The sequence below is a fragment of the Dromiciops gliroides genome, chromosome 4 (assembly GCF_019393635.1).
Source record: "Dromiciops gliroides isolate mDroGli1 chromosome 4, mDroGli1.pri, whole genome shotgun sequence".
Taxonomy (NCBI): Eukaryota; Metazoa; Chordata; class Mammalia; order Microbiotheria; family Microbiotheriidae; genus Dromiciops; species Dromiciops gliroides.
Genome location: NC_057864.1, coordinates 305,428,106 through 305,572,284, shown reverse-complemented (window position 1 = coordinate 305,572,284; position 144,179 = coordinate 305,428,106). Strand labels below are relative to the sequence as shown.

At 35.9% G+C, this 144,179-nt stretch overlaps 1 protein-coding gene across 1 annotated transcript; it reads left to right on the top strand.

The window, feature by feature from the left end:
- Positions 1 to 35,843: 35,843 nt before the first annotated feature.
- Positions 35,844 to 129,553, top strand: IBTK (inhibitor of Bruton tyrosine kinase). Its single transcript, XM_044001957.1, has 30 exons — positions 35,844 to 36,170; positions 47,768 to 48,495; positions 53,228 to 53,324; positions 54,441 to 54,565; positions 57,540 to 57,650; positions 58,798 to 58,968; positions 61,009 to 61,126; positions 61,230 to 61,410; positions 65,959 to 66,082; positions 71,513 to 71,690; positions 78,440 to 78,614; positions 81,070 to 81,675; positions 84,784 to 84,870; positions 86,938 to 87,020; positions 87,112 to 87,149; positions 89,092 to 89,188; positions 94,725 to 94,826; positions 98,161 to 98,278; positions 100,593 to 100,653; positions 101,240 to 101,361; positions 104,298 to 104,410; positions 104,621 to 104,680; positions 105,402 to 105,550; positions 106,859 to 107,025; positions 111,310 to 111,402; positions 112,504 to 112,659; positions 120,458 to 120,607; positions 126,579 to 126,650; positions 127,633 to 127,765; positions 128,228 to 129,553. The coding sequence occupies exons 2-30, from the start codon at positions 48,172 to 48,174 to the stop codon at positions 128,357 to 128,359; spliced, it is 4,143 nt and encodes a 1,380-aa protein (XP_043857892.1). The 5' UTR covers positions 35,844 to 36,170; positions 47,768 to 48,171; the 3' UTR covers positions 128,360 to 129,553.
- Positions 129,554 to 144,179: the final 14,626 nt, after the last annotated feature.

Below are 144,179 nucleotides of genomic sequence, written 5' to 3'. Positions count from 1 at the left end.
AAGGGATTATCTTTCTGTTTGTATTTGTATTCCTGGGATTACATGCTTTATTAGCATAGTTCCTGGCACATAAGTGCTTAGCAAATTCTTGTTGACTGACTGAATAGGGTAGAACACAGCAGCATTATCACCTCCCTAATATTACATTAGCATTTTTTGTGCTGACTCAGCTTAAATTTGTAATCCACTAAGACCCCCAGATCTTTTTTATAATAATCGAAGTCTAGCTATGTCATTCCATCTTATACTTGTGAAGTTGAATTTTTGAATTGAAGAGTAAGATTTTATGTTTCTCCCTTTAAAAAAATCTATGGGGGAGGGGTGCAGCTAGGTGGCACAGTAGATAAAGCACTGGCCCTGGATTCAGGATGACCTGAGTTCAAATTTGGCCTTAGACACTAGAACCACTTACTAGGCTGTGTGACCTTGGGCACTTCATGGGAACAAGTACAAACCGGCAGTTTTGTTTCCCAGTGTTCAGTTCCAGGTCACAGTTGTAGTTTGTACTGAGAAGGGAATGTGGGCAAGGAGGTGGTGTTCTCTGGGATGTATATGGAGAAAAGAGGAAATTCAGAAACCAGTAAGTAATGTGATGTGGCTCAGATCCTAAGCACAGAGCAGGGTCTCACTTCTAGCATAAAAGAAGAGGAATCTTAGGCCACAAAGAACCTAAAATGGGCAGCTAGATGGTGCAGTGGGAAAGAGCACCGGCCCTGGAGTCAGAAAGTACCTGAGTTCAAATCCGGCCTCAGACACTTAACACTTCCTAGCTGTGTGACCCTGGGCAAGTCACTTAACCCCAATTGCCTCACTTAAAAAAAAATGATAAAAAAAAAAAAAGAACCTATAATTCTGACACTCTGAACCAAGAGAGATTTCCAGTTGCCTAATAGGGACAGAGCCCAGCTGCAGCCTGCTTTTGCTTAGATCCAAGCCCAGGTCAGGGACTTTCTGAGCTTAGGGAATGTGGGGTGGTGGTAGACTGCAATCAGAACACATTGGGAGCATTAAAAGCTTGCAGGTCAGGGCAGCTAGGTGGCATAGCGGATAGAGCACCAGCCCTGGATTTAGGAGGACCTGAGTTCAAATCTAACCTCAGATACTTAACACTTACTAGCTGTGTGACCCTGGGCAAGTCACTTAACCCTAATTGCCTCACCAAAAAAAAAAAAAAAAGAAAAAAAAGGAAAAAAGCTTGCAGGTCTCCAGCATATCCCTGAGATCTTGCAATAAAGCAATACACATACATATCTTAAGAAAGCAACAAAAGGACAGGCCCAGAACATCCCCCGAAGAAATGTGTCAAGATCCAGTTCCAACATCAATTCTGAACGGTTATCAAAATATGTTTGGAAGATTACATATTATGCCATATTGTTTTAATGCATTGATAAGTTTTGCTAAATGTTTTTCTCTTTTCCCTCTCCTTTTTCTTGGTAAAAAAGTCTTTTTATTAGAAGAGGCAGAGGGAGAGATAGAAAATGTCAGTGATTGAGAAGCAAGCATATTAATATAAATCTCTTTCTAAAAACTAAAAAAATGCGTATTGATTGATTGATGCCTAAGCATTGGAATCCTCATTGATTCTTTCCTATCTCAACCACTATATTCATTGAGTAGCTAAATCTTGTCCATTCTACCTTCACAGTCATCTCTTGCCTTCTCCCCATTCAGATATCCTCTGCCATAGTTCAGGTTTTCATTACCTCTTGTCTGGATTTTATAGTTTCCTAATTGATCTCCCTGCTTCCATTCTCTTCCTTCTTATAGTATCATAAAACCAGGGTGTGGGGGACATTCAGGGAAGGCTTGTTGAATCCTTTTCAGGGCTGTTTATCCACCTTTGGTATCCACCTATCTCCAAACTCTCACCTGTGGCTCCTAGAAGTTCTAGCATGTGCAGTGGCCACACCCTAGTCTTGGCAGATGGACTAAACCAGGTGGGGGGTAATTGACTGGCCTCGTGAATTGGGTGGGTATCTACCCCAAGCAAATGAAGACTTCCCCCAGTGGGATGGGTGGATGAGAATAATTCGTTCTAACAGCCATGAAGGTGGCTGAAGCAGGCTCTGTGGAGATCTTAGAGCTTGGTCAGACATGGAAGACACCAAGATCATGTACTGCATGCAGACCATTGCCAATCTTCTTGATTTTTGTTTTGCCATTGGGCTTTGATGACTCTGGAAGAGAGAGTGAGGCTGACGACTTTGTGCAACTCTGCCTCATCTAAATCTAAGTCAAGACATCACCCTATGATGTCATTGGTCCTCTTCAAAAAGGACACATAACATCATAAGACTTAGATTTAATGCTGGAAAGGGTCCTTAGAGGCCACTGAGGAAAGTGCTTAGCATAATGCCTGGCATATCAGAGATGCTTAATAAATGTTTATTGACTGAGTGAGGAATAGAGAGATTAAGTGACATCCAAAGTTGCCCACACTAGTAAGTGGGCAAGACAGGATATAAACCCAGAACTTTCTGACTCCAAGTCCAGTGTCCTAACCATACTACATGGTATTGTTATTTACTCCACTTCTACCAGTCCTTTACCTAGCTACAAATTTATATTATTAAAATACAGATCTGAGCGTATCTTCAATGACTCCCTATCACCTATAGGATAAAATACAAAATTCTCAGTATGGAACTAAAAGCCCTTCACAATCTGGATCTGACCTGCCTTTCCAGTCTTATTCCATAGGATTCCTTTTTATGCACTTTCCCTTCTAGTGAGACCAGCCTACTAACTGTTCCCCATACATAACATCTTGCACAAAATTTGCTCCATGTTTGAATTGCCCTCTTTCATTACCTCTCCTTCACAGAATTCATATTTTTTTCAGCCACCCCTTACATGAAATCTTTCCTGATCCCCTAGTTATTAGTAGTGTGATGATTGGAATGATGCCACCTACTGGAGACTTGCTGTGGGAAAGCTCCGCCATGAGGAAAATGCCTCAGAGGACAAGGCCATGTAGCTTTTCCTTGGCGTCAGGAAGTGACGTTTGCTCATGGGTGCTGTCTATCAAGGCTACCAGCCAATCAACTTGAGGAGCCTCCTATTTTCTGGGAGGAGACAGGAAAGAGAAAAGAGGGCCTGCGCAGAGAGCTCTCACTCTTTTGGGTTCCTGACTTGATGGTGGTGGTGGCAGCAGAGGACTTCACAGGAAATTTGAGGAAAGATAGAGATGCCAGGCTGTTGGAATTCTGTTCTCAATCTTTTTCTTTCTATTTTTCAATAAACCCTTAAAAACCTAAACTCGTTTATCAGGTGATTTTAGTCTGTTTCTCCCCCAAAACTGGGGGAACAGATTAGAATCCACATTTAGAATCTTAAATTACACAGTAGTAATCTCCCCCCTCTTGAAATTACTTTATTTTTCTTTTATTTTTAATTAACAAGCATTTTTTCTCTCTCCTACCTCCTCTAATCTCGCTACCCCCACCTCCCCAAAACAACACATAAGGTTAATAGCAAGTATACACGGCAAGGAAAACAAATATAAGCCAAATAAATTCCTATATTGGCTTTGTCCCAAAATATATGTTCCATTCTATATATTGAGTTTATCACCTCTGTGACAGGAAGGGAATTCATTCTCTTTTGTAGTTATTTACATTTGTGTATGTTATATCTCCCCAGTCAAATGTAAGCCCCTTGAAGGTAGGGACTACTTTGTTTCTGTTTTTGTGTCCCTAGCACCTAGTAGTGCTTTGTACCTAATAGGCACTTAATAAATGTTTGTTGAATTAAAATGTAATTCAATTTAGGCAACTACCTTTTAATTAATCAATAAGCATGTATAAGCACCTACTAGGTACCAGGCACTGGGCTAGCCACTGGGAATGCAAAGCATATATGGTATATAATATAATATTAGGAGTAGTGGGGAAAAAAGGAAAAATGATTAAAAATTTATCCTTCTGGGGCAGATAGGTGGTGCAGTAGATAGAGCACTGGCCCTGGGGTCAGGAGGACCTGAGTTCAAATCCAGCGTCAGACCCTTGACACTCACTAGCTGTGTGACCTTGGGCAAGTCACTTAACCCCAATTGCCTCACCCCCCAAAAAAAATTATCCTTCCTCTACTACAGTATCTGTAGGCTTATGAAAGCCTTTTTAAAAGTAGTTTATTATTTTTTATTTTTAAACTAACAAATATCTTTGTCTTATAACTCAAAAAATATCTTTACATGTAATTGAGAAAAATTAAAAATAGCAAAAAACCCCTAAAAAATAAAACCAAAAAACCAAAACAAAAACAAACAAGTATCTTTGTTAATCTGTTTTTCCTATCTCCACCTTGAGCAAATTTAAAAAGAAAACCCTAAATCCTCAATGTATAGTTGTGTAATCTAGCAAAATAAATTCCACATTAACCATGTCCAAAAATGCATTTCCCTTTCTGCATGTTAAGTTCATCACCTCTGGCAGGAAGTGAGTGATATGTTTCATCTTCATTCTTTGGACTTAGGTATTTCATTTTATTGATCAGAGTTCCAGTCTTGCAGAGTTACTTTTCTCCTATAACACTGTTGTCAGCGTGTATATTATCCTATTTGTTTCATTCACTTTGCTCTGTGTCATTTTACAAAGTCTTCCCAGCTTTTTTCCTAAAATTGTACTTTTCATCATTTCTTAAGGCCCAATAATATTCAATTGCATTCACATACTACAATTTGTTTGGTTCTACCCAATAGAAAGCCTCTTAGCTTCCAATCGGAAGCTGCTATGAAAACAGCTTCTGTAAAATATTTTTAACATAGGGGTTCTTTTCCTCTTTCTTTGATCTCTTTGGGGTATAGGCCATAATGATATATTTGGATCAAAAGGTATGCACAGTTTGTTAACTTTCTGAGCTGTTCCAAATTGTTTTGCACAATAACTGGATCAATTCACAGCTCTACCAACAGTGTTCTAGTGTATGTTTTTCCCACAACCCCTTCATTTGTCATTTCTCTCTATTGTCGTCTTTGTTAGTCTGATAGAAATGAAGTGTAACATCAAAATTGCTTTAATTTGCATTTCTCTATTAGTGATTTAGAACATTTCCCCATATGATTATTGCTATCTTTCTTCCTTTGAAAACTGACTGTTCATATACTTTGACCATCTGTCTATTGGGAATGGCTTTTAGCCTTATAAATTTGAATCAATTCCTTATCTATCTTGAATATGAGACCTTTATCAGAGAAACTCATTTTTCCCAGTTGCCTGTTTCCCTCATGAACACATTCTTAATGCTATGCATCTTAATTGGTTTAAGGCTTTATAATATTTGAGGAGGATTATATATGAGCTAGCTAATATATTAGCATGAATTAGTTTGTTCTGAAATGAGAACAGGGCCCTAAGGAATGGAGCATAGGAAAGGTATGTGCTGCCAAGGGAGAGGTATTTAAGAGCATTAAGTTCTGTCTAGGACAGGTAAGGTAATAAGGTGAATACTCCAGATAGCTAAGGGGGCAGAATAAAGACCCTGGAACTTGGAGGAGGTGAAGAAGTACTAAAAATAAATCTCTTCTTCACAGTTTTGATCAGGACCGGCCATACCATTCATTAAGGGTCTATTGTATGGAAACTACTGTGCTAGCTATAAGACTCTATACTAGACCCAAAGTACTTTTAAAATGTTTAAACTTACTCTCATAGCTCTATACAGCCAACTGTACTCATGCTGTCCATGGATTCTATAACATTTCCCAAGTAATTAGGCTATTTTTTTTATCATATGCTACTTATATCACACAACTGTTTCTTCTCCTTTCCCTGTTCCCAAGTTATACCAAATATAATAAATGGAAAGTGGTCAATACCTGGAAAAATAAAAATGTAGAGAAAGGAGCAATACAATGATCCCAGACAATTCCAAAGGACTAATGATGAAGCATACCATCCACCTCCAGAGAAAAAAACCTGATATTGTCTGACTATCGGTTGAAGCATTCTATTTTTCCCTTTCTTTTTTTCCTTTTGTTTGAATCTTCTCATACAAAATTGTTAATATGGTAATGTTTTGCCTAATTTCACATGTACAACCTATATCTGATTGCTTACAGTCTCAAGGAGGGGAAAGGGTTGGGAGGAACAGAGGTATAGAATTTGGAACTCAAAACTTTAAATAAAAATGTTTATTAAAAATGTGAAGAAAGGGCCTTAGCAACTTCTGAAAGTAGATGTCCACTACATATTGAGTGATTAACGTAAATAGTTTTGAAAAAAAAGGAAGTTTGCCTTCAACTTCTTTAATCTGCTAACATAGATATTTAGATATAGATATATACATGTGTATACTAATTAATATAGCATAACATGGCATGATATTATATAATATAGTATAGTGTGATAAAATATATCATATGTAATGTGATAAGGTAAAATATATAATATATGATAATGTAATAGTATATGATCTAATATAAATGAGGGGAGTATATGAGACACTAAAGGAAAACAAGTTTTGCTTGATAGAATTCAATTTCTAAACAATCATCATATTCCAGAAAAACAAAACTCCAAACTATTACCTAGTTTTCATAAAATATAGAAGGTAAATTTATTAAAACAAAAATAAAACCATTCCTACCCTCAAGGAGCTTACATTTTACTGGGGGGCAGAGGAGTCTACAACATTTATAGAACTCAATATCTAATTTAAAACAACAGATCCCATTAAGAAACTATAACAACCCAAAGAAATTTTATAAATTTAACTCATTTAAAGTCTAAATCCTCTCCTTTCCAATTAACTAAAATCTTGTGACCTTGAAGCTATATTTAGATGTCAAGATTCCCATAACAGCTCAGACTAGTGGCTCGATTGATATGATTCGGGCCAGGAGAAAGAAAAGGAGTGAAGAGAAACTTTGGAAGTGCAATGAGAAGAAAACTGAAGCCAGATGATCTGAATTAAAAGCCAAGCTCTGCTGTTTACTACCTCTATGTTGTTGGAGTAATCACTACATATCCCGGGGCCTCAGTTTCCTTATCTGTCAAAAGGTGAGGTTGGACTAGATGGCTTCTTATAGCTCTAGTTCTATGATCCTGTAAGAATAGTTGAGTTGGGGCAGCTAGGTGGTGCAGTGGATAGAGCACCAGTCCTGAATTCAGGAGGATCTGAGTTCAAATCCAGCCTCAGACAGTTAACACTTATTAGCTGTGTGACCTTGGGCAAGTCACTTAACCCCAATTGTCTCACCAAAAATAAATAAATAAATAATTTTATAAATTAAGAATAGTTGAGTTAACGTTCATAATTTCCATGTTCCTCAAACTCTGCAGATGAACGTTTTTCTGCTAAAACTGTCTTTCCTTCCATCAGTCTTGTTACCCCTTTCCATCCTTCCATTGTTTCCTACTTCTCTTTTCAAAGGTTTTGGCATTTTCCCAAGCCAATATTGTAAAGCTACAGACATCAACCTCACACTTACTCTGACATTGATACTAACAAACCTCATCTGAAAAGATTGGCCTGAAGCTATCCACATTCATGTAGCCAAAATGCCAATAACCCAAGATTGTATTACAGATTAAATTGCTATTGAAGGAAAGATTTTATTCTTTCAAAGGACAAAAAGTTTGTAACATGGAGCATTGCAAAAAAAAGTCAGTCAATAACAGAGAGTAACATAAAACTTCTGGGAAGGAAATATAGTATTTATTATATTTGATTATTATTCAACAAAAAATTTTGAGCATTTTTTCACTGACATTAAAACAAAACTGATAGATTGCCTCTATTTCTGCATAGTGTAAGATAAAGTCAGGAGATGGCCTCAAATGAAGATCTAACATTTTTATTTTATTTAGTTCACTGGCCTTTTTATATTTTTCTGAGGGATATCCCAATTTATTTTCCTCTTTCCCTCTTCTCAATCAGTCAGCAATTTTAATTATTGTCAATTTTTCTGGTCCTTTTCATCCAAATGATCTATTATTGTTCTTCTCAAATTGAGTTTTGGTTAAGTTTAGGTTAAGAAGATGTCCTGTCATTCCAAAGATATAGTTTCCTCCTTGACTTCATTTATATATGCACTTTTTGGTGGGAGGCAAATTCTTTAACTTCAAATCTAGAATCCCTATTCAGACCTTAATTTTCTGTTCCAAAGGTTAGGCTACCTTACAAGATTTTCAGACACTGCAATTGAGCTACATTACCCAAAGATTACCTACTACCCATAAAGATAATCATACATACATGAGAGGACAAATTCATAAACACCTAGTCATCCACGTAGCGGGCAAAGAGCAAACTGTATTGGTTTTACCAGAATAATGCAAGAAGACTGTTAATTCTTTTTTGCATTCCTAGTTCATACAGGCAGATTCGATCTAAACAAAAGGAGTGATGCATGTATTCTTCAGTATTACTAGGACCTTCTAATTACAAAATTTAGAACTTGGAATATCTATATTATGGACGTGGTTTTAGTATAAAATGAAAACTTGGAGCAATCTGGATTATTTTTTGTTCTTGAACTGATTACCTTATAGATTTAGTACAAATGCAGTTAACTTCTGAATCCAAATGAATAGGAAAAAACAGATAATCCAAACTGTTTTAAAAACTATTATTTTGGATATGGCATGCACTAATGAATATGATTCTTCTTCCTTTGTAAACTTTAAAGTGCTATAAATATACATGTTATTAGTTCAAAGTTCTATCTTAGATCAATTTCTAACAATTATGGTGGTCACTTCGACTAGGTGACAGTAAAAGAATAAAGCTAAGTAAGGAGTATGAAGAGAATAGGAAGAAAGTGGTATAGAAAAGGAGAACAAAATTTCCACATTACTAACCCTGAATATCAGTTATGTATCTGAGCATTCTAGTCTGTAACTGAGTAGCTGGCTACCAGTAGCCATTGGTATTTGGATAGTCTAAAGGTTGTAGTAGCCTTTCCTTGTCCTACCAAACCCTTATACTTATTCTTTTACTATACCACCCTCAAAAATTCTGCATGGTATTGTGAGGAAAGTACCATGATTTGAATCCCAGCTATACTACTTATTAGTGGTATGACCTTGGACAATTTTTTCCTCTTTGGGTCTCGGTTTTATGTCTAACATGAGAGAGTTGGACTAAATTAAATTTCATAAGAATGTATTAAGTGCCTACTATGTGCCAGACACTGTATATATAATGATAATCATTGAGATCTCTTATAGCCTCATCTCTAATCCTATAATTTTGTGAAAATGTATCAAGGGAAAGGCTGTTTGACCCTGATTACTATTTTTCCCCCCAATCTAGCCCTACAGTTTCATGAGTGTATGGAAGTGGAAACTCCCTCCATTGATAGAGATTAATTTATAGTACTACCTCCCCAGAACACTGAGAAATTAAGTGATTTGCCCAGCGTCTCACAGATACCAAATATCTTGAACCTATGTCCTCCTGACTCTAAGACCAACCCTTTATCCACTCCACCATGAAAGTCACTACTCTCACTAAAGAGTCGAAGGGCCCAATTCAGTCTCCAGAAAAAAAAAAATGTGTAACTTATATAATTTACTAAATATTAAACATTTCATAATTAATTAATGATTTAGTCATACAACCTTTAGACTATCCAAAATGCATATTGACCTGAGTTTGTTTTTAAGCTTAATTGTCATGATACATTTATTGTCAAGAACATTTGCTAATAAACTCCAAATTAAAATTTTTCTTTTTATTATTCACATATGAACTTCTCTGCTTCTTAGTTTTATTACCAATAAATCCCATAACTCAATCTGGTCTCTCCTGGTCTTGCCTCTTCCCTCCATCCCCAACATGTTCACATCTCATTTCTCAGCAAAATTATGAGATGTGTTGGGAGAATTCACATTAATAATGTTTTGAATAGTTATATTTTAAATAGACTACAGTCCATTTACCAAGGATACTAGCTTATTACAACTACTTTTATCAAAATAAATGAACCAGGGACACTTTCTGATGCAATACTCATTCATTTTATTATGGATATAAACATAGCCCACTAATCTATAAAATTCAGCATTCTTCAGTTGATTCACTCTTTATTATTAAAAGAATATGGGGGCAGCTAGGTGATGCAGTGGATAGAGCACCGGCCCTGGAGTCAGGAGTACCTGGGTTCAAATCCAGCCTCAGACACTTAACACTTACTAGCTGTGTGACCCTGGGCGAATCACTTAACCCCAATTGCCTCATTAAAAAAAAAATTATATATATATATATATATATATATATATATATATATATATATGGGGCAGCTAGGTGGCGCAGTGGATAAAGCACTGGCTCTGGATTCAGGAGGACCTGAGTTCAAATCCAGCCTCGGACACTTGACATTTACCAGCTCTGTGACCCTGGGCAAGTCACTTAATCCCAATTGCCCCACAAAAAAAAAAAAAAGAATATTCTCACCAACTTTTAAGACAAGATTAGACTGTCATTTTTAGTTTTTAAAAAACCTATTTATTTATTTAATAATAATAAAATTTTTATTTACAGTTTTGAGTTACAAATTTTATCCCTCTTTCCCTCCCTCCTCCCCTCCTTGAGGTGGTAAGCAATCAGATATAGATTATACATGTACAATTATGTCAAACATTACCATATTTTGTAAAAGAAAACTTGAATAAAAGAAAAAATGAAAGTAAAAAATAGCATGCTTCAGGCTTTTTCTCTTTTTGGGTATGTCTATTCTTCTAAAATAAAAGTGCCTCTGATATTATTATAACTATTCAGTCATTTCAGCCATGTGCAACTTTTCATGACCCCCTTTGGGATTTTCTTGGTAAATATACTAAAGTGGTTTAACATTTCCTTCTCCAACTCATTTTATAGATGAGGAAACTGAGGCAAATAGGGTTAAGTGACTTTGCCCAGGGTCACACAACTAGTAAGTATCAGAGATAAGATTTGAACTCAGGTCTTCCTGACTCCAGGCCCAGCTCTCTATTCACTGGACCACCTAGGTACCTCTGGTATATAAATGCCTCTGGTATTGCAAATGATATCCATGGTTTTTTAAGGTTATGAATCAGAGAAATATGCTATGTAGCTTTTGTCATTTGAAAAAATTAGTGGGCTAATTTTTTAAACAAATTTTACTGTTAATGTTTGCTTTTCAGTGACTCTGATTTTACTTATTTAATAGGTTTTCTTTGTTCCAAGGTATTCCTGATGAGAGACATGGATTCTGGTTCAATAGCAAGGTAATTTTTTTTTTCAGCTGGTGTGTTAACATTTATAGGCTAAATAAAAAGAAAGAAAATGAAATTGACTGAATAGCTAAATGACCAAAAAAGCTGATATGTATGTGTGTATCTATATATACACATATGTATACATACAAATATATCCATATGTACCCAACAGCATATTATTTAATTATTAAAGTAAAAGTTAAATGAATTATAAGAGAAAATAGACAGCATACTATAAAAATGGGATAAATCTAACCGTAAAATAAATAAGAAAGAAGTTAAGGAGATGAATAGAGATTTAGAAACATTAGATATGACAGATCTCTGTAGACTTTTGAATGGCAGTAGAAAGCAATATACCTATTTCTCAGTTGTTCATGGCATCTTCACAAAAATGAAATTATTACCAATTTCAGAAATGAAAAAAGGTGAATGCACAACCAGTAAAAAGCAATTATTAGGAGCTATTTTTCCCATCTATTTGCCAATAAAACTGACATTTTAAATAAAATGGATGAATATTTACAAAAACATAAATCACCCAAATTACAGAACATGAAATAAAATACTTAAATGACCCTATTTTAGAAAAAAAAATGAATGGGCCATAAATGAACTCCCTAAGGAAAAAGAAACACCCAGGACAAGATGGATTTACCAGTGAATCCCACCAAATATTTAAAGAACAATTAATTCCAATACTATGTAAACTGTTTTTAAAAATAGGTAAAGAAAGAATCCTACCAAATTACTTCTATGATATAAACATGATCTTGATATCTCAATCAGGGAAAGTCAAAACAGAAAAAGAAAATCTTATACCAATTTCTCATATGAATTTTGATACTAAAATGTTAAATAAAATATTAAGAAGATTGTAGCATTATATCACAAAGATCTCACACTAATAACTACCTGGATTTGAGCCAAGAATGCAAAGCTGGTTCAATATTAGGAAAACCGTAAGCAAAATTGACCATGTTTATAACAAAACAACAAAAATCATGATATTTTCCAATAAATTCTAATTAAAAAAAATAAAATACAATACTATTCCTGTTTAAAAACACACACAAAAAGGGGCAGCTAAGTGGTGCAGTGAATAAAGCACCGGCTCTGGATTCAGGAGGACCTGAGTTCAAATCTGACCTCAGACACTTGATGCGTACTAGTGGTGTGACCCTGGGCAAGTCACTTAACCCTCAGTGCCCCTCAAAAAAAACCCCCCAAAATAAAAATAAAAACACACACTAGAAAGCACAGGAACAAATGGAACTTTCTTTTTTTGTCTTAACAGTATTTTTGTTTTTCCCCCCAATTACATGTAAAGATAGTTTTCCACACTTGTTTTTATTAGAGTTTCGAGTTCCAAATTTTTCTCCCTCCCCTGGGATATAGATAGCATTTTCCATCATGAGTCTTTTGGAATTGTCTTTGTTCATTGTATTGCTGAGAAGAGCTAAGTCCCTTGTAGTTGATCACTGCACAATGTTACTGTTACTGTGTACAATGTTCTCCTTGTTCTGCTCACACCACTCAGCATCAGTTCACGTAAGTCTTTCCACGTTTTTCTGAAATCTGCCCACCCATCGTTTCTTACAGCACAATAGTATTCCATTACATTCATATACCATAACTTGTTCAGCTACTCCCCAATTAATGGGCATTCCCTCAATTTCCAGTTCTTTGCACCACAAAAAGAGCAGCTATAAATATCTTTGTACATGTGGATCCTTTTCCCTTTTTTATGACCTCTTTGGGATACTGACCTAGTAGTGGCATTGATGAATCAAAGGGTATGCACAGTTTTATAGCCCTTTGGGTATACTAATGGAACTTTCTTTAAAATAATAAGTAGTAACTATCTAAAACCAAGAACAAGTATTATAGTATCTGTAATGGGAATGAACTAGAAGCCTTTCTAATTAGATTAAGGGTAATACAAAATGTCCATTATCATCATTACAATTAAATATTATAATAGAAACACTAACTATTGTAATAAAATAAGAAAAAGTATTTGAAGGAATAGGTATAGTCAACCAGGAAAGAAACCTAGCACTTTTTTACAGATGATATAATGGTTTACTTAGAAAGCCCTAGTGATTCAAGTAAAAAACAAAAAAAAACTCTTCTTAATAATTAACAACTTCAGAAAAGTTGCACAATATAAAATCAATCCATAAAAATCATTAGCATTTCTGTATTACCAACAAAATGCAGCAGGAAGAAATAAAAAGAGAAAATATATTTAAAACAACTAAAGACAATTTAAAATATTTGGGAGTCTTCCTGCCAAGACTCACACAAGAATCATGTGAATACAATTACAAAACTCCCAAAGAACAAGTATTAATAATACCACAAAAATTATTCTCAAAAATTGAGAAAGAAAGCATCTTATGAAATTCCATTTATGAGAAAAATGTAGTCCTAATATTTAAACCCTTCCAAAGAAGGGGGAGTGATATCATTCATGAATATTGATTGAAAATTTTAAACAAAATCCTGTCAAAAAGATAATAGCAATTCATTCAAGAAAGGATTATTCATAACCAAACTGTATTTATACCAGGGATACATGGATGAATCAATAGTAGGAAGACAATCAATATAATTAATCATATTAAAAAGAAAACCATGGAAAGGTTCAATTCTGTGAGGTCATGGTGGTGGTTGTGATTGTGGTAGTAGAGTGAGTATATTCAGAAATGACTGTTATGTAAATGTGACATTAAAAAAAGGTATCTGTAAAAAAGATCATCCCATGGAACATGTACAAGGTCCTTTTTTTGACCAATAGCATATGACTCAGCATTAGGGCACATGGGAAATGATGAACTCTTTGGTACTTTAATCATCTGGTAAATCAACACCCAAAGGACTTGACCTTTTGTTATGATCTGACAAACACTGAGTAAAACACTGAGTGTCCATCTCTATACCCTATTTTAATGGCAGGAAGAGGGGGAAGTGGACTGTATCAATTACAAAGATACAACTTTTATCTTGCTCTTACTTGGACTCTCCCATATTGCAAATGGACCTCTCTTGTCACTAAATTCCCCAGGAGGGGATTGAATTCTTTTCCTTCCCACCCTTTGGCTGCTCCAATGTGAAAAGTGGACTCAAGTAAGCTTTGGCCCAGGCCCCTGGCTATCTTTTCTACTTTGTATTTCCCTGGATGAGCAATCATTCTGTTCATCAATTTTGAAGGTCCCAGACTTGAAGCAACCTTATGATTTCAAGAGATAAAGAGGGTTCTGGGTCCAATATGTGGAGCTAACTGGTGGCAGGGGAAACTTCCACCTATGAAGAGAAAACCAACAAAAGAAAATCATTCTCTTGTTCTAGCTTGCCAGAAGACATGGAATTTGAAAGAGGCCTTGTAGAGCACCTCTCATTAGAAGCCAGGGTCCCCTAGGACTAAATCCATTTGATCCATATGCATGGGCCCAAAGCAGATCGTTTCCTTAGGGAGAGGGAGTGGGTGCAGTTTCCAGCCTCTTGAGCCTCACAGTGATTATTATTATTATTATTATTATTATATCATTGTTGTTGTTTTTACTAGGCAGCTAGGTGGTGCACTGGATAGATTTGAGTTAAAATCATGCCTCAGATATTTACTAGCAATGTGACCCTGAGCACATCTCAGCCTCAGTTTCATTATTTCTAAAATGGAGATGATAATAGCACCTAATTCAAAGGATTATTGTTAGGAACCAATGAGTTAACACATATAAAATTCTTTGCAAACTTTCCAATTCTAGCTATTATTAAACATTTTTAAAGAAAAGAGTTCATTCAAAGCAGCTTTCCCACCTACTCTAACTGGATTCTTCCCCTTCTAGAGTAGTGGAACTGTCAGCTAGAGATGGCTGCTGTTCTGTACCCAGGCCTGGCTTATTTAGAATTCTCTCTCAATGACTGCTTGTCAGTCAGGAGAAGAAACCAACATATGGCATCTGAGTTCTGTGGAAGGTGTCTGACTGCTACTGGGAAGGGGAGTCATGGACATGCATCCCTTTTAAATCAGAATGAGGCTCCTTGGGTTGAAGAGGCAGGTGACCCAGGTTACTTCTGTGGACTAACAGTCACAAAGAGTACATCTGGTCTGGATAGGACCAGATGTACTCTATTCCCTTCGGTTGAATACGCTTAACTTTCATTCCTGAAACTATTTTGCATTCCCTACCCCTATTATCTTTTCCATTCTTTTCTTTAAAATTTACAAGTAACAGTCACAACTACACATCAGCAATTATCATCCATCATTTGTCTCTTCATTAAAATTTTGCATCCCTTTTTCACCTATGTATTTTCTTCCTTTTCCCTCACTTCTTTTTCTCATATACTGTGTGTGTGTGTGTGTGTGTGTGTGTGTGTGTGTGTGTAAATCAACCAAATATTTCTCTTACTTAATAGGAACATCCTAAGATAAAACCTCTTCTTGAGGCACAAGACCTGCACGGTTATTTATGTATGTAATTTCCTTCTGTTCTTACCCAGCATGGGTCTTCTCTCTTTTTAACACTCACAATGTCACAACAGAATAAATTACAGCATTGCCAAAAGAACACTTAAAATGACAATCTATTGATTCACAAAGGATTTAATGGAAATAAAAAGGCATTTTAAAAAAAATTCATTTATTCCCTGTCATTCACATATTACAAATATACCCTTCACTGTCATTATTAAATTACTTGTACAAAACAAGACAGCTAATTCTAACAGTTTGGGATTCTTCCTTTTGGACTCTGTGTCCATAAAGCTATATTGACAACAACACACTATAATCTAATTTTGGTCCATATTGAAACACCTGTACATAGTGAAAACACTAGTTAGTGTCTGGGGTCCTTTGATCTAAGAAGCAAGACACATTTCTAAGTCACAAGCAACAACAGAAGTACCAAATCAATCTCCTTACCTAGCACTTTCTTTCTAGATGATTTCTTGGAGAACCTTTGGAAAAGTGAAAATAAATGCTTGTATAGTGTCATCTAGTGGCAAAAAACTTTTAAAAGCTGGGCTTGCAGAGGAAATATTCATGATCCATGCAAGTGCTAATGTTATTGAAGCTCAACTTTGAAAGCCAAGAGTCAACTCTTGTTCTGTTTTGACCCCTGCAGTGTTTATCTCAGCCCAGAGCTGCTTTTGATGTCAGCAAAACTTTTATGCTCAAATCAGCTCTGTGGGGAGCTGAGAAAGATGACAAAAATGAACTCCTTCAATATAAGGGGATTACTGACTTGGCATCATGTTTTATTTTTCTTTGGACTTTCCTCTCCTTCCCCTTACAACTTGATTCTCTAAAACAAAAGAAAAAAAATACCCCTAATTCCTGGCTCTGGTGATATAAGATATGTTAACATTCAAAATGAACTGGATTGTGCATTGTTGTTGTTATTGTTCAGTCATTTCAGTCGTGTCCAACTCTTTGTGACCCCATTTGGGGTTTTCTTGGCAAAGACACTGGAGTGGTTTGCCATTTTCTCCTGGAGTTTATTTTACATGATGAGGAAACTGGGGGAAACAGGGTTAAGTGACTTGCCCAGGGTCACATAGCTAGTAAGTGTCTGAGGCTAGACTTAAACTCAGTTCTTCCTGATTCCAGGCTGAACTCTCTATTCATTGTACCACCTAGCCTCCCAGATTGTGCATACTACCATAAATATAACCATGTCTTAAACCAAATTTCTTATAAATCAGTCAGATGAATTATTAAGAAATGGTTTAAACTAGAGAGTTTAGCTAGAGCTATCTATTAGAGCTATGAATGCAAGAATTTGGCTAACAGCCAGAGTTTTAATAGGTGGCCCATAATCAGTAAGACAAGAAAAAGTAATTAACAAAATAATAAAACATTGACTTGTTTTAATTGTAAAATTTCCCAGGAGCTGGTCTCCAGCCTGGGCCCTGCTTACCAGCTGTTTTCTGTTTCCAGTGGCTTTCTTTGTAGGATTCTCATCCTACAAATGTTGAAAAGTAATAACTGAACTCATTCAGTATTTCTATTCACTAACTTGCAGTTGAGATTGGTCCTTAAAATCCTAGTTTCCTTCCTTTAGCACCTCATTGTAACCTCCAGTACCCCATCCTGTTATGACTTTGCCAAGATAATAATGTGAAAGTGTTTTGAAAGATTAGGAGCACTATGAAAACCAAAGTTATCATTATTAGTAATAATAGTTTCAATACCTATATTCTACTGGTGATGTTGTATGGCTTTAAGTCATGGAATATTACAATCTTCAAAGAATTAAAAATGATTGTTATCCAGAAAGCAACTGATGGTGAGTGAACAAGCTTTCACACATAACTTTAGGGAAAAAAAAGCAAAGAGAACTAGACAGAAGGGTATAACAAAGCCATGAATGAGTGAAAATGAAGAACAGTTGGTCGTGTTTTAAAATTAAGGGATAAACACCAGTATCTTCTCAATGTAAGGAGAAAAGTAAGTCTCCAAGTACCTTGAGTGGACCTTCCTGTGTCAGACCTTTATGGGAAGACTTGGATAAGATTTACATGGAAAGAGGAGGCAAGAATATGTTGTGATCATCAGTTGGAGGGAATATTCATACTGATGCATTTACAGATCGATTTGAGTATTAAGGGTAAAAAGGACAGATATAGAACTCCTCATTTCAATTACATTCAATGAAGTATTCATTTTCTACCCCGAGAGTCTAGGTCAATTTCATTGATGTCTAAATTTTTTTAATCTCTTTAAATTAAATATTTATTAAAGACCTCCTGTGTGCTGGGAATATTCTAATACTTTCAAGGAATGACAGAGGTAACCCAGACCACACTTCAATCAATCAATTAATCAGTCTCCATCTATTAGGTGCTTATTAAGTACTAGGCACTATATACTATGAGCTGAGAAAACAAAGGTAAAAACTCAGAAACAGTCTCTGCTCTCAAGTAGCTTACAATCTAATAGGGGTATATATTGTATAAAGTATCTTCTGATTCCCTTTCTTTGGGATCAAGATCGCTGAGGTTTTAATCCAGGCCATTCCAAAGATGGAGCCCTTTTGTAGCAAATGGTACATGGCCCCAGGGCCACAAATGACATTCAAAAAGTACTTTTAAATTTTTATTGGGGGCAGCTAGGTGGCACAGTGGATAGAGCACCGGCCATGGATTCAGGAGTACCTGAGTTCAAATCCGGCCCCAGACACTTGACACTTACTAGCTGTGTGACCCTGGGCAAGTCACTTAACCCCCATTTCCCCACCAAAAAAAAAAAATTATTGGAGTCTCTTACCTGCTTCAGCTCACTCTGTGCTGTAACACTCCCATTTTTACAGGATCATCATGGTATTATTTGGCAGAAATGTTCTCTCTCTCCCTTCATTTTCAGTTTAAAACCCTCTTGATCAGATCTGTGAGTCTCCAGGTAAATATCTTGTTCTTGGCTTTCATTAGATATATTCCATCTTGACCAGAACCCAGTATCTATCTTTCATGTATCCTAATCCCTGATTTGGAAATCCAAATCCTGTTATCTGACACCATCTTATTAAGTAGTTGTTCACTGCTTATAACTTCTTTTTTTCTTCTAAAGGTTTCAGTTGGTAGTAATGAAAATAGTACCTATGTCCATAAGGTCTTTATCTTCCTTCCTAGGACTTTATAATCCCTAGAAATAATTTCTATGTTCCTTCTGGTGGGATCATTTATCCTCACAAAAATCAGCCGAAGTGGTTTGACAGGTTCTTGAGAGGCCATCCATTATAGCTGAGACACAGTACTGCTCTAGCAAGGAATCATTAACCACCAGGACTTGGCTCCTCTTCCAGTACCCAGTAATAGTGACATGAGTATACTCATCATCATTTCATGGAGGACAAGAAGATACTTTTTCCCTTAGAGCATCCATTAGAATCCTTCAAATATAACTGCAAAGGGTCAAGGTTCCTTTTTTTTTTCCCTTCCCTTTTTATGTTGCATTCCTCTGCCCTCTCTCTCAACACAGGTTTGGACTCCCCTTTTCTTCTCTAGGTTCTTCTTGTTCTTTTTTTTTTAAAGGACTTCATCCATTCCTTCAAGGAATACACATTCTCTCTGATAAAGTCAAGAGGGATTCTCTCAGCTTTTTCCGCTAGGACAGGTGTGATTAATATTTCTGTATCAAAGTCCACTTTGGCAGTCTGGTGAACCCCCAAAACAATCCTTTCACAAACAAAATACATAGGCTTGTAAAGGAAACCAATTATAATGAAAATAAAATGTAATTTTCCCACTTCAGTTCATGGACCTCTTGAAATAGCTCCACAGACTCATGGACCCTAGGTTTAGAATTCTTAATCCAGAAAGAAAAGTGACATCTCATTCATATACACATAGTTCAAAATGGGCTCTGGAAGAAATACAATAATATAACCTTTGCAGGTCACTGAAACATTTCCCTTGCTCTCCCAAGCTTGATTAAACTGGGATTAAACTGGGTTTTTGGCAGCTCTTACTTCTAACTCATGAAGCTAATTTTTACAGTGAACTTGTCAGAGCACCAGGGGCTCTTAGTCAAGGGTTTATTTTATGGAAAAAATTTTGTCTTTTCTTCTCACCTTTTTCTGGATACTGTTTAATGAAATTTCTTATATCTGCAACTAAGAGATTCCTGTCAACACTCTGAATCAAATAGTAGTTGCATATTATTATTATTATTATTATTATTATTATTATTATTATTATCTACAAGAACATCTCAAAGAAAACAAACTTCTCTCATCATTGGTCAGAAGCTATTTTATCTCCATCTTCTGTGAATGTTTCAAGCTTTATTGAGATGTAAAGAGCAGGTGGCTTCTGAGCGTTAAACAGGGGGGAGAGGGAAGGAAGGTCAGAGGTGGGATGAAACCTGTTATTAAATTGGGACCCTTGTGAATCCCAATATCCCATTAAAACTTTGTTAGGATCACCATGGTTTTTAGGATCAGCATGATTTTTTTCAGGCTGTTAGGTGTTATCTTTTGACCACTGAAGAATGTGACATAGCTCCTTAAATAATCAGTTATAGTAGACTCAGAATGTTAGTTCTTAAATTCAGTGAAGCTATTATGGAAAACAATCCATTTTGGGGTGTTGAGTAAGAGCTTTTAGATTTATGGCTCCCTATTGTTTAAAAATAATCTCATCAAATCCTCACTTTATTAAATGCAATAATTTAATAATTAGTAAAGCATTGATTTTCATATTTGGCTGGTTGCATTGCAGCAGTATTGATTAAAGTTTCTTTAATTAAATTCCAGTTTAATAGCCAGTGTTCTTTGTAAGTAACAATGCTCCTCAGCATGAATTTTAATTGAAGAACCCAGGCAACAACAGAGCTCTATGTTTTACTTGCAGCTGTCTCCAATGAGGCTGAGCCTATGACAGAGCCAGAACTTGTTTGAGTAGGCTATTGCACTCATGTAATTATTTAATTTATAATAATTTCCTGCAGATAATATTTACCAGTTTAATCATTTGGTAATTGCATAATCAAAAGAGGATACAGAACAAATGTCTTGATGAATATCTGATTTGGTAAACTAACACAGGACATATAATCTTAAACTAATCACATATAACTGCATAGCTAAAATAATAAACAAATTGAATGCCAGCTGTCCTTTCATGTTCAGAAGGTCCTGGTCTGTGGTTTTCCTAGGCATGCAGGAGGAGAAACTCTTTTCTATGCACTTGGTTTCCTCCCTTTTCCTCCCTAGCTTCTCCTCACTTGACTATTAACCCAGCAACATATATGGCTGCCACCCAAAGGCTCTTTTATCTGGTGCTTTAAAAGTTATGTTCAACAAATTCCCAGCAGGAAATACAAATATGTTAGGAAAATCTCCCATTGTGGGGTTATGGCTGTCCCCCTTTCTCTGTTATACTTCTAATCATACTATAACTCATATGTGAGGTTTAGAATCATCAACCTACAGAGCATTTGAGCTGGAAGGATACTTAGAAATTATCTAGTCCAATTCCCTCTTTTAAAGAAAATATGGCCCAAAGAGGTGGATCAGTATGTCCAAAATGCCACAGCTAGAGAAAAGACTGCAACATAAGTCTGAGTTCTGGAAAAGGGTTATTCCATAGCATTACACAGAGAAAAGGGCCAAAGTGAGACAAAAAGGGGTGTGATGAGAGATACAGACAGACAGAGACAGACAGAGAGAAAAAGAATTTCATATGGGTATCTCCTGGATTATCTCAAATCTCTCCCTATAACCATAACCAACCAATTCCCCATACATGTATGGAAAACTGGTTTTAGCAGAACGGATTAAAGGAGTCTGAAATCATTCCAACAACAGCCCCTTGTTCCCTGTTGTAAAGAAGGTATCTGGTGGGGTGGAGAGGGTATCTGTTATACTTTAAAGAGCTGTGAGGTCTGAATATTATTAATTGAATATTGGGAATTCTTAATTTAAAATATTCTAGGGTCTTTTATATATCACACATGAGGAAGTGAGTATTCCTTCTTCTGAGGAAACCCTTAAACATAAAGAGCTGATATTTATCAATAAGTTGTCAAATAGATGTCACCAGTGGAACTAGTGCTATGGATTTGCTTTTATTTTCTCCATGGTTTTTGTGTGTGTGTGATTTTCTGGGTTGAACAAAGGAAAAACATAATTGACTTTTCTCAGAGTTCTCATGTAGGTTTTTTGTTTCCTTTGGACCCTTTTGGTCTGGTAGGCTGCTGCTTGCAGACTGTGAGAGATTCCTGCCCAGGAACTGGATTCAGATGTTTTCACTGTAAATACAGCTTCCTGCACTTGAAATTCTATTTGTTTTCTTCTTTTGCCTGGTTATTTTTCTTTAAAGTATTTTAATTAATTAGTTTTGATGAGGCTTATTTATTATTTATATCTTTCCTTAGGGCAGCTAGGTGGTACAATGGATAGATTGCTGGGCCTGGAGTCAGGCATGTATTCCATTCAGTTTTCCAAATTTATTGCCATTTTAAATTTCATTCACAAGTTGTTTGATGATTTTCGGATTCTAGAGTCTTACATTCAGTTTTTTAAAGACAGGATGTGGCATCAAGGGCTGCCTATGTGTTGAGATTTGAAATGATCCTTAAAAGCCCCCCAAGTGCCTTTTTGTGCTTGAAATGAGTCCCTAAAATATATGGCATTAGAGTTATTACTTCATAAAGGCATTTACTATGTCTAGATGCCACATGTTGCTTAATAAGGGTAAGACAATTATATTTAAGGCATTATCTGAATCAGTTTATCAGAGTAGTTATCTCCTAATGGGTCTTGATAGAATAAGCCCCAACGTGGGTACATTTTGATTAGGTGGGTAGAGGAAGGGTTTGAGAAGACCAGGAATATTTGATAATGCCTATAGCAGGTGCTACATGCTGGAGAGGGCCTTAGACAGCTAGGACACCAAGCCAGAAGGCCTGAGGGTCTTCACCAACTTAGAGGCAGAAAAGAGTCAACACAGTGGCAAGGAAAAAATTCTTTAAGATCATGTGGAGGATATTTTGCTGTTATCTTCAAGATGAAAGTGCATTCAGGGGACTCACACTATAAACTTTTATAGCTTAGAAAAATATTTCCATGAAAAATGTAAACAAACTTTTAAATGCTTTTGGAAAGGTAGCCCTTATTTGTTGAGTGTTGGGCCTTTAAATTATTTTGAAATCATAATAGTTAATATTTAATTGGGATGATACTACAATAAAAACTTCTTTGAATGATTAGATGTGTTAACAATAGCATGAAGACATTTCAAGTACTATATTTAAAACTAGAAATGATTGCATAGAGATGCTAAAGCAGTTGGCATTCTTAGGGGATAAACACTTGGGACCAATTATTTATATACTGAATAGATCTAGAATTTCACAATTAAATTATTCACAGTTTTGATTCAATTAGGTTTTGATTCAGTGCCTCTATACTTAATGACAAAGTTATGTGGGGGAAAAGTTGAACATTGGAAAAGTCTTACCTAACTTTAAAATTGCCCTGAAGGGAAGTTGTGAGTCATACAGTACTTACATTAGCAAATAAAACTACAGTGCATGTCTGCTCCCCGTGGATTTTAATTTTCAGCAGCCATAAACAGGAAGTAATGAGAATTTGGGTAAATGGATGACTATAAAGTTAAAGGCAAGGTTGGCCTTGCCTTAAGGGGAAAAGTTGTGATCGACATTGGTCCTATGGCCTGAGGAGCCCCAAGAGGTACTAGCAACTCACCATTAAAAAGCCTAATTTGACCCCCCCCAGCTGTCAGTGGAGAATCCTTCCCTTCTGAATCATTTAACTGTGCACACATTGTATCTATGAACAGAATGAAAGTTGTCTCACAACCATGTCATTGGTTACTATAGGGGAAAGGATAAAAAGGTAACGTTAGGCAAAATTATGAAGCAGAGTTTATCATCCTTATTCCTAATTTCCCTTTTCTGTGTTTTTCTTCCTCCTCCCCACCAGAAACCCAGTTCTCTCATGTGGTCCTCTCACATGTTCTTCTTCCTTTCAAAGGATAACTGACCTTTCTGCTTGTGTTTCCTAGGATATCCTTTCTTGTCCCTTGTTTCTTTGACAACCTCTCTTTTTATATTCAGTCTCTTTTTTCACTGGCTCTTTCACCTTTGCCTACAAAATACATTTAGAGGAGCAGCTATGTGGTGCAGTGGATAAAGCACCAGCCCTGGATTCAGGAGGACCTGAGTTCAAATCTGGCCTCAGACACTTGACACTTACTAGCTATGTAACCCTGGGCAAGTCACTTAATCCCCATTGCCTCACAAAAAACAAACCCACAAAATACATTTAGATATCTCCTATCCCCTCAAAAGAAACCTTCCATAGACCCCTCTGGCCCCAAGTTACTATCTTCTCTCTGTATCAAGTAATCAGTCATCAAACTAACATGACCACCACTCTAGTGCAGACCCTCATCACCCCACACCTCGATGACTTCAGCAGCCTGCTGGTGGGTCAGCCTGAGTCAAATCTCTCCCCACTCCAATCCGTCTTCCATCAGTCTCTAAAGTGATTTTCCTAAAGCATAGATCTGATCATGTCACCACCCTCTTCAACAAACTCTGGTGGCTCCATATCACCTTCAAGATCACACACAAAATCCTCTGTTTGGCATTCGAAGTCCTTCATAACCTAACTCTTCCCTCCACCCCATCTTTCTAGTCTTCTTACACCTTATTGCAAAACACCAGCCTTCTGGCTATTCCAAGAACAAGACATTCCACTTCTCAGCTCCAGGAATCTTCCTTGGCTCCTCCAGATGTCCTGTCTCCTATTCCTCATGTCCTCCATGCTTGGAATGTTCTCCTTCCTCACCTATGCTGGCTTCCCTGGATTCCTTCAAGTACCAACTACAATCCCATCTTTTATAAGACAATTTTCCTAATACTTCAACTCATGTGCCTTCCATCTGTAATTATTTGTTATTTATCATGTATAGAACTTGTTTTTATATGTGTATTTGCATGTTGTTCCCCCATTAGACTGTAAACTCTTTGAGGTCAGGGACTGTCTCTTCTCTTCTTATAACTCCAGAACATGGCACAGTACCTGGCACAGTCAGAGCTTAATAAATGTTTATTGATTGAAGCACTTCCTCTGCAACAATCACTGGATTGAGCACTGGAGTAGATAGATACAAAAGTGACATATTCCCTGACATCAGGGAGCCAATTTTTTTACTTTGGGAATATAACATGTACACAGACAAGTAAATAAGTATAGGATTTTTCTTTAAACCAGACTTATGATTTTATTGGCATAAGGAACTCCTGGTGATGACTGTCTTTTCCTACCAGGGCAGATTGGCATCTTCTCTGCTCCTTAGACTTGAAATATTGCCTCCAGTACTGAGAAGTTAAACAATTTATCGAGGGTAACACAGGTAATATATATTAGAGGCAGGATTTGAATTCAGTTTCCCTAACTCTGAATGAAGCCTGCTTCTAATCCACTATGGTGATTCTCAAGGGCCATATCTAGGATATACAGGAAATAGGCAGTGATGTTGGGGGTAGCTAGGTGGCCCAGTGGATAAAGCACTGGCCCTGAAGTCATGAGGACCTGGGATCAAATCTTACCTCAGACACTAGCTGTGTGAACCTGGGCTAGTCACTTAACCCCAATTGCTTTTAAAAAATAAAAAACTGGGGCCATCTCGTTATCCTGATGTTCTTCTTGCCACTGGACCCAGATGGCTCTGGAGGAGAGAGTGAGGCTGGTGACTTTGCTTAGCCCTCCCTCACTTTAATCTAATTCACTGCAAGTCATGACATCACTCCAATGTCACGGTCCTCTTGAATTATGTGACACTTCAGTCAATCTTTGAGGGGAGTTAGGGGTTTTAAGGGAGGCAGCTTAGTTGGCTCAGTGGATAGCTGTGCCTGGAAACAGGAAGAGCAGAGGTCAAATTTGGCTTCAGTCACTTACTAGCTGTGTGACTATGGGCAAGTCACTTAACTTCTCTTTGCCTTAATCTACTGGAGAAGGAAATTGAAAACCATTTCCAGTATCTTTGCTAAGAAAACCCCAGGGACAATACTGGAATGCTATGGTTCATGGGGTCAAACACTCCTGAAAGATTAAAGAACAACAAGAACAAGGGGTTCTAAGAGGCAGAGGTGAGAATGGAGAGTAGGTATTCTCTCTTTACCATCAAACTTCTCAAAAGAATAATATTAGTACACTAGATATTTCTAGGTCCTCACATGACATCCTAAAGTACGAATTGCTATTGGAACTGGTTTATAAGCTCCTTGAAGGCAGAGATATTGTCTTATATTTCTTGGTAGTACTCACAGATCCTATTAAAGTAATTGCCGAAAGTAAGCATTTAGCAATTTTTTTGGTTTGTTATGAGATGATACTAGCAAAAACAAGTGAGGGGCGCATGTCTGTGTCCTGTTTTCTTTAGGAACTATATCTCCTAGAAACTGTTATGGAACTCAAAAGGTTTTAGTATGTCTGGCTAGAATTAAGAACAAGAATCTTATGGTGGGAAAACAGGGTGGAAAAGTCTGAGGTGGCTGGTTATAAGGGATGAAATAGTGACCAGGTCCTAGGTCCTGAGGCTCTGTTTGTATGGTTGTTGTGCCAAAGTAGAGTGCTTTCTCAGAGGTTCATGGTTTTAATGTTTGACCAGCTCCCATGTTGCAGGTAAACAATAATATTCTCCAACATTGCCACTGACAACCTGCCATGAATGCCCTTAACCTGAAGCGCCATGCTGAAAAATTCAATGAAACAGACTGCTTCTGTGGACATCAACTTAATATCCAGTTGTGAGTGACTTGGAATGTGCTATTCCTGAAATCAAGAAGATAAGCCAAGTGCAAATCCAATTGTGACAATTAAACATTTTGAGAAATGTGGTTTCTGGGTAATTTAATCATTTTATTAATAAGACCAGCAGGTTATATAACCTTGAAACAGTAGGTGGTTCATCATACAGCAATCAAATCTAATTGATTGATGTAATTTAGAGGTAGGATATATTAAAATGAAGAGCTATATCAGACCACCCCAAGCTTTGGGCTATCAATTCAAAGAATGTATACCCTTTTCAATGGGTGGGGTGAGTGACCCCTCCCTTGATAAGAGGCCTTCCTATCCAGACAAAAAGATCTGTCTCCACTCAAGTCTGAGTAGAACATAATGAGCTTCCACCCTAGATTCCATAGAAACTTGGGATGGGTCTGATAAAGATAAAGAGATTCAGTTTAATCTTATTTCTAGGAGAAACTGGACCTCTAAAAGTCAGGGCTTTGGAAGAAGGGGGAAAGTTCTGAATCTTCCCAAGATGATGGTTATTAATAATCATTTCTCACAAAATGCAATCCAATAAACATTTATTAAGTACCTAAATTATGTCTGTCACAGTGCTAAGCACTAGGGATACAATTAATAAAAAGAAAAATAGTCTATATCTTCAAGGATCTTACAATCCAAAGAGAAAGACAACACAAAAGGAGGCAGGAAAGGGGAACAGGGAGGAGGGATGGAACACTAAGGGGATATCTTTTTCTGTGGAGGTGAAACCAGGCAGAGTAAGAGTAAGAGTAAGAGTAATGTAATGTAATATAATGTAATGTAACGTAATGTAAGGTGGAGTAATGTGAGAGTCCAGTTTCTGGCCTCTATAAAGGAAGGCATTGGGAGGAGTTTGATATTCCACCTTCTAGCCCTCCAAACAGTTGGGAAGAGGAGACTGTGGGAGTTATCAGTATGGAGGCAAATTTAGAAGTGATGAGCTTAACCTGGGAATCTTGTTCCTTAGAACTGAAACCAGGCAGGGCAACAGATACAGAGTAGAGAATAACAAAAGGTGAGAGCAGGGTACTTAGGTAAACATTTGAGGGAAGTAATGGAGGAACTTTTGAAAGTGGGGATTGAAAATAGATTATAGGATCATAGATTTAGAGTTGAAAGGAACCTCAGTTTATATAGTTTAATCACATCATTTTACAGATGAAGAACCAAACCCCAGAGAGGTTCAGTGAGTTATCCAAGGTCACATAGGTATTTAATAATAGAGCTTGGATCCAAAACATCCTCTGATCCCAAATCTAGCATTTTCTCCTATTTCATGCTTAATTTAACTCCTTGCTACTTTAGCTTTCATTCTGTTTTGTTTTTTCATTCTGTTTCAATGTTTCCTCACAGGGTGAGGAAAAATTGAGGGATTAGAGGATGTAGTGAGGAATATGTTTAGGAAGTGCAAGGCAATGGAAGAGGTAGAAGAATAGTAGCTAGTGATCAGACAGGATGATTTTTTATAGTTTAAGATATGAAAAATGGAAAAGTTTTATTGATGAGGTCCAAGTTGTGACAGCCTCTATTTGGGTGGCTGTTAGAGTGAAGACTTTAATTGTCACACTATTTCATTAAACTCTTCTTACAAAGATGGTTACTACTTGTAACCCTTGGTTTAAAATCATAATTATAAGAGGTCCTCTTTCTATAATATGCAAGGCAAATATTGGTTTGATACTGTCCCTTTACAACCTATTTTTATAGTCTTATTTCATTTTAATTCCCTTTATGCATTCTATATTTATTAAAATTATTTACAGACTATTAAGATATTTTCATCTACTGTTATGTTCTTGAAAGCTGCAGACATCTTTTAAAATGTGTATTATTTTAACAACTCCATAAAAGAGTATGTATTTATACCAGAGCAGAAATCATAACTAACTCTCCCTGTTCCCACACTCCACCCCAGAAGTCGCTTTGTGAATGTGGTTTCTTTCTTTGCCCTAGTATAGAATAGTATATTCCAGCCAGACATTGTTTATCTTGTGCTCTGCTACCTCTGTGTATTTGTGTTAGTTGCTCCTCATACTAACTTTCTCCATATCCCTCCTTGACTGTTGAAATTCATCTCCTCTTTCTAAAGAAGTACCACCTAGTCAAATCTTCCTGATCATCTTCTACTTATGTTGTCCCTCATTCTTCTTGACCTCTTCCTTTGTCCTCTCCTGTGTACTTATCCTATGGGTAGCATAGAGTTCGGTAACAGATTATATGACTATTATCTGGGGACCAGTCTAGATAAGTTCAGTGGCTCATCACCAGGTTGGTTTTAATTTTTTATTTTTTTTTACAATAGTCATTCTTAAAAACCATCTGTTAAGTTATATAGGAGTTTAAACCTTTATCAACACTGATCACAGATCTTTGATGAATTAAAGTCTGTACTTACCACATTTTTACTTGTGTTATGGTTATGTAGGTATAGGTCTCATTACCTACTAGATTGTAATCTTCTTGAGAGCAGTATTTATATCCTTTTCCACCTCTGAATCCCTAGCACCTACCATAGTGTGCTTCACATAGTATTTAATTACATTTTGTCAAATTAAATCAAATAATTTGGATTTATATTGGACTAGAAACTGAACTATATTTTTTCTCACAGGTGATAATTTGTTGATATGAAAATTAATTCTCAAAGAAGAAGAGGTGTATAGTAGTGATTGGAAGCTCTCTGCTGAAAGGTACTAAGGCAACTTATCTGCTGTCTTTCTGGGGCATACACCCAACCTATGATACCACTGAGGAGTAGTGTCTTTGATCCTATCTCTAGTTCACTTGTTCCATCAATGATTACCTCTGTCTCCGAAGTGGTGTCTTCTACCTAAAAATATGTTTAGGTCTTCCTTCCCATCCTTAAACATATATTCACATATTTATTTTTCTGTTATCTCAATTTTTTCATAGAATTATAGATTTAGATCTCAGAGGCCACCTATGGCTAAATTTTTCAAAAGTGTGTATTTTGTATCTGTTTACTCTTCAATTCATTGCAATATTGTCTCTATTCCTGCCACTTAGTAGAATTATTCTTTCAAAAGTCAACAATGTATTCTAATGGTAGAATCCAATGTTTTTTTTTCTTCTTCCCTTTAACCTCTATGCTTTATTTGGCATTGCCAACTTTGAAACAATTTTCTTGGTTTCCAAGACACAGCATTCTCATGTTCTCCTACCTACATTTCCCATCATTTTTCTTCTCTCTTGCTGGCTCCCTTTTTTCCTCCCACTCACTCCCAAAGAGTTGGAATTAAGCAAACTTATGTTTTTCTCTCTTACATTCTCTATATCTATTTAAACAGCTCAGCTATCACCTCTATTCTTAAGCTTTTAAATATTCCCCCAAATCCAGGCCATTTTACCATAAGATTTCAATAAATATTTGTTGAGTTGAATTGTGACTATACTCTTTCCTCAGTGTGCCAGTATCTATAAAGAAACTATGATTCCACCCGCAATCATCAGGCAGAGGTACAGTATAGATACTTATAATCACAGTTCTCAAACTCTGTTTTCTCCTTTCTTCCCACTTATCAACCTCCCAAATCAAATCAACCTTGTTAGGCATATCTCATTAGTACCTCCTGCCCTTCTGATCTGCCAGCAGATCCTTGAGCTCTAAAACCTCACTCCTAATTCCCTCTAGTTACACTGCTTGTGTACTTCTTTGGACTTTATCATGATCCTGCACTGGGTACTTTCCAAACTTCCCTATCTTTTCAGCTTTCTGTTATGTTGATAGGTGACTAAGCAAAAATCTCCATAAGGACACTCTAGCACAAACATCCTTGTCCCTCCATAGAAAGTTTTCTGAAATGGATATTTTAACAACTTATAGAGCATATCCTATGTATAGATGGTAGGCCCTTGGTGTTATTCTTGAATATAAAAAATGACATAATTGTTATTGACAAATAATTTTGGTAAAAATTTCAGTTAACTGGAAATTCAGATAAATGGTTTTGGGGGGGATTTATTGTAGATATTTACTCCCCAAGTCCGTATTCAAGCAATTTTCATTTGTTCTCTTTTTAACACTTATCCCATCTGTCTTCTTTCTAGTTATACCACAACCACTCAAGGCTAGGTAAATATCATCTCTTGGACTGGAGTATTTCAATAGCTTCCTGATCTTCCTGCCACCAGTGTCTCCCCTTTTCAATCTATCCTCTTCATAGATGCCAAATTTATATTCCTAAAGTGCAGGTAGGTATGGACATAAAACTCTTGCTCAAGAAGCTTTGGTCACTTCCCATTGCCTTGCCTCTAAGATAAAATACAACCTCTTTTGGCATTTAACATTCTTTACAATTCAACTTCAGTCTATCATTCTAGGTTGAAGAATTTTACTCCAAACTAGCCGACTTGTGATTCCCTGTACACAGCATTCTATATCTTACCTCTTTGTCTTTCTATAGTCTTTCCTCTAAAAGTACAACACTCTCACATTTAATCTCTGCTGCTTAGAACCCCTAGTTTCCTCCTAGGTTAAGCTCAAGTGCCATTTCATTGAAGAGGACTGTCCTGATTTCTCCAGGTGTCAGAGTCACTTCCTCCAAAGCACCAAGTATTTAATTTGCATATCAAATGAGAATTATGTAAAATACTTTGGAAATCTTAAGAGCTAATGTTAGTTGTATGATGATACAATGGTGGTGGTGGTGGTGGTAGTAGTAGTACCACCAATGCCATCCATGCAGTATTCTAGTGTTGCATTTTCTGGTTCTGATTGGCCCAGGATTTAGGGACTGTGGGGATGATGAATTTTTGGGTTGTTTCTGACCCTTTGGTACCTCAGTGCTGAAAAGGCTTGTCACTTTCTGAAGGTAGAGGCACAAACATCAAAACTTTCATTTAAGGAGGGGGTTAAGGATGGTCCTCTCCTTATTTTCTACCAGGTTATCTGCTTTTTAGACTTCTCCATGATAAGCAGCATAGCCCAAGAAACTCATTATTGGGAAATCTCATTATCTTGAAAAATCAAAACAACTTTGGTATTCACATCTCATCAGTACCCTCTGCCCCTCTGATCTGAGGACAGATCAGTGAACTCCAAAGCCTCCACTTAAGGATGGACCAAAGAGTTACTCCTCATTTCTTCTAGCTACACTACTTTTGGACTTTGGACTTTATCATACTTCTTTATCAGGTACCTTCTGCACTCTGCCCTTCCCATCTTTTAAGCTTCCTGTTGTGTCTTTTCTACTTAGATTATAAGCTTCTTGGGGGTAGGGACTATCTTCCTTTTTATTTCCTTTTTTATCCCGAATGGTTAGCACAGTGTCTGACACATAGTTGGTATTTAATAAATGTTTATTCATTACTTGACTGGTATGATGTAGAAAACTCTGAGTGATTTCTTGGTCCTATCCCACCACATGACAAGTAGTAGAGGGACAAAGTACTGGCTCAGTTAAAAAGATAGTAAGCTTTTGGCATTTTCTTTGACCTTCAACACTCCAAGCAGAATCACACAACTCTGAGATTTCCACTTAAGGGATGGGGGATGGCCTGGTTCTTTTATACTGTGGCATGAAGGTAATTTTTTTACATAGAAACTAGAACAGGGGGACTCCACTGGATTAGAGTGTACCTGGGCTCTTGGTATTTTTCTTATGCATGTTGAGACTTCTTTTCTGAACAGCAACCTTCATGTGGACATGTCTAGGCTTGGAGATGACCCCATGGGTATGATTGGTCTGATGGTCTGGTGGCAAGTGGAGTTTCTTCATCAGAGATGACTACTAGAAGTAGGATTACTAGGAGTTGTTTGGACAGAGAAAAGGCAAGATGTAGCTATGGGCATCCAATTGTCCCATGGATTGCTTCATGTTCTAACGAGGCTTAAGTATGTCTTCCATGAGATTGTATAGATTAAGTTAATGAATCTTTTTTAAAGTAGTTTTGTCCATGTGTAGTCTCTAGTGATTTTCAGCATTGTTTTGTGTGTGCATAGAAAATAAATGCCGGGCAGCTAGGTGGCAAAGTGGATAGAGCACTGGCCCTGGAGTCAGGAGGACCTGAGTTCAAATCTGGCCTCAGACACTTAACACTTACTAGCTGTGTGACCCTGGGCAAATCACTTAACCCCAACTGACTCACCAAAAAAAAAAGAAAGAAAAAGAAAATAAATGCCTATCTCATACCTAATTCATATTATACATTTTGAGAATCTTTTTAATTCCCTGCTTTTTGAGGAAATGAAGACTTAGAACTAAAACCTAAGCTTTAAATAATTTATCCCAAGGTGCTTGGGTTGGGGTTTAATGAGCTTAAGTGTGTAAGGCCAGGCTTCCCTACAATGGAACCCAGTTGGACTACATGATTTTGTCCAGAATTGAGATAGTCTGTTCCTTTGGATACAGAGAGTGGGTATAGTTTCTCAGTTGTTTAGGCCCAGCAGGAGTTGCTTATTGTTACAATTATTTACCTTGTATTTACATATCTGTAAACATGTGTCATTCTTCACCCTGTCCACCTCCTTACTTTCCTTTCCCCCCCTTCTCCCAAAGGACTTGAGGGAAGGGATTGTTTCACTTTTATAACTGTATTCTCACTGGCTAGATCATTTGGCTTAATGATAGTTTCTTGTAACACTAAATCTTTGTTTATATTATTTCCTCCACCTAGAATCCTCTCCTCCTTTCTATTCCTCATGTCAAGCTCAGTCAAGATCCATTTCAAGCCTCATCTCCTTCAAAGTGTAACTTGATAGTTCTATGTATTATGTACACTTCCCCTCTTCTTAATCACTTGTTTTTACCATGCATTTTTAGCTCGTGATTAGCCTGAATTAAGTACTATGCCGTTATTCTGCATTACTTCAAATTATATACTATGCTCTTTCTCAGATGTTTAAAATCTTATCTTTTCCAAAAGTCTGTAAACTCCTTTTGTTGAGGGTCTAGGTCACCTACTACTTCTGTATCCTCCTTCAAACATAGTCTAGTTCTAGGAATTTCAATAAATATTTATTGAATTGAAATGCAATGCAATTAATTGCCAACTAGCATTTCTGAATTTCTTTAAAGTAATTACTGCATTTATCATAGAATTATAGATTGAGGGCTACAATGGAGGTTATAAGTAGAATGAATACTGAAAGTTCTGAGGGTGGCAACTTAAAAAAAACAAAAAACTCCAAGCCTAATATGGTGGTTGTATATAGTGGGCATTGGGATGCTTGATTGGTTTAGTCAACAAGCTGAGTTCAAATCCAGAATCACTTACTGGCTCTGTGACCATAGGCAAATCACTTCACAACTGTCTGCCTCAGTTTCAAAACTGTAATATGGGGATAAATAAGAGCACCTACCTTGTAGAGTTGTTGTGAGGATCAGATGAGATAGTTGCCAGGTGCTTAGCACAGTGCCTGGCTTAATAAATGCTTATTCCCTTCCCTTCCAATAAGCATTTATTATATGTACTTAATACGTTTCAGGCATTGTGTTTCATGCTGAGGATACAAAGAAAGGCAAAAATCATCTTTATCCTCAAGGAGTTCACTTTATTTGTTTTTTTGGTAAGACAATTGGGGTTAAGTGACTTGCCCAGGGTCACACAGCTAGTAAGTGTCAATCATCTGAGGCTGGATTTGAACTCAGGTACTCTTGACTCCAAGGCCAGTGCTCTATCCACTGCGCTACCTCGATGCCCCAGGAGTTCACATTCTAAAGGAGCAAGTCTGTAAAATAACTAGGTGCACAAACAATATTACAGAATAGATAGAAGTCAATCTCATCAAGGAAAGCACTTGCAAACCGATGATTTCTGAAAAGCCTCCTGCAGAAGATTGGATTTGAGCTGAGTCTTGAAGGAAGCCAAGGAAAGAAAGTGGTGGGAGTAAATTTCAGGCATGGGAGTCAACCAGAGCAAAAGTAAGAAGGGATATGTAACGTTGTGTACAAGAAGTAGCAAATAGGCCAATTCGACTGGATTGTAGGCATGTGGAGGGGAGTAAAGGCTAAGAAGACTAGGAAGGCAGGAACACATCTTTAAATACCAGAGGACCTTATATTTGATCCTGGAGTTAACCGAGTGGAGGAAGCCTCTGGTGTTGACTGAGTGGAGAATGACAGTCACACATAATTTAAAAATCAGTTTGGTAGCAGAGGATAGATTGGAATGGGACAAGAGTTACTCCCAATCAATTAGAAGGCTAATGCAATAGTCTGGGCTAGAGATGATGAAGGCATGAATTTGCATGGTGGCTGTGGTGAATGGAGAGAAGAGATCACATATGAAAAATGTTGTTTAGGTAGAAATGACAAACCTCGACAGCAGATTGGATATGTGCTAAGTGTGAGTGAGCCTGAGTGACTGGGAGGATGGTAGTTTCTTTCACAGTAGTAGGAAAGTTTGAAAGAGTAGAGCATTTTTCACCCTTTCTCAAATCCTCAGCATTAGATGATAGTAAAACAGAAACAAAACGCTGAATGGCTAGGGAGGGGGGGGGGGAGGTGAGGGATAATTTGACAAACCCCTATCTCTGGACGCTGGAGTTGGGGACTGTGGTTCATATCCCACCTCTGACCCTTTCCGTGTGACCTTGGGCAATAATGAAACCAACAAATATGTATTAAGAACACATTCTATATCTAGTACTGTGGACAAGTCGATTAACCTCCCACGGCCTGTTTGCTCATTTATAAAATGAGGCGTGGTTGGACCATATGGCTTCTGATGTCCCTCCCAGTTCTGAGGCTCAGCTCTAGTGACAGGGCACAGCAGCTTGCCCTTACGTGGCAACAGACCGGGCATGGTAGGGCCGCGTCCAAAATCCGCCCCCGAGGAGGCGGTCACCACTCCCGACAGGTCAAACCAAGGAATGACACATGGCTTAGCCGGGTGGCGTCCCAGTGCCCCGGGACTGGCACAGTGCCAGTGCAGGAAGATGATGCCCGTGGCCCTTGGTTGACCCGTGCGCAGTCAGGCAGGAGCGCTCAGGTGGCGCGCCAGCACACGGGAGGGAGGAAGAAGCAAATCCCGCGCCACGTGGGCGCCAGCCCCTCCCCCTCCCGGGTCCCGATTTGGTTTTCAGCGTCTACACCTGCGGCTTCACTAGGAGTGGAACGGAGGTGGCTGACCCCCGGAGGCTGCGTCTGAGGAGCCGGCCAGCCTGGTCCGTGACAAAACCTCACCGGGGACGCGGACCCGAAGGAGCTGGTTCCTCCAGGGCAGCTTCGGCCCAGACTTCCTTAAATTGTGTTTCCCTAAGTCCTTCCCACCCGCGGGGCCGGGGTTAGGGTCAGGGTCAATCAGAGGCAGCTGGGAGTCCTATGGGGGAGGGGCGCGAGGTGGACGTGGAAGAAGCTCTGGGTAAAGGAAACGGCCGCGGTTCGGGGAACCTTGGCTGCCGCTCAGCCAATCCCCGAGAGGCGTCCGTGAGCCCCAGCCAATCAGCACGCGTCTTGTTCCAGGGTGGGTCCCTCCTCCTTTACACCGTCTCCCTCTCTCCTCCGCTCCAGCACCTCGTCCGCTCCGGTTGCTTTTTGAGGGTCATCGCAGTTGGCCACCGCCGGAGTCTCCGGACAGGGCACTGGGAACCTGCTCTGCTGGCGCTCCTCGGGTTCCCCTGCTGTTGTCACTGAGGATGAGTGCCCAGTCCGCCGAGTTCAGACCCCGTGGAGACCGCCGGCGCTGTTTTATCTAGCGACTGGTGAGGGGCGGCCAGGGGGCGGGGAGGCGAGCCCCAGCCTGAGGGAGATCCACCCCGCCCCATCAGGCCGGGCTGTGTGTGTGGTTTGTGTGTGTTCGGGGGTGGGGGAGGGTGTTAGACCCCGCCCGAGGGTGTTGATCTGAGGACTCAGTGAGGGGTGGCCTGGGCTAGGCCCTCTCTGGATGAATGGTCAGTTGGGTTACGTGATTTGTAGCACCATCTGCCTTTGTGGATGCTGCGTCCCATGTACCTGACCTTTGACTTGGGACCACCTTCCCCCAATCCCTCCGCCCTCACTTGTTCTGGGGCTCCAGTGCCTCCCCAGATCCTGACCGTGGTTGTCACATGATGTGGTTCTACAAACATTGTTATGGTTGGGGTCCTATAGTCTTGGGCTGGAACTCCGAAGCTAGAGAGTTGAGCTCTAGGTTTTTTAAGGGACCACGCTTGGGGAAAACAATTAATTCCCTTGTACTTGAATCGAGCACATGAAATGCGGAAACGGGAACTTTACACTTATTTTAAAACCAATCTCACTTAAGTTCCTTTGTACTTTGGCTGTAGAACAAACCTTTTTTCTCTTCCCTCCTTCCCCCCCCCCCCCTTGAGGAAGGATTTAGGTGCCATTTTTTAAATCCACAAATTAATGGTTTTAAGATTTTGAGTGGCAGCAAAAAAGAAGGTTGCTCATTTACACATGACCAAAAATCACAACTACCTTGGAATACAACCCCTTCCCTCCCTCTATTGCTTTATTCATATAATATGTTTCTGCCCTACTTTGGAATGAAGAGCAAATTCAAAATACCTAAGTACTTTTTTTTTGGTTGGTATTGGAAGCCCCAAATGTTTTAAATTTTTATTTTATTTTCATTTTAGTTTAAAAACATTTAAAAAATTTTTGTAAACTTCTTGGAAACCAAAATATATTTTGGGCATTGCACCCCATTCCAAAAAAGGGCAGAGAAGCTTATATTTGTCAAGCAGTTTGAAAGAAGTGTTGAAATTACTGGTCTTGTGTATATGTCTCTTTTCATAGGGTTGTTGAAATAAGCCTTTTGAAAAACATAAGCTTTTAGGTACAGAACAGGCAGAATTAGAAAATAAATCAGTATAATTGAATAAATGTCGAATTTTATAAATGGAAGAAATTAGCTGCCGCATCCTGTGAAGTTTCCCCTAAAAGTAAGTTGGGAAAAATTATCCAAAATAGAGTGTAAATATTGCCCTAGTAGGACAACTAGGTGGCACAGTAGAGTGCCAGGCCTGCAGTCAGGAAGACCCGAGTTCATATCCAGCCTTAGACACTAGCTGTGTCACCCTGGGCAAGTCACATAATCCTATTTGCCTCAGTTTCTTCATCTGTAAAATGAGTTGGAGAAGAAAATGTCATGTTATTCCAGTATCTGCCAAGAAAACCCCAGATGAGGTCATAAAGAGTCCAACATAACCGAACAATGACAACATTGTCCTGAAGAGGATTGGAATAAATTTTCTATCTACAATGCAATGAAATTTTTGATAAAATAGTAAAGAGAGAAAAATAACAGAACAACTTTTTAAAATGTGATAAAGGATAAGTTTTATAACTTTATATGAATAACAGTTTTAATGCCATTAAAAAGATTGTTTTTGATTTTGGCTAATCATTTAAATATTTCATTCATGATGTCATTTTATTTAAGAGTCATAGAATGTTAGGACAAAAAGTCTCCTTAGAGATTATCTTAACTAGTTTTCTAGAAGAGGATTTTAGATTTAGAGTTTGAAGGGACCATAGAGATCGTTTATTTAATCCCCCTCATTTTACAGATGAGGAAATGGAGGCCCTAAAGAGGTTAAATGACTCATTTGAGGTCACCGAGGATAGTAGTGTCACAGAATATAGGTCCTCTGATTCTAAATCCAACACTCTTTCCTCTATACCATGTTGCATCTGCTCCCAACCTACATACTATTTTGGATTTATGGAATATTTTTGTAATTATTTGTTAATTATTTAGTACCTGGTGTGCATAATATATAGTCTTAGGGACTGTTGGGGGTAAAAAACACATGAGAGTTCTTGTTCCTCAGACCTTCAGGAGTGTAGGGTCTCTTTGGAGAAAAAAGACAAGCACATAAACAGGTACCTATACAATTGAAGAAATTAAATTGATTCTGTATCATTTTATATTGATTCCACTCTGTAATTGATCCTATTCTGTATTATTGTCCTGTTTGGTATGGTTGCTCAAGCCACATTTCTGTCCTTGAGTAGAGCTCAAGAATTCAACTAAAGTTAGTTTGATAGAAAAGTTGTTATCTCTCATGCTGGTATTCCCTGGGATACTTCTTGAATATCTGTTTAAGCCTCACAAAATTATGACCCTCAAAAAATATGTCATAAATCCTTTCCTGGTCTTTCTGTAGTTTTTATATATTTATCTCTGCATCTTTTTTATTCATTCATTCATTCATTTATTCATTTATTCATTTATTTATTTATTATTTATTTATTTTTGAGGGGCAATGGGGGTTAAGTGACTTGCCCAGGGTCACCCAGCTAGTAAGTGTCAAGTGACTGAGGCCAGATTTGAACTCAGGTCTTCCTGAATCCAGGGCCGGTGCTTTATCCACTGCGACGCGTAGCTGCCCCTCTGTATCTTTTTATTTCTTCCTAGTCTGTTAGTTGTGAGCCTCCAGCAAAGACTACAAAATACATGTAGGTTCCATAAAACCACTAACATTCCTTAATTGTTAGGCCAGAGATTAGTCTCCCCTGAATGCCAGCCCATCTTTTTCAATATAGCCAATTTAAGTTCTTGTCCCAACCCTACAACCTATCACCCTTTTTTCACCTCTACCAAGACCCCTTCATTGTGTGTTAATAAAAAGGGTCCCCTCCTCTGTAGTAGCTGTCTTTGCTGAGATTGCCAGTGTGACTCACTTTTGTTAACAGTTAAACATATCACTGTTAATAAAAATCTTGTTTGGAGTATGTACCTCAGTCTATCTTGATTAAATTTACTTGAGTACTGTGTACATATTATGATATCATATACATATATATGTATGTACAGTACTGAGATGAAATTTCAGAAGAGGGAGAAATTACTGTCTCTACTAGTGATCAGGGAAGGATTCATAAAGGAGGTGGTACTTGAGTTGGGCTTTGGGATATGGCTACTAATTAACTAGGTGGAGAGGAGTGAGGAAAGCATTACAGGCAGGTAATCATGGAATAAATAAAGACTTGGAAGGAAAAACTATGGAAGGCATATTCTGGGGACTATTAGTAAACTGTCATGGCCAGAGTGAAAGGATCTACTAAGTATGTATTAAGATATTGGATTGGAAAAGCATGTTGAGAGCACAATTGTGTAGTGCCTTGAATATTATGCTAAGGAATTTGGACTGTCATTTTTATGTTTTAGAGGAGAGAAGTGATAGAATTCAAGCAGTGTTTTAAGGAAATCAGATAGTTTAATCTGGCCTTGATATACTTAATGAATTATAATGGGAAGACACTGGAGACAAGAGGCTCTTGGAATTGCACAGATTTGGGCCTTGAAGGGTTATTTCTGTGGGAATAGAAAGATAGGAACAGACACAATTTGAACAAAAAATTGGGAAGGAATAAGTAATTGACTTGGTACCTGATATAAAAAATGACTCTCAAGTACTGGGGTGAGAGATGATACTATTGACAAGGCTACTCTTAGGGAGTTTTAGGTAATGAGACTAACAAGTGGAAATGTCCAGGCAGTTTAAGAAATGGGATTGTAGTTTGACCAAGGCAAAAGACAGATATTTATTTGCCTTATGAGTAGATGGAGGTATGAATAAGAAATAGTATAGCCACTACAGTAGAAGGTCTATGGCTGAGCCTTGAAGAAAGCTTCAGATTTGGAGTGTGGAAGGAAGAAGACCCAGTCAAAAAGAGAAAAGTTTGGATCAGAAATGGGAGAAACCAGATAGCATAAGGGAAAGAGTATTATGCAGGGATGAGCAGTTTGACAATCTGTTACATTGATTAACCGGGTTAGGGTAGTCAACAGTGTCAGTTGCTGCAGAGGAATTGTAGAGGGAAAACTTAAGGAAATATTCATATTTAGGAAATTAAAAGTTACTGTTAAACTTTCTAGATACTGTTGTCAAATTCAAATAGAGGATCCCTGAAGGTATATAGATTTAGAAAATCACAAATTAGTATTATGTTGTATTGCATTTTTATTCATTTGGTTCAATATTTCCTAATTACATGGGACCAGACCAAGATCTGGTTCCAGCACTACTCAGGAGTTTTGCTGGCTAAGGGAGTTTGACACCTATTTTAGAGTGTAGTTTCAGTTAGGTGAGTATGTAGGTAGAATGCACACATTCAGATAAATGCAGACTAATTTAGACACTTAGTCATAGAAGGAAGGAGACAAATAGGATAATAATTATAAAGAGCAACAGGTTAAAAAAGTTTTTTTTTCCTTTAAAGATACAAGATAGTGAACTTACAGGTAAAGGAGAAAACCTTTTTAAAGAAAGATCTGAAAATAGATTGCTCATAATCTAGAACTTATCCCTTTTAGTTTTGTTATTCTTTGTGTCTTTGTCCAGTCATTGACCAAGATTGTACTCTACGATGTCTCTCAGATATATCCTGTACTTTCTTTCAATCAACAAGCATTTTTAAGTGTCTCCTATGTGTCAGGTACTATTTTAGGCACTGTCAAGTACAAATATAAATAAAAATAATGAAACAATCCTAGCTCTTGAGGAACTTACATTCTGGGGGAGCCAAATAGACATAAGTATATAGACATGAAATAGAAAGAGAATGTATACAAAGCAAAATAGTTAAAAGGTGGCTTGGGAGGGAGGGTGCTGGCTCTCGAAGGAAAGACTTCATGTAGATGGTGATGTTTGCGCTGTATCTTGAAGTAAGAGGTATTTGATGAGTCAGATTTGTGGAGGGAATACATTCCAAGCATAGGAGATGACCAGCAAAAAGATATGGAGTTGAGGGATGGTATATGTAAAGAATAACAAGTAGGCCAGTATTGCTAGATCATAGAGTGTGTTAAATGATTAGAAAGGTAGAAGGGACCAGGTTGTGAAGGGCTCAAAAGATAGAGAAATTTATATTTTATTTGAGAGTCAACAGGGAACCACTAGAGTTTGAGTAAAGGGAGTCAGATCTGTGCTTAAGAAGAATTATTTTGGCAGCAATGTGAGGATAGATTGAAATGGGCTGACTTGAAGTTAGGAGACCTATTTGGGAAGCTGGTGCAGTAATCCAGGCCAGAAGTGATGAAAACTTTAACCAATGTGGTGGCTGTCTGAAAAGATGTGAGAAATGTTGTGAAGATAGAAATGTCAAGATTTGGCAACTGATTAGGCACATGGGGTGATATATCAAGGTTACCAACTTTGGGATACTGAAAGAATGGTGATGCCTTTGCCACAGGTAGGAAAATTTGGAAGGGAATTGGGCTAGTGGAATAAGATAAGTTCTCTTTGGGCCTGTTGAGTTTTAGATGGGACATCCAATTCAAGAGTCCAAAAAGCTGTTTGTGATATAGGACTGAAGCTCAGGGATTAGGGCTGATCTGTGAGTCACCTTCATAGAGATGATAATTAAACCCATGGGAACTGAACAGGCATCGAGATACAATGTAGGATTCATGAGTTATTTTAAAAATATTTTCATAATTTGAGCATAATTGGTTTCATAATCTGATGTATCTTATTTTATGCATTTAAAACATTCTTCTGAGAAGGGGTCCATAAGCTTCACCACGTGACTAGAAGGTTAGGAACCATTCATGTAGGGGAAGAAAACGACCCAGGACTGAGCCTTGGAAGAATACCCAGAGTTGGAAGTTATGTTGATGATGAGCCAGTAAAGGACACTGAAAAGAACTCAGGTTAGGAAGAGAGCCAAGAGAGGGTAATGACATAAAAAGCCATAAAGGATAAAATATCCAGGAGGGTGGGGTGGTCAGCAATATTAAATATAGAAGAAAAGTCAAGAAGGAAGAGGATTGAAAAAACAATTTGGAAATTGCCTAGACTATTTCAATAGTTTCCTTTCTGGTCCCTTCACTCCATTTTCCATATAACTTCCACTTTCCTTTGCTTAAGAACTTCAGTGATGTCCAGTTCTAGAATAAAATATGAAATCCTCTTTGGCATTTAAAAGATTTTAGAATATGGTTTCAACCTATCCTTCTGGATCGGCAGTTCTTTGAATGTTGTGTTTTTTTTCTTGGAACAATGAGGGTTAAGTGTCTTGCTCAGGGTCACATAGCTAGTAAGTGTCAAGTGGTCAGATTTGAACTCAGGTCCTCCTGAATCCAGGGCTGGTGCTTTATCCACTGGCCCACCTATCTGCCCCCTGGGTCAGCAGTTCTTAATCTGTGGTCCATGGACCCCTTGGATAGATTTCAGGTTGGATGGAAAAAAAATTACATCTTTTCACGGATTTTTTTGTTTCCATTCTAATCTAAAAATGTTTATTTTGTGCATTAAAAAAATTATTCTGAGAAGTGGTCCATAACCTTTACTCGCAAAAATGTGAAGAACCCTTGGCCTACACTGATTTTACATCACTGTCCCTCATTCATTCCCCATCTCTTCTTATTTCTGCCTCTTGGAAGCCCTAGTATCCTTCTTTAAGTTGCAGCTCAACTGCTACTACCATCTCCATAAGGCCCTTCCTGATTTCCTGAAACAACTCCCTCTTCCCCCTTCTCCCCCTTTTCCCCCAAGGTGTTTCCTTCTCTTTTTTATCATTCTCCCTTGTAGAATGTATACATTTTGTGTGAACAATACTTGTTGAATTGAATTTCAAGATCATTTCTGGTCTATTTTAAGAATGTGGAAACAGGGCCTGATCAAGTGATTTTATTCATAGTAAGCAGCAAAGTCATGATTTAAAGCCAGGTTCTCAGAATCAATATGCAGTGTAGTTTGTATTATATTGTGCTTTTTCTATTGACTAGAGGAAAAAATTCAGGGAAGAAGGTGCTAGAGGAACATTTAGCTTAAAAAAAAAACAAGGATTTTTATTACACAGGGAGTCATTGAATTTAATAAATCAGCTTCTTAATGATTAGGTTGTATTTGTATACAACCTTACAAATGTTAAGATCTATAGTTAAATCTTTTAGAGAAAGTTCTTTTTTTTTTTTTAATACAGGTAGTAAAACAAATTAAATGAACACTTTATCATTTTGGAGAAGGTTTTTTTTTTTCCCTCCCAATCCAGGTAGTAAAATGAGTATTTTGCCATTTTATTTGCTTTGGAAAGGTAGATATTTGCAAAATGTGTTTGTTGTGAAAATTTATTTAGAGGCCTGTCCTGCATTTGTTGAATATATCTGGCTTAGTGTCATCCCTGATGAATACTAATTTACTCCAGAGTTGAGAGCAATTCTTAACCATACAGTTTGAAATTATTTTATTCTGGCTCTATAAATGATAGTTTAGATCTATGCAGAGAATGAAGAACTATTAAGTTTAGGCAAAAAAAAAATGTGATGAACGTCATAGGATAATAGAATGTAGAGCTACAGGATAATTTAGAGATTATCCAGTCAGGGTTCAGAGAGATTAAATGCTTTTTCCTAAGATGACTTAAATAGAAAGCAGTAGAGTCCTTTAGCCCTGGTTTTAATTGTGTATTATTATTATTTTTAAAATGGAAAAGCCAGAAATTTATGGTTTGAATTTTTAAAATTAGCTTTTGCATAAAGTTGTAAATAGACCAATATGAATTATCAGTCAACCAGCAAGTATTTGTTGTGTCTTTTATGTAGCAGGCATAGTGCTAGACACTTTGGTTTTAAGTACAAAGAATGAATTAATCTCTGTTGGCAAGCACTGGAGGGAGACAACAACAAAATATATTTAAAAATATGAAGTCAATACAAAGTAGTTAAATATAAGGTAGTTTAGGAGTGAAAGCACTAGTGGTTGGAATAATCAGGAAAGATTTCATATAAAAAAGATGGTAATTGAGGTGCATCTTTAAGAAAAGAAAGGGACACTAAAGAGAAGTTAAGGAGGGAGTACATTCCAAGCATGTGGGACAACTAGTGCAAAAGCAGGGAGATGAGAGAAGTAGTGCTATGTGTGAGGAACAGAGGAGAGAGGAAGGGACAATCATTTATTAAATGCTGTATTATATCATTTGATTCTTACAACAGTCCTGGGAGATAGGTGCTATAATCTTCATTTTATAGCTGAGGAAGCTGAAAACAGATAGGAATTAAGTGACTTGGCCTGGGTCACACAGCTAGTATGTGTATGAAGGTGGATTTGAACTCAAGTCTTGGCTGGATTGCTGAGTACAAGAAATGTCTATTGAGTCTGGAAAGATAAGTTGGAGCTAAGTTGTGTAGTAGTAGTAGTAGTAGTGGTAGGCCTCCACCAGTCGAGGCTGACCATGGATCAGCGCCTTGAAGAGCCACAGGCCACAGTGTGGCTGTGCAGTCCAATACGGGAGCCGCTGCTCCTGAGTGACTTATAACCGGTAACTGCTGCATCCCGTGTTGTATCTACCTCATGAGGAGTATAGCTGGAGTGTCTTCTCCAGGGCGTTGGCCTGGGCAGATCAATAATATGGAAAACAAGCTCTTGCCCATGCAGCAGGTTTTCCCTCTCCTCGACACTGGTGGATCCAAAGGAGAGGCAGAGCCAATACAGTTTGGCACCAGTGCCACCGCAGGAGTTGCCAGAGGGATGTGATATCCAAAATCCAACTGCCTAAGGGACTCCGACTCCTGATTTTTCCTCGGGGTTAACTCCGGAAGCCTTTCCCATATATGGGTATAGCCACAAGGCAGCGGAGGTTTTAAAAATTAAACAAATGACTTATATTTGATCCTAGAGGCAATAAGGTGTCACTGGAATTAATTTGAGTAGGGGAGTCACATGGTTAAATCTTGTTTTTTTTTTAAGGAAAAATTGTTTGGCAGTGGTGTATAGAATGGCCTAGAATAAGGAGGGAGACCAAATAGGATTCTTTTGCAATAATCTAGACTAGAGATGATGAGGGGGTAAGTAGAGAGCAGGGGTTGGACAGGAGTGATTTTGTGAAGGATTTGGTAACTGATTGCATATGCTTAGCACCATGTCTGGCACAAAGTAGATGCTTAGTAAATGTTTGTTGATTGATATATGTAGTAGAGGAGAGTGAAGATTCAAGGATAATGGTAAATTAATGAACCTGAGATACTGAAAGGATGGTGGTAAGTGTCTCTGACAGAATAAGGAAGTTTAGAAGAGAGGAGGGTTTAGCGGAAAAATTATGAGTTCAATCTTTGACATATTGAATTTAATAGGACCTTGGGAAGTGGTTTGAAATGTATAATAGGAATTTGGTGATGTGGGACTGAAGCTCAGGAGAACTATTAGAACTGGATATATAGATTTTAAAAAATAGTATTTTATTTTGTTTTTTCCAATTACATGTAAAGATAGTTTTCAACACTCATTTTTGTAAGATTTTGAGTTCCAAATTTTTTCCCTCCCTCTCTTACCTCCCCTCCCCAATACAGCAAACAATCTGATATAAGTTACACATTACAATCATGTTAAACATATTTCTATATTAGTCATGTTGTGAGAGAATAATCAGAACAAAAGAAAAAAAAAGACACTAGGAAGAAGAAACAAAAAACCTCAAAACCAACAAAAAAGTAAAAATAGTCTGCTTCAATCTGCATTCAGATTCCATGGTTCTTTTTCAGGATTTGGAGAGCATTTTCCAGTATTTGGTATTGTCTTAGATTATTGTATTGCTGAGAAAAGCTAAGTCTATCACAGTTGATCATCACACAGTTTTGTTGTTACCCTGTACAATGTTCACTTGGTTCTGCTCATTTCACTCAGCATTAGTTCATGTAAGTCCAGGTTTTTCTGAAATGTGCCTGCTTATCATTTCTTCACAGCACAGGAGTATTCCATTACATTCATATACCACAACTTGTTTAGCCATTCCCCAATTGATGGGTATCCCCTCAATTTCCAATTCTTTGCCATTACAAAAAGAACAGCTATAAATATTTTTGTACATGTGGGTCCTTTTCCCTTTTTTATGATCTTTGGGATATAGACCTAGTATTGCTGTGTCAAAGGGTATGCGCATATCCTTTTGGGCATGTCCAAATTGCTCTCCAGGATGGTTGGATCAGTTCACAACTCGACCAACTAGGCATTAGTGTTCCAGGTTTTCTACATCTTCAACATTTATCACTTTCCTTTTTTGTCATATTAGCCAATTGGATAGGTGTGAGGTGGTACCTCAGAGTAGTTTTAATTTGCATTTCTCTAATCAGTAGTTATTGCGAAATTTTTCAAAATATGAATGTAGATAGCTTTAATTTCGTCATCTGAAAACTGCTTATTCAAGATACATAGATTTGGGATGGGATAGTTAAATCAATGGAAGCTAAGGAATGACATTACCAAGAGAGTGTTTGTAGAGGAAGAAGTGCAGAGAGCCTAAGACAGTACCTTGAGGAGGAATACCCACTGTTTGAGGGTATGATATGGATGATGAGCTAACAGAGTGGTCAGGAAAACTAGAAGAGAATGAATGGCTCTCCAAGAGATTGTGGTCCATGGTTTCAATTACATAATATAGGTTAGAAAGGGTTTTTTTGTTTGTTTTTTAGGACTGAGAAAATCAATTTATTAAAGTATTGACATGGAGACACCAATTCTAAACTCTAGTTTGGGAGTAATATAGGTCATAATTACTCTCTGATCTTATATGGTATTTCAACTTAATGTTTCATTATCTTTTGAATGTTTACATTGAGATGTATGAATGCAGTAGGAAAATGTGCCCAGTTGGTTTTCAGTACTATAACAGTGAAGTGATTTATTAGTAATTTTTTTTTTGGGGGGGGGTGAGGCAATGAGGGTTAAGTGACTTGCCCAGGGTCACACAGCTAGTAAGTGTCAAGTGTCTGCAGGGCTGGTACTTTATCCACTTCACCACCTAGCTCCCCAAGTAAATATTTTTGCTTGGAGATTCTTTACACATTGAAGCTCCAAAAAAAAAAAAAAAGACTTTTGAAGTATTTTTATAACTTAGCCAAAATTAAATAAACCTTATATATTTTCTAGCTATTTATTTCTAAAGAAAAATTTAAATGCTAGTGTTAAAAATTGGAGACCTTGCAGCTTTTTCTTTTTTTTAACTCGTCTAGATACCGACATACTTTTCCCACTGAAATCTAAACTTGAAAGTTGAACTGAACCTTACAAATGTTTGATACCCATTGTATTAGAAATATTAATTTCAGGAATTATACAGTTATGGAACCAGAGACTTTTAAACTTCTACCATTCAGTCATCAAAAAGTGTTGTACTATGTGCCAAGTATAAAGAATGAAATCACTTGGCTAAGGTCATATAGCTGCTTAGTGGTAGAAATGAGATTAGAAGACAGGTCTGTTAGAAAAAAATAATACTATAACTTTCCTTGGAACTGTTAACTTGAACCTGATAATTTTACAATTTTTAATAATGCTTCTTTTATTGACAATTTAATACATTTAATATCATTTAAAAATTTATACTCTATTTCCCTATTCTTCTCTTACAGGTCTCCCTTGCAATTATGGATTTTTGAAAGGACTTTAGACAGTGTGGAGGGGGATTTCCCCTCCCCACTCCCTCTTGGTGCTTGACTCCTGGAATAATTTATGAACAGTGGAGAGGTTTTTTTTTTTATTTTAATAACATGCATTTGATATAAACTTTATAGATATTTATACTTAAATTTTTTTTAAGTGCCAAAATAAATTGCACAAAGATTCATAGTTTTGTATTACTGTCCTGGGGAAATAAATTTGAATTCTGGGAATACCATCTATCCCAAGCATAGTTGAGCCTACAAAGCATATTGGTGCTTTGGCTTTCTCTTTTTAATTTACATAAAAATAAATAAGACTAGTTTTAATAAATTGATCTTCTGAAGAAGGAATAAACAGTGTGAAAAAGAGTAGGATGAGTTCTTCTATGCCAGACTGTACTTTAAAGTGTCGATCCCTGAAGCATGCTTTGGATATACTTTCTGTAGTAACAAGGGGGAATGAAGGCCAGATTAAGGCCTTTCTCTCTACTTACTGTTATAATGCTGCAACTATCAAGGATGCCTTCGGAAGGAATGCTCTTCACCTTGTTTCATCATGTGGGAAGAAAGGAGTGTTGGATTGGCTTGCAGAGACAAAAGGAGTGGATCTGTTGGTGAGAGACAAGGAGTCAGGATGGACAGCTTTGCATAGAAGCATTTTTTATGGACATATTGATTGTGTTTGGTCACTCTTGAAGGTTAGTGCCCTAATTTGTATTAGAATTCTTTTAAAAAATGCTTTTGTGTTATATATCTTGATTAATTAAATTTTCACTATAGTTCTAATATTTTAAGTAGCTTTTTTATAGATCATTGGTTACATGAAAAATAATTGTAAAATCACAAATTTTTGAGTAGAGCATATTTTTATAATATCAAAATAAATTATTGATAAATATTTTTGAAAGATAACTAAAACAAGTATAGCTCATAAGTTTTAAAAACCACTGTTATTTCCATTGCATTTGATAGTAAGGCAATAAAAAGAAATGTTTAGGAATAAAACTCTGCCATTTAAAAGTGAACACGAAATTGTTAGTCATCATTTATAGGTTTGGAGTAACTCACATTTTTATAGCACTCTAAAGTTTAAAAAAACCCCAAACCTTAAAAACAACCCTGTGAAATAAGTAGTATTAATTCTTATTTTAAAGATCATGAAATTGTTTCTTAGATGTATGGCTTGGATTCCCCAAGCCATGAAAAGGGAAATTCTCTTCTGAGAAGGGAAAGACTGAGGCTAATTGCTTTCCTTCCACATTGAGGATGTCTAGGTATATGCCCACTGTTGATTATTTCCTACTGGGAGAGTTTTCTGATAGGGAAGTGTGTGTGGAGGGGAGGTGAATGCATAAACTCACTTGTGTAAGTTGGTAGGTAGGTAGTAAGTATTAGGCAGGAGTTGGGAGTAATTGAGATATGTCTGGGTAAATTTTTCATATAAAATTAGTAGATGATTAAAGACTATAATACTACTAAAATGGCATGTTATAACTTGAGAACCTAGCTATGATATCAGTAAAAGTTGCCCCTCAATTGTTTTTTTTATAGTATTTGCAGTTTGTATAATGAATAGAATGGGCTTGAATTTAGGTTTGACCTGTTTAAAAATAAGAAATATATAACCATAATTAGATATTGGGACATTCTTACACTATCAATTCAGAGTTGGTTTTCAGCAAATGCTGTTTTTTACCAAGAGACATAAATACATAGTTTTCCTTGGGTTTCAGCAAATCTCTCTTTAGGTGAGAGTTGCAGCCAAGGTTTGGTCCTGGTGGAATATGAGCTCCCATCACAACATTTTGTGAAGATAATAAAAATTTTCCATTCCTCCTCTTAAAAAAGCAAAAGTTTCTGGACAATTAATGATGCTAATTATGCCATTATAAATCAGGTTTAAAAAAATTGAAAATGTGCATTCTTTATTGGAAAATTGTAATCATCTTCCTGTGCAAACTATAAGCTATAAACCAACTTTCAGAACAAAGGCTGCTAAATAAAAGACTTGTTCAACACTATATGTATATGTACATACTAGTAGCCTAAATCTTTCTTAATCTCAAAATAATTTTATTGGGATTCACAATTTAAAGAGAATTTTGTATGTTTATTTGAGGAAATGTTATAGGAAAGGATGCCTCTGAACTCTAAATAGGCTGCAAGATAGTTCTACCTGGCTGTCTTATTATTACTTAACATATCAAAAAGAATACATCTTTCTTCCCACACTCCCCATAACCCCATAACCTCTTTTTTTTTTCTTTTTTTTTTTGCGGGGCAATGAGGATTAAATGACTTGCTCAGGGTCACATAGTTAGTGTCAAGTGTCTGAGGCCAGATTTGAACTCAGGTCCTACTGAATCCAGGGCTGGTGCTTTATCCACTGTACCACCTAGCTGCCCCCAATTCTTTTCTTTCTTAAAGGAAGTAGAATGACCACATTCATGAAGCCCTCCCTGAAAAGCCTTTTTCCCTTCCTTCCTTCCTTCCTTCCTTCCTTCCTTCCTTCCTTCCTTCCTTCCTTCCTTCCTTCCTTCCTTCCTTCCTTCCTTCCTTCCTTCCTTCCTTCCTTCCTTCCTTCCTTCCTTCCTTCCTTCCTTCCTTCCTTCCTTCCTTCCTTCCTCTTTTCTTTTTTATTTTGGGTGGGGCAATGAAGGTTAAGTGACTTGCCCGGAGTCACACAACCAGTAAGTGTCAAGTGTCTGAGTCTGAATTTGAACTCAGGTCCTCCTGAGTACAGGGTCAGTGCTTTATCCACTGCACCACCTACCTGCCCTCTTGAAAGCCTTTTTCAACCCCACTTCCATAGCTGAAATTGTTCTTTAATTCAGGTTTTCTTATGGTAGTGGTGCAACCTCAAGACTTGGGCCTACAAAGCTCCAGAGTGAAGTTTTTTTCCAGATTAAAATGTAATTGGGAAATGAGAACCCAAATAAATAAAAATACAATACTATATATATAAAACATTAATTTGTGGTTTTTTAGGTCAATATGTAGCCCTCAGGAATTCATTTATAGTTAAGTTTGACAACACTGGTTTAGAGTACTTTGGCTGGATTTTTCCTTTACTCTTTTTTTGTTTTTGTTTTTGTTTTTGTTTTTTTGCAGGGCAGTGAGGGTTAAGTGACTTGCCCAGGGTCACACAGCTAGTGTCAAGTGTCTGAGGCTGGATTTGAACTCAGGTCCTCCTGAATCCAAGGCCAGTGCTTTATCCACTGTGCTATCTAGCTTCCCTGGATTTTTCCTTTACTCTTATCACAATTTATTTTCTACTTATTTCTTTGTTCTTGTGCCCCTTTCCTTCTACTCTTATTTAACCCATGCTTCTTAAAAAAAGGGACTCTTTCATTTTTGGAGTTTATATACCCAATGCCTTAAATATAGGTGTTTAATAAGTGCTTGTTGAATTTTATTTTTAATGTCTAACCTTTTGTTCTTTTATACTTTTCCATAAGCAGGTAGGTGGCTTAGTGGATAGTGTTGGGCCTGGAGTAAGAAAGACCTGAGTTTAAATTTGGCCTCAGACACTCACTAACTATATGATGCTGGGCATGTCAACTTAACCTCTGTTTGCCTTAATCCACTAGCAAAGGAAATGGCAAAGCACTCCAGTATTTTTGCCAAGAAAACCCCATGCAGGGTTACAACGAATCAGACACAACTGAATGACTGAACAACAAAACTTTTCTATAGCTGCTCCACTTTACATATTTTGTACTTTTTAATAGGCCAAACATTGGGTGAATTGAGAAAATGACAATTTTTAAAAAAACATAAAATAAACATTTTTTTCTGAGTTAACAGTTATTAAATGAAATGTGGATTTTTGTTTATTTGTTAGACATAAGTAGAAACAATTCTTAAATTGAGACTAGTTAGAATTGAAAGTTGTTTATTTAGTGGTCCATTCAATTCTACCCTTATACTAGATATTTGTTCAGTAATAGTTACTTTCATCACTTAATTTAGTTGATTGAGATCATATAGTAAACTTAATTTACAACTGGTATTGGAATATTTAAACAGAAAAACATAATTTCTACTTTCATGTTTCACATTCCTTACCTATACTGTAGTGTTGAAGTTTTAAAAAGGAAATTTTATGAAAATTGGCCTTCCCTAACAGTATATTTGTCAGTAAAATTGTTAGGTCTGTCTGCAGGAACACAAAATGTGTCAATCTTATTTTTTAAGCTTCCATAGTGGAAGTATTGTATATAGCCCACTCTAAACATTGAAAATTTATTATGAACAGTGGTTATTTTACTGCGTTGTATTCCAGTTGTGTCCTTGGATCTTATTGGGATATAAAGAGCTTTTGATAACCTAACTAATTGGTCTGTATTGCTGTGTTTTCAGAACTCTTGTGTTTGATTTTCATCATCTTTTTTTTATCTTCCCTCAGTGTCTCCTATAGATTCACACTTTTTTGCTTGTTTTCCTAGAAAAATCTTTCCTCACAACCTGATTTGCTAATTATTATTTTTGGTAATTTTAAAAACTATACAACCTTTGATCCTTGTTAGAATCTCTGCTAATTACCTTCCCTAAAGTCCTATTGTAATACCTCATCGTATCACAGAGGTGACCCAAGTGTCTCGAAGGCTGTAACTTTTGATCAGAAGTTCTGGAAGCTCCTACTACACTGATGAAAAGGTCAGTCAGGCCTTGTGACAAGAGCGTGTCTACTGTAGAGGAGCAGCTTAGCCAAGTCCTGAGAAGCTCTTTACCAGATTGATTGTTGGTGATTAACTTAGAGCCTCAGCAATTCTTAAAGAATCTTCTAGATTTTAAAAGGCTGTGCCCTGCATTTGTGATGAAAGTACTCACACTGAGGAAATCAGTACTCCTTGATGTATTAACATATTGAAGTTCCTGAAGCTTCTTGAAGCCTCCCAAGTGAGGGCTTGATGTAAAGTGCATATGGTGTAGGCCATGGATTTGATCACATCTATTTTAGCTGGTCAGAATCTTTTTTTGTTTACTTCCTGGTTTTTGCCTGTGGTCCATATAGATTGTTGGATATTATACCCAGTTTTATTGATGTATTTTGAACTGTTTATTTTATATAAAAATTTCGTGAATTTAATTTTTTTTCTTGTCAAAAATATATGAAGTTTGGAATAACTTTAACTGAATCTTAATCTTTGAGAACTTGGGCTGTTGTATTTTTGTTGTGTGAGCTAGTCCCTTGTACACAGTAGGCACTTAATACATTTGTATTCAATTTAATAGAACTGACAGTAGTTATTTTAATTTTTCTTAGGTCTTGTGAATGTTATTGATTTTAAATGTATGAAGTAAAGAATCATACCTTATTATCATCTGTATTTTATGGACAAGATTGCAATTCTGCCTTTGCTATGTAAGGAATAAAAAAAAACGATTATAGGTAACCCTCTGATATAAGATTTCTACCCCCTTTAGCATGGTGTTAGTTTGTATATCCAGGATAAAGAAGGTTTATCAGCTTTGGATCTTGTAATGAAGGACAGACCAGCCCATGTAGTATTCAAGAATACTGGTAAGATACATTCTTATGAACACATGTTCTTCATAGTTGCATTGACTTAGAGCTAGAAGAGACCTGAAATGTTTATCTAGTTGAATTCATCTCTCATTTTTCAGATGAGGAAATTGAGATCCAGACAGCTGTATTATTGGGGACCTGTTTATGACTTTTATTCTTGGCAATATGCTTGTGAAAATGTATATTTGTTCTAATAAGCTGGTTTTCATGTGAGCATCTACAAGAATTACTCTTAGTGGTGGTTTTTATGACACTTCCTTTCTGCATTTGTTACCTTTTAGACACACATTTAGAGATACTGGGGGACAAGAGGGTGAGATCTGAGTTTGGGGAAAAGGTAACAATTCAATATGTGACCAGTAAACAATTTAGTATAAAGGGGAGAAGGTAGAGAAAGAATGAACATGACTCCACCTATTAATATGGACCACAATGTCAGTCTAATTTGTTTACTTCCTGCTTTGGGAATTATGGAGGGGAAAAGGAGAGGCTGTATGCTTTTCATCTAATATATGGAAGAAATTGATTGAAAGCTGCCCCCCCAAAAAGAATGAAAATAAGGATACCACTTTCCCCATTTTACCCACTGCCTCTAGCTATAGTTGTTTTGTTAACTAAAATATTTTCACTGTTGTGGGTACTACCACCATATATGATGCAAACTTCTATCCCTAGAAATGAAATAGAAATATAAAAAACACATAATTCTATCATAAGGCCTGGTTAATCCCACAAATTGAGACTAAAGATTTATATCACAAGCTCAGACTCCAGTGCCCTAATATTAATCCTGGTGTAGTTTCACAGTTACAAAAGAAAACCTATTGAAAGTGAGGATTTCCTTAGTAACTAGTATTGAGTTCCACATCAGCTAATTTAAGGTCCATTTCTATTTTGAACAGTATAATCACAGATGATCTTAATAAAGCTCATAATTCAAATAAGTTGAAAAGATTGTTATAAATATGGTTGTATTCTCCATTTTTAGTTTTTTTTTCATGTGTTTAAATTAGTGAAGTTAAATATGCCTATAATTATCAGTGTTAATAAAAAACAAGCTTTTATTATTTGAAAATAGAAAAGTAAAATGAACTCTCATTTTCATTTTAGATCCTACAGATGTCTACACTTGGGGAAATAACATAAATTTTACCCTGGGTCATGGAAGCCAAAATAGTAAGCATCATCCTGAGCTGGTGGATCTCTTTTCCAGAAGTGGAATTTATATCAAGCAGGTATTTTGCAGTATAAAATTTAATACTTCTGGAATCTGAAAAACAGCTAAATCTGATAATTTACATTTTTTAAGATTGGTATTGAATAGTTAAGTAATATGTTTTCATGAAAAAATTAGTCCTATATTAATATATTTTCTAGCAAGAAGTTGATATTTCCTTTTACTTAGGCAAATTAATCTTTGAGGCTTTGAAGCTAGTATATTATCTGGTACTTGAAGGAATCCAAGAAGTAGAGATGAAAAGAGAGAGTGTTCTAGGGATGGGGGGGGAATAGTCAGGGAAAATATCCAGAATTGGGAGATAGAATGTGTTGTTTGAGGAACAGCAAGGAGACTCCCATCACTGGATTGTAGAGCATATGGAGGTGAATAAGAAATAAGAAAACAGGAACAGTAAGGAAGGGGCTAGGTTATGAAGAACTGTGAATGCTAAGCAGAAAATTTTATATTTGATTTTGGAGGTAATAGGGAGCCACTGGAGTTTGTTGAGGGGGTTAAGGGAAGGAGAAGATGACATAGTAAGACTTATACTTTAGGAAGATCACTTTTGACAACTGACCAGAGGATGAACAGGAATAGGGAGAGACAAGTCAAGGAAACAAATCAAGAGGTATTGCAGTAGTCCAGATGTGGGATGATAAGGGCTTGTATGAGGGAGGTAGCAGTGTCAGAGAGGTTTATTTGAGAATTGTTATGAAAGTAAAATCAACAGATTGAATATAGGAAATGAGAGAGACTGGGGAGTCCAGAATACATTTAGTTCTGAACCTGGGTAATGGGGTTGATGGTGATACCCTTCACCAGAGGTGTTTAGAAGAGGGGAGAATTCCAGGGGAAAAGGTAATGAGTTCAGTTTTGAACATGTTGAATTTAAATTGTCGATGGAACATCCACTTTGAGATGTCTAATGGGCAATTGGAGCTGGGAATCTGGAGGTTGAGAGAGGTTAGGACTAGGTTAAGTAGATTTGAGAATCATTAGCATAGCCATAGTAATTGAATCCATGTAAGCTGATGAGATTGTATAGAATGAGAAGAGAAGACGACTTGGGGTAGAGACTTGGGAGATACTCCCTTTAGCAGGAGTGACCTGGAGGAGACTGAGAGGGAACAGTCAGGCAGGTGGGAAGAGAATCAGTAAGAGTAGTGTCATAGGAACTTAGAAGAAAGTATCTATGAGAAAGGTTATTTGACATCGTAAAAGGCTTCAGAGAGGTCCAGAAGGGTGATAACTGAGAATAAGTTGGCAGATTTTGCAACTAAGAGATCATTGGTAACTTTAGAGATAGTTTTGTTTGAATAATAATGAGGTAAAAAAGCCAGACTGTAGAGAGTTAAGAAGAGAGAAGAAAGGAATTGGTGACATAGATGGTAAATTGTCCTCTTAAGGAGTTTAGTCACTAAAGGGAGGAGAAATACGGGATAATAGCTAGTGGAGATGAATGGATTAAACAAAGGTATATTTTGAGGAGGCAATTGTTGGAGTGTGTTGGAATCCTTGGTTAGGCAGAAAACAACAGAGTTTTTAACCTTCAGAGAAAATCACAGAGATAGAAGGGGGTAAGTTGGGGAGAAATACTTTCCAAACTCTCCAAGACAGACAGAATAATGAAAAAGAAATAAAACTAACTTTTAAAAAACTTGAAGCAGCAGTAACACACACACACACACACACAAAAGAAACCTGCTTCTGTTCTTAGGGTTTTGCACATGTATTTTTCAAACTACATGGGACTTACTGTTACTCCTTTTTCCCCTTCAGGCATATATCTAGAACTTTTCTTTGTTTTAGCTTGTATCTTTCTCTTTATCTAGTCATGCAAACATTCATTTGTTACCATTTTATAAGATACTAGATAACATGAATGTTCATTATATAGATCCCTCATTATCTTGTTTAAAGACTAGCATAGTTTACTTTGGGAAGGAGGGGGCACTTATGGGTGCCAAGTTTTGATCTGAGAATTATAGACTAAACTTGCATAGTTCTTGTGTGTCTAGCTTTTCAGTATTGTTTTAATCCTGGGAAGAATTTGGCTTCAGAGTGGTTAGATCTTGGAGTTTGTTTTCATGCCCTTCAGGAATTGGTCCCCCTCACCTAGCACATCCAATCATTTACCAGTCCTTTTTATCCTACTTCTACAACATTTCTAAGACATGTTCCTTTCACTCCATTTGCATGGCCACCATCTTAATTTAGACCTTTTCACCTTCACCTGGACAACTGCAATAACTTCTTAATTGGACTCGCTGTGCCTCAAGTCTTTCCCCTCACCTCCCTCCTGGCCATAGCTGCCAAAACCCTATTTCTAAAGCATATATCTGACAGTGTTACTCTGTTGAAAAAGTACCAGCATCTCTTTATTACCTCTAGGATTACATACAAACTTTTCTTGTTGGCTTTTAAAGCTTTTCACAGTCTTGATTCCAACCTACTTTTCAAAGTTGATTGTACGTTGCTCCTCTTAGCATTTTTTCTGTTTTTCTTCTATTGCATCTCATCCCATATTCATGAAGGAATGAAAAAACCTTTATTAAACACATACTATGTGCCAAGCACTGTGCCTTTGAATAGACTGTCCCCAAAGCCTGGAATATGCTCCATGTTGCCTTTTAGAATCCCTAGCTCCTTTCAAAGCTGAGCTTGTGTCACTTCCTACTGGAGGCTTTTCCTAATCCCCTCAGCATCTGTACTTTGCATGTATTTATATGTGTATGAGTTGTTTTCCTTTATAGAATGTAAGTTCCTTGGAGGCAGATATGATCGATTTTTTTCTTTGTATGCCCAGTGCTTAGCAAGTAGTAGGTGGTTAATAAATGCTTGTTGATTAAGGATTTTAAGTTTCTCTTTTGTAGGTTAGTGCCTATTTCTTTATCTTTTCTTTAATCTTTTTAAAATTTGAATATAGGTATAACTAGGAAGCATATTATATTTATAGGATCTTTAATAAAATTCTTTTTTCCCTCCTATAGGTGGTACTTTGTACATTTCATTCAGTTTTTCTGTCTCAGAAAGGGCAAGTTTACACCTGTGGTCACGGTCAAGGAGGACGCTTAGGCCATGGAGATGAACAAACATGCCTGGTATTTTGAAAAGCAATTTTAATGCATAATTTGTTCAGTTTTATAAGACCTTTATTAACTGGAAATTTTGATTTTTTTTAGGATATTTTCACTTAGGTGTTTATGTTTAGAAAAATAACATAGCATACACAAATGATATTAGGAATATGTAAAACTAACTAAAGTCTAAGCATGTATTCAAAATGATAATTAAAAATGACATTATAAAATTCTTACTCATAAGAAAATTAAGTTTATTATGATTCAGGTACTTACTACTCATCAAATGATATGGTATACATCTTACATTTTCAGCAAGAATTTGAAACAAAAATACGTTTTTATTTAACCCAAAGTTAACAAGATTATCCTAACTCCTAAATATTCCAGTTAAATAAGGTTTTATTTTGTAGTATTAAATTTCTTTGTAAAGAGTTGTGGTTTAAGAATTTAAGGGACTGTTTCCTTATAAAAACTCAAATTTTATTCTTTTGCTAGCTAATTTCATGGCCTATGGGGCTAAGTCAGTGGGATCACATAAAATTTATTTTTTATTTTTTAAAGTTAAAATTCTTTTTTCTTAAAGCTCATTTAAAAAATTGTTTCCTTTGGCATATTTACCATCTATTAGAAAATGTTGTAAAGTGGAAGGAAAGGTGACATAAAAAGAAACTATCCATACTTTTCCAAGGTTTTATAGTGCTTCTGTTTATATCTTTTCCAGTCTAGGTTTTTGTGGGGATGTTATTCCAGGGTCAGTAGGTATGTCAGTACTTTTTGAGCTCTTCACTGGTGACTGTGCTTGAAAAGGCACTTATAAATAGAGTGGTGTAATGTACTGTTGTTTTCATACACCAGTGAACACTTTGGCTAGAGATCTCCATTTATTGTTAGCAAAATAACTAATTTAGATAATACTAGGAATATACTAAGTGCTTAGTAAATAGTGGTTGAATTGTTTCATTTAAGTAGCTTGCATGATTTTGCCCTAAAGAAACAATACTCATTTCTATATATACTGGTATCTTCCTTGAGGAAAGGGAGCATTTACTTTGTGGAGAAATGACCAGTTTGTGGATTTTAATTTGCACTACAACACCTATAGTTATTTCATTTTTATGCTAGAATAAATGTGTGATAATAAATTTAATAATCTTTTATATTTTAGGTCCCTAGGCTGGTAGAAGGACTAATTGGTCACAACTGCTCCCAAGTGGCAGCTGCTAAGGATCATACTATTGTTTTAACTGAAGAAGGAGGTGTTTATACTTTTGGTTTAAATACTTTTCATCAGTTGGGTATTATTCCTCCTCCAGCAAGGTGCAGTGTACCAAGACAGGTAAAATTATTCTTAGTTTTCAACCAAATTGACTAAAAAAGTTAAAGATAATAGGATAGTAGCTTATTTTGTTTGGTATTGCTAACTAGATTATCATTACACATGCAAACATTAACAGATATTAAAAATATATAATATTATGAATCAAATTTATGCAGTGGTCTTCTGAGTTGGATATCAAAGTTGGTGCTACATGTGACTTTATTTTTATTTATTTTTTAAATCAAGAAAGTAGATTTCTTAATAGATTGCTATATCCAGAGTCATAAAGACTTGGTTGAAAAACCATGGGCAAGTCACTTAATTTCTTTGAGCTTCAGTTTCCTCATCTGAAGATGATGATTTTGTGAGAGAGTACATGTGAGAAGAGAGTGTGTGAGAGTGTATGAGAGAGAGAGAGAGAGAGAGAGAGAGAGAGAGAGAGAGAGAGAGAGAGAGAGAGAGAGAGAGAGTGTGTGTGTGTGTGTGTGTGTGTGTGTGTGTGTGTGTGTGTGTGTGTGTGTAAATTCCTTTCGGGCAGAGACTATCTTTTTTTTTCCTTACTTGATATCCAGCACTTAGTACAGTGCTTAGAACATGGTAGGTGCTTAATAAATGTTTATTGTATTATGTATCTTAAAGGTTCAGATGAGATAATATATGTAAAACATGGGGCAGCTAGGTGGCTCAGTGGTTAAAGCACCGGCCCTGGATTCAGGAGGACTTGAGTTCAAATGCAGCCTCAGAACGTGACATTTACTAGCTGAGTAACTCTGGGCAAGTCACTTAACCCTCATTGCCCCACAATCAATCAATCAATCAATTAACTAACTAACTAACTAAATATATGTAAAGCACTTTGTAAACTTTCATGTGCTAGATAAATGTCATTAGCATTATTATTAGTAGCCGATAGATCAGTAAATGGAATCTGTTGTTTTGTTTTGCTTTTTGTTTTTTGTAGGGCAATGAGGGTTAAAAGTGACTTGCCCAGGGTCACACAGCTAGTAAGTGTCAAGTGTCTGAGACCGAATTTGAACTCAGGTACTCCTGAATCCAGGGCCGGTGCTTTACCACTGTGCCATCTATCTGCCCAAAATCTGTGAATGATGAAATGCTTTCTATACCTCCAGACCTCCACATTATGTTCTGTTGCTCTGTTATGCATTTAGTGTTCTGCTGCTTGAATAGCCTTTACTAGCAAAGGAAGCTTAGGACATAGGACAGTTGACCATTTTGTATATACTATATAGTTACACTATTTTACTAGATCTTAATTCATATAGCAAACCTTTGTAAATATGTTGAATAAAATAAAAGCTTATGAGTTTGACTGCAAATAACTAAAATAAGATAAATGTTAAAGTTCAGACTTAATAAATGGAAGCAAATTTTGAGAGAAGGGAATTATATTTTTTCTTGTTACAGATTATGTAAGTAAACTGATAATGTTAAAGTTTTAGACTTATTGAAGGGAATCATATTTTAAGAAAAGGACGCCATATTTTTTTCTTATTACTGTAAAGTTGCTATCTAGCTATACTGTCTAAAAAAATCTAATGAGTGGTCACCAATAAATTAGAAGCTTTAGCAAGAGTTTAGACTTTTAAGCATTTATTAAGGAGCATAAGAATTTGGTGAAGAGAGAGAGAGGCCTAGATCTATCTATCTCAGGGAGCCAGCATTTCTAGCTCCACTCCCCATGAGGTCCTGATGAAAAAGAGAGAGCCTTGCCCCTTCTTTGTCCCACAAGCCTCCTGTCTAAACCGGAAACATCAGATGTCACTTCCTGATGCCAAGGAACTGACCTTCCAAGCCACACGGCTTGCCTTTAGATTCCCTCTCCTCATGGTGGAGCTTTCCTACAGTATCTCTCCAGCAGGGGGCGTCACTCCAATTGTCACATTACTGATTGGTTAAGTGAACCTTAATTTTCCATACAACTAATTTTTAAGTGAATTAGCCATAGAACTCCACACTTGAACCATTTTATCCACTGTTAAATGCTGAATAACAGTGAACATGTACTTGCTACAGATTATCATTTGTTTTTATGTATAGATTCAGGCAAAAAATCTGAAAGGGCGAACAATTATTGGAGTGGCTGCAGGCAGGTTTCATACAGTTTTGTGGACTAAAGAAGCTGTTTACACTATGGGACTAAATGGTGGACAACTAGGTGAGAGACCTTTATTAATAATATGTGAAATTTAAAATTGAATAATTCTAAAACCTTCAAAATGATATTTTGAAATTCATTTGCTTTGTTCAATCTTTTGTAGGGTATTTGCTAGATCCCAATGGAGAAAAGTGTGTAACGACTCCCCGGCAAGTCTCGGCTCTGCATCATAAAGATGTCACTGTGTCCTTAGTTGCTGCAAGTGATGGTGCCACAGTGTGTGTTACAAAGAAAGGAGATATTTATTTACTTGCAGATTATCAGTGCAAGAAGATGGCTTCCAAGTATGTGTTTTCCTCTTTAAAGAATTGTTTTTCATTTCATTTGTCTCTGTGGTTTTAGGATTTGGGATCTTAAAATTTGATTTTGAAAGGGCACTATATATAAAGATGTGATGATGCTTATGTAGATTGCCTCTGGGTATAGATGGTGAATAAATTTTTTTCCATTCATGTATAACATTAATGCTATTCATAGGAACATAGAATTTAAGAACATTAGATATCATTTTAACTCAGTCTCTTCTTTTTAAAGATAAGGAAGCTCCTCCCAGAATAGTTAGGTGCTTTATTCAAGGCTAGGTTTGTCAGTTACTGTGTATTTTGGCAGCACTTACCCTGGACATGTGACCCCATTGCTATCATTTCTACCTAAGCCCTATCAAAGCAGTATTTAGTTGCTAATAATATCTCCTTTTCCAGAGTGGCATATTTAAGCCTTGCATCTTTAACTCTGATTCCCTTTCTTCTTCAGCAGCAAATTCCAGTCTACTTTGTTCCTGATTCCAAATACTTTTTTCTTTAAATGGTGTATATTTCTTGCAAATTCCATTCCCCTCCACTCTAACTTGTTTCAACCTGTTTAGAACCTGCTATCTCAGTCATAGCTTTTCTTATGTGGCATGTGGATACTGTTGTCTTTCGTTTCTCCCAGTACCAGGAAAGTCAGATGTCCAACTACTGGTTTTTGTTATTTTTGGTGGCTTGATGTGAACAATTAGAATTTTAAGAACAAGAAAGTGAAAATCATCAATGGAACAATCTTTGTCTTTGATACTATTGTTTTTGGTGGCAGCTTTTGGAATGTTACATTGTTTTCTTATTTATACATTTCCATATCATTCTTTTTTTTTTTTTTTTTTGTGAGGCAATTGGGGTTAAGTGACTTGCCCAGGGTCACACAGCTAGTAAGTGTTAAGTGTCTCAGGCCGGATTTGAACTCAGATCCTCCTGAATCCAGGGCTGGTGCTCTATCTGCTGCGCCACCTAGCTGCCCCTCTATGTCATTCTTAATTTTTTATGAGTAGAGCTATACTGTTTGTTGACTCATGTTCATCAACCGATAAGCACACACTGTCTTTCCAGTCAGAAGATTCAGGACCTAAATCTTATACTTATTTGCTATGTGACCTTGGGCAAGTTATTTTACCTCCTTGGACCTCAGTTTTCTTCATCTGTTAAAATCCTTTAGATACTTGGCAAGTTTCATGTCTCCCTTAAGTCTTCTCCATCTTGGTTATCTTCACTTGGTCAGTTCTTTCCTCATATCCTCATATAGGATGAACTTAAGATCTTTTGTCATCCTAATTATTCTTCTTTAGACACTCTTTAATTTACTATTGTCCTTCCCAAACTGGTGCACAGAACTGAATACAGTACTTTAGATATGATCTGATCAAGGCAAAAAACAGAGGAGCTATCAGCTTCTTATTCCTGGAAGTAATGCCTCTCTCAATGTGTCTTAATAATCTTAGTAAGGCTTTTTGGCTTCCATATCATGTTATTGCCTTATATTAAGCTTGTAGTCCATTAAAATCCCCAGATTGTTTTCATGTGAACTATTGACTTACCTCCTCCTGTTTTTTGTTTTTGTTTTTTGCAGGGCAATAATGAGGGTTAAGTAACTTGCCCAGGGTCACATAACTAGTAAAAGTCAAGTGTCTGAGGCCAGATTTGAACTCAGGTACTCCTGAATCCAGGGCTGGTGCTTTATCCACTTCGCCACCTAGCTGCCCCTCCCTCCTCCTGTTTTTACTTGTAAAGTTGAATTTTTTGAACCCAAGTGTAAAAACTTTACATTTGTCCCTTTAAAATTCTATTATACTAGATTTGGCCCACTGTTCTAGCCTGGTAAATAAAATCTAAATCCTGACTCTTTAATCTTAAATACTAGTTAACCCACCTAGCATATTTTTGATATACATTATCCTTAAATGATATTCTAAAAATATTAAATAGCCTAGGGCAAACCAAGCAGGGAGTCCTGGGTCACTGTACTGAACACCTTCCAAATGAATATCAAGTCATTAATGACTGCCCTACACTGAGTTCAGAATCCACTTTACTGTACTGTCGTCTAGCCTACATCTCTTCATTTTCCCCCCACAAGAATATCAGCCAAAATCCAGAGCCCCTTTAGAGTAGTTTCCTACTGCCCTGATATCTGCTGAAACTCTCCCTCTGATAGATTTGAGTGCCCTTTGGAGCAAGACATCTTTTGTTTATTTACTCCTTAGGACTCAGGATCCCTTACATAAGTGACTGATAGGATGAATGAGTGCCTAGGAGCTCCAATAAGCTCACATTAGGTGCCAGTCTCAAAACCTCCCAAGATGACATGGAACAAGCATACCCTGTGTAAGGGGCTAAAATTCTATACTGTCTAAAATATCTAATGAGTGGTCGCCAATAAATTATAAGCTTTAGCAAGAGTTTATAGACTTTTAAGCATTTATTAAGGAGAATAAGAATTTGGTGAAGAGAGAGAAAGAGGCCTAGATTCAGCTATCTATCTCAGGGAGCCCACGTCTCCAGCTCTGCTCCCCCCAGAGGTCCTCGTGAAAGAGAGAGAGAGAGAGAGAGAGAGAGCAAGCCTCGCCCTTTCTTCATCCCACAAGTCACCTCTGAAACTGGGAACATCCCCCCCCCCCCCACCTCTCCAAGCTAATTGGCTGATAGCTTTGATAGTCAGTACCCATGAGCAAACGTCACTGCCTGATGCCAAGGAACTGACCTTCTAAGCAGCATGGCTTGCCCTCAGACGCTTTCTCCTCATGGCAGAGCTTTTCTACAGTAAATCTCCAGCAGGTGGCGTCACTCCAGTTACACCTGAAAACATCTCAAGTGCAGAACAAGCTCACATCTACCAAACCTTGAGTTCCTGGACACCCAGCTCCTTAGTCCTTTTAATGTCATGAAGCTCAGAACCTGTGCTAAGTGTCTCTTCATACTCTTCTGGCCTTTTCTTCCTCCCCTCAAAGAAAGTGTGGATCTAATGAACAAGAGAATGTAGCCAAGTTGCAATGCTTGTGTCAGAAATTACTCCAGTTTTCCTCTACGTGCTTACTATTTCAGTCTCTAAATGTAGGCCTATGATGTCTATTGTGCCTTTCTTCAGGCAGTGCCAATTTCATTGCCATCAGATATATAGACTTCTTAGTTATATTTCCTGAATTCTTTATGGATGTAAAATACACACTGCACTAATAAAGGTTTTTTAGTTTTGATTTGGTTTGGACCTTGAATTTCACCATGGTAAGGTACTCTATGCATAAATGTCTCCTGATAAAGATTGGCAAGTCTTTTATAACTTAAGAGTCTTAGAGGGTTGCCTCCTGGGTGTCTGACAGGGTAGGTGATTTTTCCATGATCACATAGCTAATATATATTGGAGACAGGACTTGGAGCTGGGTGCTCTACACTGAATGCTCTAGACTCTAGAATCTCTATTCACTATTCCATACTGCCTCTTTATGTATGTTTTCACATTTTTGGTATCATATGTTTAAAAATGGCGATAAAATTGTGAAGTAAGTAAAAGATGTTTTTGCTACCTTCTATCTCCTTCTCTTCCACAGTACCTAATAATTTACTTTGTGTGGTCATATGGTCTTGCTTAAATTCATTGCCAGGATATTTACCCTTCTAAAGAAGGGTAAATCTCTTTGAGACCACAAGGAGTGAATCATTAATTGTTGGATTTCAGTCACTATAACAGATGGGGAGACATTTTAGGATAGATAAACTCTTCTTTATCCCTCAAATCATACCACGTAGCTCACTACTTTTAATTAGGTGTGTCCTTGTTTCTTTGCTTCCTAAATATAGATTGCATCTAGATCTTTAATACAGAAGATTATTTTGTTATGGGGAAAAAATTACAGTTAGCAAAGTAGACTAATTTACTTTAGCATATTGGGCAGATAATTTTATCTCTTTTGAACCTTAAAACTGTTCAAAAGTTGCTTGTGTCACTGAGATACTGTGTAGCTAGAAAAGCACAGAAGTATAAGAATTATACATAAGTTGTTAAGTCACCAATAGAGGTGTTTTATTTTAGTTGACTCTTTTTAAAACTAACTTTATGAAGAAGTACATATATAAAAGGTACCAGGATAGTTCTAGCTATTCAAAAAATACGTCTTTACTTGTGTAATGATACTAGAATGTAAAATACTTCATAGTTTCATTGACTTTTCTTTTTCTTTGTTGAAATGTAAATCATTTTTGGAGAATGAATATATTAAGCTTTATCAGTCTTTTATAACTTAGTATGAATGAGTTTATTTTATTGACGTTTTGACAGAGGATTAGAAAGAGAATAGGAAAACATTGGCTACTTGTTGAGGGGCCAGGTAAGATGAGTGGAAGCACAGTGGAAGGAAGATCAGGCTTAGATAGGAGAGGCTGGGTAAAACTAAGCCAAACTTTGGTCTCCTCATAATTTTGTGTCATTTCAGTTTGCTTCTACTGATTGCTATACTAGGCAATTCTTTAAAATTAAGCATTTTCTTTTGTGGGAAATGCTAACTGGTTACTCTTCTATCCACTTAGGCAACTCAACTTGAAAAAGGTTCTTGTGTCTGGGGGACATATGGAATACAGGGTTGATCCTCAACATCTGAAAGAAAATGGGGGTCAAAAAATTTGTATTCTTGCGCTGGACGAAGCTGGGAGAGTAAGTAATATATAAGTAGTTTCTTTTATAACTAGAAATATATAAGGATAAATAAAAATATCTAGGTATGTGTGATTTGGTTTTAAAAAATACTTTGTTTCCTTAAATTACTTTGGTATTTAATATTGTATAATTAGGGGATGTTATTTGAATGGGGAACCATGATTACATCTAGATAAATTTTTACTAGTGCTCTTATATTACTCAGTACTGCTTTGTAAAGTCCTAATTTAAAATAGATTCTTTGCTGTCTTATAGACTGGAAATAAGTTGAGGCATTTTGATTGTGGTTCCTTGAAATCTATATTGAAGCATTGCATAAATTAGAATGAATTTCATAAATGCAAAATAGCATTTAACAGGCCTTTTTAAATGCAAAAATTATAAACTGGTAGGTCTGGGGAAAAACCCCACAAAAATGTGAAGGCAATTTGTTGCAGTAAAAAAAAATGCTGGATATGAAATCAGGGACCTGGGTTTGAATCTTTTCTTTGTTACTTTCCGCCAGGGTAAATTTGAATAAATCCCCTAGTCTTTCTGAGACTCTTCTTCCTTATCCAGAAAGTGAGGGAATTGAACTTGGTGAGCTCTAAGGTCTTTTCTAGCTGTACATCTATAAAGCTATGACTTTTTTCCGCTCTACTTTTTATTCTTGATTTAGTAAATATATTTATTTTAATACTTCACAACTTTCTTGATTTCATAGACACAGGTATTTCTTCTGCCAAAGTCAGTTGTAATACCTCCATATTTTAGCCAAAGGTTTTCACGAGGTGCACTAGCCTAACAAATTAATCGCTTGCTGGTTAACCTTTTGCTGAGCCTTTCTGAATTTAGCTAAGCTAGTCATCTAATGAAAGGCATACTGATAGATTTTTATTCAGGATTACCAGTTTGCTGAGGTCTGCCAGAACATCATATGCACACACATACATGCTTATAAAGGTACAAATATATCTATAGGAAATAGGCATAGGGATCAGACCTTTGATTTTGTTGATATAAAGAACCTCCAGATAAAGAAACTACAAATTCATATTGGCACCTTTTCTGCCAAAATCTTCTCTAAGACTTATATTTTAAAGTTATCTAGAGCAGTGGTATCAAAGTCAAATAGAAATGAGGACCCCTAATCTGTACCTAAGGATTCTTGAAGACTATGTAATGACTTAGTTTTAAAATGTAATGTAATGTTATTTTATTTTATTAAATATTCCCCAGTTACATTTTTTTTTTTGAGGGGCAATTGGGGTTAAGTGACTTGCCCAGGGTCACACAGCTAGTAAGTGTTAAGTGTCTGAGGCCGGATTTGAATTCAGGTACTCCTGAATCCAGGGCCAGTGCTCTATCCTCTGAGCCATCTAGCTGCCCCCCCCTCCCCCGCCAAGTTACATTTTAATCATCTCAGGTACACTTGAACTGGCTGCTTGACATCTCTAACCTAGAGCACTGAATGGTCAAGTGACATACCCAGTTTCAGCCGTACCCAGTTTCAGCTGTTAGATGTCAGAGGAAGGACAAGCTCTGTTCATTATACCATGCTTCCACTCGTGTGTAGAATTCAAGTTAGTTTCTTAGAATTAATGCAGGAAAATATCTTTATTTTCTTTTAAATTGGCAGACTATTGATTTTTGTTCTCTGGACTAAAATGTTCTGTGGGACTAAAATCAGTACAGGGGATATGATGCCATTGATGAATATGTGTGATGCCATGTATGTGCACACACACATACATATACCCCTATATATTCACATACATAAATGTTTTATATGAATGATACTGAGAAAAGTTATAGTTACTGGAGAATGATTTGTCCTGTAATTTCATATAGCCTTTTCTTTTCCAGTGATGGAACTAAAGTACATTTTAGGATTATCATCTATTTTTGTAGTCTGGAGTTTTAGAAGTTGAAGTGCTAACCTTATGGTTCCATCTACTGGCATATTTTAGGTATATACTCAACTGTTTTTCAGTTTCATATTCAAATGAATCCTAATGGGTCAGAGTTCAAAATACTTTCAGATAAATGTTCTAAATTATTGTCAGTAGTGAGGGGAAGGAGAGAAGGGTCAGGAATAAGCTAAAATAGCACTTTAATTAGAAGTCTTTTACACTTGGCTTTGGAATTACATTTCAACAATACCTACTCTATCCACTGTGCTACCTAGGCATATTGTGTAAAAGCTGATTTTTTTTTCTTTTCTTTTTTTGAGGGGGTGGGGTAATGAGGATTAAGTGAATTGCCCAAGGTCACACAACCAGTAAGTGTCAAGTGTATGAGGCCAGCTGGTGCTTTATCCACTGCACCACCTAACTGCCCCTTTTTATTTTATTTAATTATTTATTTTTAGTGAGGCAATTGGGATTAAGTGACTTTCCCAGGGTCACACAGCTAGTAAGTGTTAAGTGTCTGAGGCCGGATTTGAACTCAGGTCCTCCCGAATCCAGGGCCAGTGCTCTATCCACTGTGCCACCTAACTGCCCCTTTTTATTATTTTAAATTGCCTCTTTTGCCTTTTGAGGCTAGAGTCGCTTTTTTCTGTAATACCTTTGTGGTATGGTATTAAGATTATAAATGATAACCTTTACTTTCTACCACTTTTTTCAGAATTTGGTGTATAGTTCTGTAAACTGCCCCATTCTACCCTCCCCCCCCCCCCCAAATTATCTTATGGGGGGGTTCAGCCAAGTATAATAATGTCATGTATCCATTAATTTGTCAGATTGCATTCCAAAGATGCATTCCTAATAATTTGGTCTAAAATTCCCTATTAACCTAGAAATTATAATAATGTTTCAAGAAAAGCAAAAGTATTAGAAAGATTAGCTTTACACATTTAAATTTTACACATAAAAGGTGGAATAATCAAAGGAACTAGTTTAATGCAGATGCCATTTTAATTGCATTTTTTTGAAGCTACCTTAGATGTCTACTCTGGACAGTAGGTGGCACTCTAATCCCTTTTTTATGTCCAATGTATGCTATTTCTTTAGCTTGTATTTTTTATGTGTTTAGGGGAGGGTTTTTTCCAATTAGTACTCCTTGTATAACTGCCTTTTTGAATACAGATTTAACCATACTTTCATCTTCCCCTCTTCCATTAGCACAAATGAGTTGATTGTTTCTCTTGAGATTTCTACAAATTATGTTTTAGAAACTGATATGGAGAGTACAGTTCCTATTATTTCTATGCATACTTGTTTTCTTTCTTCTTTTTGTCACGTGGTCTGTTATGACCGCATGAGTGTTTGAAAAAGATACCTTAATCATAAGAAGAATTCATAACCTTTTGTGTGTGTGACATGGTCCCCTTCAATAATCTAGTGAACCCTTTGAACCCCTTCTTAGAATACTAATTTAAAATGGATGAAATGCATAGGATTGGAAAGAACCGATTACATTGAAATAATTATCAATATTTTTAAAAAACCAAGCCTATGAATCCAATTTTAAGAATCCCTGAATTATATGTTATGGGCACTGCTATGCCAGCTAATTTTTTTTTAATCATGATAAAACATATCCTATTATCTGAAAACATATCCTATTAGAGCAAGATTCTTATATGTCATTTGACATTTTTTTAAAAAGCCATGATAAAATAGTCCTGTTTCTCCTTTACTTTTTAAATGATGTAGTTATAATTTGGGTTGTTTACATAATAGGCACTTGTTAATGTATTCCTTCCCCACCCCCACACCCCAATAGAACTCTCGCTTTTATGAAGAAAAACGGTTAAGCAAAAACAACTGACAAAATGATGTGCCAGATAGTGCATGCAGCATCCTACTACCATTGTTTCACTCACCGCTATACTAAGGGAAGAGAAATGAATGTGTTTCATTGTTTATTCTCTGGGACCAAGACTGGCAAGTTTAATTACCCTTTCATAGTGTTCTTGTGTTTTCACCCAGCCTGTCCCCTAATCCTGTTAGAATCCCTAGTTTCCTTGAAAGTTTAGGTCAGGAGCCACATGAATTATTTTCTGATCATCCCACCCAGCTTCCAGTACTTCTCTCCATGCATATATTACATTGAATATACTTATTTTGGTACATGTTATATATTCCAATAAAATGTAAATTCCTTGAAGAGAGAGACTATTTCTTTTTTTGTATTTGTTTATCCCCCATACCTAGTAGTGCTTGAAAATAGCAGGTACAATAAAGTTTATTCATTAACTTATTATAGTCACTGTGTCTGTTGTCCACCTGTTACTACTTCTCTTAAATCAGTTTATTGTTTTCCTTTGTCATTTGAATTCCTCATATCCACTTGCTAGTATTCCAATACATTCATGTACTACTGTTCAGTTATTCCCTAGATAATATATTGTTGTTCAGTCATTTCAGTCATGTCTGACTCTGTGACCACATTTAGGGTCTTCTTGTCGAAGATGCTAGAGCAATTTGCCTTTTCCTACTCTGGCTCATTTTACAGATAAGGAAACTGAGGCAAACGGGGTTAAGTCACTTCCCTAGGGTCATATAGCTAGTAGGTGTCTGGGGCCAGATTTGAATTCAGAAAGATGAGTCTTCATCACTTCAGGTGTGGTGTTCTATCTACTGTAACACCTAGCTGCCCAGTTAATGGGTACCTACTTTATTTCAAATTATTTTTGCTATTACAAAAAGTACTATAACCAACCTTTAGTGATACTTAGTACCTTTATTTCTGTCTTTGATCTCCTTGTGGCATATGACCAGGAGTTGGAATCAGTAGGTAAGGTTTAATAACTATTCTTCCATAATGTCAAGTTGTTTTTCAGCTTTGTTAGACCACTTCAGTGTTCCACTAATATAGTACTTTAGTGTTACTGTTTTCCTACATACCTTCCAGTGTTTGATAATATAGGCATAAATGGAAACCTTTTCAGGTTTTGCTGCTGACAGATATGCCTAACGAAGACTGAAATGAGGGCTTGGTGGTTGGATAATCTTGCCTTCTTTGTACTTTGTGCCCTGGCTCAAAATCTGCTTGCTGAGGCAAAGAGAATCTTGGGCATTGCTAATGCCTTGATAATTTTCTGAGACAGAGGACTATGATTTCTACCCAGACATAGGTGTCACAGAGAAAAGACTTTATCTTAGTCTGGGGACACACTTCATTTTGCTAGCTGGTTGTGGTCTGGTTTTCAGCCTGCCTTTGTCACACAAAGTCTTCAAAGTTGTCATACCTGTGGATTCTAGAGCTGAAATAAATGGCAAGTGATCATGAGATCAAGCCCAGAAGCCTCTTTCCCTCCTTCCCCTCCCTCCCTCCTTCCTTCCTTCTCTACTTCCTTCCTTTTGTATTCTTTTATGCTAAAATGAAAATTCAGGTATTCTAGTCAAAGTTTTCCAATATATTTTCTTTAATTGCCATAAAATTTACATTTTGATTGATCAGACGTATTTGTTTTCCGATTAAATTTTGATTTTATTCCAGGTGTTTTGCTGGAAATCAGTGAGCAGCTACATGAAACAGTGTCGATGGGCTTATGGTCGCCAGGTCTTCATGTCTGACATTGCTTTAAACAGGAATGAAATACTGTTTGTTACCCAAGATGGTGAAGGATTTACAGGGAAATGGCTTGAAGAAGGAAAAAAGAATACTGAAAAGAAAGGTCAGTTTATCTGTAAAGAGTCTAGTTTACATAAAAATATGTCTCTTGTTTTGCAAGTGGTCTTTATTCTCTTATTTTCCCCTTTTTAGTAAAATTGTTCATTTCCTTATCTTTTGTGCATATACAAAGGGTCTTAATTATCTCAAGCATTTTATTTGCTTGTTGTAATGTGCAGCAGTTCATGAAGCTATGATTCTTTTTATATTGTTCTCTGGCTAGAGGAAAAGTTAAAAGGGGAATAGAATTTTACCAGTATTTGAACATTATTATATTCTACATATAAAAGCTATAACATTGCCTTTCATTCTCATAGTGCTCTTCAGGATCAGATTATGTTTGAACAAAAGGGACAGCTAAGTTATTTTTCCAGTGGGTAGAGCACTGGCCCTAAAGTTGGGAGGACCCAAGTTTGAATGTCTCCTCAGATACTTACTAGCTGTGTGACCCTGGGCAAGTCAATTAATACCAATTGCCTTAAATATCCGGGGCCACCTCTAGTCATCCTGATATATATCTTGCCAGTGGACCCAGATGGCCCTGGAGGAAAGATTGAGGTTGGTGACTTAGCGTAGCCCTCCCTCATTTAAATCCATTTCACTGCAAGTCACGACCTGGTCCTATTCAAGAACGAAGGACAAACAACAACAACATTTGAAGACTAGTTTTTAAAAAAAATTAAATAATTGTATGTAACATTTTTATTAATGTTTATTTTATTATGGAAAAAGTAGAGATGGGTTTTGTTTATTCCTTTTTGGGAAAAATCCCAGTGAAATACAATAATTGAAAATATAAATTATTTTGTCTATTTGCAGTTACTCTTTTGTAACTTAGCAACTTTTATCAATTATCTGCAGAATGCTTTTAATTGGCTATATATTAAAAGCTTTATAGTAGTTAGGTCATTGCATATATATATATATATATATATATATATATATATATATATATATATATTTTTTTTTTTTTTGCGCGGGGCAATGGGGGTTAAGTGACTTGCCCAGGGTCACACAGCTAGTAAGTGTCAAGTGTCTGAGGCTGGATTTGAACTCAGGTCCTCGTGAATCCAGGGCCAGTGCTTTATCCACTGAGCCACCTAGCCGCCCCCCATTGTATATATTTAATAAAGCTAGGGTGACTTCTTATGCCAGTGTTATTCTATACATTTTTTGTCTTATCAGTTAATGTATGTATGTTAGGAAATACAAACTAATTTTAATATTATCCTCAAAATATAAAATTAAGCTAATCAACATGCATATGACATATATGTAGTCTTTAATTTAGGAAAATGGGTTTTGTCTCAAAAGTTGGTTTTTAAGTTGTTTGGTATTTGGACCCTGTTTTCCCATGGAAGTAATGTTATACCATGGAAGTTAGGTTCCCAAGCTGGCAGTCACAAAACTTCTTTATTAACAAATAATGCATCTAAAGCACCTTGTACAATAATTCTGGGGGAGAATGCATTCAGCATGTCAGATATACATCTTCCTTCTTTTCCAAAGGATTCATATGTCCTTTAGTTCTATCCAGCAGTGAGAGCAGGGACTCTGAAGTTTGGGGAAAGGGAAGGACCTGCAGTGTGGTTGGGGAGAGGTGGTGGTAGTAGGGTAAGGAACAGGAACTGGAATGTCAATTTGTGGGGAATGGGATAATATGGTTAGGGCTTCCCATTAGAAGGAATCCTTGGGATTCTGGCATGTTTCCTCATTAATTATATACAAGCCTGAGAAACTGGTATATTTATTTCACTTTCTCTGGACTGCTTTAGGAAGGGTCATGTGGGGACCAATTTTTAATTGGGGAGTGTTAGCTAAGCGGCTTGCCGCAATATTGGGGCAAGGAAGGAGACCGGCAGCCTCCCTCAAAACAGAACAGGATTTATTTTAACAAGAATGAACTTAAAAAAAAACTACAAACAGGATCAGTAGGATCAAGGGAAAGGAAATAAAATGGGGAAAGGGAAATTATACAACCTGAAAAAATACCACCGACCAGGAATCAGCTGAGATTACACAGCCCCACTCCTGTTGCCTTCCAGCTTCCAGCTAGAATGCCGGACCAAAAAAAACCTCCCTTCTCCTAGCACCCCCACACAGTCCCCAGGCCAATTGGATGGCCGCTCTGACAGTCACATGACTGCCCTCACTAGGCTTCCAATCATTATAATTTTGCCAGGCCCATGTAGGCGTCGGCAAGTGGTGATGACATGAGGTACCAGTGCCATGGCAACGGCTACAACCAGTGGGTAGAGCTCGGTGTGGTTTGCGGAGCCCTAGACCACTGCGCACCAAGGCATAAAAACCTCAACAATTCTTTACAGTCACATTCTGCACTTTTTTTGGTTTTGGTTTTGGTTTTTTTAGTGAGGCAATTGGGGTTAAGTGACTTGCCCAGGGTCACACAGCTAGTAAGTGTTAAGTGTCTGAGGCTGGATTTGAACTCAGGTCCTCCTGAATCCAGGGCCAGTGCTCTATCCACTGCGCCACCTCGCTGCCCCCACATACATTTTCTAATGACTTTATTTGGTTGTAAATGGGAGGATTATACAAAGCTCTAAAAGGAACAATCCCAAATAAGGATTAAATTGTGGGTCCTTGTACACAAAAGACTGAAGGAAGGTTAGTTTCTGAGTTAATAGGGCTCAGGTTATTCAGGACATTTAATTTGTCTCATGGGGCCTCTAAATGGGAGATCAGAAGATGGAATGGAATGTAGTTGGGATTGGGGGAAACAGCAGTAGAAGGAATAAAGGAAATGTAGCTGTTCTATTCACTACTTGCCACAACCAAGCCTACTTCCTCAAACCCCACTCTGATCTTGACTTGATTCAAGATAGAAAGACTAGTCTCAGAATGGGAAACAGGGACAGGCAGGCACAGTGTTATAGCATCTAAAGAAAGATGGTGAGGGGAAATCCCAAGTGATGGCATTAGAGAAGGATAAAGAATTCCTGTGGTCACCACCTTTTTTATTTGGCAGCTTTTAAAAAAACGTAGTGGATGTAGATAAATAGGGTGTTGCTTAGATTTCCAAACTAAGTGTGAATTATATTTTGTTATAAGTTATTTAGAATTATCTGTAGCATTTTGCAGTTCATGATCAGGCATAATTGACCCACCAAAATGCCACATATTTTTACAATTATCATTAGTTTGTATTGTTCTGCTAAAATTTTGGTTTGATATCTTAATATGGCATGGAGGTGACGCTGGTTTCTCAAAGATTATACCAGTGGTCACAGCCAAGATGGTGAAGTAAGAGAAAGTAGTACAGCCAAGCTTTCCCACAGCTACTTCAGTAATGATCTAAGAAGAACACCAAATCAAATAATGAGTCGGAAATAAAAAGAAGAACTACAAAAGGTCATCTTCATAGCCCAAGATCACAGATTTGACTTACATGTATGTAACCAAGTCAGGAACTATGGAACAGGATTCCTGGCATTGTGGACTCATTGCCCAGAGTCTTGATATAGTTGGACAGTGTAGGATTCCAAGAACTTACCTTCTGATTTCGTACTCCGCTTCTCATCCAGGACAGCAGCTTGGGGCCTAGAATATGGACTCAGAATCTCAAGCATCACACCGAGCATATTGTGGATCTTGTATTTGTTAGCAGTGCGGGGGTAGGGGTGGGGGGTTCTCCTAGATGCTCTCATTCAGGCCCCCAATATTGCATTACTTAGAGCAGATTGCTGGAAGAATGACTTATCAAAAAAAAAAAAAGATTAAGAATTATTCTGAGGCCAAGGATGCCCAAGATGTAAACTCAAAAGAGGAATTACTCCAAAACACCTACAAGGAAATCCTCAAAGCAGAAGCACAACTTTACCAAAAGATCATTTAGATTCTTAGAAGAAATCATACAGCAGTGGAAAAATGAGTTTAAAATGACATTTTAAGTGAAATGAGAGGTAGAGAAAAGAGTTGGAAAAGAAATGAGAACTATGGAGGTGAGACTTGGAAAAAGAATATATAGCTTAGCACAAGAGATATAAAATCTAATCTAAATAACAGTCTTCCTGAAAATTAGAATGGAGCAAATTGAAGTTAATAATTCCATGAGACTGCAAGAAATAACAAAGCAAAAAAAGATTGAAAAAAATAGAAGAAAATGTAAGATGCTTCATATATATATATATATATATATATATATATATATATATATATAAACTGACTTGGAAAATATATCAAAGAGAGAATTTAAGAATTATTGGACTACTTTAAAGTTGTGACCAAATTAAAAAAAGATCCTGGTTATCTTATTTCAAGAAATCATGAAAGAAAACTGCCCAGATTTCTGAGAACCAGAAAACAAAATGAAAATAGAATCTCTTGGTCACTTCCTGAAAGGAACCCCACAATGAAAACTCCCAAGGACATCATAGCCAAAAATTAAAGCTGTAAGTCAAAGGGGAAAAAAACCCACCATACTGCAAGTAGCCAGAATGAAAGAATTCAATTACTGAAGAACCATAGTTACATAAGAATTACAGAAGGTTTAGCAGCTTCCACTCTAAAGGAGTGGAGAGCATGGAATGCAGTATTCTAAAAGGCAAAAGACACAGGCTTAAAACAAAGAATAGCTTACTCAGCAAACTGAGATAATTTTACAGGGGGATCGCGCATTCCTGATGAAAAGACTGCAGCTGAGTAGAAACTTTGAACTACAAACAAAGGAGTAAAGAAAAACATAAAAAGGTAAATACAAGTGAGCAAGTGAGCAGTTGGGAAAAAAAACTGAGAATGAAATGTTTGTTTTCTAATGGGGGGAGGATATAAATGTTCCCTAAGAACAGTGATGCTAGCAGGGGTCCTAGGAAGGAGTTAAATTAGTTGAAGGGCTGGGAATGATTTTTGCTGTTTTGATGATCTTAGAAGAAACGAAGTGCAGGGGGAAAATGATTCACTAGGAAAGAAAAGGGAGGAATGGGACAAAGAGAGAACTTATCTCACACAAGCTGGGGGACACAAGTAGAAATATGTACAGTGAAGGAAGTGGGGTGGGAAAGGTGGACACTGCCTCATATTTCATTTTGAACTGATGCAGAGTTAAGTGAGCAGATTGAGTAGAACAATTTATACTATAAAAATATTGTAAAAATGAACAATTTTGAAAGACTTAAGAACTGATCAATGGATTGATCAGCCATGATTCCAGAGGACCAATAATTTAGAATTCTGCCCACCTTCTGACAGGTGATGGTCTAGATATGCAGAATGAGATGTGTGTTGTAATACATGGCCAATATGGGAATATGCTTTGCTTACCTATACAATATATATTGGTTGCAGGGGGTCTCTTGCTTTTTTTCCTCATTGGGTATACTTGTTAATTGGGGGAAAAAATTTTAATTGTTAAAAAAAAGTAGAGGAAAATTAAATCTTTTTCATTTAACTATGTAATGGAGATGTTCTGATGCTGAACTAAATGTATATATTTTTGAATTTTAAAACAAAATTCAAGAAAAATATATTAATAATATAGTAAGTCTAGCAGGCCCTGTTAGACTTTAAAGATATCAGTATGGACCCTACAGTGGACTAGATGTCTGTTATCTATGACCTACCTAAGTTCCAAGAGGCTTTTCCTATGAAGGTTGGCCACAGTCCTAGTAATGTTTTTCATCACAGCAACTAATGAACATAATCCACTAAGGCAGGGAGAGACTCTTGATGTCTTGGTTTACCACATTGGTAAAATTCCCAACTATTCACCATCTCTTGCCCTACATATCCAATCATTTGCCAGATTTTGTTGTTTCTAATTCTAGAATAATCTCTTATCTGTCCCCTTCTCTGTACATATAACTACTACCCTAGTTCATGTCCTTATCACCTCTTGCCTGGCTCTTAGAAGTCTCCTAAATGTTTTCCTTGCTTCAGGCCTCTCTCCATTCCACCTGTGTTCCATATAGCTGTTAAAGTGATTTTTCTAAAATTCAAGTTTGATACATCACTTCCTTCCACAAGAAACTTCAGTGATTTTCTTTTACCTCTGAGCAAACATAACCTCTGGCCATCATAAGTGGGCCTCAACCTATCTTTCCACCCTTACTAGACATTGTTCTCTTTCACACAGTCTGCATTCTATCCAGAGGGGCCTTTTAACTATTTCTCACACACAGAATTCAATTCTCTTTCTCTGTGCTTTTTCAGTGGCTGTCCCTCATGTCTGGAATGATACTTCCTGACTACTTAAGATTTCTAGTTTGCTTCAAGCCTCACTTTTTAGGCACTATATTTGGTATGAAATATTTCCATTCCTTCAGCTACCAGAGCTGTCCCCCTAAATCTGTCAGCTTATGTCTATATTGTATTTACATACATATGAACTTATTGCATCTTCCAAAGAACCTAAGCTCCCTGAGGGCCAGAACTATTTCAGTTTTGCTTTTGTATCTCCATTACTAAGCACAAGGCCTGGTACTAGGAGGTACTTAATAAATGCTTGTTGATTGATTGAATGGAGTACCCATAGGAATGAATTCATAGCTCATTAGAGTGTCATGTTTAGTTCACTTCACCAAACCTTTATTAAGCATCTGCTATGTGCCTGTAATCATGTTAGGTGCTAGGTAAAGACGAAAATAAGCCTCTGCAAGATGCTTTCAACGTACTGTACAGAAGATGTGGCTATCATATAGCTCTGTTTTTCTAAAAGAAATGCTTTTTCTTTTCTACTTATTTTGTTTTATTGAATCATTAATCAGTGGATATTTAATTTTGTTGTTTTTGTTTTAACAGAAGTTATATCAAACCTCCATAATTCCTCATCAGATGGATCTTGTGTTTATGACACAAGTAGTGTGTATGAGAGAATTCGGCTTACGAAACTTACTTTTGTCCACAGAGCTGTCAGTATCAGCACGGATCCAAGTGGAAGTAATTTTGCAGTTTTACAATCAGACCCTAAGACAAGGTAGATGAAATATTGAAAGTTTTATTTATCTTTTGTTTTCTTTATGGAGCGGAGAATGGTATTTTCCTCCTATATATGTAATTGTTTCTCATTCAAACTGAATTTCCTGAGTGACTATGTATGATAGAGGTTATAGAGAAAACAGAATTTTATTGGTCATAAAGATAAAGAAGACTCATGGATAGACTTGGCTTACTGTTGAATAACAAATACATGCTTACAACCTAAAAGAAAAGGCTGTTAAAAATATTGCAGTAGAATTTAAATATGGGGGACACTTATATGCCTCTGGTACTTTAAATTTATAATTCTTTAAAGCATTCTTTGCTTTACTAAGTACTTTATATATGCTCTCTCTAATTGGATTTCAATTTGGAAGACTCAAGTTTGAATCCTAAATCTGCTCCTTGATATAGCACTGTGACTTTGAGAAGTCATTTAACATTCCTGGATTCTGGTATTCTTAACTATAAAATGAAAATGTCTGCCATAAGTGACCTTGAAACTTCCCTCCAGCTTGAAGTCCTGTGATTCCCCTGGGAATAACACTGTGAAATATAAAATAAGTATTAGTATCCTCATTATAGAAATGTGAAAACAGATTCAGGGAAGATAAGTCACTTGATCACAGTCACATCACCCTGAAGAAAAGCTCTGGCTTCTGATACCCAATGTGCTTTTTATAAAAGCACAACTATATTTGTATCCAAAAATCTGGGCATAAATATCTTATAAAATGTGCAAAAAGTTCTTGGCACTAAGGTCTTCCAGAGAGTGAGACTTCAGTGCTTAAAATGGTAGAGGCAGTCATTCATTCCTAGAAAAGTGTTTAATACTGTCATTTTGTATCCCATGTACTCTCATAATTTTTATGTAGATATTGTAGAGTTAAAATGAACATCAGAGACAACTTTGAATGGGAAAAGAGGTCAGAAAATGGTGTCATGCTACTTATAGGGATGGATAAATTGGGGTGGGATTTGGATTGAGCTGAGAGAAGGGCAATGCTATGGCAGTAATAGTGGCAGGCTGATTGTGTGTGTGTGTACATATACTGTGTACATGTACAACATATATATATGCATAGTCAGTTCAACAAATACGTATATGTGGGTATATATGTATTTTGGTGTGTGTGTGTTATATATACAGATACATATTTATACATATAAGTATATATGTGCATTGTGTGTTCTATGTTACACACATACGTGCACCGGGTGCAGTAACACCACACCATTGACTTTCCTTCATACACACGCACACACAGATATGCATATACACATACATACACATGCATACCTGAGATCTTATTTTACTACTCTTTGGCAGAGTCACTTCTATTGGGTGTTTCTCTGAGTTACTGATTAATGCTTGCAGTAACTTGGATTTGGAAATCCCAATCTTCCATACCCTAGAAATGCCTTTGAAGGTAGGAATTATTATTTTTTCTCCTTACAAATTTTTATTTTAAAAGTTGAGAGAATCCATAATCATAAGCAGGTGTACTATTTTGTTCTGTGCTTTTACTGCTGTTTAGTGAATATTTAAAATTGCTTCTTGTGGCAACATGACTAGAATAGAAATGAATAGAAAACTGTCCTTTTAGCTAGGAGTATCTAACATACTAGCTTTTTTTTTTTTTTTTTTTTTTTGGTTAGGCAATTGGGGTTAAGTGACTACTTGCCCAGGGTCACACAGCTAGTAAGTGTTAAGTGTCTGAGGCTGGATTTGAACTCAGGTCCTCCTGAATCCAAGGCCAGTGCTTTATCCATTGCTCCACCTAGCTGCCCCTTAACATACTAGCTTTTGCTAGTTCAATTCACTTAATCTTTCAATGCCCAAACAAGACTGTAAGTTGCAAAACAGTTGTTGATATGCAGAGGGTATTTTCTCACTGGGAGGACCTTATATCGTTGAAGACACTGGGTATAAAAATGTAACTTAAATTTTATTTTGCCTTTTTCTGAGGGGGGCATGTCAAACATTCTTTCAAAAATTTATTTTTAGAATTAACCTGTTGAAATGGTCAGTCTTACTTTTTTTTTTTTTTTTGATGAGGCAATTGGGGTTAAGTGACTTGCCCAGGGTCACACAGCTAGTAAGTGTCAGGTGTCTGAGGTCATATTTGAACTCAGGTGTCCTGACTCCAGGGCTGGTGCTCTATCTACTGTGCCACTTAGCTGCCCCAGTCAGTACTACTTTCAAAGAACTTCATATTTGTCCCTTCATTTTGAAAGAAAAAAATTGAGGACCAAAACTGGGAAAATAGAACATTTTAAAAGAAAGAAAAGAAAATGGATGTTACCATGGTGAAAATTGGGCACCATAGTATTTTAGGAAATGATGAGTTGGAAGTTCCCTGATTCTAATACAATTAATATAAATTTTCCAAAATGAAAGGTACTGGAATTTTGTCATACTTTTAAAATGATTGCTCTCTTTTGTTTATTAGCCTTTATGAAATTCCAACTGTGTCCTCATCATCTTTTGCGGAAGATTTTGGCACACTTTTGGAGGAAACAGATGAGATGGACAATACCCATGATGTGACATTTCAAGTTGGCAATAAAACTTTCCCTGTGCACAAGTATATTTTGGCTATGCGATCAGAGTTTTTCAGGAAGTTATTCACTTCAGATGGTGTTTCTGTTGATTGTCCAGATGTTTACCGCAAAGATGAAGATGCTGTAGGATGTGATCTCTTTGTTATAGAGAAGGTTCACCCTGATTTGTTTGCTCACCTTCTACAATTCATCTACACAGATACTTGTGATTTTTTAACTCATGGCTATAAACCAAGAATTGTATATAAAGAAAAACCGGAAGAATATCATGATGCTCTAATTTCCAATTTTGATAAAATGAGTTTTCATGAAGATATTAATCAGAAATCAGCACTGGAAGTTTATCGAAGTAATCAAGTCCACACAGTCAATGAAAAACAAAAAAATAAAATGAAGCCTTCTAAAAAGGGCAAAAGTATGGGTGAAGATGTGAATCCTGTAAAGATGTTGCAAAGTGTCGCAAAGAAATTTGATATCATCAGTTTGAGTAGTAGGTATGGTAACTTTTTTTTTTTTCCTGAGGCAATTGGGGTTAAGTGACTTGCCCAGGGTCACACAGCTAGTAAGTGTTAAGTGTCTGAGGCCGGATTTGAACTCAGGTCCTCCTGAATCCAGGGCCGGTGCTCTATCCACTGCGCCACCTAGCTGCCCCAGTATGGTAACATTTTGTTATTCCTAACTAACTCCCATTCTCTTCCCATTGCATCTTTTCCTTTCTTCCCTGTTCCTCCCCTTCCATTTTATTTTTTTTTAAGACTATGTACTTACATTTCTGGTTATTGTAGATGTTTTTTAAAAATCTGATAAGTGTTTATATTTCCTTTTCTCTATCCTTTCATGTCTATTTCTGTGATAGATTTGTGGTAATCATGCATCACTAAAGAAAAAGCAGGTGGGTTAGGTAGTTTGCATTTTTCCTGGACCTTTCTATGGTCAGTTGTGTTCAGAATTTGTTTCTTAAATTGAATCTTTGTAATTAGCATCTTAGTTAATTAAATTCTGTTTTCTTGAGTGTAAAGGAAATGGACATTTTCATGACTGATTATCTGAAAGTTACCATATGCCTTATAAATGTAGTCAGTCCTCAACTTTTGCATGTATAATATTCCTAGAAAATGATGTAAGTCAAAAATTTGAATGTTGATGCATTGAACCTATGGGGAAAAGGGGGTTAAGTTCCTGCAACCACCAAAAACTCTAATCTTTCACATTGTTGAAAATATACTTTTGAATACAACTTTTATAACAAAACATTAATTCTGATAATATGTGCTTTTCCTAACACAGTAACCTTGAAATAGCCCACAAAATGCAGTAAACAAAATGAATTTGGTAACATGCAAAACATTTTTTTTTGCTAATAATTCCCTAGAATTCTGTGACTTTTTGTGCTCTCATCTCAGTTTTAAAAGATTGATTTCAAACAATATTCACTTTTCATAACACATGAAATCTACAGTACCATAAATACTCATACAGCAAATAAAATTCTCAAAATTAAAACTTTTTTTAAACCTGAATCTTACCTTCCTCTGTGTCATATGGCACTGGTGTTGTTTGTCCTTTGTTCTTGAAGAGGACCATGACATGGGGGTAATGTCATGGCTTGCACTGAATTGGATTTAAGTGAGGGAGGGCTGTGTTGTCACCAACCTTTTTTCTCCAGAGCCATCTGCTTCCAGTGGCAAGATCTATATCAGGATGACTGGAGATGGCCCCAGATTTTTAAGGCAATTGGGATTAAGTGACTTGCCCAGGGTCACACAGCTAGTAAGTGTCCGAAATGACATTTGAACTCAGATCCTCCCAACTGTACTGTTGTTAACCTCTCTACCTTGGCTGCTCTCTGATAACGAGAGGAGTGGTTGCTGGATCTTTAGTTGCTGTTGTTGGAAGATTCTGAGACTGGCAATGTCTTGACATCATCTCTGACACTGTCCTTCAGGACTGGTGGATGACTTTGAAGATCATAAAGGATGCACCATCTTGAAATAATTTGTTGTGTGTTATTTGAGATCCTTAAGGAGCTCAGACTATCAGAGAATAGTAGAGACGAGTTGACATTTAACCTTGAGCCTGCTATTGATGGTGGAATTGGTATCCTTGATGTTTCTAGCCAACTGGTCAATCATGCCAACCCACCCTAGTATGATACCAGCCACTCCACAAACTTGTGTGTGTTGTGCCTCTCATTTTTTCTCTACTGAACATAGCTATGAATGTGTGTGGTTACCAATGTGAAAGTAAAAATGAGGTTACTAAAAAAAAAAAATCACTAAAATACTTGGTTACAAAAGTTAAATGCACAAATGTTGAGAACTGACTATAAATAACATTACTTATTTACAAATAAGTAGAAACATTTCAGGGTAAAACTATATTAAACATGATGTAGTCTTTGTTTTAAGGGGAACTTTAATATCCTTTTAGTGTTCCAGTGTCATCATTATGAGCAATAACTATTGTAACAAAATTTGGTCGTGGAGTTGTTTCATATGCCTTAATAATGGATCCCAAACTAGATGGTAAAATTCTTGAGGGAAGAGCCTAAGTGTTGTACTTTACTTGTGTGCATGAAGAGTGATTGGCTTTTAAGACATAGACTCTAGAGCTGGAAGGAACCTCAGAGGTCATCCAGGCCAGCCTTCTTATTTTATAGATGAAGAACCTGAATTTCTGAGAGGTTAGCCTACCCAATCCCCACAACTTGCTCATGGCAATGCTAGGCCTAGAAGCTTAGTCTCCTGACTCCTAATCTATTGCTATTTTATGCCATTCTTATGACTGAAAATTATCTGACATTCAAATTGTTAGTCACCAGCAGTGACTAGAAATTCAGAATTATTTATTGGCAGAGAAGCAATGTGATGCAAAGTATTCTTTTAATAAATATTTAGCCCCCTTTTTTACTTCCACAGCTCTTATTCTTTGTTTCTGGAATCTACTCTTACAATGGTTTATTTTAGTTGACTGTATGATGTCACTTCACAAAATTTTGCAGTTATAGTGAATTTAGGAAAGAATCAGGTGAGAAAAATTACAAATTTGGAATTGATGAGAAAAAACTGTGTTCCTGATGTTTCTTTTCTCCTTAGAGTCTGTGGGGTGACCTTAGATATGTATATTTATATCATTTGTCTCTGTGACATTGGGACCTCAGTCTTTTGACTGTCTTTACTGAAAGAAACAAAGGTATAGGGCAGCTGAGTGGCACAATGGATAAAGCATCGGCCCTGGATTCAGGAGGACCTGAGTTCAAATCCGGCCTCAGACACTTGACACTTACTAGCTGTGTGACTCTGGGCAAGTCACTTAACCCTCATTGCCCCACCAACAAAAACAAAAAAAAGAAACAAAGGTATAGAAAACTTAAATTAAGTGATTTTTCTAGGATTAGAACTTATTGTCCATAAGTTTCAAGCAGGGACTAAAAACCTTGGTCATATTATGCAAACTCCCTAAAGCAAAATACTCTTTAAACTTCTATGACACAATTTATATCTTATCTTTTTCTAATATTTAGAAATATATGCTACCTAGACATTTTTTAGGTGGAAGTATGGAATTTTTATACTAAGTGAGCAGTTTTGTTTATTTTGTAGACTGAATGGAGTCAAATTTGAAAATGAAAAAATCAATGTTGTTACAGCAGAAACTGGAAATAAACCAAAACTAAATCAGAAACAGTGGTAAGTTGGATAATTGAAGCTTCCCCCTCCCCTCCTCCTGTGCTTGATTTTATTATTCAAATTGGGAAATGGGTTTAGACTTCACATTAGGGTACCTTGTCTGTTCTATCCTTCTGCCTGTTACCACTCATCTTTCTTGGGGATATGATGGAGGTGTGCAGCAATTGGTGTAATACAGGAAGCATATACTAAGACATCAGAAGAACTTCACTGTATTGATGGAGGAGAGCCTACCTTCCTTTCTGCCTTTGTTCCTCCCTTTCTCCCTCCCTACCTTTTTCCTTTCTTTTATTCTGGAATATAACTTTAGTTGTATGATGCATATAGTGCTGTCCTTGAAAAGGATTGATTCTTAAAATATATGCATACTAACTTGTCTTTCCAGCACTTGAGATATGTCTTTCTTGATATGTCTGCATATTTTATTCTATGTCTTAGTCATTAGGTATGACTAGATTGTTGTTCAGTTGTGTACAACTCTTTGTGACTTTATTTGGGTTTTTCTTGGTAAAGATACTGGAGTGGTTTTCCTTCTCTAGTTCATTTTACTGGCGAGGAATTGAGAGGCAAATGGGGTTAAGTGACTTGCCCAGGGTCACACAGCTAGCAGGTGTCTGAGTCCAGATATTCACCATCTATGATTGGATTTATGTTGTACTCTGTAGCCACAAAAGAGAGCAATGTAAATTGACTCTTACTTTAGTAATCGCATTCATGACCTTGACACAAAACTTGGTGCTTCAACCAAAAACTCTAACACTACTAGTTATACCCTAGAATTTAGTAGTCAGTAAGTTAGTAACCAAAAAGCACCAACTATGTAACAAACAGTATGCTAAGTACCAGTATGAAGCATATATAATTTGGAGTTTGTTTAAAGATGTTTATTGCTAAAAGTACCAGAAAAATCATAGCACTATTTTACCTATAAAGGTTCACAGTATGAATCCTGATATTATAACTATCTAGTACACATTTATATACACACAGAGATAAGCAAATAGCTAATAGATAAATACCTATGGTGGTTGCCATTTTCTGTCATGTTTGCATTTTCTCTATTACTAGAAATTCTTTAGAATATTTTAATTTTTATTTTCAAGACTTATGAAGTAGAAACTTTGGATGAAAGGATTGTCTTTATTTGTAGCTTAACTAATTTTCTCTTTGAAATTCTCACTCTATTCTCTAAATTTACTGTTTTATTCAAAATGTAAATATATGTATCTGTATATACTTTTTTACTTTTTGTATTTTTGCATTTAAGTCATTAAGCATTTTTTAAGCACTTAACATTTCTCTTTTCTCTCTTTTACCTTCCCTTCAATGGAAAACAATATAGAACCAAACCCCTGTAACAAACAAGCACATTCAGGCAAAACAAATTCCTATAATGTCTGTGTCCACAAATATCTGTTTCATCCTGCATCAAGTCCATTGCCTATGTCTCAGGAGGTGTATAGTATTGTTTATCAGTCCCATGAAATCATGGTTGATCATGGTATTGAATAAAGGTCTTAAGTTTTTTTTTTCAATTTGTTTTTACATTATTATTGAATAAATTCTGCTCACTTCATTCTGCTTTATTTAATGCAAATATATCTAAATATATCTGAAATTCTCTTTTATTGTTACTTATTGAACAGTATTTTATTACATTTATATACCATGCTTTGTCCAGCTTTTCCCAAATGATGGGTACCATCTTAATTTCCAGTTTTTTGCTGTTATAAATACTTTTCTACATGATTTTTCATATGTTCTATCTGATGGTTAAATTGCCTGGTACATTCTCAGTGCTTAATAAATGCTGTTTTTGAAACTAGTAAATGTATTAAACCTTTTATTATCTGGCCTTTTTTTTTTTTTGTGGGGCAATGAGGGTTAAGTGACTTGCCCAGGGTCACACAGCAAGTAAGTGTCAAGTGTCTGAGGCTGGATTTGAACTCAGGTACTCCTGAATCCAGGGCTGGTGCTTTATCCCCTGCGCCACCTAGCTGCCCCCTGGCCTTATTTTTTTAAGCAAAGAAATGACATTTCCTTCAGATAATGTATTTTGTTTTACAGTTCATTTCTTTGTGATGTGACTATGAAGTCAGTGGATGGGAAAGAATTCCCCTGTCACAGATGTGTACTTTGTGCTAGACTTGGTATGTATGTATACAATTTCATAATTTATCTACTACTTGCATACTTTTATTGCCCTTATTAAATTATTGTTTTAAATTTTTTCCCTTCCAGAATATTTTCACAGCATGCTGAGTAGCTCATGGATTGAGGTATGTTTTTAAGTAGAAACATATATTTCATGTTAATATTCATTCTTTAGTCATAACTAGAAATTGTTTTATATCTCTGTCTTTATACAAATAGAGCATCTAAACTCTCTCTGGTAAATTGAATTTTTAAAAAGCTAAACTTTTGATAAGTTTAACAATATACATATCTTCAATAATCCAATTCCTTGTAACTGCTGTGTTATTGTATTTTGATCCACTGGTTTATAGCTTGGTGTGTTTATTATTCTCATGGAAAATGTGGTTTTATCTTAAAGGATTGATTTTTTAACTGTTTTGAAAATAATTTCTTTAATGTGATCTATGTGTGTGTGGCCTAATGAAAATACTTGACACACTAGCTTTTTTTTGTTGTTTTGTTTTGTTTTGTTTTGTTTTTTTGCAGGGCAATGGGGGTTAAGTGATTTGCCCAGGGTCACACAGCTAGTAATTGTTAAGTGTCTGAGGCTGGATTTGAACTCAGGTCCTCCTGAATCCAGGGCCGGTGCTTTATCCACTGCGCCACCTAGCTGCCCACTTGTTTTTTTTTTTTGTTTTGTTTTTTTTCACACTAGCTTTTGAAATATTCCTCAGACATATCACTTAACTTTGTTTTACTTTTGCATTAATGTTTATTTATTTAATAGAATTTTTTGAATTCCACCTACAAAATAAGCATATGAAAATAGTAACATTTAGAAGTAAAAAAACCCCAGTCCAATTAGAATTTATTAATTATCATTTAGATATACTCAACTCTTTGTCAATACTATCTTTTTCTTTTTTCTTTTTTAAAATTAATTAATTAAAGTTTTCAACCTTTGTTTAGATAAGATTTCAAATTTCAAATTTTTTCTCCCTCCCCTCCCTGCCCCCCTCCCCTAGACAGCAGGTAATCTGATATATAACATTAAACATATTTCTGCATTAGTCATATTATACAAGAAGAATCAGAGCAAGAAGGAAAAAACTCAAAAAAGAAAAACAACAGCACCAAAAACAAAAGAGATAGTATGGTCCAGTCAGTGTCCATATTCCACAGTTTCTTTTTTTTTTTTTTTTTCGGATTTGGAGAGCCTTTTTCATCATGAGTCCTTTGGAACTTTCTTGTACCATTGGATTGGTGAGAAGAATCTAGTCTATCACAGTTGATCAACACACAATGTTGATGATACTGTGCACAATGTTCTCCTGGTTCTGCTCATCTCACTTATCATCAGCCCATGCAAGACTCTCCAGGTTTCTCTGAACTTCTCCTGCTCATCGTTTCTTACAGCACAATAGTATTCCATTACATTCATATACCACAACTTGTCCAGCCATTTCCCAATGGATGGGCATCCCCTCAACTTCCAATTCCTTGCCACAACAAAAAGAGCAGCTTCAAATATTTTTGTACATGTGGATCCTTTTCCCCTTTCCATGATCTCTTTGGGAAAAGACCCACAAGTGGTATTGCTAGGTTCAAGGGTATGCACAGCTTTATAGCCCTTTGGGCATAATTCCAAATTGCTCTCCAGAATGGTTGGATCAGTTCACAGCTCCACCAACAATGCATTAGTGTTCCAATTTTTCCACAGCTTCTCCAACATTTATTATTTTCCTTTTTTGTCATTTTAGCCAATCTGATAGGTGTCAGGTGGTACCTCAGAGTTGTTTTAATTTGTCAATGCCATCTTGTTTGTGGTTGGCATATTATTTCCTTTGCTTCTCTTTCATGCTGTATACTGATTTATAAAAGCAATATTTTCTTATTCTTTGGTGGTTTTGAATATGTTTAGAAATAATTTCTATAGTGTTATGTGTTAAACCTAATTCTCTCTTTGAGGAAGTTTGTGATGTCAGTCTGTGCTTCACATCAGGTTATAGGCATTTATGTAGAGTGTATGTGTATGTGTGTATGTTTATATGCATATGTAAAATACATGTATTAAACTTTATTTAGGCTTCCAGTTGTGCTGCCCTGGAAATGCCAATACATTCTGATGTACTACAAGTTATCTTGGATTACCTTTATACAGATGAAGCCCCTGCAATAAAAGGTATTAACAAAATAGAAGGTTTTGTGATGTTTTATGTATTTTGGCATAACGTAAACAATTTTTGAAGTTAGTATTCATGTAATTTCCAACTGAATTAAAAAGAAATGTTTTCAATTAAGTGTTTGAACTATTTTAATAATAAAGATACAAGAATACTATTGGCATTATGGCCAAAAATTTTGGTCATTTTCAGAACTCTATGAATTTTATACATCTGAGCGGTCAAAATAAATGTGACAACTAGTACCTTAGTAAACAGTCATTAAACATTAAGCCCTACTACTTGCCAGGCAGTGTGCAAAGCACTGGGGATACCAATATGAAAAAAAAAAAACAGTACAGTTCTTGCCCTCAAAGTGCTTACAGTCTATTAGAGGAAGACAAAATATAAAAGGAAGCTGAAAGGGGGAGGGAAGTTAGATAGGAGGAGGAGAAGCTACCTTATGTGAAGACATAGTGAAGTCAGTCAGAGAATTCCCAAAATAGTTCAGTACGTACACAACTGTGTCTTTCTAAGATAGTTAATTTATTTTTTGAATCTCTTCCCCATGTGCATCTGTAAATCTAGCATAGTATCATAAGAACAAGGGCCAAGGACTGAACTAGAATTTAGAAACGTTTGCACTGTGACCCTTATGTGGCCTTTATTCTATGTTTGTTGCTTCATAGCAAAATGCAGCAAGATGAAAAGCCCTTTTCCTAGGGAGTTAAAATTTGGTTAAACATGAAAAGGCAAAGGGAATCTTTTAGAAGTTATGACTCCATAGAATTTAGTTCAAGTGAATACTAAGATCCTTTCAATAATTGTCATTTTTTAGTAGTTCTTAAGAATCTGTTCCAGAATAAGGTTTTTTTTGGTGGGGCAATGAGGGTTAAGTGACTTGCCCAGGGTCACACAGCTAGTAAGTGTCAAGTGTCTGAGGCCGGATTTGAACTCGGGTCCTCCTGAATCCAGGGCCGGTGCTCTATCTACTGTGCCACCTAGCTTCCCCCAAACAGTTTTTTTTTGGGGGGGGGGGGCCGACAGTGAGGATTAAGTGACTTGCCTAAGGTCACACAACTAGTAAGTGTTAAGTGGCTGAGGCCGGATTCGAACTCAGGTCCTCCTGAATCCAAGGCCCATGCTTTATCCCCTGCACCACCTAGCGCACCCCGATATCTCCTCTTTTGAACAAAGAATATGGTAAAATTTCTCCTGTGATACTTCTTATTCTTTACTTTTATGTAGAACATAGCTATAGCCTCTATTGAGAAATCATTTGCAAACCTAGAACTTACCCATCTTGCACAATTAATGTTTGCCTTCATTTCATGGAAGATATATACTAAAACTGGACAGTTACTAAAATAATTGTAATGTTTTTCAAGTAAGATGTTAATGGTATTTTTAATTTTTAATTCAATAATTAAATTCAACAAACAATCATAAAATTAAATGGCTTACATTTATGTAATATTTATGGCTTAAATGTTCTTTCTTCACATTATTCTATTTGATTATATGCAAATATTTAATTAAATGTTTCTTCCTTTTAATATTTCTCTAGGTTGTCAGGGATTATGTCTCTTGTCCAGAGGTACTTCTGTCTGGGTTTTGTTATTTTAGTTAGCCCTGTGATAGGGAAGGGCTAAGATTAGTGTCCTAAGTGATTTCTGTTCTGTGGAGGGTGAAAGATGAAGTGACTTAAGGAAACAAAGGTTTGAGTTTCAGAGCATATTGATTTATTAAGTAATGCATGGCAATTGCCCAGCAAACCAAGACTAGTTGCCTTTCTTAGCTTTGGCACTGGACCCTGAATACAAGGAGAGAAAGGCTTTTATACATTAAAAACAGTTAAATAAGGCCAATAAGGAAACAATACATTAGACAATCTGATTTTTAATTGGATGAAAGATATGGGGACTTTGCAAGTTGGAAGAGGGAGAGCAAACGAGTAAATTCAGAAAAAGAGGTCCTCTCTCCAAGTGTCTGTAAACAGTCAAAGGAACATGGAAACAATAACTGGTCAATGTGGGGGCCAATTTTCAGATAAGACATATGGGTTGTTTGAGATGTATAATTGTGAGAGAACTCCTTGCATTAAATCTTTGGATCTGACTGGGTTTCTGGTCAGTGTAATCTAGGTACTTATGGAAGGGTCTCTAAGCATCAGGTAGAGGTGATCACACAGGGCTAGGTTCAAACAGGACAATTAAGGTTTTTCCATAGTTCCCACAATTGAATAAAGTTTTCTCACAAGACAGAAATTGGATTAAATCATTAATTGAATAGAAAGGGAAATAAGCTAACTCCAAAATTGAGTCACAAGATGGAGTCTGGATGGTTCACTCAGTTCCTACTATTTGCTATCCCCTCAATTCCCTTAGCTCTAAGGCTTCTGTTCAAGCTAAGTACTATGAAATCCTGTTAGCTTTCTGTTTTAAATGGAAATTACCCTTTATAAGTAAGTTCTACCATACTCTCTTGCTCTGTCACTTAGTACTATGTGACCTTGGGCTAGTCATTTAATTTCATAGGGCCTTAACTGCCTCATTTGTAAAATAAAGTAGATGACCACTTAAGTTTCTGTGCAGTTTCAAAGCTATGATATTATAATCATTTCTAAATGGACTGTGTTCTGTTTACAACAGAATTTTCAAATTTTGCAGCAGGTTCCCCAGAACAGATTAAAAAGTAATTGGGGGGAAAAATGTAATTGGGTAATGTTTAACAAAATAAATAAAAACACAATATTGTTGTTATTCAGTCATATTTTTAGTCGTGTTGGACTCCTCATATAATACCATTTGGGGTTTTCTTGTTAGAGATACTGAAGTGGTTTGTCATTTCTTTATCTGGGTCATTTTACAGATGAGGCAGCTGAGGCAAGCAGGGTTAAGTGACTTTTCCAGGGTCACAGCTAGTAAGTATCTGAGGCCAAATTTGAATCCATGAAGATGAGTCTTTCCGACTCCAGGCCTGGCACTCATATCTAGCTGCCCTAAAATGTGATCTAGATAATGCTAATTTGTATTCAGTATGTGGCCCATTGGGATCTGTATCTATTTGAGTCACGTCAGGGGGATGGCATTTTAAAAACCTTCGTGGGGGAAAAAACCACCAACAAAAAAGCCCTAGTAGCTCCACCTCCTCTTCAGTGCCATGTATATATACATTGAATACTTTGGCTGTAACAATATTGAATTCTTTTAAGTGTAGGAAACTAGCAAACATAATTGAACTTCCATACTTTGAAATAATTGTATACGCCTTTTTGAGTTGTAGACAATACTAAAACATCTGTAGAATCATTATGCTATCTTACAATTCTTGGCAGTACTGTGAAAAGAAGGTAGTTTGATATAGTGGAAATCCCACAGAATGAACATGGGCTCAAGTCCTACTTTTCAACTTAAAACCACTGAAAAATTTTTCTGAGCCTGTTTTCCTCATTGTAAAATGAGAGAATTTTGGATTAGATAATCTCTGTGGTCCCTTGCAGCTCAAAATGTATAATTCTAGCCATTTTATTTGGAGCCAGTTTGTGTTATGTTTATCTTGGGAAGTTGGTATAGAGTTGTGGTATTAGCAAAAGGACACAAGTTTTCTTAGAAGTGGCTCTGTGAAGGATTTGAATAGGTATTGAAACAGGTTGAGTCCCTAGGAATTGAACTAGGAAATAGGACTGGCATTGATAAAGCAGAGGGGAAAAAAAGGATCAATTGCAATAGTATATGTAAAGCAGTGAAAACTGTAAAGTGCTAAATAATAACAATAATTGTTATACTTACTATAGTTATTATTCATATTATTGTTATTTTACTTCTATAATACTGAGTTCTAGCACAGGCTGGAATTCCTGGGTAAGGAAGCTCCCTGTCAATACATTTTCATTGTAAGAGTTGCCTGGTAGAGGCAATGACTGTTTCATTTTTGTCTTTGTACCCTCAGTGCTTTGCACACAGTAGGCACTTATGAAATATTTGTTGTCTTGAATTTTTGAAGAAAGTATTATATATAATACTCACTGACTTGGTAGAAATAGTTGAGCTATAGTTGTCGATTAACTGGATTAGAATAGAAAGACCTGAGACAAAGCTGTGGTACAAATTTAGTCAATCAATGACATTCTACAGTAATAAGTTTTACATTTACTGGTCTGATTGCTGAAGTTAATTCTGCCATGGGATTTTATGAGTTTTATTTTACCACTTGCTAAGCTGATATATTAACTTATAAAGATGAAATATTAGTGCTAGTTATATTAATTAAAACCAATAATTGAAATTCTGTTAATTAAAACCAATAACTTAAGCAGTTGTTTTGTGCCTAGGTTTTAATGAACAATTTTCTTGGTGTAAAAATAACATTTTTCTCTGCTTTTGATAAAAGGTTGAGAGTAGCCAGAGGTGTCTGCATAAAAACACTCTTTTGTAGCAATTTAAGCATACAGATATAGTAAATGATATTTATAACTGAGCTATTTTATGAAAATAGAATATAAAGTAATTTTTACTTGACATGTTCAGGAAATGATCAGAAGAGTTTTCTAGTGTCTTGTAGAAATAGGGTCTCATTACATTATAGTCATCTCTCTACATTCTAGGAAATCCTTAAGTCCATATGGAGTGTGTGTATATATACATATATATATATATATATATACATAGTCCCTTCTCTCTAAGACAGAATGTATTATCCTAAGCAAATTTTTAGTCTCAATCTAACTTACTTTTGTTATGCTATATGTTCTCAGACTTCCTTCTTTTCCATCTTCTCACTGTCCCCCACCTCAAAATATCATCTGTTATGTACTCAGAAAATATAAACTAATGTTGATTTTAGTTAAGTAAAATTTGAATGAGAAATTCTGCTGTAAAATGTTTATATGTCTCAAAGATAATTCTTGAATATTAGATGTTGTTCATTGTTTAGTATTGATTGCTACCATCCATGGGTATGGGTGATTGAAGATTGATCAGAAAACATTATAGACAACCATATTCAAATGGAAGAATACATAAAGTGCATTGTATAGATGAGTGATGCAAGTATATTTCCTATGTCAGAAAACAAAGAGTGAACTGTAGGAATTGTATGCTAGAATGTCTCCTGTGGTCCTGAAATAATAGAAGCTGTTTTGAACAACTTTGTGCCTGTATAGACCTTATTATGTTTACTTGTATGAGACATATCTGATATAACTAGGTTGGATGTATGGGAAACTAATTCAGCATCTCAGTAGTTGGACTATAGGTATTAGCTAGAATTAGATTTCTTTGGAAATTATTTTTATATGTCAAGGTATTTTAGTATACTTGTAGTGGTCATTAAAATATGTTCACCTATAGGAAGATGTCCCTTACTTTAAAACTTACAAACAAACAGCATTATTATTGCTACAACAACCTTTAGAATTTTTTTTTCTCAGATAGAATACCATATAGTAATTTTCTAAACTTGCTGACTTAATATTTAGTCTTTTAGTTTGTTTTCTTCTTTCTAGATAGCTTAAAATGTTATTTTAATAATAACAATTTTTTCTTTATTATTTAGACTCTCCAAGTGTGGAATTTGTTTGTAATGTTCTTGTGGTGGCTGATCAACTACTAATAAATCGATTGAAAGAAATCTGCGAAGTAGCAATAACAGAAAAACGTAAGTATTTTTCCAGTACAGTACTATTAATAAATTTTAAAGTTGGTTCAGGCTATATTTTAACTTCTTGGGAGATAATCTTCACTGAAGAAACAGCATGGAGTAGTGGATAAGAAAGCTGTTTTTAGAGTCAGAAAACTTGGGTTTGAATTCTGTCTTTGCATATTTATTTCTTAGTGCAAAAGCTTTTTTTTTTTTTTTTTTGGCGGAGCAGTGAGGGTTAAGTGACTTGCCCCGGGTCACACAGCTAGTAAGTGTCAAGTATCTGAGGCCAGATTTGAACTCAGGTCTTCCTGAATCCAGGGCCGGTGCTTTAGCCACTGTGCCACTTAGCTCCCCCAGTGCAAAAGCTTCTTTAACTGTGGGTTGCAAACCCATATGGGGTCATATAATTGAACATGGGGGTCATGAAAAATTCTACAACAGTAAAAGGTTATGTATACCTATTAAAAAATTTCTCTGGTGAAAAGGGGTCACAAGTAGAAAAATTTTAAGAAGCCCTGCTTTAGTAAAACTCTTACCAGACAGTCTGATATTATGAGTAGTAGAGCAAGTACTTGTCTGTATCGTTTAGTAGAGGGAGTTTCCTCACTGTAAATTCTCTGTATCAGTGAAATCATGTGTATGATTTTTTAAAAAAATGAGATAGTGATAGTTTTATATGGATCTTTACATTTTACATGGATCTTTAAGATTTGCAAAGTATTTACCTCATAGTATTTCTGTCAGGTATGCAATATAAATATTATCGCCATTTGTTGGTTAAGTGATCTGCCCATTATCATATAAGATTTGAAGATAGTTCTCCTAAGTTTAAATGGAGGATTCAATACACTGAGCCATGCTTTCTCTCAGTTTAAAAAAGGGTTGAATAATGGGTTTAGTGTGATTTCTACCTAATTTAGAAACTTCAAGTGTGAGAATTTGAAAGTAGGACTTTTAACTTTGGCAGCTAGACAGTAAGGTTGCTCATTGGATAGAGTGGTAGGCTTAGAGTGAGGAAACCTTGAGTTCAAATTTGGCCCCAGACACACATTAGCTGTGTGACCCTGGGCAAGTTACTTAGTCTCTGTTGGCATTAATCCACTGGAGAAGGAAATGGTGAACCACTACAGTATCTTCACTAAGAAAACCCCAGGGACATTATGGTCCACGGGATCACAAAGAATTGGATAAAACTGAACAACAACAAAAAAAACCCATTTCCAATATACTAAAATGGGCAGCTTCAACTTTATTTTCTTTTTGTGGAGTCTCATTCTAAAGTCTTCATGACTGAGTCTTTAATCCAATACTTTTTTATATAGGCTGACAATAACATATTTTTTTCTGGCTAACATCAAAACTGATTTCTTTAGCAAGTCAATTTTGTCTTTTCTAAAGTTAGACAAGCTCTTCTTGCTGTGCATTTTCAGACAATGACCATTTGAAAGCTGATATGCTAGAACCGCTCTATGCTAGTGAGCCTGTATTTTATCACTCTCTGAACCTAGTTGTGCCTTCTGTGTTATCTTTTTTTTTTTAATGATGTTTCTGAAGCCATGGAATAAGTTTCATTTTTTTGTTGTTTGTTTTATTGATGCCTTTTGCTTTTAAATCAATCCAGTATACCAGTCCCTACATGTCCCTTACCTAGTGAACCTTTCTTTATAACACATTAGGACAAAATGGATAAAACCCATTTATAAAATGAAACCAATTATACATAGTATGTGAAAACATATTCAACATTATTTCCTCATAGTCCTCTATCTTGGACAGAAGGAGGAAGGTATGTTTTCTCAACTCTTAAATGGGACCGTCCTTGGTTATGATGATGGCGATACAGTGCCCAGTTTTATTCTTTCATTTACATTGTAGGCATTGTTTACATCAATGTGCCAAAATTTGTTTAGCCATTTCTTGATCAATACCCCCAACTCCATTTTGTTTATAGTTATTTGTTATCACAAAAAGTGCTGCCATGAATATTTTGGCATTTATGTGAACTTTGTATCTTTGCTTTCCACAGGGTATATGTCCAGAGGGTATAAAATATTTTATTTTGCTTAACTTTTTAATTTTTAATTTTTGAGCTATTTTCTGAAACTGGCATATAATTATAAACTAATTTTTACCTGATGTGTTTAGAAAATAATCAGCGGGGCAGCTAGGTGGCACAGTGGATAAAACACTGGCCTTGGATTCAGGAAGACCTGAGCTCAAATCCAGCCTCAGACACTTGACACTTATTACTTGTGTGACCCTGGGCAAGTCACTTAACCGTCATTGCCACACCAAAAAAAAAAAAGAAAAGAAAAAAAATAATCAGAAGAGTTTTCTAGTATGTCTTATAGAAATGGGGTCTCATTACTTTATAGTCAGTCATGTCTCTACATTCTTGGAACTCCTTCAAACTTACAGGCATATACATGAACATGTATGAACTCATACACACACACACACTCAATACATTTTATTTAGCCTCTTGTTTCAGTCACATGGATGATACCTTCTATGAACTTGGGCAAGTAGCAATCAATAAGCTTTTATTAAGTGCCTACTATGTGCCAGGATCATAGTTTCCTCATCCAGTAAATGAGGGGATTTGACTAGATTACCTCTAATGGCCCTTCCAGTTCTAAATGTAAATGAACCCATGATTGAATTTGTATGCATTTTTGTGTTTGTGCATGTATGTTTTTGTGTATATATACACATATATATACACATATGACATATATACACATAAATTGTTCATGTATACTGTATTACGTTATAGAGTTGGATGTTGGAATATTTCTAGTCATGTTTATTTAAAAAGTTGGATCAAGTTGTAACATTTTTCAAATTCCATGAATTGGTGTGACCATATAATCAGTGACATCATGGCAAGACCCTTAAGGAGAACAGCTAGTAACAAAGAACTCTTCTGGGTCAACAATCAAATAATATATTTATATGTATTTTTGTTTATGAATGAAATGTCAGAAATAAAACTTATCCTAATATAATGTACATACCTTGATAAATAGTCATCAGATATCCAATGTAAGTTTTTTTTTAAAGTAATACACATTTTTATTTATAGTTTTGGGTTCCAATTTTTATCTCTCCTTCCCTCCCTGAAGCAGGAAGCAATCAGATATAGGTTATACATATATGATTATGTAAAACATTACCATATCAGTCATTTTGTATAAGAAAACTTGAATAAAAGAAAAAAAATTAAAGAAAGTGAAAAATAGCATGCTTCATTCAGTCTGTGTTCCATCAATATCAGTTCTTTCTTGGGAGGTGGATAGTATATTTCATGTGTCTTTCACAGTTCATCAAATAATATTTTCTTTTGCAGTTACTCTAAAGAATGCTGCTATGACATTGGAGTTTGCAGTAATGTATAATGCTGAACAATTGAAACTGTCTTGTTTACAGTTTATGGGGCTAAATATGGCAGCTTTACTTGAAGCAAGGTGGGTTTGTTGAATGATTTCTGTAACTTGTTTTTAGGTATTTGTATAGAATGGTAAAAAATATTAATAGAGCGTATTTTAAAAATTATTGACCTCAAGGTCTGGTTAAGTTGGGAGTTAAAAGTTACAATAATAGCTGATGTTTAAGGCGCTATAGAAAGCCTTTTTATATATAGAGCCTCACAACCAGCTAGTAAAGTTCATAGTACAAAGTAGAATTTAGCCCTTTTTTTCTTCTTTGGTCCAAATCTGTGATTTCATTAGCATAGAGAATTTGTTGCATGAATATTTCTATCGGTAAAGATTAGAAAAATCATCTACAACACATATTCTTAAAAAATCAACAGTCAGCAAACATTTAGTAAGAGCTTACTATGTGCCAGGGATTGTATTGAAAAGTGAGCATTGCAAGTGAAGACACAGTCTCAGTCTCTGCCTCTCAAAGTGCAGTGGGGGATACAAAATTAAAAAACCATACACATGCGTTATATACAGTGTAAATGGGGGCTGATCTCAGATGGAAGGCCCTAGCAGTATGGGTGTGTTCAGGGAATAGGAAGAAAAGGAATGGCTGGGGAGAGGTAGGATTCATGTTGAGGGTAGGATTTGGATTGAGTCTTCAGGAGGTAGAGGTTAAAAGGGAGAGTAGTCTAGGCCTAGGGTATAGAGAGAGTGAGGTATGGAGTTAAGAGAATGGGGTGTTGTATGAGAAGAACAGTAAGAAGGCCAGTGTGGAAGGATTGTAAAATATGTGGAGAAGAGAAAAGTATAAGACTAGAAAGTTAGGAAGAGTCTTTATTGGAGAAGACTTTCAAAATGAAACAAGACGATTTTATATTTGATCTTGGAGGTAATATGGAGCCATGGAGTTCAGTGAATGGGGAGACAGTGGTGGAGAACGTATGACATGATCAGACTTGAGCTTTAGGAAAATCACTTTGGCATTTGAGTGGAGAATATATTGGATGTGGAAAGAGACTCAATGAAGGGAGAGCAACCAGAAGACTACAGTAGTTCAGGCATAAGGTGATGAAGGCCTGTACAAATGTGGTAGCTGTTTTGGAGAAGAGAAGGGGACACTTCCAAGAGAAGTCATGAAGGAAAAAATGATGAGATTTGGTAATAGACTGGCTACATGTATTGAATTTAAGTGAGGAATTGAGAATGACACTGAAATTGTCCACCTAGGTAACAGGTGGTAATGATGCCCTTAAGATGAATAGGGAAGTCCTGAAGAGAGGGAAATGTCAAGTGCCTTCCTTGTGTCAAATGCCTAGTATCTTTAACAGGCAAGACTTGATCCTAAATCTTTGCTGACCCCAGGCTGACTTTCTGCCTACTATGCCAAACTTTTTTTTCCCCTAATCTTGATTTTACAAATGACAAAATTTAGAGAAATTAAGTGACTTTCCTAAATTTATGTAGTTGGTGATCACTAAGTGTCAGAGCTATTACTTGAATCCATTATTTATTACTCTAGAGCCAACACTTTTTTACATGACATTGATTATCTGTGATATCTTGTTTTGACCCAGAGATCCCCCTTAGAGTTTAATAAATAGGTGTGTATCTGTGTGTATGTGCTTACCTACACATGCACACATATGCTTTACTTTTTTATAAATCATTATCATATTGCATAGCATTTCTCTGCATTATATTTTAAAATATTATTAATGTTTTGTCTGATAATTATCTTTAAGTTGATCCCCTATACATATATTTTTTTAATTAAACTTTTCATGAGTTCATATGACTGCAGGCACACTGGGTCCTCAGAAATATTGGTTTTAGTTTACAGGAAACTAATCAAGTACAGTCAGCTGGGAGGTGGAAACTGGGAGGCACTGTAACAGCGTGCGTAAAATGGCCTCAGGGGAAAAAAGTCAGAATTTTTATTCCTATTTTGATTAATATGCAGTCATGTATGCTTAGCCTCAGGTTCTTCAATATTTCACTGTCATATTGAGCTTCACCTAGATGGGGATGAAGTTCTTTAAATGATATTATAAGTATATTATATTTATAAGTATATTAAAGTCAAGTTTTATGAATTTTTAGTTCTTACTTGCCATTTGATTACAGTAGATAAAGTATTTCTCAACTCTGCATTATGAGCTATCTTATCTTTTTAATTAATAAAGTATTTTATTTTTTTCCTGTTACATGTAAAGATAGTTCTCGATGCTATCTTATTCTTAATCCAGCATCATTGCCTACATAAAAATAACAAATTCTTAATTTTTTTTTTACATGGCTAGAGGGATATCATATTAAATGAGTTCTAAGATAAGTTGTCCATTTTATTTTATAGGACACTGGATGTTTTAAGTGATGATGTTTTGAAGGATCTTTCTGTATTCTACAGAAAAATGGTAAGGTTTATGTTGTAGTGAAGAGGAACAAAAATAACTAAAACAATCTGTGAGTTTTCTAGTCGATGATTTTTCTACACTTAGGACACTTTTATATGAAGAAATGAAGGGTTTTTCACTGACAGTACTCCTCTACTAGACCCTTATCAGAACATATCTAAAAAAATGGTGAAGATATAATATTAAAGGACTAAAAATGAATTGTATTCTGATTTTTCAATGAGTGGAGGTTGATGGTTTCAGAGAGCATCCTTTGTTATTACAAAAAAATGAAGAAATTAAGGTTCAACTAACTCCTAAGAATTAGGTAAAAATATTATTTTACCTAGAATAGAGAATAAGTATGTCAGGAGATTTGAAGTTTCATTCTTCTGTCACCATATAAATTTATAACATGACTAGTATTTTAATAATAATTTTTCCATTTTGCTTGAAACATAGACCCTATTTATGATATCCCAGAATTTTCCTGTTAATTTTAGTACTTTTATAATAAATGTAACTTGATCAAACTTAAAGATATGTGTCTCTAAATATAGAAAGGAGCTTCTTAAAAGAATTCTGTAACATGTCTGTTATGCTACAGATACCAGCAATGGATAGAAGGGTAATAACACCTTATCAGGATGGTCCAGATATTAGCTACTTGGAGGCAGAAGATGCTGATGTTTTTTTGAAAGGGGAAATGAATATGGAACACAGTTATCAGTAAGTTTCATTATTTTTGCCTCTTTTTCTTCCTGGAACTTGGTTCTTTTGGTGTATTATCTTTCTTCTACTCCATTATCTAATATGTGCACCTATTTATTTGCAGGTTCTTTCCCCCATTAGTATATGAACTCCTTGAGGATACAATTATTTTTGCATTTTTGCCAATCTTTGTATCCAAGGCTTAGCACTGGGCCTGACATATAGTTTGTGCTTAATAAAGGCTTGTTGATTAATTGTACATATAGTTCCCTGTTTTATGCTTCACTTCATATTTGACAACTAGAATCAATTTTTAAAAATCAAGATTTAATAAATTTATCACAGCAGTATTTTCTCTTCTGTATTTGTGTTTGTGTTAATGTAAACGTAGTCAACCATAGAGATTAATTTTTTAAATTTTTTTGCTTCTCATTTTCTAGGCTGTTTTCAATACATTCAAAGATCATTCTCATAAAGGCTTTTAAATCTTAAAAACTAGATATATGGAAAAAATAGTTACTGATATTTTATCAGTCGTCTTTGTTGGGTGGTGAAAATACTGTCTTTGATTTTTGTCCATTCTTTTAGAATTTTCCTTTCTTTGTATTCCTTCCAGCACAGATTCCTACTGTATATATTTATTCAGACTGGTTCATCTCAACTTTCTGGTTCTTGACCTTCTTGCAGTTGCCTTCATTCTTCTTCTTCTTCTCCTCTTCCTCCTCCTCCTCCTCCTCCTCCCCCTCCTCCCCCTCCCCCTCCTCCCCCCTCCTCCCCCTCCCCCCCTCTTCCTCCCCCTCCTCCCCCTCCTCCTCCCCCTCCTCCCCCTCCTTCCCCTCCTCCTCCCCCTCCCCCTCCCCCTCCTCCTCCCCCTCCTTCTCCTCCCCCTCCCCCTCCCCCTCCTTCCTCTTCCTCTTCCTCTTCTTCTTCTTCCTCTTCTTCTAAAATAACAAGCATTTTTATTTATAGTTTTGGGTTCCAATTTTTATCCCTTTTTCCCTCCCTCCCCTTCCACCTCCCTGTGAGGTGGCAGAAAGAAAGTGAAGAGTAGCATTTTTCAGTCTGTTCCATCAAAATCAGTTCTTTCTTTGGAGGTGGATAGTATATTTCATCAGTAATCCTTTGGGATTGTCTTGGGCTCATTGTATTGTTGAGAATGGTCAAGTCACTTAAAGTTCTTCATCAAACAGTATTGCTGTCTTTGTGGACAATGTTTTCTTGGTTCTGCTCTTTTCACTATACATCAGTTCATACAGGTCTTTCCAGGTCTTTCTGAAATCATCCTGCTTGTCATTTCTTATAGCACAATAATAATCCATCACTATCAGATACCCCAGTTTGTTTAGCCATTCCCCAAGTAATGGGCATTCCTTTGATTTCCAATTCTTTCTTTCTTCCTTCCTTTCTTTCTTCCCTTCTTCCTTTCTTTCTTCCTTCCTTTCTTTCTTCCCTTCTTCCTTCCTTCCTTCCTTCCTTCCTTCCTTCCTTCCTTTCTTTCTTTCTTCCTTCCTTTCTTTCTTTCTTTCTTTCTTTCTGTCTTTCTTTCTTTCTTTCTTTCTTTCTTTCTTTCTTTCTTTCTTTCTTTCTTTCTTTCTTTCTTTCTTTCTTTCTTTCTTTCATAGTATGTATCAAGTGTCTGGGGCTGGATTTGAACTCAGGTCCTTCTGAATCCAGGGCTGGTGCTTTATTCACTGTGCCACCTAGCTGCCCCTGATTTCCAATTCTTAGCCACCACAAAAAGAGCTGCTATAAATATTTTTGTGCAAATAGGTCTTTTTCTCTTTTTTGGGGATGTCTTTGGAAGATAAACCTAGCAGTGGTATTGCTGGATCAAATGGTATGCACATTTTTATAGCCCTTTGGGTACAGTTCCAAATTGCTCTCCAGAATGGTTGGATCTTTCTACAATTCCACCAACAGTGGATTAACGTCCCAGCTTTCCCACATCTCCTACAACATCCCATATTTTCCATTTTTGTTATATTTGCCACTCTGATAGATGTGAGGTGATACCCTAGAGTTGTTTTAATTTGCATTTCTCTGATCAATAACGTTCTAGAGAATTTTTTTCATATGATTATAGATAGCTTTGATTTCTTTGAGAACTGCCTGTTCATATCCTTTGACCATTTATCAATTGGGGAATGACTTATATTTTTATAAATTTGATTCAGTTCTCATTTGAGAAATGAAACTTTTATCAGAGATATTTCTTTCAAAAATTCTTTTCCAGTTTTCTACTTCCCTTGTAATCTTGGTATTTGCAAAAGCTTTTTAATTTTATGTAATCAAAATGATCTGTTTTAATCATCATGTATGTTTTCCCCTCTGGTTTTCCTTTATTTTGCATCAGTTCATATAAGTCTTCATGTTTTTCTGTATATTTTAACCAGTTTTTTTTTTTTTTTTACGTTTTCATGTCATGTCATTTTTGTAACAAATGATAGGAAATAGATGTGGCTCAGTTAGTTGCATTGCATATCAATAGCTTTTCCCTTTTTTATTAGGGTTGTACCAGAGATGGCATTAATGTCTAACCTTGCATGGAGAGACTGACATAATATATAGTGTGCTCTACTTTAATTCTATGCACAATATAGTGGTTCTAAACAGTATTATTTAACTCTGTATACAGAGTTGCATCTGTGTTGTGTTTTTTAACTTTGCAAAATATTTCTGCATGCATTTTCTCAGTTTTATACTCAAGTCTGGGGTTATATGGTAGTTATTATTCTCATTTTATAAGTAGGGTATCTGTGACATAAAGTAATTTGCCCAGAATCACACAGCCAGTTAGGACTTGAAGTTTGGTTCTTGTTTTTATTTCATGTTTGCTTGAATTCTGTGAAATGATTAAATACATTACACAATAATAACTGAAATACCCATTCTAGATATGTCTGGCTTAGGCTTCCTTTTATATTTAAAGATATTTGATACTCGTTTTTTCTTAGAGAAGCTTTCTTCAAAAAGGCCAAAACAAAAGCAAAAAAGAAGCCACGAAAGCGTTCAGACAGCTCTGGGGGTTATAACCTTTCAGATGTTATTCAGAGCTCACCTTCTACAGGTGAGTGGCAAGTCTTTTTTTATCATGTTTCTTTTAAATTTTCTTGTCATTATTGCGGAATAAGATATGTTCTTGATATATAAAATATAGTGCCACTTCAGAGCATAGAAATGATTATGTGGAGCAACTTTCAAAGCTTTTGAAAGAAATTTTTTAAAAAATTCAATAAATTTTAAAAAATCTTTTATTATGTGTTTTTTGGACATATAGGAACAGAGTTGTTACAACATGATTCAAATTGTATCAGTGATGCATTCAAGGTTTCCATGGGTAAGTCTTAAGCTGTTATAGATAGAAGATTCATTATTCTTTGTCATTGTAACAATGAGTGCATTATTTGGTTCAATAACATTAAATTTTACTTCTTTAATACTTTAAGTATCTGTGTTTTTGTAGTTGTAAGTATTCCTTCTCTTAACTCCATCAAAAACCCCTCTGTGACTTAATAGATAGTCTTTAAGAGTAATTGTGCCCCCAAAACTCTTTGCCATGTGGTCAAACCAGTGATAAACCTCCCTGATTTTGCCATAGTATTTGTTCTGAACTAGCAAGGAAGCTGTATAAGATAACATGCTTCTAAGGGAAATAGTAACTGTTGATAAAAGTTGGTGTTTCTCATGACTCTGAAAGAAAGGATTTCAAATCCTGTGGTCTAAATTTCATGTATCACTGAAGTTCAGGAAAGCATATGAATTTTATTATAACTAATTTGGGTTAAAAGTTAATTGTGGGGGCAGCTAGGTGGCGCAGTGGATAGACCACTGGCCCTGGATTCAGGAGGACCTGAGTTCAAAGCCAGCCTTAGACACTTAACACTTAACTAGCTGTGTGACCCTGGGCAAGTCACTTAACCCCAATTGCCTCACCAAAAAATAAAAAAAAAAAAAGTTAATTGTGGTCAAATAGAACTTTACATCCAAACACTTTATACCTAATATGATTTTATGCATTTTTACCTTTTTAAAATGTATTTTTAAATTTTAAACCATAGGCTTGGTAACATTGGATAAAACCAACTCTGCAGAATCTCTTCCAGAACTACTGACATCAGACTCTGAAGGTAGCTATGCTGGAATAGGTAGCCCTAGAGACTTGCAGTCTCCTGATTTCACAACAGGAATTCACCCAGATAAGATTGAGGTTTGTTTTGTAATTATCTACAGATTTGGGTTTTTTTTGTTCTGTTTTGTATTCATGTTTGCTACAAAATATCTGTGAATATACAATTTAACTGTCTTTTAGCTATTCCGTTATCCTAATATCTTTAAAGCTAACTCTTAGATGACTTAGATGAAGTAACTGATAGCAAGAATGGTTTATACATTTTAAAATATACAGTATTTTCCTTATATTTGTATATAATTATTTTTATACTTTTTCAGTGATTACTGGTTTTAGGCTTTGTGATCTTTACTGTATAAAATTCACTCCATATTTCAAAATAAAACTTTGATTTTGTAAGGGCTAAAATTCTAGCTAGACTATCTAAAAATCTAATGAGTGGTCACCATAAATTATAAGCTTTAGCAAAAGTTTAGACTTTTAAGTGTTTATTAAGGAGCATAAGAATTTGGTGAGGAGAGAGAAAGAAGCCAAGATTCCTTCATCTGTCTGTCTCAGGGAACCAGTATCTCAGCTCCACTCAAACTGAGGGCCCGGGCGAAATCCTTCTTCCTCTCAGAAATCTCCTCTCCAACAGGAAACAGGGCTGTGCGCGTGCGTGGGCGTGTGCGCGCGCGCGCGCGCGCGCACACACACACACACACACACACACACAGCTCCAAGCTAATTGGTTGGTAGCTCTGATTGACAAGTCCCACAGGTGGTTCTATAGATGTAACTTCCAGACGCTAAAGTCACATGGTCTCTAAATCCCATGCTTTCTCCTCATGGCGGAGCTTTCCTACAGTATCTCTCCAGTAGGGGGTGCAATTCCAATTCTCACAGTTTTAACATTCTTGCAATAAGTAAGCAGCAATTTCCTTAGGTATTTTGGAAAAAAAAATTCATGACTCAACTAGTTAACATTTTACTTTGAGAAAAATTAACCAAATTTGGAAATTTTTTGAAGTGGCACATTTGTTACAAAAGTAAGGAAAATAGAAGCAAAATTCAACACAGAGACTGGGCACAAAATAGAGCCCTTGGGCTTTCTCTGCATTGTAGCTATCCCCCCTGATTAATTTCTGGGATGGATCATACATATTTAGTTTTATGCTTCCAGAGTTTATCTTAATAGTTCTTCATATAATCCGTTTTATATTTAATACTTATATTGGAAGGAATTTTACATGTAAGCATAGTTATTTGAATAATGTAGAGAAATGTGCTAACTAGGTTTGAGATATGGTTGAATGTCTTAAATAAGTTAAATCAACTAGATTTTCTAGAATTTATAATGAACATTTTAAAAGAGATTTTACTGTTTGACTTTTTTTTAAATTTTAGGTTATGAAAATTAAAACATATGTTAATGGTGCATACCCTGTGCATTCTAGTGAATACATAAAACCATATGAAGAATCACCAGCACTTAAAATGTCTGTTCCACAGTCCATTCCCAGTAATCGAATCAACTGTGCAAGCTCTTCTAATTGGGTTGACAGCTCTTTCAGGTGGGATGCTTTTGATGTGTTTTAATTTGGCAGGTACAGCTTAATAGGATATTTTCCAGAATAGCCAGTTTCTAAGACTGTTTATTTCCTGACTTATAGTAAATCTTTTTAATAGTTTTATATTGTTATCTCTGAGACTTTTTTTTTCACATTATGGCTTCACTATATACCATAGAGGGACAGCCACAGAGTAAAAGCAGTAACCATCCTTAGATATTTATTGGTACCATGTAATGCTAATGAGGTATTCCAACTTAGCATCCAAACACATTCTATACACATATGTGCACACATAGGTATGTACGTATATACATGTACATACACACATGCCTTTATATATGTATATTAAACACAGTCTGTTTAAAACATACATGCATATTGAATCTGAGATTTCACCTATACAGGGATCACCTGGTGAAGAATTGTAGATTGGCTCCTATGCAGCGACTTAGAGTTTTAGACAATTACCTAATGATGTTTGTTTTTGAGCCATTTTCTCCTCTCCCATTCCTGTGATTCTCACAGGTACCCTACTACTTATCTGGTCATTCAGTTATTAGTCCTGAATGTTCCACTTTATAATTACTTTTTGCCCCCTTTATGCACTTAGTAACTTTAATTTGCATCTTCCTAACCTATACCCCAGTGCAAAAGTTAACTTCATACAGATACTCTTCATCTTTGAATTCCCATCTAGCCACTGTTGACGATTATCTGTTGGCAGTACTTAGAATTCTTCTTAATCTTTGTTCTTTTATTTCTCCCATCTTATCCCATTATATCCTCCCAGATAATCTGTCATTAGTTTTTAGAATGTAACCATAGTTCCTTCTGAGGAAGGAAGGTTTTAGAGAGGGCATAGAGGGCCAGTCTTCACAATGTGCCTTAAGCCATTAGGTGCATTATTAGATTTTGTGTTATTAGTTCTGAGTTGATTGTTGTCATATGTACCTTTATTTAAAGTTTTAATACCTTATTCATCATATATAGAGAAATAGATCTATACAAATCCACATATAAACATGTATCATTTTATTGATCTTTTACTTTTATATCACTTTGATTTTTTGTCTGAGAAATTTTTCCTTCCAGAGAGAAACCCTTATAACAAAGATTTTTTTAAAAATTGAAAAAGTGGAAAAGAAAAAAAACAAAAGCCAGTCAATACATAGAAAAAGCTTAGCATTATATTCAGTGTTTCCTACCTATAGGTCCTGACTTTTACACAGGAGCAGAGAGGTATTTTCTCATATCTTTTTTTTGAAGCCGAGCTTGTTCTTTATAATTTTGAAACATTGCATTTTGATTTTTTACTCATGATTGTTCTTTCCATTCATGTTGTTATAGTCATTCTCCCCCCGTCCCTGCCTCTATTTCCTTTTGATTCAGTTCATTTAGGTATTTGTGATTCTTTATTTTCTTCACGCTTTTTTCTTATAGTGAAGAAATGTTCCGTTATTTTTATGTAAAACAAAAAGTAGTTGTCTTTACATTTTCATTCATGGTTTTCATTTAACTTTTTTTGTGTCATGGAAACCTTTGGCAATCTTGTAAGGCCTATTTACCCCTTTTCAAAATTATGTTTTTAAATGCATAAAATACATAGGATTGCAAAGGGAACCAGTTATATTAGAGCATAGTTACTAAAATATTAAGTATATGGACCCCAGGTTAAGGCTTCTCACTCTAGAATATCATAATTTATTATGATATATATTATATAGCACATGAATGTTACTTATTTTCTTTAAACATACTATATTTGATAGATAATATAATATTTGAAAAAAAAAACCTAAATCTTTTAAAATGCAAGGTAATACAAAAATCCCATACCTATTTGGAAATTTCATGAATTTTTCCTCTACCTCTCTAAGTTTATCTTCAGAGTCCTTTTTGAGCACCTCTATGTCCTGAGACCAATTCATATTTTTCTAGGAAGCTTTAGATATAGGGGCCCTGATGTTGACATCTTCCTCTGAGGGTTCACCTTGATCTTCCTTGTCACTAAAGAAACTTTCTATGGTCCTCACCTTTCTCTGTCTGCTCATCTTGCCTTTCTTTTACTTGTCTTTTAGTTCCTTAAAGTGGGGCACTGTTTCAGGCTGCACTATCCCAAGCTTCAGAAGGTCTCAGGTGGTATGATTTAAGGAGGAGCAGGTTTTTCACTCACCTGGCCTGTTCCCTGATCCTTAGATGACCCCAGATGTGTTGTGGTTGTCAGCTCTGACAAGCCTGTACCCCTCCCCCACCTGGGCCACTGCTACTCAAGCCTGCCTCCTGGTTCCCAGTAGGGGTGAAAAACCCAAGTTCTGCCTCAGCACCAGCATAGACCCCTCTAATCTCTCCCCTGTCAAGGGCTTAGCCCTCTCACCAGATTGTGAGCTTAGTTCCAGACAACACTGGTGCTGCAGCTGATTCAGGGGCTCTGGGGGGGTCTCTTTCTCTGGTAAGGCCTTCCTGGGACTGGATCTGTGTCAGAGTGACTGTGGGGTTGGGTTCCACTCCTGTCTCAGCACAGCAGCTCCCTCCTTCCAAGCTGTCCTTTGTTGGAAGATGATTTCAGCACATTCTTCTGTGGGTTTTGCTGCTCCAGGCATTGTCCTATGGCATTATTTGGATGTTTTTTGGAGTGATCGCGTCATGAGTTCGAGAGCTCACTGGCTTTCCTCCACCATCTTTGGAAATCTCATGAATTAATAAAAAAATTGTTACCAGTTTATTAAAATGACTCATTTATTTAAATAGTTCAGAATCTGGATTTTGATTATTTCATTTTCATTTTGGAATTAGGGATTTGGGGACCAAAGAGTAATAATTGACTCTCTATCAGATTTTATAGTATTTTCAAAGCCCTATATAAACTTATTCATTGAATTCATAAAACTTTTGAGAAGCTGGTCACACATAGTTTTCTGAGGTGTCCTTATAAAAGAATTGTAATTTCAGCCATATTTGCTTGTTCAAACAAAGAACAGAATGACAGAATAAAGGAACTTTGTTATGAGCACTAAGGTACTCTTACAGTTCTTTTCAGTTTTGAGAAATTAATAGGGATATGTACAAATATTTGGGTAACATTTGGAAACATTCGAATTCCAAATGCCAGAATTCAAGAAAATTCTCATAATAGTTTATCTTCAAGTCTACAATGAGTCAAGATTTCTTTGTGTTTCAAGGATTTCAAGTCCAAATGCCTTGAAATCCACTATCATAGATAGCACCATTTCTTACCTCTCATATAAAGTATTTCTTGAAATTAAATGTAGATGTTTTTCTATAGAGGAACAATCTATCAATCATTCCTCCTTACATTTATAAAACATTTGAACGTTTATGAAATATTTTCCTTCCATCTTTTTACACTAGGTAGTACGTGTATTATCCTCATTTTGCAGATGAGGGAACAAACTCAAAGAGGTTAAATGACTTTTTAAGTATACTACAGATAGAGATTTGGATCTAGGTCTTCAGAGATTTGAACCCAGTTGTTCTTACTCCAAGTCTAGGAAACTTTCTGCTCTACCATTCAGCTGTTCTTACACATTTGTAACTTATGAGTTGTTCTTAAGTCCTTATTATAGGAATATTAGTTCATACTAACAATTAGAATTTTTTTAAACAAGAAGGAAAGCCAAATAAAATTATAGTGGTTAAGTTACATTGTTTGCCAAGAGGTATATAGAGGATTTTCTGTTAGATTTCAAATTCTGAATCTACGAAGGTAATTCAAATAGTTTTCTATTATCAAGTAACTTCTTCTAGTAGATATTTGACTACTATTGTGAGAATATTCTAGTTTCTTTAAGGGTCCACTTTTACTTAATGTTAACTTGTTAAGTGTTTTGCATTAATATAAATAATTTCTGCTTATTAAAATTTAAAATGGAAAAGAAAGGAAATGATCTGCAAGGTCCTCTTTTATCTTAACCAATAAAAATTTAATGTGGATTCCTGTGTGGCATGCCATTTGACCAAGAAAACTTAGCAATCTTTCCTTTCCTTAACTACTATTTAAAAAATAAGAGTTACATTTTAATTATGTCATTTAACATGGTAATGACTTTGAAAGTATTTTTGTTATGTTATTTATACATACATATATAAAGAAAGGTTTTATCTGAAACATTCTATTTGAGGTTTCCCATAATTGAGGAAGTAGACATAAATTATACATTTGATTACCAATCTTATATATGATTTAGACAATTTCTGTGAAGGTTAGAAACTGGAATGTAAGTGAAAATGAGTGTCTTGAAAGGTAACCTTTTTTATTTCATTCAGCCCGGTCAGCCCTCCTGCCATGGATCTTAGAACCATTATGGAAATTGAAGAAAATATGCAAAAGTGTGGAACTACACCAAAGACAAATTCAAGGTCAGTTAGGAGACGATGTAAAAAAAGAAGAAAATGTCACAGAAAAGGCAGTATTTTAGATTTACATATATTTATAATTTTCATTTATTTTTTGCAATTAGAAGTATTTTGAATTTAAAAAATTTTTCATTCCTTAAGGAGACATGACACTGACATTTTTCAATATCATTGATTAATCACTATTGTGCAAAAACACAAAAGAATGATTGGATTAGATGACTTTTCATGCCCTTGTAACTTTAAATCTATGAACCTATGTATGATTTCTTATTTCATCCACGTATGAATGTGAGAACTTGTTAATTAGGGCAGATTTATGACTTAAAGGATAAGTCATTAAAGGTGACTTCTTTCTACATTCATCCAATTAGCAAGTGTCAGACAGGATTTGAAACTAGACTTTCCTGATGGTAAGCCCAGAACTCTATCCACTTTACAATGTTGTCTCTTTAAGAAAATCAGTCTTTTTTTTTTTTTTTAATGTAGTCATGATATTAATGTAATTGGCTACATCTAGTTACTGTGTGCTCTTTAGCCTTCTTTGTTAAGTTATTTGATTCACTAACAATTTAGCTATCCTATATATTCCTTTATATGTTTTATAGTGTAGAAAATGAGAACTCTAATGGATTTGTATCTATATACAGTTCTGCTCAAAGTTAGAAAATGAACTATTTGGTCTTTTCCTTTTTCTGACCTTTATTTTATAGTTAATTCTAAATTATTCAGCATTTCCAGTGGCTGTTTTTATATGCTATCTTAGTGAGTTGAGTTTATGGTTTGAGTTTATATCCTGAAAAATATACCTTTCCTTTAAAATCAGCATTTTGGTATGCTTAATTAGAGATACTAAAGATTCAGTGATTGTGAATAGCAAAACACCTTCATATCTAAAGGTACTTAAGCATTCGTAATAGAGACCTATATAGTTACCTTTTAATCCTATAGAATATTTTTATCTTCACTATTACTAGCTTCAGCATTTTAATTTTACATCAGTAAAATCTTGCCAAAGTAGACTAGAATTCTAGTGATCCTGTTCAGCCTCCTTTAAATATCAAAAATAACATTTTTTTTCCTGGTGTTCGATTTAATTTGTAGCAAAACCACTTCTCATGGGATTAAACTTTCTCAAAAGCAAAGAAAAATGATTGCCATGGCTGCCAAGGAGAACAACCCAGGAATGAATAGTGTGGAAACTACAGTCATGACCACTCCTTCTATATCTGCAAAAGCCACAAAACCAGGGAATGCCTGGTATGTTCTTTTACATTAAAATAAGCACAACTGTATATTTTTTTTGCAAGAGGATTTTCTCTTTCCATTTATTTAAATCATCTTTATTAAGATGTACTTCTTTAATCCTTTTGTTAGTATATCATTGATATTGAAATTCATTCTGTTTTCCATTTTCAAAAAATAGATAATTAAGGAGATTATATTATTTTATATATTTTAATATATCTTTATGTATTTTTTATTGTCAGTATGGATTGGAAAACTACTAGTGATGGGCATTGGACTTCAATTAATAAGCACTTATTAAGCACCTACTGTTAGTCATTGTGCTAGGCTCTAGGGAAATTAAGACAAAAATGAAACACTCCTTCCCCTTTATTGTAAGGGAGACAACATATACATGTTTTAAGCAAAATGGGGGCAAAGGGAACAGTAGCTTCTAGAAGGGATCAAGAAGGGTCCCAAGCAAATGGTGTTTGAGCTGGCCTTTGAAGGAAATGAGAGATTCTAAGAGTTGGAGATGGAGAGGCATTCCAGGCATGGGGGACAGCCTGTACAGAGCTTCAGAGATGAGAGATATGTCAGGAGTGAAGGGTTTCTGAAGAGGAGTAATTTATAATAAATTGGAAAGTGATTTGGGGCCAAGTTATATAGACATCAAACAGTGGAGTTTAATTACCTTAATATTATCCTTTTAATCAAATTCAGAAAGCTGTATAAGTTTAATATATATTTTTGTTCTTTGACTTATTTTTTGATAGATTTTTATTGATAGTTTTGTTTTTTTCATTTTTACCTGTGTGTATATATTACATGTTTTATATAGTATAGTATAGTGTATTTTGTAATATCAAAGCACTGGGAACAAATTATATGTCTCATCAATTAGGGAATGGCAAAATAAATTATAGTACACAAAGGTAACAATACTGTTATAAGAAATAATGAATATGAAAACAGAGAAGCAAGGAAAGACTGATATAGAATAAAGTAAAAGTAAAATAAGCAGAACCAAGAAAACAAGATACCCAGAGACTACAATATCAAGAAGTATATACCAATGGAAAGTGATCAACAACAAGCTTGGTTCCAAAGATAAGATATATGACTTCATCATGTGTGTGTGTGTGTGTGTGTGTGTGTGTGTGTGTGTAAACATTTATATATATAATTATAATTTTATATATGTGTGTATGTATGTATGCATATATGTATATATAAATATATTTTTATATGTATAATTTACACAATGCTTTAAGACTTGCAAATTTCGTTACAAAAGTTATCCTCACAGCAACCCAAGGAAGTAGTAGTTATTATCCCCATGTTACAGATAATGAAACTGAGGCAAACAACAGATAAGTGGCTTGCTCAGGATCACACATCGGAGGCTGGATTTTAATGAATTCTTCCTGATTCTGGTGCTAGCACACTATCCACTGCCACCTAGCTTCCTAAAGAATAGATAGACATATAGGTAGAAGAAGAGACAAAAATTCAGGAGAACCAACCAATACATTGAAAAAAAAAATCTGACCTGGTGGTCAGTGTTTTGTACTTATGAATTTGAACTCCTGTTTTTGGAGAAGAATGGGGAGAGATGCCTTATCCATATCTTTGGAACCAAGCTTGTTGTTGATAATTTCCAACATTCGCTTTCCATTGGTATGTACTTCCTGATAATGTTGTAATCACTGGGTATCTTGTTTTCCTGGTTCTACTTATTTTACTTTTACTTTATTCTATATCAGTCTTTCCTTTCTTCTCTGTTTTCATAGTCATTATTTCTTATAGCAGTATTCTTTTACCTCACAATTGTGTACCACAGCTGATTTTGCCATTCCCTAATTGATAAGAGTTTGATATCCAAAATATATAAGCAACTAATTGAAATATCTAAGACGAAAAATTATTCCCCAATAGCTCAAAAGATCTGAACAGTTCAAGAGAATTATAAACTATTAATAAAAATATGAAAGAATGCTCCAATTCAGCTCCTCTTAAATCCAGTGGTATATGAAAATCAACTAGGGGCAGTTAGGTGGTGCAGTGGATAGAGCACTGGCCCTGGATTCAGGAGGACCTGAGTTCAAATCCGGCCTCAGACACTTGACACTTACTAGCTGTGTGACCCTAGGGAAGTCACTTAACCCCCATAGCCACGCAAAAAAAACAAAAAACAAACACCAAAAAAAAGTAATGGGGGAAGCTAGGTGGCACAGCAGATAAAGCCTTAGACACTTGACACTTAGTAGCTGTGTGACCCTGGGCAAGTCACATTGCCCTGTCAAAAAAAAGAAAAAAGAAAAAAAATGTGCATTGTGATGTATACTGAAGTGGGTTTTTGTTTATTTTATGGTAGTTGTAAGTGGTTTCCCTCCAGGCTATTTGGAAAACCACAAATTGACATTATTTCTGTTGTATTATATTTTTATTTATTTTGTTAACTATTTCCAATTACATTTTAATTTGAATAGAGCAGCACTGGGAGCAGTGAGCTTGACGCTGCTCTTTTATTATTACAAGTTGATATTTAAGATTTGATCATTTTTTTTAAAGAAGAATCTATTCTTTCAAGATGTTCTTTCATATTATCTGTCATTGTGGAATTTGTTGGGTTTTTATATGTAGCCTTTTTCTCTAAGTGAATATTCCATGCCACTTTTGCTAAGGAGTAGAGCTCTGTTTAATTTTTCTGTGGTTACAGATGCCTATAAATGTTCTTCCATAAAGTTCCTTTGGCTGCTAAGATGGAAAATAGTGGTAGCCCAAAAGTTAGGAAAGTAAAGTATCAGTGAAAATGCTTTTATGATGGGTGAAAGAAAAATTGAAATAATTTAACATTTATTTCTTAAATCAAGACAACAAGTATTACTAAGCACCTACTATGTGTCAGAAGCTGTGCTAAATTCTGGAATTACAAAGAAAGGTGAAAACAATGCCTGCTTTCAAAGAGCTCACAAGCTAATGGAGAAGACATTATGCAAATAAATATGCATATATATATATTTATATATAAATATACACACACATATATATATGTATATATTACACACACATGCATGAGCACACACATACACAAACACATGCATATACACAATAAATTGGAGGTAATCTCAGGAAAAAGGTCCTAAGATAAAGGCAGATCAGGAAAAACTTCTTGCAGAAGGTGGGATTTTTAGCTGAGGTGTAAAAGGTCAGGAAATCTAGGAAACAGATAAGGAGAGAGAGTTTTAGACATGAGGGAGAGCCACTGAAAATGCCCAGATTTAGTAGATGGAATATCTTGTGTGAGGAACAGCAAGATCAATGTTACTGGATTGCAGAATGAATGGTGAGGAGTTAGATATGAGAAGACTGAAAAAGTAGGAGAGGACAAGGTTATTAAGGGCTTTAAAATTCAAATGGGGTCTTATATTTAATCCTGGAGGTAATAGAGAACCACTGGCATGTATTAAGAGGGTAACATGGTCAGATCTGTCCTTTAGTAGGAAGATCACTTTGACAGCCAAGTACAGAATTACCTAAAATGGGGAGAAACCCAAGGTAGTTTATAGATAACCCTTGCATACCCCTATTGAGATTTAAGACATTTTGTGAGTATTAGCAAACATATTGTGTTCTCTTATTAAATTGAGATTACCCAGAGTAGTTCTGTGTGAAAATACAGAGCTATATCATCATTGACCACAAATCCCCAAAATGCTGTTAGGATAAATTTGGCAGTAGAGTGCTTTTATGCACACAGCTATGCAGTTTTTGTACTCCATGGAAATGAGATACTTGTCTTGGAAATTCAGCAGCTTTACTGGCAGTCATATCTGCCAAAAGGGTGGGGAAACTACTGGCACTTATTCCTGGTTAACTAAAGACACAGTATACTTTACACCATACTTATCTTTTTCTGCCCAAAAACCCTCCAATTTTTTGTTTTTGTTTGTTTGTTTTTGTTTATGAAGATTGAAGGATAACATAAAAGGAAAATTAGGTTCTTTGAAGGCAGATAAAATTTGTATCAGATGTACCTTAAGAAGTCCTATTACCCCCAAAATACTCATTGGGATAACATTTTCTTTGGAGTTTTTAGTTAATTTTTTTTTAACACAAAGGCTTTAAAGCATGGACAAATAATAATCTCACATTGTTTATCAATTAGGATACCCAGATTTCAGAGTGGAAAAAAAATTCAGAGGAAAAGTTACATGTTCAAAAATAAAATTTCCGGATTCACAGACTGGCAGCAGTTGTTCTTTTCTGTTAGTAGCAAAGAAAAAGGTAGTTGAAACAAAGTAGCAAGAGCAAGGGCCATTGGTATTTAATGGAACAGATTGGAAATATATAATCTATTATGTACCTATAATTTTGGAGGTCACACCTAGATGGTGGCAGGAGTTAGCACACGTGTTTCTCTCTGTGGTCAGTGTCAGAAATGGCTTTTTGGTCACCTTTCTTTTTGTGTTAAGAATGATTTTTTAAACCCAAAACCCAGGACATCTGGTGCCTACATAATCCCATATCTGCTCCTATGCCCTTCAGTTTATTAATAGAAAATCAGTATAATTTAGATATCTCAGGTTAAAAATAATTTTGTAAGAGTTTTTTTTTCTTTTTGGATACTAGAAAATAGACTTTAAAAATGGGATAGAGAAATCCTTAAAAGCTGCATGTCAGCTTACATTTTACTTATTAAGTTACATTATTCTCTTTTTATTAGTTGTTATGCCTTAATTTAAACAATGTCTCATCAATCTAAAACAACCATTAAACCTTTTATTCTGCATGGTGCTTCAAAAATAATGTTATCTTCATAGGCTCTTCAAATTACTTCATGTCTCATCTATCAGTAATAGCAGTAATACATGGTTGTTTTGGGAATCAAATAAGGTAATATTTGTAAACGCTTTATAAACCTTAAAACTTTGTATAATTGTGACCTATTATCTAAATTCATAGCTTCAGAGCTGTTGATCAGGCTGTCCCAGAATACTTAAGAAAGATGACAATTTAAGAATACCTTAAAGAACCAAACACGTTTTTGTATCAGTTAACAAATCTAGTTCTAAGCCTTTCAGACAAATCAATTAAGTTCTTCACTATTTAAGCACTGAGTTTGTATAGGTTCCATTCTGTGTTTAGGACAAACTGCTTACTATTTTTTATTATGAAGTTGTTTATTTTTCCTTCAAAGACCTCTTGAAACCCTCTCTCTATATATTCTTTAAAGACTTTCTTTATTAAATGAAAGTGAGGTGTGAATTTCCAGTTGATCACAAATTGATTCTGTGAACATAAATGATAATGTAATCAAGAGAAGCATAGATTAACATTTTCATAACTTTTCTTTCATACATCTTTTGTGTTTTCTCTTTGGTGGGAGTGTGGTTTGTTGATTGTCAAAATTAAGTGAAAATCCATGCCTCACTTTCACGTAATCATAAAACTAATCAAAGGGGAATTGGTAATTCAGAGGACTTCTTTTGTACTTTTCTAAGTAATTTATAAATTTAACCTTAGTCCACAATGACTGGTTTCCTTAAAGTATGAATTTCACATTTTGGGGGTTTATATGGTTAACATTTATGCCTTTTATTTAGATAACTTTATATTTTGCTTTCTAAAGAAAAATTCTGGTAAAAAAAATACACACACACAACAACAAACAAACAACAACCTGAAATTAGTATCATAGAACATATTCTGCATTTGTAGTCTCTTCATTTTTGACTATCTGAAGCATCCCTAAAGTCTTAAAGCCTCTTTAAGCTTATGTAAAATTGCACCAAGACTTTAGGGACATCCTGGATAGCAAGGGATTCTAAGAAAGGACAGTATGGTAGATAGTGCTAAGAAATACAGACCGTAGAGAGGTGAATACTAAGTTATACAGAATATCAGTCTACCACCACAGAACAGTAAAGATCACTTTTCTGAATTTCCTTTGTGTAAGTCTGAGGAAATGAGAGGGTAAGCTGGTTGTAATCAGTTCCTTTCATCACTTCAGATTTTCCTATAAATACATAGTCACTTTTTCTCTCCTTTCAGGCAGAATAAGTTTGTTTTCTTTGTTTAAATACTGTATGTTTGTGAACTCACAACCTTCCATACAGAGTTGATAAAATGAAGTACTTGTTAGATAAATAGCAGTTGATTCTTTGTATTTGATAAATGCTGGCAACTACAATAAAACTGGCTATGTGGAACTCTTAAAGTGATTCTTTTTTTTTTTTTGGTGAGGCAGTTGGGGTTAAGTGACTTGCCCAGGGTCACACAGCTAGTAAGTGTTAAGTGTCTAAGGTCGGATTTGAACTCAGGCCCTCCTGAATCCAGGGCCAGTGCTCTATCCACTGCGCCACCTAGCTGCCAAAGTGATTCATTTTTTATAGCTGAGTTTTCTAAATTATAGCTGCTTCTGATGAAAATATTTCTGAAGTGTATGTCTGATTTCTTACACAGAACATACTATATATAACTTGACTTTTGATGACTGAGTCATCACTGTAAACATTATTTATTCAGGACTCTATATAGAGGTTACCTTTCAGCCCCCAAACTCCTAAACTGTACTCATTGCTGGATTTTCAACATGGCATACTCATTCTTTTAAAAACTATTGAAGACAATACTACCAAACTCAGTTTACAATTTTAATGTTATACCAGGCCACCAAAAGGGTACTTTGTAGAACTTGATAAAAAAAATATATTTAAGAAACAAAAAACCATGGTTATCAAAAGAAATAATGAAAGCCAGTATAGCCAATATGTGTGTGTGCGCGCACCTATGTAATATATGTAATTATATATAACATGTATTATACATAATTATATATAATACATGTATATTATATATACATATATAGTATACGTACATGCATGTATCCAATTATCTGTGTGTGTATATCTTCATTGTGGTGTGCTAACTTTTCAAAACACGTCTTCTATAGTCTTTGACTCTTCTTGTTTGTATCCATTTCTTCCTGCCTTTAGTCATTTAGAATTTTATTTTCCCAAATTACATATAAAAACAAATTTTGACATCAGTTTTTTAAAACTTTGTGTTCCAAATTCACTTCCTCCCTCTCCCCCTCCCCAAGAACTCAAGCAATTCAATATAAGTTATGCATGAGTAGTCATGCAAAATACCTGCCTTTAGTCATAAAAAAGCTTTTTCTCCCCCCCCCCCCCCCCGCCATTGCTTTACAAAGACAGAGTTATACTGGAATATTGAATTTAGGCTTGATGGAAGTTTTGCTGAATTGCTTTTCCATTGCTCTAAATTTTCTTTACATTTGATCTCCTAATCCCCTTTTATGTCCCTAAATATGACGTCTAGCTTTTTATTTTCCATTTATTTGTAACTGCAGTGTTTAGCATAGTACCTAGATCATAGTAGGTGTTTCATAAATGCTTATCGACTCACTGATGGTGAGTTATGATATTCTTTTGAATTCATTACTTAAAATCACTGAATCTCTCTTTTTTTTTTTTTTTGGTTTGGTTTTGGTTTGGTTTTGGTTTGGTTTTTTTGGCGGGGCAATAGGGGTTAAGTGACTTGCTCAGGGTCACACAGCTAGTAAGTGTCAAGTGTCTGAGGCCAGATTTGAACTCAGGTACTCCTGAATCCAGGGCCGGTGCTTTATCCAGTGCGCCACCTAGCCGCCCCCTGAATCACTTTTTTAAAAACACAACTATGAAATGTCATTGTTAACATTATGAATTTTCACATTCTACATATTGTTGAAACATATCTTCCCCTGTGTGTTCACTGAAATGGTCTTAAAAAATAACTCAACATTTTGATGTGCCTTCTCTTATAGGACATCTTCTTTCAGTTCAACTTCCTCCAAGTCATTTCGGGATCTCTTACTGGAAGAAAAAAAAACTATTACAAATCACACTCCAAGAAATCATGTCAAAAAAGTTTGCTTTAAAGGAATTGAAGATTCTCAAGCTTTAAAATTTGTAAGGTAATAAAATAATAATTGCATTTTCCACTCAAGAATTCTATTTTTCTATGTTCTGCAGTATTTTAAAAAGCTTTCACATCTTTATATTTTGAAAAGGTTATATTTAGAGTAAGATGAACCTATTCTTCTAAAAATGAACATTTTCTTGCTAAATTTGAAGAAAATTCTGCCTGAAAATAAGCCTTAAGTGTTTTCTTTCCCCTCCCATCCCCCCATTCTCACTGTTGATTTTGTCTCCAGACATTTCATGTGTGAGGTTTTAAAGGATGAATACATATAGAAGGGTAACTTTTCTATAGTCAAAAGTCACATTGTTAGGTAAGTTTTCCTGTAATAGAATACAATATTAATATAGCTTTGTTCTGAGAAGTAGGTAACATTTACAATAAATAGAAGATATTTTAGTAAGCCAGTGTTAGTCATACTTATATTTCAGACTAGAAGACACCTTAGGCAACATCTATTCCAAATTATTCATTTTACAGATGACAAAAACAAATCCCAGAGAAGCACTGATGTGACTAGCCAAAGTGCACCTCCTTTGTTAATACAGACTTGTTGAAGGTTGGGTTTCATTGCTTGTCTAAGTAAATGGAGCATTTTAATATGTGTCTTTCAAATACTAGACCTTCCAAAAATCTTAGCTGAACAAACATAATTTAAAATCCTCCATTTGGTCTTTAAAATGTGGGTCAAACATACCTTTCCAGCCTTAATATGCATTACTCCTCACCTATTTTGCTTTTCAGTTAAACTGACCTTGTTCTTACTCACCCAGGAGACTTCATTTCCCATCTTTGTGCTTTTTTTTTTTTTTTAGTGAGGCAATTGGGGTTAAGTGACTTGCCCAGGGTCACACAGCTAGTAAGTGTTAAATGTCTGAGGTCGGCTTTGAACTCAGGTACTTCTGACTTCAGGGTTGGTGCTCTATCCACTGCACCACCTAGCTGCCCCCATTTTTTTTATTTATTTAAAAAAAATTTTTTTTTTTTTTTTGGTGAGGCAATTGGGGTTAAGTGACTTGCCCAGGGTCACAAAGCCAGCAAGTGTCAAATGTCTGAGGCCGGACCTGAACTCAGGTCCTCCTGAATGCAGGGCCGGCGCTCCATCCACTGCGCCACCTAGCTGCCCCCATCTTTGTGCTTTTGCACAGGGTGTCTGCCATGCCTTGAAGGAACTTCATCCTTATCCTTCTTAGAACTTTCAGTTTTCTTTAAAGCATGGCATAACTGTCCTCTACTACATGGGGTCTCTCTTGATCTCTCTAGTTGCTAGTGTCTTCCCCCACAAATTATCTTGGATTTATTATTTTGTATATAATTATGTGTGGATATTGTACATGTTTTCTACTTAATGCTTTTGAGAGAGAGAGACTGTTTGATTTTTGTCTTTATATCTCTACTGCCTGGTACATAGATTTTTTTTTTTTAAATGTATGAGGTATTTTATTTTTTCCGTTACATGTAAAGATAGTTCTCAACTTTTGTTTATACATGCTTTACAATTTCAGATTTTTCTCCCTCCCTCCCCCCTCCCCTAGACAGCAGGTAATCTGATATAGGTTATATCTCATAGATTCTTAATGAGTCTTTATTGGATTCACTAAAATATTTAAAACCATAATTTTTATCTATTGTTGAACTTTGAGGTACCCTCAAATGAATATTTTGCTGTGCATAGCTAATAGTATGTCCATTTCATGCTATGGAGAAACATTTGTTTAAATGTTGACTTGAAATATTGAGAGTTCTTGGGCTTGTTAATAAAATGTGTGCATTTATTGGATTATAGATGTAGGCACCTTAGAAGCTGCCTACATCCTTATGAATAAGGAAACCAAGGCCTAGAGATGTCAAGTGACTTGACTAAGGTTATACAGGTGGCAGAAATGGGATTTGAATTCATGTCCACTATAATGCTTGCCTCTGGAAAGACCACCAGGAGTCATCAAATCCACTCACAACACCATAGCTCTATTTACCTTAATCTTTGAAGATTTCTGGGGAAATAAATTTTTCCTTCCTCTGTAATATATTAATGTTATACAAGTTTCACAGAATACTTTTTTACATATGACCTAAATTTTTCTGTAGTTTAAAATGGAGAATGCTTAGAGTTATGAATAAAATAACCATTTAGTGGTCATGGTACAAATTAATAAATACTTAAGTGTCTACTCTGTGAAAAGTGCACTTAACTTTAATTTGCTCTGCTTTCGGCAAAAAACAAAAAACAAAAAAACCCCAACAATATTAATACCTTTATTTTTTTAGGTTTATTTCTTTTGGCTCTCCCTTCCTCCCCTGTTTGTCTTTGTGCTTTATTTACCACAAGGTTTTCACATCTATCAAACTGCATTTGAAAATTGAACAGCCTTATACGGTTCCATCCAGTGCAAGGAAACTGGTTTTTGGATGTTATATTGCTTACTCATCAAAAAAAATCATGCTTTTTAATGTTAGAATTGCATTTCTTATAAAAGTAAGCTTTTGTAATGGCTTTGTAATGATTGGAATGATGCCACCTACTGGAGACTTACTATAGGAAAGTTCTGCCATGATGTGAAGGTCTTTGAGGGCAAGACCAGGAGTCTTTTCTTTGGCGTCAGGAAGTGACGTTTGCTGGTGGGAGGAGGAAGGGGGAGCCGGGCGCTCTGTCTCTCTCTCTTTTCTGGAGGATGCTGGTGGAGAAGGGAGCTAGAAATACGCTCTCCCTTTAATAGATAGATGAATATAGGCCTTTCTCTCTCTCTTTACCAAATTCTTATTCTCCTTAATAAATGCTTAAAAGCCTAACTCTTGCTAAAGCTTATAATTTATTGGCGACCACTCATTAGATATTTTAGACAGACTAGCTAGAATTTTAGCCCTTAACAACTTTTAATATACTGAATAATTGGATTTCTTAGAACAGATTTTTGATGTTGCATATAAATTACTATTTATATTTTACTTTGGCTTAAACTTTTTTTTTTTTTGGTGAGGCAGTTGGGGTTAAGTAACTTGCCCAGGGTCACACAGTTAGTATGTGTCAAGTGTCTGAGTTTAGATGTGAACTCAGGTCTTCCTGACTCCAGGGCCAGTACTCTATCCACTACGCCATCTAGCTGCCCCTTAAACTTTTATATTGTTTTAAATACTATCTGTGGAAGTGTTCTTAATTGAACAAATAACATTACATCTAAGAATTTTAATTTAAATGGAACTGAAACAAAATACTTGTTCAGTAATTGATCACAAGAGTATACTATAGCATATTAAGGCTACTAATTATTTACTTTTACATGACTACTTATTTAATAACAAATAAATAAGCTTTTCCAACTTTAGAAAATAAATTTGTACTTTGTGCTATTGTAGTAGAAACTAATACAATGTTATGTATCTATTGGGTATTCAATAACTGAGCTGTTTTAAATAGCTATATGATGTACATAGATAAAGGAATACTAGGAAGAATATTGTTAAAATATATATTGGGCTATTGTTGTTGTTTTCTTTTGTCTTCCCAAATATGCTGACAGAGGGGGCAGCTTGGTGGCGAATTGAATAGAGTGCCAGGCCTACAGTCAGGAAGACTCATCTTCCTGAATTCAAATCTGGCCCCAAACACTTACTAGCTGTGTGACCCTGGGCAAGTCACTTAACTGTTTGCTTCAGTTTCCTTATCAGTAAAATGAGTAGGAGAAGGAAATGGCAAATCATTCCAGTATCTTTACTAAGAAAATCCCACATGGGGTCATGAAAAGTCAGACATGACTGACTGAACAATAATATATTAATATAAATGGGTCCAATTAAAATTTAGCATCATGACCTTAATTTATGAAATAGAAAAATGATTCATTTAAGAAATATTTTTTTGAACACTGATTGTATATAAAATATTGTGCTAGAACCCTATAAAGGGTACAAAAAAGGTATAATCAAGGATCCCTGTTCTAAAAGTACTTATAGTCTGTGGGGGGAAAAAACACAGATAACAAGTTAAATATTAGTACTGTACTTAAATATAAATTCAAAAATGTTAAATGCAGACCTTGTATTTAATTATATAGCAGCAATACAGAGATAACACAAAGCTCATGGGATAACTGCTGCCAGATGAATGTTTTGTAGGTACTTTATTTGGGCTGAAAAGAAAAGGGAAGGATTTAGAGAAATGGAGAAGAGTCTGGAAAGTATTCTGGGTCATCAAAAAGCAAAAGCATGGATAAAGGAATGCTTATGGCATATTTGGTTGACAGTGAGTAAATCATTCAGGCTGAAGTGTAGAGGGTTTGAGTAGGGAAATGGTGGATAATTAGTTGGAAATGAGCTAACATAATAAATAATAGTCATTCATTTTTTCCCTTTTTTAAAGGGCATCTCAGGAAGTTCCACAAATGACCTGAATTCCCAATCTCATTATAGAAAGCATGATTTTTCAAGACTAGTAAATAGTTTTAAGAATAGCACTATGTGGGGGCAGCTAGGTGGCACAATGTATAAAGCAGTGGCCCTGGATTCAGGAGGACCTAAGTTCAAATGTGGGCTCAGACACTTGACACTTACTAGCTGTGTGACCCTGGGCAAGTCACTTATCCCTCATTTCCTCGCAAAAACAAACCAAAAAAAAACCCCAAACAAAAACAGAATAGCACTATGTCCTTGTGTGTTTTAGAGAAATCTTCAACTTTTGTTTATTCTTATAAATTTTTATTTGATGAACATTTAAAAATCTTCAGCACTCTCTTTTGCATAAGTTTTGTTTTTGTTTTTTGTTTTTTCGGGGCAGTGAGCGTTAAGTGACTTGCCCAGGGTCACACAGCTAGTAAGTGTCAAGTGTCTGAGGCCGGATTTGAACTCAGGTCCTCTTAAATCCAGTGGTATATGAAAATCACTAGGGGCAGCTAGGTGGTACAGTGGATAGAGCACTGGCCCTGGATTCAGGAGGACCTGAGTTCAAATCCAGCCTCATACACTTGACACTTACTAGCTGTGTGACCCTGGGCAAGTCACTTAACCCCAATTGCCTCACCCAAAAAAAAGCACTTGTGATTTCATTTAGTTGTTTTGTTTATCTCTTTCAAATTTAGTTGAAGGTGTGTCAATTGACCAAATACCATTTACAATAGTACACATTCTGTTGGTTAATTTGTGGTTGCTATTATTGACCTTTTTAAGTAATTATAATTGGTTTGGTAACATTCTGGTATCCCTTTGAAAGTGATAGACCATTTTGGTAGATTAACCTGACATAGCTTTCATTTCTTTGGTTATTATCTTGGAGGTAGTTTGGTGCAAAAAGAAAAAAGCGTTACATTTGAATGCCCAAAACACTCTACCACTTACTACCTATGTGACCACAAACAAGTCATGTAAGCTTTTGGGGCCTTAATTTTCTCATCTGTGAACTGAAGAAGTTGGGCCAAATGACCTCCAAGGTTTCTTCTAGTCCTATATCTGTAATGTTAAGAACTTAGTGACATGATGAGATCTTCATGATATGATGAGAAAGTGAAATAGAAATTTAGTGCATTACTATGCATATTATTAGTATTAGCAAAAAAATATATATATTATAATCAGTTCCTTTCAGTGGTATAAGCTCTTTCTGCAAGGCCTTTAGTAGTATTTTTACATTTATAGGTGATAATGATTGTATGTTCTTTTGTTGGATTTCTTACTCAAATTTCAAAGAGAAGGCAGGGTTGTATAGTACACATAAAGCATATCTCACTGATAGTTGTCATAGCTCTGCCACTACATAAGACATGTCTTTTCATATGAATATGAATATTTGGGGCATCAGTTTCTTTAAAAAATGAGGGTGGTATTAGATAATCTTCTAACTCTATAGATTTTTGATTATCTGGAAATTATTTAATTATTTATTCATTTTCTCATTGACTTAGAATTTCTATTATGTGTTTGTCAGTATCCAGTGCCAGATTATTTTTATAACTGCTTTTTTGGTCTTTGTTTTGTAGATACTCTACACGAAGTAATCCAGCATCCGAAGGTGACCATACTTCAGATTTACCACTGCTAGAGAGTCCCAAGTAAGGTCGAATTAACTGGTTCTAACTGCTTTTTAGATCCTCCAAAGTTGGGTTGCTAACTAAGCATAGCAAAAGGATTTAATTGAAGGAGGGAATGAAAAAAGGCGCTTGTAATGACTTGAGGAATGCTGTCTCTTTCATGATTTATTTCAGGTTCTTACTCCTGGCTAATAGCCTTATATTTTATTCCCATTTTGTCATGAATAGAATGATAGCTGCCACTTATTCCTCCTTTTTCGGTCTCTTCCCTCATCACTTTTGAAGCCATTAAATTTTTTTTTTATTCTGAGCTAACTTGTTTATTTTTTGAAAATAGCTAAAAGGTATTCGTATAAATAAAACACTGATAAAAAGTAGCATATAACATGAGGCTAGGCACTGGATGGACCTGTTACTTTGAAAACCTTAGTTTGGTTGTTTTTCAGTTGTTTCTGACTCTCTTTATGAGCCCAATTTGGGGTTTTCTTGGCAAAGAAACTACTGAAGTAGTTTGTCATTTCCTTCTCCAACTCATTTTACAAATGAGGAACTGAGGCAAACAGGGTTAAATGACTTGCCCAAAGTGTCTGAGGACAGATTTGATCTCATGAAGATGAGTCTTCCTGACTTCAGGTCCAGCATGCTATCCATTGAAGCACCTAGCTGCCCTGCAGACTTTAGAATACTATGTAAATGCTAGCTGCTGACATCATCATCATTGGTTATTTCACTGGTATTGAGAAATGCTGGATGTGGAAACTCCCTCTTCCAGTTTAGGTTATTAGCACTTTCTTTGTAGCTTAGAGTCTTAGAGTTCTTAGATGCACCAAGAGGTTAAGTGAATGCTCCAGGATCACACAAACCAGTATGTGTTAGGTAGAGGACTTAAATTCAGGTCTTTCTGGCTCTAAGACCTTTATCAAGCTGCCTGTCCCTAAAGAACATATTTTGTGACATTGCTTTCAATGATAAATGAAAATTCATAATAATTTTTCTCTTGCAGTCCTTGGCTGTCCTCATCACTGACTGCCCCTCCTGTGAATGCTCCTGTCACTTTTGCAGCTATCGTGGAGGAAGAGCTTCAGCAAGAGGCAGCTCTCAACAGGATTCGAGAAAAACCACTGGCCCTGATCCAGGTAAAGGAACAACTCAAAGCTTAGCATTAACTCTTTAGGAAATGATTATTTTGTAGGTTTTTGGAAGCAATCCCTCAGATCAGGCTGCCAGATTATAATGTTAAATAACACATAAAAACAAAACTAAATGGTCCCCTTGTATAAATATTAATGGGGAGGGGACAGTATTTGGGATAGATAACTTAGAAACTTTAAATTGTGAGGAAGTTTTTTTCTTTTTCTCTTAATGAAAGCACTTGCAACTTAATTCACCAAATGATTATTATATACAAGGAAATATGCAGGAAAGAGACAAAGTAGATGCAACCTGTCCTCAAAAAGCTTAGTTTGAAAGTTTGTCTGTTTTAGCACTCCAGTTTTTAAAAAAGTGACCATCACAGAGTTAGCAATAGCTATCTTTCTAATTGATCTCTACAACTTTTAACTTGAGTTTAATTTTTTTCCTCTTTATTTCCTTTTTAGGTTGAGGAACGTGCAATACAAGACTTGTTGATCCACTATGAGGCATGTGGCAACCCTGATGAGTTTGTCATTGTTGAAAGGGCACCTCAGGGACCTATTGCTGTACCTATGTGGAACAAGCATGGTTACTAATCTATTACAGATTAGATATGCATACTTCATGCTCTTATTCTTTATAGTAGAAAATAGGCTGAGGAAAGAATTCTCATAATATCAACAGTTCATTCTGGAATAAGGGAAGAATTTAATTTGTCCATTGCAGTGATTTTAAGTATAGTGTATAATCAAAAGGAGATTTCAGAAGTGTGTTTTTAGTAATTTTTTAAAAAGTGTATGGTAAACGTTTATCCATGTTAAGTTTAAGTAGAATTATTTAAGTTAAAATTTCAAGTAAGAGGAAGGATAAGTGATAAAAATGTAAAAAGTGACACATCAAAAAAGATAGCTTCCATTTGAGAATTTGTGATTCATAGTTTAGAAGAATTTGCCAAATGTTTCTTGGTATGCTTATTTTTAACACAAAATTGATATGTTTGAAACAGGGACCCTAACCTTTGCTTCCTCAATCTACTATTAATGCCAGAGTTTGATGATAGCTACATATAGGGGTACATTAAGTAATGAATCTGAAATTTTGGATACTAATACTTCACCATAGCCCCTGTTTTCCAAGTAGTTAAGAATGTCCTGGGTTCCCCTGGAGAGGTTTATTCTTCTCTGTAATCTCAGCCTTTGAACACAGTGGAAAGGAAGAAGGAAAAAAACTATCTTGCATAGCTGAAGTTAAAATAACTACATTTCACCAATGCATTTGGGAGCCCCACTGTCTTTTAAGCCTTTTTGAAGTCTGAGAGATTATCACTTTCTCTGCGTGTTAAAAATTTCCAGAATGAATGTTTAATTATGGATGTATAAAATGACTAGTTTGAAAGAGGGTTGAGAAATGGCTTTGCAGTATTGTGTATACAAACTTTTCTGTGCCTGGTTCATCTGAACACATTTATATTAAAAAAAAAAGTTTATTAGCCTTATAGTAGACTGTTCTCTTTGTCTGCATTTGAATAGGTTTAATTTTAAAATGTTTGCCATCTTGGTCAAGATTCTGAACAGAGTAAAAGAAAAAACTACAGAAGTCATACATATGTGGAATAATGGACTAAATAACACACTTTATTAGAATTAACTTGTATTGGAAAGATATATAGCTGCAACGCACTAATGATTTCATGTTCTGTACCAAAACCAAAAAAAACCTACCTTCAAACACACAGAAACACAGTAAATATGGAAAGCAGAAGTTCAATAAAAAGTTAAATCTTGATTCAAGCCACTGTGTTGAGTATTCTTACTAAGTTTGTTCTCTGGGAAATACTAAGTATATTTACAAGTTGATATATACCATTGGTTAAGGGTGATAAATAAGAGTTTTTCAGATGATTACCTATTCAAAGTATCATTTCCTATACTTGTAGGTAAGTTATAAAGGATAAAATGAATTTTATTTCCTTTTACTGGAATTTATACTAGTAAGGAATATACGTGAAACCTAAAAAAATAATAATACTTAGTGTGAACACAAATTTATTCATCATATGGTGGAACCAGGAATCCCTGAAAGTTAAAAAAGCCTGAACATAAATAAGATGGAGTGATACTTTTATCAAGAAGAAGCTTAAACAAGTATAGAAGTAAGTAAGCAAATTATTGCTTCTTTTCTGTGTGAAAAAGTTGGCGATTTGGTGTTACCATATGTGCCAGTGTGAATGAGGAGTGTCAACATTTCTGTTACAAAACTTGTTAAGTTTTGGGCAAATGAGCAGATAGAAGAGGACAGGATTAAGTTAAAGTAGCACTTCCCCAGGAGAAACTACAACATGGGCATTGTAAATGGGCAATTTTCTGTATGGATTCTGGGAGTGAAAGTAGGGGGACAAAATGCTGCCACAAAAAACCTAGTATGATGTGTAGTGAAGTGAACAGAACCAGGAGGATGTTGTACACAGAAACAGCAATATCGTTAAATGAACAACTGTGAATGACTTGGCTGTTTAAAGAAAACCAACGAAGAAGTTTATCTTAAAAGTAAGAGGACTAAGACAATCCCAAAAGTTTAATGATGAAGCAGACTGTCTGCCTCCAGAGAAAGAACTGCTATTGATTGAACACAGACTGAAGCATGCTATTTCTCACTTTCTTTTTTTCCCCCTTTTATTTGAGTCTTCTTGTACAAAATGACTAATATGGAAATATTTTACATAATTGCACATGTATAACCTATATCTGCTTACCGTCTCAGGGAGGGTAGGGTGGGAGGGAGAGAGAGAATATGGAACTCAAGCCTTTAAATAAAAATATTAAAAAATTAATGGGTTCATCTTATGAAGAATACTATAAACATTAAAAACATGTTTAGGTTGTGTGCCATGCCTCTTTGCTACTTGTGTTGTGAAATGCAAATTTGTATTCTAGCTAGAAGAGTTGAAATGCACTTAAATTTTTATATCCTTTATCTTATTGGAGTCTTTATTTAGCTTGGAATAATAATTATACAGTTTATGAGATGCAGTATGTTGTAGTAGATAGGAAGCTAGCATTGGAGTCAGGAAGACCTAGATTTGAGTCCCTTCTCTGATACATAAGTTGTATGACCATCAGGAAATCACTGGACACTCAGTGATCCAGAAAATTTTCTAAGATTATAAATTGCTGAAAAATTACCACCACAATGATTAAGGAAGTTCCAACAGTGGCAATAGATTGATAGATATTTTATGAAGTATTTACTATGTGCCAGATACAGTGATAAATGCTGTATCAAAGACTTTAAAGCAAAAAGACTTTCCCTGGGGCAGCTAGGTGGTGCAGTGGATAGAGCACTGGCCCTGGATTCAGGAGGACCTGAGTTCTAATTTGGCCTCAGACCCTTGACACTAGCTGTATGACCCTGGGCAAGTCACAACCCCAATTGCCTCGCAAAAAAAAAAAAAAAAAAGACTTTCTCTGCCCTCAGGGAGATTATATCCAAATAGGGGAAGATACCACCTAAAAGAGCTTTAAAGGCAGCTGTAGTAAAGAGGATTAGGCATCTTCCAGAGGAAAGGACTTCAGGGATGGAGGGATCTTCTAGGATGAGAAAGCTGCTGTAGCATGGTGAAGGAGTCCAGTGTCAAGAATAGAGCCGGAAGAGGAACAACTGTCCCCCACCAGACACCTTGATCCATCAAGGCTAAGGCAGAAGTCTAGCAAGTGGACTTATGCATACAGTCCTTGAAGAAAAGGGACCAGTTTATAGCTGAGGTCAGTCCTGTCTACCCAAAAGTTATTTGAGGCAGGGATCAAGACTAAGGAAAAGTGAATTCTCCAATGTGGAAAAGAGATTGAGACAGCTTTGAAGTTCAGCCTCAACGAGTAAATCCACCAACAAAAGAGGAGTCATAAAGTGAGTGATGGTAATATAAGGCAAAAATATTAAAAGTACCAATTACTTGAAGAAAATTCAGTTAAGAACCTAGATCACAGGCAATACATCAATAGGAAAGATAGGGAAAAAAGACTATCAAAACACTTAAAGGATTGCAAATATTTCTAAAATATCCCAAGACAAAGGAAATAGAATAAATAACCAATAAAACAATGGTGCAGATCCCCAAGTGAGCATGGAACCATAGCAGTATGCTTCAGAATCGTTTGAGACACCAAAACTTTGAGAGAAAAATTTAGATAAGAATAAATGCTAGGATTTATGTTCTGTACAGCAGACATAATTAGAAGAATTAGTGAATGGAAAAAAAAAACAAAAACCTTGAATCTACAGTGGCAAGTCTTTCCAAAGAAAATAGAAAACAGATTGGGAATACAAATGCATTGAAATGAAAGATAATCTGGAAGAAGAAAAGCAAAAAGTAATGATAAAACAATGATTTCTAGGCAAGCAAAATGCATAGATCTCAAAGATAGTATGTGTAAAGACAACTTAAGGATCATAGAACTCACAGAAGAACATGAGAAGTCAAAAAACCTAAATGCTATAATGCAAAAAATAATACAAGAATACTGCACAGAACGTGTGAATATAGAAGATAAATCACCAATTTAAACAATCCACAATCCACAAATTACATACAGGGGAGAAAAAAGAACCCTATGTTTCAATTTCTGAGAAACATAGTGGGTAAATTTAACAATTCCAATGATAAATTGTGCAAGCAACCTTCAAATAGAAAGTAAAGGAAATTCAATCAACCTTAAGCGTATTCTTCACCGACCAGAAACTATAAAAGTCAAAGGAACTTAAGATGCAAACCAAGATCTATTATCCTGAGGCTAATCATCAGTGGAAAAAAAATTAACTTCAACAAAAGAAAGGCGGTTGAAGTATTCCTCCAAAAAACCAAAAAAGAGCATATTATTCTATGTGCAAATATGCCAAACCACAGAAACACAAAAACTAATAAAACTATCAAGGAAAGCAAAAGTAATAAAATTACCCCATCTCTAGAGACTCAAAAAAAAAAAAGCCTAGAAAGGGAAAGATACTTGTGGGGTTATTCTTTTTAAAAGTACACAAGATGAAATTAGAACTTGAAGAAAAAAAAAGTGATGTTGGACCAGGTCTGGCATAAACCCTGGGGTAAACCCTGTAATCTGTTCTCCAGGTGAATCAATGTATTTTGTGAGACAAAATGGGAGAGGGGAAATAGAGGATCGAGGGGAATGTGTTGTGTGCCCATGGTAAACAATAGAAAAATAACTACTGTAGTCTTTGAGCTGGAAAAGGGGCTATAGCAGAACTGGTGAGTTGACAAAGGGGAGGGATTGAAATGGAGAAAGGGAGAAATCTTGATTTAATTGTGGGAGAGGGTGCCACTAAAGAACAGTCCCATGGAGGGAGAAATATATTCTGTAATAGGAAATAAGGACCTTACAATGGGTAAATTGCAGGAAGTTGGTAGGGAGACTGTTTCCTCTAAGAGTGTGTTGTGCTACCATGGACAATACCCTGCTTCAGGAGAAAGGGAAACCATCACTGCTGGGAAGTAATTGACATTCATAAAAGTGGGAAGGCATAAACTGAGAGAAGAGATTGCATGGCAAATGAGAAGTATCATAGGGACACAGGTCAGAATTGGACCTCACCATTTGGGACACAGGGAAATTTCTACCATGTAGCAATGATTGCATCCTCATTACTTCTCTCAGAATTTGATACTTTTAGGAGTGAGACACAACTGAAAAAACAAGTAATGAATGAGGGAACAAAATCCATAAGAAAATAACAGAAATTGTTTAGAAGAAGAAACTCAAACTTGGTGCATTAGAAGTCATGAAAATTAATTCTATGCGGAATGGAGAGAGTACAACCACCTTGAATCAAAGAATAAAAGTTTAAAATAGAAAGAGAATTAGAACAAGGTAAAGAAATTCTCAGAAAAAGGCGTTAAAAAAAAAGGATGGAGTTTTATTTAATTCATTTAACTAGGAGGGGGAAAAAGGGGGGAAGAATTAGATGACTAAATAAAAGAAAAAAGCAAAAGGAATTGATAAGTAAAACTCCAAAAATTGGGAAAAGATTGATAAGGTGGGATAGGGGATGGTGTGTGGGGGGGAAAAGAGGCCTCTTAAGAATAGGGTTGCTTAATTAAAAAGCAACTCTGAGGTACCACCTCACATCTATCAGAGTGGCAAATATAACAAAAATGGAAAATATTGGATGTTGGAGGAGATGTGGAAAAGCTGGGGTGCTAATCCACTATTGGTGGAGTTGTGAAAAGATCCAACCATTCTGGAAAGCAAATTGGAACTATGCCCTAAGGGCTATAGAACTGTGCATACCCTTTGATCCAGAAGAACCACTGCTAGGTTTATCTCCCAAAGACATCCCCAAAAAGATGTATTTGTACAAAAAACATTTATAGCAGCTCTTTTTGTGGTGGCTAAGAATTGGAAATCAGAGGAATGCCCATTAATTGGGGAATGGCTAAACAAACTGTGGTATATGATGGTGATGGAATATTATTGTGCTATAAGAAATGACAAGCAGGATGACTTCAGAAAAGCCTGGAAAAACATGTATGAAATGATGTATTGTGAAGTGAGCAGAATCAAGAAAACACTGTACACAGAGACAGCGATATTGTTTGATGAAGAACTGTGAATGACTTGACTATTCTCACCAATACAATGATCCAAGACAATCCCAAAGGACTATTGATGAAACATACTATCCATCTCCAAAGAAAGAACTGATATTGATGGAACGGACTGAAGCATACTATTTTTCACTTTCCTTCATTTTTTTCTTTAAATCACATTTTCTTGTACAAAATGACAAATATGATAATGTTTTAGATGATAATATATGTATAACCCATATCTGATTGTTTGCTCCCTACGGGAGGTGGAAGGGAAGGGAGGGAAAAAGGGATAAAAATTGGAACCCAAAACTATAAATAAAAATGTTTATTATTAAAAAATGAATAGGGTTGCTTTAAAGTGGGTTAATAAAAATAGTCAGAGGGAAAAGGTATTAACAAAAGAGGAAGGGAAACCAAAAACCCTAATTCAGAAAAATATATATATATATATGTTAGGACAACTCTAATAACTTTAAATGTGAATGGATTACACAATCTAATAAAATAAAGTGAGATTAGATTTAAAAAATGAAACCCCACAATCTATTGCTTATAAGAAATAAAAAAGTACAAAGCTTTAATAGCTTAGAACTGCACTGACTTTTGTGACACCTTGTATAGGCAAAGAAAGATCTTTCTTTTTAAATTAAAAACATTTTTTTAGAAAGCTATTTCTTAACATAAAAACCTTTCTACTAAAAACCAAAAGTTAGCATTATATGTAATGGAGATATACTAGAAGATTTCCCAATAAATACAAGAATAAAGCAAGAATGCTCATCTTTGTATAATTATTTAAAATTGTTCTACAAATAGCAAGAAAACAAGAGAATCAAGTTAAAGATATAAAGCCAGGCAACAAGGAGGAGTTAAAATGATTCCCATTTGCTGTTGACATAATGGTTTATGTAGAGAATTTTAATAAATCAGCAGAGATACTATTTGAGACATTAGCTTCAGCAAAGTTTCAGGCTACAAAAATAAACCTTAAAAATCATTATTTTTTAATGTCAACAAAATATAGGAGGTGATAATAGAAAGGTAAATCTCATTCAAAATAGTTTCAGGATACATATGATATTTAAGGGTGCATATACCCAAACATAAGATACTTATATAAATTCAATTACAAATGTTTCATAAAGAAAAAAAAGAGTGACTTAGATAGCTAGAGGAATATTCAATGCTCATGGTTGGACCATGCCAATATAACAAAAATGACAGTATCACCAAAGTTAATTCATTGCTTTCATACCATGCCAATCAAACTATTAAAGGTATACTTTATAGAGCTTGATTAAAAATAATAACAAAATACACTGGAAGAACAAAAGACTTAGAATATCAAGGGAAATAATGGAAAAACATAGAAATGAAAGGAGAATAATACTTTCAGGTTTCAAACCATATTATAAATTAGCAGTCATCAAAACTATTTGGTATTTGTTAAAAATAAAGAAGTTTGATCACTGGAACTTAGATTAAGAAATAATGAAGCATAAATAAATAAATTTGAAAACAAATTACTTAGAAAAGAACTTGCTATTTAATAAGATCTACTGGGAAAAATAAAAAGAGCAATCTGGTAAAAATTAGGCTTAGATCAATATCTTACACCATATTTCATGATAAATTCAAAATGGATATATTACTTTAATATTAAGAATAAAAAATGAGATCAAAAGAACATTTTGTTACTAGTAAATTCCTACTGAAAACAAAATGAAACAAACAAAAACCTAACCAAAACATATGACTTACTCACATAAAATTCCTATCTGCTCTTATGATTTCTTATCCATTTTATCAATCCATCCTTTGATCTTTGTAGAGCTGCAGTTGCATGTCTGTTCAAAATTTACCATCAACATTGACCCATATTTCCATTTCTTTTTCCCTGTAAATGAAAAGAGAACATTGAATTAGCCTAGCCCTCACTAACAAGAAAGCAAGCAACTAGAAGAAAGGAAAGGCACAGTAATACAGAGAAAGTTAAAAAAACTATCCTGTATCATCTGTCTTTAAGACTGATGGGAGGGTTATACGCCCAGATGCAGCAGTGACAGACATTTCATCAAGGAATTTCCAGACCAAAGTGATTTTTTAAGCATTTTTTTTTTTGCTATTTAAAAATATTATTTATTTTTATGTCTTTTAAAAAAATTTTTTTGAGTTCTGAATTCTCTTCCTCCCTTCCACGCTTCCCCCACAGATTGAAAAGGTAAAAAAAAGTTATATCAATTATACAATTTGAAATTATGCTAAATAAATTTCCATATTAGCCATGTTAAAAGAAAGAGAAAGAAAGAAAGCAAAAAGAATGCTTCAATCTATACTCAGATTCTATCAGTTCTTTCTCTGGAGGTGAATAGCATTTTCCATTGTAAGTCTTTTGGAACTTTTTTAGATCATGGTAATGATCAGAATAGCCGAGTTATTCACAATTGATCATCATATGATATTGCTATTACTGTGTACAATGCTCTCCTGGTTCTGTTTACTTCACTCTGCATGAGTTCATATAAATCTTCCCAGGTTTTTTTCTGAAACCATTTTGCTCAGCATTTCCCTCCATTTTCCCTTCTAACAGATTCCACCTTCTCTTATCCCCCTTCCCCTCCTTCTTCCTTGTTGGGTAAGAGATTTCTATAACCAAGTGCGTATGCTATTCTCTCTTTGAACCAATTCCAATGAGAGTGAGGTTCAATAATTGCCCACCACCTGCCCCCTTCCATATTCTCCTCCTCTGTAAAGTTTCTTCCTTATGTTCCTCTTTTATGTGAGGCAATTTCCTCCGTTCTTCCTTTCCCTTCATCCTTCTCATAGTGCATACCTCTTTCTTACCCCTTAATTTTTTTTTTAGTTCATCCCATTATAGTCAATTTACACTTGTGCCCTTTGTCTATGTACACTCCTTCTAACTGTCTCAATAATGCTAAAGTTCTTAGAAATTACAAGCATTATCCCCATGTAGGAATGTACATGGTTTAACCATATTATGTGCTTTACAATTTCTCTTTCATGTTTACCTTTGTGATGAAATAATGAGATTTAGCAGATACTCAAAGACCTACCTGGAGATTAATCTAGACTGATTGAATCAAGTGAGAGTGATTAACTGATGATTAGCCTACTTCAAGTTAACTGGATTGTAATCACACCTTGAGAACACCTTCAAAACCAATGGATTTGGATGACACCAACCAATCAGCTTGAAGCAGTATGTAAGGACCGCCTCTGTTCCAGACCTATAAAAAGCTTCCACAATAAGCTTGCTAGAGAGTTCGTGATTGAAGCAGGCTTGTGGCAGAGGACTTGAGGAAGAACCAGACCAGGCTGGAACTCTAGGCTAAATAGGCTTTTTTCTTAACTTTCTGAACTCCATGGGAAAATCTGTATGCTTTAATAAATGTTTAATGCCCAAGGATTGGTGCTAAAGCTTCTAATTTAAGGTGACCACAATTTAGATTTTAATTTTAAATTTTTTTTTAAGTGAGCCAATTGGGGTTAAGTGACTTCCCCAGGGTCACACAGCTAGTAAGTGTTAAGTGTCTGAGGCTGGATTTGAACTCAGTTACTCCTGACTCCAGGGCTGGTGCTCTATCCACTGCGCCACCTAGCTGCCCCACAATTTAGATTTTAAACATCATACCTTTTTATGCTTCCCTTGAGTTTTATGTTTGAATGTCAAATTGTTTATTCAGCTCTGATTTTTTTTCCATTAGGAATGCTTGAAAGTCCTTTATTTCATTAAATATCCATTTTTTCTGCTGGAATGATTGTACTTAGCTTTGCTTGGTAGGTTATTCTTAGATGTAATCTTAGCTCCTTTGCCTTCTGGAATATCTTATTTTAAGCCTTCTGCCCCTTTAACATAGAGGCTACTAAATCTTGTATGATCCTGACTGTGGCTCCATGATATTTAAACTGTTTCTTTCCGGATGCTTTCAATTTCCTCCTTGACCTGGGAGCTCTGGAACTTGGCTATAATATTTTTGAGAGTTTTCATTTTGAGGTTTCTTTCAGGAGGTGATCAGTGGATTCTTTCAATTTCTATTTTGCTCTCTGGATCTAAGATATATCAGGGCAGTTTTCCTTTATGATTTCTTTAAATATGATCTGTAGGCTCTTTTTAAAAAAAAAAAAACCATGGGTTTCTGGTAAACAAGTGATTCTTTTTTTTTTTTTTTAAGTGAGGCAATTGGGGTTAAGTGACTTGCCCAGGGTCACACAGCTAGTAAGAGTTAAGTGTCTGAGGCTGGATTTGAACTCAGGTACTCCTGACTCCAGGGCCAGTGTTCTATCCACTGCGCCACCTAGCTGCTCCCTACAAGTGATTCTTAATCTCTTATTTTCTAGGTCAGTTGTTTTTCTCATGAGATATTTTACATTTTCTCCTATTTTTCATCCTTTTGACTGTTTTTATTGTTTCTTCATGTCTTATAGAATCATTAGCTTCCAGCTGCTCAATTCTAATTTGTAAGGAATTATTTTATTCAGTGAGCTTTTGTACCTCTTTTTCACCTGGTTAATCCTGTTTTTTAAGCAGTTTTCTTCAGTGAATTTTTGTGCCTCTTTTACCATTTGTTTGATTCTGTTTTTGAAGGTGATACTTTCTTCAGTATTTTTTGTGCCTCTTTTACTAAGCTGTGGACTCTCTTTTATTATTGTTTTGCATTACTCTCAACTTTTCTTATTTTCTTTTAAAATCCTTTTTGATCTCTCCTAGGAATTCTTGGTGAGATTGTGTCCAATTTACATTTTTTCCCCCTGAGGCTTTGCTTATAGCTATTTTGACATTGATATCTCCTTCTAAGTTTGTATCTTGATCTTCCCTTTCACCATGGTAGATTTTTATGGTCAGGCTCTTTTTATCGTTGTTTTTGTTTACTCATTTTTCCCCAGACTATTTCTGGGCTTTGGGCTTCATGTTAAAGTTGGGCTTTGCTCCTAGTGTGGTGGGGACACTGTTCCAAACTTCAGGGTCTTTGTGCTGCTGTTTTGAGAGCCAGTTCAAAGTGGGCTCTGTAAGTTTTGGTGCTTCCAAAATGCTATGATTCAAGGATAAAGATGGTCACTGTTGTCCTGACCTGTGTTCTTGTCTTTACCCAAGAAAAGTCCCTGCTTCCCTGCAGCAGCAAACACTGATGCTCTTCTTTGCCCTATAAGTGTTACCAGGGCCCCTACTCTCTTGTGAGGGGTCACAAGCACTCTTCTTTACCTTGGACCTTTGTTCCTCTTTAGCCACAAGCGCTAATGCTCCTCTTTACCCTGGAACTGTGAACTGGAACTATGCATAGGCACTGCACCTGTATCCTTCACCCAGTGCCAGCAAAGGGTTTCCTGTAATCTCTTTCTGAATAGTTGTCCAACCCCCTTACTGTTTCTGGGCCAAGAGTTGCCCAAGCTGCTGCTGCCGCCACTGTCATGGCCACCTCCAGCACTTCCTGCTGGTGGCACTCTATGTTGGCTCCCTCTCCCGTGTCCCAAACCTCTCCTTCCAAACTCCTAAATTGTCTTGCACTAGGAAAAATCTCACTCTGAACTTTTTTTTTTAGCTTTGCTACTTCAGAGTTCAAGTGGAAGTTTTATTTTAAAATTGCTTGGAGAAGGCTGAGGGAGTTCAACTGATTTTCAGCTTTTACTCTGTCATCTTGGTTCTGCCCTGCACACCACATTGATTGAACCAGATACCACCATTCTACACTTTAATGGGAGAAGTTCAGTGAAGCTACCTAGCCCCTCATAAGGTCAAGAGAAAGTGGTCAATAGTTTATGTAGGAGGAGCCCAACAGTATGTACCATGATATAGCATCATCTGAAACAAAAGAGAAGGAGGAGTTTACATGAAAGCTGAGAGAAATATTAGTTATCACAATCTCCAATCATTTAAATTGAGAGTTAGCTGGATTAGGAAAAATAATCAATCTAGAAAAGAATACAACACAATAAATAGTATAGAATAAAGGAAAGAAAAGTTAACATATAATGAAAGGGAAAGTAAGGCAATAAATTGTATACAATCCCTTCAAATGAGCAGAACAATAGCAACACAGACAAAACTAAAAAAATGATAGGATGGTTTAAAAGAGAAATAAAAAATTTAAAAGAACTAAGGATGGAAATTATGGGAGAAATCAAAGCTTGCAAGAAATAAGCAAGAGATAAACATTTTATCCTGCAACATTCTGTGACTCAATTAGGAATACAAGGATAGCCCTGTTACAAGGCCCAAATGGAATTACATAACATGAATTCAGAATAGTTATAGAACATACCCTAGCATTGTTCTGCTTTCCATTAGTGTAAGGAAAAGTGTCAAATGGTCAAAATGATCCAGAATTGTTTGTTGTTTTTTTTTCTTCACCAAACTACATTGATTTTATTTATTTATCTTTAATTTTTGAGCATTCATTTTTTTCTCCCTCTACTTCCCCTCTACATTGAACAATTTTAGATACTTTAGATATTCAAAAAGAAAAAGAAAACTATCATAATGAATATGCCTAGAACAAATTTTCATTTTGGTCATGTCCAAAGATGTATGCTTGATTCTGTATTTTATATCTATCACTTCTCTGGCAGGAGGTGAGTAGCAGTCTTCATCTTTGTGCCTCTGGAATTGCAGTTTGTTATTGCATTGATAAGAGTTCTAACATCTTTCAAAGTTCTATTTTATAATACGGTGGCTATTATATAAATGGTTCTCCTAGTTCTGTTCACTTCACTATACATTATTTCATACATATCTTCCCAGGTTTCTCTGAAGCCAGCCCTTTCATCATTTTTGCCAACTAGGGTCAAGTTTTGGCAAAGTTTGAACCATGATAGAACAAACAGATAAAAACTTTGATAGTTAAGGATAGGGTAACCTCAAACTGATTAACGATATCATCATAATTGTGAAGGAAGGAAAGTGAAGGCAAAAAAGGATAGAAGACCTAAGTCTGAATAGAGGAAGCAGGATTATTTGTAGCTGAGATTACATGGCAAAGTAGGTATCATATGGTAATTAAGCAGATTGATGAATTGAGAGGCTAGGATGTTTGTGTGAATGTCAATGTCTATGTTGAGGTTTAGTCATATAAAAGCAAGGACTGAGTAAGCCAGAACCAGATTGTGAGTCAGCTTCTGAAGCCCTTGAGAAAGGAGGAAGAATGACCTTGACTTAGTAGATAACTGCTGCTTAGAACTGAATTAGGTGATGTATCCAGATAATGTGAACCTCACAGGAGGAGAGTTTGTCAGCTGATGGCAGTAGAGGAAAGAGAGGAAGAGGTCAAATTAATGGTAAAATGGGGATTCTAGAGTGTGCGATGGGTAGAACATAGAGGGAAGGGATGTACTGAGACATGGGAGGAATATGTCAAAGGCAGATGGGGATAGAAATGGAAAATGGTGGCAAGAGAAACAGGTAGTCTTAGCTTAGGAAATTCAAGAATTCACTATCATTGGATTTGAAAGGCTAAGAGTTGGGTGTGTGCTAACCATAAGGGGATTTGGTAACTGGCCTAGGGTTCACACCTTCAGTAATTCTGTAAATGATAGAGGATAAATCAGATCATCTTTAGGAGTTAGGGTTTAGGTTAGATTTCTGGTTTTGAGAATGGAAGTGAGGATCTGATATTTATGGTTTAGGTCCTGAGTTAGTCCAGGAGGTGAAAGCTGAGCTATGTGAGCAAATCTGATAATGTCTTTGAAGAAATGGATCCCAAAGAACTGCATCAGATCCAAGTAGCTTCCCTGGATGCTAGACTTGAGCAGTACATTTGGCTTCTTCCTATGCCTTATGGAGTCTCAACTATGGGTCTACACACATAAGTATAAAACAAGCTAACCTGAGGAGGATAAGAGAACAAATCAAAGTGGGAGGTAACACCTCATAGATTAGTTAAGATTCATATGCTGAGCCCTGAAGGAAGACACTGGTTCTGAGAGACAGAGGTAAGGAGAAAGTGCATTCCAGGCATAAGAGACAGTCAGTGGGAGATGGAGTGTAGATCACTTGAGATGGGATATAAAGTTCATGATACTATGAAATGAGTCTGGAAAGATAATTACAAGCATGATAGTGAAATGATTTAAATGTGAGGCTGAGGAGTTTATATATTATGCCAGAGCAGGGATTCTTAGTTAGGGGTGTGTGTGTATGTGTGATAGACTTCTTTGGCAGTCTGGTGAAGCTTATGTACTCCTCAGAATAATGTTTTTAAATTCATAAAAATATAAAAGATTATAAAGGAAACCAGTTATGTTAAAACAGTTGTTAAAATTAAAAAAAAAAAGTTCATGGACCCCAGGTTAAGAACCCTTAGAAGCCTCAGAGAACCACTGAATTTTTTTGTTTGTTGTTACCAGATCTTCACATTGGGTTTTTTAAAAAATAAGTTCTTAAATTTTCAAATCCAAATTCTCTCCCTTCCTCCATCTTTTCCCTCACCCATTGATCAGTCAAGAAATACAATACCCTTTATACATATGGAAATATGCAAAACATTTTTATATTAGCCACATTGAGAAAAATGAAGAAAGAAAAAAAGAAAAAGTCCCAGTCTTTATTCAGAATCCATCAGTTCATTCTCTCTCTCTCTCTCTCTCTCTCTCTCTCTCTCTCTCTCTCTCTCTCTCTCTCTCTCTCAATGGATAGGATTTTTTAAAAAACATAAAACCTTTGGAATTATCCAGGTATCATTATATTGAAAAGAGTATCCTAGTCTTTCATGGTTGATTATTGTTGCAATATTGCTGTTACTGTGAAGAATGTTCTACTTCTGTTCACTTCACTTTTCATAAATTCATATGTCTTCCCAGGGTTTTTTTCTGAAACCATCCCTTTCATTATTTCTTACAGCACAATAGAGTTATACCTTTGGTAGATTATTTTTGGCAGCTGTGTGGAGGATGGATTAGGAGAGACTGTAAGGAGGTAGGCTGAATAGGAAGCTATTATAGGCTACAGGTGAAAAGATGATTGTCACCATACCAGTGGATAAAACAGATAATCTGTAAAAGATGTTCTGGTGTAGGTAGAATTGATAATAATTAGTAACTGATGACACATGGGAAAGAAAGAAAAAAATCTAGGATGTCAGAGAAAGAGAGAAGAAAGAAAGGGACACAGAGAAAGAGACAGAGAATATACTCAATGACTAAAGGTCATAGAGGAGAAGAAGCTCAGAAGGTATGTAGAGACTATATATAAAGGGATTTGCCTTGGCAATGAGAATAGTGCTCTTTTTCTCCCTGATAGGGGTGAGGCAAAGGATGATTTAAAATTTATAGGGGTTTTATGGAATGATGAAGATGAAGAATCATGATGAATAGTCTTGACAAATGAAATAAATTAGCAGAAACTATTTTTTTTTAGGGCAATGAGGTTTAAGTGACTTGCCCAGGGTCACACAGCTAGTAAGTATCAAGTGTCCGAGGCCGGATTTGAACTTAGGTCCTCCTGAATCCAGGGCCATTGCTTTATCCACTGTGCCACCTAGCTGCCTCAGAAACTATTTTACCTAGCAATATGCCAGCAAGCTTGAACATTTAAATGAAAAAAGTGAATATTGATAAATCTGATACTCAAATCGATAACATAGAAAATCATGTAAATAAACCAATTTTAGGACAAGAAATTGAATAGCTCATTAGTGAACAGCCACATAATACAAAAACAGACAAAAAGAAATCTATAAAGACCAGATTCACATGTGACTTCCACAAAAATTATAGAACAAATAATCCCTATACCATTTATTTTAAAAATAGATATAGTAATACTCTACCTTAATCTTTGCTATAGAACAAATTTGGTCCTTCTATTC

Bases quoted from the DNA above. Each gene is read 5' to 3' on its own strand.
- IBTK (XM_044001957.1), top strand. From the start codon at position 48,172: ATGAGTTCTTCTATGCCAGACTGTACTTTAAAGTGTCGATCCCTGAAG. The intron at 61,127-61,229 runs GTGAGAGACCTT...AATCTTTTGTAG, and splicing joins ACTAAATGGTGGACAACTAG to GGTATTTGCTAGATCCCAAT. The intron at 89,189-94,724 runs GTATTAACAAAA...TTTATTATTTAG, and splicing joins TGAAGCCCCTGCAATAAAAG to ACTCTCCAAGTGTGGAATTT.